This window comes from Aplidium turbinatum, chromosome 17, assembly GCF_918807975.1.
Source record: "Aplidium turbinatum chromosome 17, kaAplTurb1.1, whole genome shotgun sequence".
Classification (NCBI taxonomy): domain Eukaryota; kingdom Metazoa; phylum Chordata; class Ascidiacea; order Aplousobranchia; family Polyclinidae; genus Aplidium; species Aplidium turbinatum.
Window position 1 is genome coordinate 5910027 of NC_137488.1, and position 144179 is coordinate 6054205.

Below are 144179 nucleotides of genomic sequence, written 5' to 3' on the forward strand. Positions count from 1 at the left end.
AGATTAACAAAATAACTTTGAAAAGGTTATATTCCTGAATTGCTCGGTGTACTGAAAGACAATCGCTTTAAAGATTTCATAGTTATAAAATTGTCACCAAGAATAAATTAAGTATTAAATGTAATATTTTGAGGATAATTACAAACTAGATTAAAACCAAGATATAAAGATTCTATTCTGGTGTATGATATAAACTTTGGATCAGTAACGTACTTCCACAAGCAATTGAAGGATAAGTCCAAAGTTTTAAGGTTAATGTTTTTGATAAAGATCTTGTCAGGTAAGAAGTTTATACCATTTATAGATAAGTCTAAAAAGGTTAAGTTAACTAAAATTGATAATTATCAAACGCTCCTTCTTTTATTACCAAAGAAGTGCCATCTGCTGCCTCATTTGCAAATATTAAAAGCTGTAGTTGAGAAGGCGACTTCAAAAATATAAAAAGTTGTATAAATTTCACTTCGAAGGTTTCAAGTCATCAACATAATTTTTTCATTCATCCCTGTCCTCATTAAATACGACACTTCCTGTTTCTACACTCCAGTGTCCTGCTCTAATTGATGAAGAAACGTTTTTGCTTGGCGACCGCTTCCTCTGATGCCATAATTTGGTTTCAAAAGAAGAACTTTATTAATTCCTGGTTGATTTTTAAAACAGTGACCTGCCAGCTGTAATTTTCGTTTTCTGATCGTATCAGTAAGAAAGATATGAAAGGCATAATACAGTTAATTAGTAAACCAAATTAAATATTTTATTGATTTTAGGCCGTAGGGCAACTGCGTCATGTTGGTGTGGAAATTTTTGTGAAATAATTAGGCTATTCAGATGCAATAATACATAATACAATAATACAGTTAATATATAATACAGTAAGGCATAATACAGTTGTGTAAGTAGGCCTATACCAAATTAAAGATTTTATTGATTTTAGGGCAACTACGTCATGTTGATGTGGACGTTTTTATGAAATTAGGCTGCTCAGGTACAAGATAATTTCATATTTTGTGACTGCCCAAACCAACGTACGGTAATAGAATTGTAAATACACAAAATTGATTAAATTTTGTTATTTCGTCACTATACAAACCAATGATACATACGACTGCTTGCAACTATCTTAAAAAATTACGCCTTACATATCTTGTGAAAGTTGTAATTTTTTTAACCCTATATTGCCCAGGTGGTGCTGAATCAGCACCAAGCACTTCAAATGTGCTGTCGCGGCTTAATCACTGACTCAATGCATCCCGGTTTTTTTGACTTTTCCTAAATATCATCGAATTTTATTGTGTGTAAATTTGGGCCTTTAATGTCTTATACTTTTCATGCCTTTTTGGAGAAGACTGTGTGTTTCTTTATTGCTCATATGGAGCGTCGCGCTGGCCGAGAACTGTCTGAAAACAAAACCGCAAAAACGCATGACTCATTTTCTGGTTGGTGGTTTCTGCTTTAGCGTTGTCAATCAAAGATTTGTGCTGACGCAGGATTTTACTTCATACACAAACCGTTCATCCAATAACATCATATTGTTGCAGTAAACGTAACATCCCCAGGAAATGTTTAGAAGCGGCGTGAAAAACCAAACTAAATTTTCTTGGTAGATTTCAACTTTTTTTTATCAAAACGCTTGCTACTAATTTCATCGTTTGAACGCAACGCTGATCTTTAGTCAATTTGCTAAATAAAAAATCTTTTTGTTTGCTGTGAGATTCATAGCAGTTGTAACTTATGACCTCACAATTCCTTGATCTTCAAACGCAATCTATGAATTCCTTTTCTAACAACAAAACTGTACATATTTATCTATTTTACTTTCAAAACTGGGAAGTGGCGATGACAATACAAAGAGTTTTCATTCAAAAACGTCATATCACTGCAAACTTGAATTTTCTCCAGTCGCCTAAATGTTCAGATGCCACTTGCAAATGTAGGCTATCCACATTTTCTGGACAGATCTCAATTTTTCATGAAAGTGCTTGGTGAGAGTTTCATCGTTTTAACGCAAATGCTGATTCGGTCAATCTACCAAGCCCGCAATTTCTTTTGTTTGCGTTTGTAGACAATGAATCAACGTTATGAGAGCGAATTTGTTCGCTCTGCCATACCTAGAAAAAAAACGAGTATTTACTCTAATAACGTACGGTTTTCGAAGTATTAGATCAGAACATTGATCACTCTTTGCTGTGTACGTGCTTGTTATTATTATTTTTTTGCATCAATCACCTGCTTTAGGTTACGTAACTCAAAGAAAATCATAATTTGTTGCCGTCATAATGCACCGGCTATAAAATTCATCACAGTAAAATCTTCCGAATATTTTTAAACCTTTGTCAATATTTTTAAACCTTTCTCCCACTGATTAAACATTTATGTCAACGAAAAGGCGACAACTTTTACATAAGTGCTGAGAAGGAAGCATTTGAAGTGAACGTAGATACCTTCTTGTAAATCGCGGAAGGCTGACGCCTATATCCATTAGGAATGAAGCTACCCTTTTTTTCCTAAGCATCGCCCAGACAGACATTTGCAGACGTTGAACCAAAGCTAAAAAGGATTAATTTGGTGGCTGGTCTTTCATGTTCATGTAAATAATTTTTTTTTTAAAGTCACAATCAGGGTCTCATTTTATAAGTTATTTTGATAATTATGAGTCCATTTATCGAATGTGAGCAACAATTTCCAACATCTTTTATGCCTTTAACTTTCTAAAGATTTAGATAACTACGCTATACTTTAGAAAATAGACTGTATACATAGGTGACGTCAGCCGAGTGGCTTTTAGAGCGAAGCATAACTTCCAGTGGTGGGCACTAGTTACTTTCAAAGTAGATGAGTTACAGTTACTTCGCTCAAAAAGTAACTAGTTTCAGTTACAGTTAACGTTTTTTTAAAAGTAACTTGTTACAGTTACTTTTCAAAGAAATGGATGTATACTGACCTACAACTACTACTCTTCTTTGCATGAAGTACAAGTTGAAAAATACATGATAAAGGGCAAGACGATACTTTGTTCGTAGCTGTTGCCTAACTACAAAACAGCGACCACTCTGCTAGCTGTCCACATACTATAATGCTTCTAAAAATCCATAATCCAAGCCCAAAACGTCCGCATACCAAATATAAAAAAATAAAAAAATGAAAAAACGACATGCCAAGGACACTCCGTACTTATAAGCAGTAGGCCGTGTCAATACTTTTATACCGGTATCTAAAATGTGCGAAGGGGCACAACATCAATTTCCTTTCAGAAACAACAGCATTTCAAAATGTTGATCGCTATTTGTATTTCAATCTGCTATCTGACTGACTCTCACTATTTCTCTGCTAATCTGCTTGCACTACTTCTCTAACATATATTACTGAACCAAACCTAACCCTAGCTATTACACTCTAACAAAAAAGCTTGTCACTAAGATCTCCTTAGTGACCACCTGCTGGTAAATGTAACAAACAGGAAAGAGACAAGATCTGAAAAAATAACCGCAGCAGAAAATGCAATACAGTTTTGTTAAGTTCCATTATTTAAAGTTGTACGCTATGCTTAGTTTGCTATACCATCAAACTTTTTAAACTGGAGATTATTAATCCTTCCAGCGAAACTTGTTTTCAACTAGTTCTCTCCCCTCTGGCTTTACCTAAAATGGCGCTAATTCCCGACGACAGATCCGCGGCATGCCGCCAAAGCCTTTAAAAAATCTCGCATTGTGATTGGTTAAAACTTGTATCACAGTCATGTGACATTCAAGTTCACGTAAAGGCGTTTGTGAATTGTTTTGCAAGTAAAACGTGTAAATTTTTTACAAGTAGAAAGAGAGTAAATATACAAATTTTTTTAACAGTGTAGGCTACAATGAATCACTTTTTATTTAGATTTACTTATAGGCCTAATCAATTATTCAGTTATTATTGATCAATTCACTTTTTCATTTATTTTACTTCTACGTATATATACGTTCAGAGTTGTGGCCCAAGTTGCCTGCCAGGCAGCCAGCAAACCTGCAAACTCTTTTTCCAAGAAGTGAAGACGCAAAGCGATTTTGTAAGTGAAATGACGTAACAAAACGATACGGCTTCTGATTGGTCAATTTTCGAGTCAGGACACAAAATAGGGAGACTTTCGTAAATGTACATACGGTTGTACTTACTCTGTCTGCTTTGTGAAGCGCTAAGAGAAACACTCCAACGCATGTCTGTTAGGGATTGGACACAGCGCTATTTAAAAATACTTCATTATTTTATCATTTATGATTGTCCACTACTTATCATGGCTCAATCTACATCCGCTCAACTGAGAGCAGCTAACTCATCAAGCATTCATTAAAAATTCCTTTCATTACAAAAGTTTTTGTTTTTGGCCAATAATAGCTTTTTGTCTTTCACTAGACCAAGTCTAAGGTATAAATTTTGTGTAAAGCAAATTTATCTTGTGCAGTAAATATGCTGTAATGCTCACTTGTTCGAAATACTTGTTGTGTTTTAGGTTTTTCAAAAGTAAGTTAACAAAAGGATGAGCTCCATCCTCTTTTGTTGCTTGTCTTAATTTATTTTATTAGTTTGTTTATTCCTTTCTTCTTTCATTCCTGTAATTTCTTTCATTTCGATGCACTGCTGTCCTGGCGAATGCAATCGATACGAAGAGTCATCGCTTTTACAATTTGAATACAAAACTTGCAAAGTTGCAGATTTCTTTTGAAAATAGAGAAATAGCCAGGGTCAGCACTTGCGTAGTGCGCTTGATGTCAATTTAAACAAAATATTACATAAATTTTGAGCATATTTATGCTTCATTGAAGTTTTTAAATAAAACTATTCAATAGGCAAAGATTGTTCTTTAAATGTTTCCTTTTCTGCCTTGCAATGTCGATGCTTTGTTGATGAAAACTTGTGCACAAACTCCAAAAGTCACGAGACGATAGGTTTGAAAAACCATTAACTTTTTCAATGCTTTTCAAACTTTTCAAACTCATCCGGTTCAAATCACACTTTTTAGTAAAAACGATTTGGCAGTTAAAGTAGGCTACGTAGGTCTCAGCATTTTGTTCTGGAAAGTGCAAACATTACTTGTTTCTCTCGGTGCTTTGTGGTGAAAAACCCCAAGAACTGACTACAACTTACATTTCTGAGGAAAAGACATATTTGCAGTAAGATAGCTAAGTTGGTTAGCGCGTGATTTCGTGAACGAAGAAGCTTCAAGATCAAGCGGAGCTGGTTCGAGTCTCGGGGTGTGCACTTGTGCAACGCATTCTACGGATTGCTCTCCATTCAGTGGCACCTAATGGATGGAATAATTTCTGTAACCAACCTTTACAAGTATGCGAAACTACCAGGAATGACCTATCAAGGCTTTGTCAGTCCGAGGATAAAGATTCAAAACCAATCAACCAAACCATCCAATGGTCTAAAAATACTAAAATTTTGTGTCAATTTTATTTCCACGCAGCGACAAATCAAAGTCAAAATCTTACAAACTATCTTTTATGTGCAACAAATAAAAACTTAGTCGGCTAATCATCATTTGCAGTCTGAGTGGTATCTCACTGCAGAGCGAAATCAATTCCCTTTTCATGCCAATCCAGACGAACGTGTGTTTTTTTTACATCAGTTGGTTGTATTGCATTCCTTTTTAATCCTCACTTTCCATCCCATTTTGGCTTTCCTTGTTTTGACATAGAAGTTGATTACCACCCGGGAAAAGTGGATGGGCAGCGTTGTATAAGGCGACTTCAAAAATATAAAAGTTGTATAAATGTCACTTCGAAAGTTTCAAATCATCAACATAACTTTTCCAATCACCTTTGTCCCTCATTAAATACGACAGTTCCTGTTTCTACATTCCAGTGGCCTGTTCTAATTGGTGAAAAAAATGTTTTTGCTTGCCGACCGCTTCCTCTGACGCCACAATTTGGTTTCAAAAAAGTAACTTTATTAATTCCTCGTTGATTTTTAAGACAGTGACTTGCCAGCTGTAATTTTCGTTTTCTGATCGTATCAGTAAGAAAGATATGAAAGGGATAATACAGTTGCAAAAGTAAACCAAACTAAAGATTTTATTGATTTTAGGGCAACTGCATCATGTTGATGAGGTGAGTTTTGTAAAACAATTAAGCTATTCAGATGCACGATAATTTCATATTTTGTGACTGCCCAAATAAACGTAATACAGTTGTAAATACACAAAATTGATAAAATTTTGTTATTTCGCCACTATACAAACAATGATACATGCGTCTGCGTATGAGTATCTTAAATAAATTACGTCTTACATATTTTGTGCAAGTTGTAACTTTTTTAACTTATGTTATTTTACAAATGGTTGGTTACTAACATTTACTCAAATAATTGTAGATTTTTTCTCAATTTCGCAAGCTTTTTACAATAAGGGGCAGCTGCTTTCCTGGCTCGTACATCTATGGTATTAACGATTGATTTTTACCTGCAATAATCAGTAGATGTGCGAACGACAAAAACAATACTGAACCAGCAGACGTCAACATGTAAATGAACATTCACATTCACAACACAACAACTATAACTTGTGGGTACTGGTTTCAATCAATTCACTAACAAAACATGCTAAAAAATATTTGAATTATTTCGTCAGTCAATGTCATTAGATATAATGATTATCATTACAATATGGTCATATTGTACAAAAGAAACAATGTTTTTATTGATTTGAGTAGTCAACTTCAAAAATGGAATAAGCATATCCAAAACTATTTGGTTAAACTCGAATAATTAAACTAGCATGTACCATACACCTATTTCAGCTCACTTTGTTTAAGATGAGTTGATGATACAATAAAGCGTATGCTATGGAATGTAGATTGCGAAGATGGCGATAAGCCAAACTTTAACCTTAAACTGCATCAGCATAAAATCGAACTATTTTAAAAGCCATGAAGCCAATGTTAAACTTTACATATGCGCTGTCATGCTTTAAGAAGCTCTCGAAGCAAATTCCAAAATATTGGAAGATCATCTGCAGATTCAGGAACTTGCAACATCGAAGTTTCGTTTCGTCTTTTCTTTCTTCGAATAAGTCCTCCAGCTTGAATGTCATTTTCAAAGGTTATCCAGACACTGCGATGCAAGCCACTCTCATATTCAAGGTGCTCTATAACTGAAATAAGATACTTTCCTTCGTGACTGTTTGAGTAGCCTCCACTGAGCACCATGATCACTTTTCTGCTCGTTTCAATTCGATGAAGAATTTGCTTCAAAGAAGAAGACCCGCATTCAACATCTTTCTGAACTACACCAAGATTGTAATATGGCGGCTTGTCACAAAGGTTTGGGATCAAAACTTTCTCCACCCAATCACCCGCGTTAGCGTTATGTTGATCATAAATGACAAATCCATGATGAACAAACATCGTTGGGTTTGGTCTAAATTGTTGTTTGGTGATGTTTGAACGCACAGACTTTGTAGCATAGCTAGCTAACCAAATTTTCCATTTCCTGGATGCAAACAGTAGAGACACAAACATTGAAACTGTTGTAAATGTTGTAAATCCGATGAACAAAGCAATGCATAAAACATTACTACAGGCTACAGTAGATGAATAATCAATTAAAGAACGACCATATAAAGATTGAGGTGAAAGACATTGGACGCATCCTCCATAATATTTATCAATGATCGTTGTACATTCGGAAAAAAAACCAGGAAATTGATACAAACTGACATTTCTATTCTTAAAGTAAAATCCAAAGTTTTCATTTAAGTGACAATCACACTCCAAAGCATTGAAGCGCAAGTCTAAAAATGTTAGTTGTTGCAGAACTGAAAGTGGAATAACATCAGGCCCAATATCTGTGATGTAATTGTTGAATAAACTGAAACGTTTCAATTGCAACTGGACGCTAAAGTTGCTTTCAAAGATCCCTGGAATTATGTGAGTGATTTTATTGTATGAAAGATCTAATATTTCCAGTTTAGGGAAGAATTCGAGAACATTACTATCAAAAAACTGCATCTTATTTTTTGAAAACAGAAGAGTTTTCAAAGCAGTGAAGTTTCTTAACGTTTGGATTGAAAAAGAAGTGAGTGAGTTATCGGTTACATCAAGATACGTCACCTGGTAATTGTTCAAATGAAACAATTTATCTGTCAGCTTACAAGATTGCAATACAATTTTATATACAAAAGGAAATGCTCTGAGTATAGGCGCATGAGGCAGTGCAGCTGTAGCGTATAGAAAATTGCCTGAAAAATCTATTGCTTCTGTTTTTGCGATGGGTAATTCACGAAACCACAATAACATGTTGAATAAATACATTCCCGTGTAGGTGTATTCAAAATCGATCAATTGATTTAAATTTTGCAAAAATGTCAAAGCACCAGAAGTTGGATTAAGTTGTGTGCTGTTGATGAACAGGAATTGAAGGTTGCTCAATCTAAGAAAAGCCTGGTTTCCTATCAGAATAATAGGATTAGAACGAAGATCAATGTGGCAAAGGAAAGACATTGAATCAAAATCGTGATTCGATATAACTTGGATGAGGTTTGATGATAAATCCAACCAATGAGCAAAGAAAGCAAAATCAAACAAGGATTTGTATAGTTTGCTTATTTTATTTACAGAATAGTCAAGTATTGCTTTAGAATTGCACTGATTTTGCTTCAAGTTTTCATCAGCAACTTTTTCATGTTCAATTGGTTTCTTCAATAACTTGTCATAGTGACCTCTAACATAACCAAAAAGCGTGTTACTGTTGCATTGTTTGACAACATAATTTCGAGAAATGTTGCCTCTAGAAAGAGAATTCTTTTCATCTTCCAAGTTGTTATGAGAAAGAGTCACTGATGTAATATTTGAAAAACCTAAAAGAGCTCCTTTATCCAAACGATGAACATGACAAAAGTCTAAGTTTAAAGTAGATAGAAATGGTAACTCCCTTAGCACATCTAAACTACTAACAGTTACGTGGTAAAGATATAATCCATAATTAACATAATCACGTTGAATTTTTTTTGTTCTTGAATTGTTCGGTGCACCGAAAGACAATCGCTTTAAAGATTTCATAGTTCTAAAACTATCACCAAGAATAAATGAAGTATTAAATGTAATATTTTGAGGATGAATACAAACTCGATTAAAACCAAGATATAAAGATTTTATTCTGGTGTATGATACAAACTTTGGATCAGCAACGTACTTCCACAAGCAATTGAAGGATAAGTCCAAAGTTTTAAGGTTAATGTTTTTGATAAAGATCTTCTCAGGTAAGAAGTTAATAGCGTTTATAGATAAATCTAAAAAAGTTAAATTAACTAAACTATCAAACGCTCCTTCTTCTATTATTAAACTTAATGAAGATGTTAGTTGCAATACTAATATCTGTAATTGAGGAGCTCTGAGGAATGCCTTGGTTCTTATCACAGATATGTCGTTTATAGATAAATCCAAAGCTATTAAGTTTGGAGTGAACACTTTTGAAGGTACTTGAGGAAACATGTTTCCAATTAAATTTAAAACATTTAGAGAATATCTTGCTGGGAAGAAGACATCGTTATTCAACCAGAAGGGTGGTTCCCAACTAGGTGGTTCAATAATCGCAGCAAAAAGAATTTTTAGTTTTGACAAGTGGGCAATATCTTTCTTTTTTATGGCAAGAATTGAAGTTTTAGATATATCCAAAATTTCCAAAGAAGGGGGTAGGTCTTGTGGAAGCACTGTCAAAGCATTACCTGCCAACAATAGAGCTTTTAAGAATATCAAGTTTTTAAATGCGCTGGGTTCGATTAAGAGTTGCTGTGGACAAAAGGGAAGAATCTTATTGTCATCATCATTACAGTTATGTGCTAAAGCAAGAAATATTAGATTTGAATATCTTTCGAAGTCATGTTTTGTCAAATTCCAAATAACGTTTCTCTCCATGTTCAGACCTTGCACTTCTCTTGGTATGTTTGTCGGAATCGATGTTAAACCTCTAAAAGAGCATTGAACAAAAACTAAAGGAACTTGCATCCATGGCAAAGTCTCAACTTGATACAGACCCAAGTGACGATAGTTAGGTTTTTCCTCTATAGTGGTGAAACGTGGTTGCTCACAAGGGCATCTTTCAGCGGAAAGCTTGATAAACAACAAACAAAAAGCTAGTAAATGCAAATATAATTTCAACATTTTCCTTGAAAATTAAAAAGAAATAAGAATCATCAAAACATTTTCTGTCTAGAACAGTGGTGCCCAACCTTTTTGTTGTCACGGACCCTTTTAGACAAATTATTAATTTTGCGGACCCCTACCTAAATTTTGCCTGAAACTCAATTAACTTTGGTTGCACCGCATGCTTTCTATAACGTAATAGACGAGCTAATCCTGATTTGTCTGTAATCGACATGCGTTGTGGTAGATGTAGTTTAAGGACAATGTACACACTGTGGGCAGCAGCATAGATTTATTTTAATGCATACCGGTACAGTTTATTCTCGCGGGCTTGAGCTTGACACATTAGCATTTAAAGAGAGAAATGAAAGTAAAAAGATCGCTTTTCGTTTTTTTTTTCTTCTAAAGTTCATCAAGGTAATCACGGACCCCCAAATACTTTCTCACGGATCCCAAGGGGTCCGTGGACCCCAGGTTGGAAACCACTGGTCTAGAACAACCGTAAATCATGGAAGGCTTCATTTTTTATTATATGCAGCGTTGCCTGTTATTGAAATAGACTAAATTGAGCAAAAACCAAGTAATTATCAATTTTTCTTAGCAAAACTGTAGGCTACAACTATAGATCGATTGGGGAAGGAATATCGACCTATGCATAGACAAGCTTCTTGAACTGCAGATAGCCTATTAGTCCGGGGCTGGTGAAGTTGACCTGTACTGAAATACTGAGTGAAACTTTTTTGTAGAAATACTTAGAGGGGTCCTATAGGAACAATTTTAGAGATGTTGCCACCTTCCAAACCCTGGGCAACATCCCGATTTCGTTCGGTTTCCAAAGTCCGTAAAATCCGGAAAATTTGCCAAGGCAAAATTTGGAAAAAAATCTCAATTGGTCCAAACATAAGCATGTTATATATCATTTTAAAGGATTTTTTGTCCAGATTAATAATATTGAGGTCTTAAGTTATTCACAAAAAACTCTGATCAGTTTATCACATTTTCTCCCATTAGTATTTGTTCGTTTTGTTGGTAAATTGTGTAAAAATAGAACATGAAGACATGGTATTGCATTGTGAAGTTCATTCTAACTGCTATGGCATGTCTTCATCACCCTTGTTTGGAATATTTGCATTGAGTTTGTTTTCTCATTTTATTTCTTTTTCGTTTTTTCAGAAAATAAAAAGTAGAGAAATAAAACAAAGTAACTTCAGCGGGTTTAACATGATGTATTACATACACAAATATAACATAATTAAAATTAAACTCGAACGTTTTCGACACGTACGTGTGTCCTCATATCAGGAATTACATATCTGCAATATACATAAAATGAAAATTGTAAGGTAAATTTGACTTTGTACTATAACTGTAACTGCATACTAACGACACTCCAGACTGAAAATGGGTCACTCGTTCAGTTTGTGCTTTTCAGTCTGGAGTGTCGTTAGTATAACTGACATCTCGTTGAAACCAAAATCCAAGGTATCTTTCTTACCACTCATCGATAAAACACCATCTGATCGCTCAACAATTTTGACTGTGATGCATGAGGCTGAAAGAATCACTGTTCAATCAGGGCAAGGACTTACTGTTTTCACATTGGATCAGCAACTTTACAAAGTAGCTTTAGATGTTATCGGTCTGATGCTTTACGATGGAACCACATAATTCCAAGACTTGGTGGTATGCACTGGTTAGCCTAATGAGTTTCATAGGATGTGTTGGAGTTCTACTGTAATGGAAAACAGTGGTCTTGTCCCTTGGTTACAATCTGGTTTTGCAAGTGTACCGAAAATGATGACTGGTAAAAAGTTCCCTATGAACATGCGCGTACTACGTTTTGCTCTCATGGAATTGCTTAAGAGTTTCATAGATAATGTTTGTTTGTTTGTCGTATCCAGGCTTACACCCGGTGGTTGAATATTTAGATTAAGTGGACGGGAAGGCAAGGAAGCCAATCTTCGTGTCCACCTTCAGGCATGCCTTTAAGTGTCCTGCCACAGACACAGCCGCATGCTCTTGAGCGGTGTCGAACCGGCGCCCTTTCGATTGCCGTTCCAGTGTTCTCACCAATCGGCTATGCAGCCGACAAAATGGATGATGTAGGAATATACATAGACATAGATGATGTATATTCCTTTGAAGATCTGAAGAAAAGAATGGAATTTTTAGCACAGAAAAGTATGATTGCTGAGCATTGGATTAACAATCTGATACCGCCAGTTTTGCTTATGATGTTGTTTGTACGAGCAGAACGAGAAGGAGAATTTCCCCTACATCTTTAAGCACGTCACCAAATGATTCCTTACTTCTTTACTGCTGGACGTATCAATTATGCAAGGTTTGGGCCAACAATCCTCGACCAGTTTTTGAAAGGAGAACATATTCTGCGCCAAAGAGAAGGTATATGGAAGTATTTGGTCTGACATGATGATTGAAACCTTCTACATGAAGTTCGGCAAAGGTCCTAATGGAATCATCGGAAAGACAACAAAGCCAAGCCCCTTGCAAATCTGGGCTAAAAGTCAACACTCATGCAATGAAGTATTCCAATTTTTGGATGCCATCAGAGAGAATCAAGAATGTACAATGCCAACCCACAAGGAAGAAAAAGAAGGAAGGATGAAAGCAGATCTTACAGACAAGGTAAAGCTCCAAAACTTTCTTGAAACATGCCTCCATCCTCTCGATTTTTCAAACCATCCAGAAAGTGCTCTTTGCAATATTTATACTGGTCAGCTGTCTGGTACTAAAGTAAATGTCAATAAATCGGTAGAGATTGGTAAAAAACAAATGGCTTCATTTCAGAAATCAATACTTGATGGTTTTCGATCGGCAATAAAGAAGGAAGTTGTTGCAATGAAAAAAAACAGGCAAGTCTGGAACAAAGAACAAAACAGTAGAGGTATACAACACAGATATAATTTTCTCAAGAGTCATGTAGTTGTTGTCTGCTGGTCGTATCCTGTTGGAGGATCATTTCAAGTATGAACTTGCACCCGTTCCAACAGCACTATTCAAAGACACAGGAGAAGGCAGATACTCTACATCAAAATCTGTTTTAAAAAATGCTTTGAAAGCCGAAGTCTCTACAAGGAAAATTGTTCCTGATGCGATAGTAATTGATGGTTGTGCAATGCTTCACAGTGCAATTCATTGGCCTAAGGGAGGAAAGGTGAACGATTTCCTTGCAGGTGTTCGATGTTACATTTCTAAAAAGTTGGTGAAGTCAGATGCCTATCTAATCTATGATCGATACAAATAATTCAGCATTAAATCTGACACCAGACAAGAGAGTTTGGATCAATTTCAATGTTCACATACACTAAACAAGCCCATTGCCTTCCAAAGGAATCACCTTACTTGTCACTAAAACCAAAGTCCAACTTATTGAAATGGTTAAAGCAGATTTGATGGGAAATCTCCCACCAGTTTCCAACAAACTCATCATCACTTCAAAAGATGATATCCCAGAAGAACTTCACTATGGTATACATTCAGAAAGACACGACTTGATGACGACACAAGAAGAAGCTAATGTTATCATTCCTCGTCAGGTTTTTACAGCAATCACTGATGGCAAATCATTAATCAAAGTTTGTTGTGAAGATGCGGATGTTTTCGTTCTTTTGTGCCACTCGTGTCAAATCAAACAGTGGGAAGCAGAAGTATTCATGGAAGGATATAAGAAGGAAAGAATCTGATCTCCATCAAAGAGTCTGTTCAAAAGCACAAAGATGTCATTCCCCAGATCATGTCCATGCATGCAATGACCGGTTGTGACAGTGTACCTATGATGTATGGTGTGGGTAAGAAGAAAGCCCTAAGTGCCATCAAAAAGTCACCCCTTCTTCATCTTGGCGACGAAATAGCTGACGAGGATGAATATATCAACGAGTGCAAGAACTTTGTGGCTACTTGTTACAATGGAAAAAGCACCAGCTCTGCAGATAACAGGTAACTTTCTTCTTTGTTACTCGTAAAAAAGTGTCAATATTTTTTTTCGATCAACTCTTAATAAACTATTGTGAACAGCAGCCCAAAAAAGAAAACCAGTTGTTGGAAATAACGCAAAGCGTTTCGTAATCCTAGGTTACATTCGTCAGTCATCAGATGCAACTGTGATAATCACAACCTTAAACAAATCATAGTAATAAATAACTATATACAATCTTGCTTTTCAGGGAGACTATTTGACGACGTACAACCGGGGAGTCAAAATAACTTCCACACCACCACCTCTTTGTTCGCTACCACCAACAGATGAAGCTCTCGAACTTAACATCAAACGAGCAAAATATCAAAGACTAGTTTCGGGATCGTGTCTCGATGGTAACCCATCAAATTTGGACCCTTGCCAGGTAGTTTAAAATAGATAGACATTTATATTTGAATTCTGTTTTAATTTCTGTATAACTAGGCATTTATTTCATTGAAAAAGATTGCTATACAATTCAAAAAGATCATAATTTTTGTGTTTCTTTCTTCTGGTTTCTTTTAATACGGATGGGATAAAGATAAAATAAACCAAAACACTCCATCCAATTATGCTACCAACTGGAATCAAATCTGCTCCTGACGAGGTCTTAAAAATCAATAGCTGTGGATGCACAAGTTAGTATTTGATATGTATGATATCATATAATGGCAAGTTTAATCTTTCCATAGCTTCGATCAATGATAGTCAAGTCACTTGATACACGAATTCATTGTTTTACCCTTCAGTTTGGCTGCTCCATCCATTTTTAGAAGAATGAATTGACAGCAATGTTTACTGGTAAAAAGACAAGGATTATCACGAGCATGAAAAACTCTAAGGCAAACTCTTTTTTTTCATTTTTCAGTTTCGAAATGTAACACAAAAGCATGCTCCTGTTCGAAATCTAAAATTGGCTCCGAGTGAGAGTGACATCGACGAAGAACTTTTATCTGCTAAGAAAGGCTGTGTATTTTGTTAAATTCAAAGTAACTTAAATTCAAAGTAATTAGAACTTTCAAGACCTCAATATTATTAATCTGGACAAAAAATCCTTTAAAATGATATATAACATGCTTATGTTTGGACCAATTGAGATTTTTTTCCAAATTTTGCCTTGGCAAATTTTCCGGACTTTCCGGACTTTGGAAACCGAACGAAATCGGGATGTTGCCCAGGGTTTGGAAGGTGGCAACATCTCTAAAATTGTTCCTATAGGACCCCTCTAAGTATTTCTACAAAAAAGTTCCACTCAGTATTCCACTATAGGTTGACTTTAAAAACCCACTTTCAGCCCCGGACTATATTGACGTTATATTGGTTCCGATTCTTAATCGTTTGTTCCTTCGCAATAGCTACTGTCCAATTACAATATTCAGGGTCACCATTTGACAGTTTTCTTGCCAAGGTCGTATAGCCTAATCTGATAGTTTTTACCTAGTTTCGCCAACAACAAACAACAGTTCAGCTTTTCAAACCAATCCATGCATCTGAAAGCGAACTGATGTGTTTGTATCTGCAAGTCTGGGCTGAGTAGTCTATGCCAGATTAATATTGGTGACAAAGCAAACATTTCTGCCATTTCAAACTGTATATGTAGTTGAATGTGCTTTTAGCGCCATAACCGACATTTCGACAAAAAAAAACAAAAAAAAACGGGAAAATCGACGTTTGCAAGCATGGAGATATTTGAGTAAAACTTACATGCTTTTCTCCTAGATTTTCTTTTTTTATTAACATTTCAACAAGATGCTCACAGTTCGTGCTAATATGATGAACAACAATTTGTTCATGAATTTGTTTTTAATTGTTTTTTGCAGTGTTTTAATTTTGACTCTAACTATCAAAACACAACCTGGAACCATATCTAGATGGTGTGAGATTTGATAAAACGCTTCTTTCTACTGTAGGCTTATTGCAAAAAAAAAATTGTCAATGTAGCCTGCTTATCGGTATTTTTTAGGGTTGTGGAGTCGGATTCCGAAGAATTTTGGCATGCCCGGAGTAGTAAACTTTCGCTCGACTCCACTAGCCTGTTGTTTTGACGCCATATTACATCTTAAATGTTGTTAAATTTAAAACAGCGTATCATACTGTAGCCTACAAACTTCGAGTTTGTACTTTCTGCTGTTAATCCATTTTATCGGACGAATACCACACTACAGCTACAGTTACACAATTTAGAGGAGTCAATATACGGAAAAAAGGCACCTAACCCCAAAAAAATTGATACAAAAGGTTTTTCAACGGATTCTGTTACCAATGAGCATACTAAATAACATACTAAAAGTCTACCAAAATCGGACCCCCGGGAAGGGGTCATTTTCAAGGAAATATACGGCATATTTCTAAATAATTTTGCGTATTGGGTAGATGGTGGTATTCAAGTTGTTATTGTTCTTGTGTTTGTGACATCATAATCACATGAATGTGTGCATAGTCGCATCACAATGCAAATGTTGTTGCTAGTATTGGTCATGCAATCATACAGGCAGTCCGACCACGAGCTGATATTGTCCCTTTGCAAAATGGTCTTTCAGTGCAACTGCACCATCTAAATCGATCGCGGTTTCTTTTGGATAGCTTGTGTCAGATGGGGTTCTGCTCTTCGTATGGCGAAATGCAGAGGTTTGAAATGAATGCCGCAAACTGTTCTGCACCAAACATGCTTGGTAAGGATACTGATGCGTTGACAATGACAGGACAACCTGCATTCGCATACTCATTCAGTAGAAAGGATAAAGCCAGGACCCTTGGGCAAAAATCTGCTATCAAGGTCGCTCCTGATCGAACCATTGATACTGCACTTCTTTTTCAACGCTTCATGGTGGTCTCCCAATCTGGACATTTATCACTGGAGGAAGTTATGTGTTACGAGCTTAGTCTTTTCCCTCCTGCTCTCTTTGAATCGAGACATGTATTCCGAAAAGCTGATAAGCCACAGTTAGCACACGCGATCTGTGATCACGTAAGTAATGCAATCCTACATTCTGTGCCAAAAGCGGAGTGCCACGTACTTGATGGCGGTTCACTCCTTCACCGCATACCATGGCAGCGTGGACAAAGCTATGGTGAAATAGCACGGTCATATGCTGATTTCACCATCCAGCAATATGGATCCGGTACGACCATTGTGTTTGACGGCTATGAAGAAGGGCCGACCATTAAAGACAACATGCATCAAAGAAAAGGACGTAATCTTCATCCCGTTGTCAACTTTACAGCTGAGACTATGTTCACAGGCAAGAAGGAGGAGTTCCTTTCACAAGATGCCAATAAACAAAATTTAATTTGGATGATAAGTGGTAAACTTCGGGAACAAAATTGCACCGTGGTAAATGCATCTGGGAATGCTGATGTAGAAATTGTGTAAGCCGCAGTGGAGACATCTCTTCTCCAGACAACGACGCTGATTGGAGAAGATACAGATCTCCTTGTGTTAATTGTTTACTATGCACAAGAAGATAGTAAGGGCCTTTATTTCAGGTCAGACAAGTCCAAAGCTGATGGCAGTACCAAAGTATACAACATCAACCGTTTGAAAAAAATCTTTGGACATGACATGTGTTCTGAGTTGATATTTATCCATGCCATGACTGGTTGTGACACTACGTCTCGGATATTCGGTGTTGGCAAGAAGACTGCTTTTCCGAAACCTGTGCATGGAGATCCTGTTCTTCGGTCTTGTGCTAAAGCATTCACTGCCCCAAAGCAGACCACAGAGATAATCGATGACCTTGGGTGCCAATAATGGTTGTCTTCTTTGATGGTCAGAGCACAGGTTCCCTTGTGACAATGCGATACAACACCTTCAGCAAGAAAGTTGTCTCTGCTTCATCATTTGTAACGCCCGAGCGTCTGCCGCCAACTGAATCTGCTACCCAATTTCACTGTCGTCAAGTTTACTACCAGATAATGGTCTGGATGGGAAAAGCAGAGAGTATGGATGTCATGAATTGGGGGTGGAACCGGCAAAAGAATCGGCTCATCCCACTTATGTCAAAAATGAAGACTGCTCCAGACAGTCTCTTGAAGGTCATTCATTGTAACTGCTCCACTGCCTGTAAGACACTCCGCTGCTCCTGTAGAGGATACGGAATACCATGTACCGCTGCATGTGGACCATGCCAACTGCAAGAATGTGACAATCCACATAACAAGTTTCTTCTATACGAGTCGGAAGAAGATGAATAGAGACAGCCGTAGGCAATAAGACAACAAACGGGCTGATCACCCTGGTTTACGATTTACCTTTGTAGCCTACTGTTGTAATTCCGATGATTTCTGAATGTGTCTGTGTCCAGACTTTAATGGTACGCCATTCTTTAGAACAGATTAATCCCATGTATTCATCTACTGTAGAAGGCCAAGTATGAGCTTCCTGTTGGTTGCAGTTTTTCTTAGATGCCGAGTATTGATAGTACCTTCCATCTTATTAGGGGAGATTAGGGGAGATAGTAATTCCATCTTATTAGGGGAGATTGGGGATACTACGGACGGATTTTCGAGTGTTTTGTTTTCGAAAAAATGTTTTATTTTAAAGTGTACTGGAAACCGTTTTGCACCAATACATATGGAATTTATTCAGATGAAAAGTGAGGAGTTGTCTCTGAAAATTTTACCACTATTCAGCTTATCAAGTTGCCAAAAGTATAGAAACTGAAATGTTGGAAAACCACTTTTCTCAAGCTCGTGTTACATAATGGAAGTCAAGATGATTTTGTTTGCGGTTTAACTCAAGCCTCAAGTGAATTTTCTAATATCGTGCTCTGCTCTGTCTGATGTTGGCCTATCGCTGCGTCCGAAATGTCTCCGGGCTCCCCCAGGTCGTATATTATATACAAATCATACGTATCTCAGTAGATAATCAGCCTATCGTAATTTAACCTATTTAATTCGATTCATTGACCCCGAAAACCTAGGGATAGACACCTAAACCGTCTTTCTATCTTGAATAGCAATTGAGATATAGGCAATATAACATCCCGGAGGCCATCTTGGACGCCATCTTGAAAATGACCCCTTTCTGGAGGTCCGATTTTAGTAGACTTTTAGTACGTTATTTAGTAGGCCCATAGGTAACAGAATCCGTTGAAAAACCTTTTGTATCAATTTTTTTGGGGTTCAACCTTATATTGACTCGTCTAATTAAAATGCTTGAAATAAACATCCACATTTCACGCTTTTCATAGTAGGAGCTACTTTTACCTTATCTTTGATGATAAGCTTTGGTTAAAAGAATGTGATCAACAAAATCTACGGTAAAAGTATGAGAAATTGACTATGTTTTCATCTGGTCAGTTGAACTAGAACAACTGGCGGATTTTACGACTGCCACGGACAGGCGACAACTCTTGAAGAGTAGGCAAATGTCAGTCGAGGTTCGAGGATATATGGACCTATACAAGTTAAGCTGCGACGTGATCGTTAATAAAATCTCTATCAATGCAGAGAAAGCACAATGGAGAAAATTCTAATAAAATCTTTTTCAATGCTTGTGGGTTTTTTTAAGGAAGTAGAGTATGGTTGGATACACAAGGTATCTATCAATCAATGCATTATGGAATGTATTGACTTTCTTCTGACAGGCTCTTTTTTTTGCAAGCACTTTCCTTTCGATTGTTTGTAACTTTTGTAAAACCGGCAAGTTACTGAGATGCAACTGAATAAATCTTGAATGTCACAAAAAGATAATTCTGATAAAGGAGTCTATTATGCAATTACCAAAGCTGCTTTCAATAACTTTAGTGAATAGGCTATTCTCACAATCACCTCAAGAATGGCCTACCTCAATCGCCGTATCATTTTAGTTTTAACCAACGCGTTTTCATCGAAGGGCGTCTCAAAAAAAAAAGAAAAAACTTTCAATTTGTGTTGATGCAATTTTTTGTCGATTAAGGGATTTCTAAAAAAAGAAATGCATTTGCCTCCTTAAACGTCGGTGTTCTTGTGAAAAACCTTAAACCTTGTGTATTCACATTTTCTGTGAGCGGTCTTGTTTTTTCAGCAAAAGTTCTTTGAATGTATATATAGAACATTATTTTGAAATGTCTTGATCCAGGGCCCGAGCCCCGAGGATCTCATTAGCAGTGGCGTAACCAGAAGAGGGAGACAATTTCCCACCTCTTGACCTCCCTTTAAAATGCAGCTAATAAAACGTTAATCAGGAAAACAGTTTTCGATTGGAATTTTGTATCTTGTAGTACAGGACGCCTACAGTAGCTTGCCTAATTTAACCAGATTTGGTTGAGCCCATCTGTTTTTCTTGATCCAGCTAAAACCAGTAGCCTACATGCCACAATTAATGATATGATATCTTGATTCAGCATATTTGTTCTTTAAAAACTGCCATTTGCGTCGTTTTTCCTTCAATTACTGTATAAACAAACTAGAATCAGCAATCCCTACAAGCGGGGGCGTAGTCATAGGGTTTTGTAGGCTACGTACGATGCACACCCCAGATATAATATGAACATTATAGGCAAGTAAACTATATTGCCTATAATGTTGTATTTTATGCGAGTAGTATTTATTGACATACGGAAGCCTACCATTCAACCAACCATTATAGGTCTATTCCAGTCCATTCATTCATGCAGCTGTTTTGGTTTTTCGTAACTTAAATAAAGTTTTCGCCATCTGTTACAGCATTAGTTGACAGAGTGTTACTATTGATTTAAGTTAAAATTATTCTTAGAATGCGTAATTTTAAGGCATTTTTTATTTCTGGGGGAGGCCCCCAGACCTCCATCGCGGTTATCTATTTGCTACACCCAAAATTTTATGATGGCTACTCAGCGCATGATCAGTCCAAAAAAGCCTTCCAAAGCCAAAAAAGCTAATCTTTGATCGCCAATTAAAATTTAACCTTACGTTAACCTCAAATTTACAATAATTTAGGCTTATATCGCCTTCGATTATGGTTTATGACATCACTGAAAATGTTGTCCTTCCTTGAAAAAGCTTTGCCCTTTTTTTGCCCTGTAAAATTGATCTGGTTACGCCACTCCTATTAGTACCGGGCCCAAATTCTCCTTTCAACTGCCCTGGTCACTGCAGTTGGTCGAATCGCGGGTATGCGCTTGAGCAACGCATTATAAGGACTGCTTTCCATTCAGCGGTACCTAATGGATAGGCTTACTGGATAGAATCATTTTCCCGCCAACAAATTTCAATAATTGGAAAGTTCACTCTGTCAATCTCGTTGACTGGGCCTACGTCAGTGGATTAATGCCTCTACAAGTATGCGGAACTGCCAGGATGAAGCTCTCAAAAGAAGCTTTCCCAGTCCGAGGATAAAGATTCAATCACTGATGGGGGGTTTTTAACACCCAACGAGGGTTAGTGTATCGCAAAAACTTAATGCTTGTTTCCTAAAAAATGTATTTCCTCAACTCATACAACACTGAAGCAAAAACAATCTCACATCTTATTTTAAAGTGCCGTGTAAAGCTTCGGCAATTCAATTGAAATTGTATATTTTTTACTGTGACCGTGGCAACAAACGACTTCCTTAAACATCGGGACAGTAAACCATTGATGTACCTACTCTCTGGTAAGTAATCGTCTGAAAAGTAATCTCTGCTTAAACTACATTCTTCGCCGAATTCCACGGTTGTCAGGTGACGGGACCGGACCTGCATTGGTTATTCCAAGCCCATCACAAGTAGGCTATGCAAAAAATATCAGTAATCACTAAGTGGTCATCTTCAAGGGGAATGTTCAAGAGGGTAAATGACTGTTAAGAGATATAAAGTTGGGCCTGTTGGAATTGTCACATCATGGTCCATATTTTCAGCCTATTAACATGACTTTTCACCAAAGACCCTTTTAAATCCCCCCCATTCCCTTAATTTCATCCCGGACCCGGGTCCAAAAGTACTCGTTGAATCCCCCTTTATGGTTCAGCGCCCAACTTTGTGCACGAAATCAGGCAGGTTCGGTTCCCGAGTATGCGCTTGAGCAACGCATGTTGCGGACTGCACTGCATTCAGCGGAATCTATGTAGCTTAATTGTAATATGATGTTTCGTAGGCTAATCCTAATTTTCGATTAGCCTTTTGGGTGATTGGCCCTACTAGCTTCACCAGAGCCTCGTTAGCCTAGGCCTACTGGAAACATGTTCCAGCGTTTCCACATCTGCACGCGTTGGGGTGAGGTTGGTTTATACAAACGAATGATGAATAGAAATTCACAGGCAGCAGTGTTGACAGAGAGATCCAGGGAGTCATTTTGGACCCGGGCCAGGGTAAATTTTAGGGGCCCGTAACTTTCAAAGGGACCCGGGTTTCGAAGAAACCACCACGTATTCTTTGATTCTTTGGATGTTGTGCATTTTTCTTAAAATTGTTTTGATTTGGGGCTTGCGGATCTCATTGCTACCGGGCCGAAATTATCCTTTCAACGGTCTTGTTCACAGGCACCTCAACAATTGGAAGCTTTTCTTTGCCAATTTTGGTGACCGGGCCTGCGTCAGGGATTCAAAGCCTCAACATGTAAGCGAAACTGCCAGGATTAAGCTCTCAAGGAGGCTTTTTCAGTCAGAAAATAAACATTCAAAATAGGGCTGCTCAAACGAACTTTTTCAAGTTGTCGACTGAGTGGTGAGAACGTCTGCGCGACGTTCGAAAGAACGAGGATTCGACACCGCTCCAGAGCACGCGGCTGTGTCTCGGCAAAATGGAAAGCCAACAAGGCGAGTAGCTGACTCGAAGACTATATGTCACTTCGCTGCTTCCTGTTGTATCGCATCTGTGAGTGCAGTGCTGTATGTTATCGCAATGGGCGCAAATAAAAGCATGATTATTAGTAAAGTACCGGTACTGTAGAAACGTAACACATTCATCTTAAAGATTTTTGATCCAAATAGAAATAAGACAAATAATTTTAGGTCGAAACGAATCGAAATATATTGAAACGAAACGAAATGCTTTACAGTTACTAGGCCATTACTTTTGAAGACAACAGAAAATTTTAAACATCCTTTTTTGCAAACAAAAGTGTAGCTTTAGGAAAAGAGGTCAACAGCCAACGTTCTTTCTCCGCCAAGCAGAACAAAACACTGGATTGCAGAAACGTAAACGAACAAATTTGGTGAAAGACCGGGTTGTTTGAAACGACTCTGTTAATCATGTTTTGGTATAAGCCGTTGTCAGATTTGGAGAAATTGTTTAAATTACAAAGCTTCTATTCGATACAAAAACGGTGCAATAGCCCAGTGGTTCCCAACCTTTTTGTTATCACGGACCCTTTTAGACAAATTATTCTGCGGACCCTTACCTAAATTTTGCCTGAAACTCAATTAACATACTATTGTACTGTGTCATATTGCATTGCCGCTATGACTCCTGCGGCAAATATCAGGTTAAACAGTTTCTCAAATAAGAAAATGAATGAATTGTTCAAGAAATGTCAGCAGTAGGCTATTTGAACATTAAGGTGACCCAAAGTTCCATGCCGAAACTTTTTCAACGTAAGCAAATTTATTAATTTAATGAGAGAGCTATTGACCTGTTGTTGCAGTTTATTCTCGCGGGCTTGAGCTTGACACATTTGCATTTAAAGAAAGAAATGAAAGTAAAAAGATCGCTTTTCGTTTCTTTTCCAAAATTCATCAAGATAATCACGGACCCTTAAATGCTTTCTCACGGACCCCAGGTTGGGATCCACTGCATAGCCTATACAAGCAAGAAAAAGAAGGAGTAGCCTACAGTCAACGGAGGTTATAAAATTGTGCAAAGAAGGCACGTGTCTACTGTCTAATGGAGTTCCTGGTAGTCGCTCTGAGAAAGAGCATGCCACAAACCCTTGATGTGTTCAAGCGTGCTCGATTTGGTACTAGGCCTACAATGTTACCAGCAGCAGACTACAAACGCTCGCTTGTGGTGGAAGTGGCTGATATAGCCAACAAAATCTGTGTTAATTAAAGCCACCATTGGCAAGTGAGTTTGATGCACTTTCCACCATTGGACATTCGTTTGTTGGTATCTACTCGCTTTTCCGAAATCGTTTCAATTCGCTTTCCAATCAGTGGGCCAACTAGTAGCACACCAACAGCGTGTAAATGACTACACAGTTTTTTGGCAACACTAATGGAAAATGGAAACCGGGCTCAGGCGAATATAATAAAGTGTAAAAAGAAGTAGGCCTACCTTTTTAGCTTAGATTTTTTTACTTTGTGAGTTGCGATTATTATCAAACCTTCGAAAAACATGATGCAAATTCACTTTAAGTTAAAAAAGTATGAGTTTTTGGCACTTTCCAAAGTTCTTGTAGCCTACATTTTGCTTCGTTTCGAACACAAAACGAAACAAAATGGATTGGACTTTGAAATAAAACGAAACGAAATTCTTCACTCCGAAATTAATTATTTTGAAACGAAATTAAGACAAGGAGGTTCGCTTCGAAACGAAAAAAATAATTCGAAATATTTTTGTTTCGAACAACCCTAATTCAAACCAACCAATTAATCTCTTTATAAGGATTTAACTTCTTTTTCATTGTCAAATGCATAAAAGAAAGAAACAGAAAAATGGTCAGAAAGAGAGATGATGATAAAGTAAAAGATTGTCAGAAATAAAAACAAACTGAACTGAAATAACAATCTGCAACAAAATCAAAAATGCTCATCCAAATTTTGCTTTTTTTTTTGAAACACCACAAATAGAAAGTGTCCAGGTATCCAGGGTAGGCTACGTCTGCACTTCAACGCCCTTTAAGGACTGCTCTCCATTTAGCGGAATCTAATTCTAATGGATGGAATAATTTTTCGCAAACAACACTTCAACAATTTTAAACTTCACTCTGTCAATCTCGGTGACCGGGCGCGAAATTTTTTTTCCCACAAACTTTTTGTTACTTCGCATGAAGGGGTGTCAAACTCAAATGTACCCCGGGCCAAAATAAAAAATCAGTAGCCTACAAGTCGCGGGCCGGACTAGTTCAATATTTATTGCAAAATATATTTCAAGGAACTTTTGACTTTGCAACAACAGCCTAGGTGGTTTTGCTAGCTATTTTGAGCATATGGGTTGCGCATTTACCGAAACATGATTACAGTTTAAAAAAAGTAAACTCAGGTCAAGTCATATCGAAAGTCAAGATAGGGCTATTAAATAAAGAAAAATATCAGTTGTAGCCTATTCCTTGCTTATGTCTTTCAGTACCTTACAGCCCTATCAAAGCAGCGAAGGAAAACAATATTCAAACTAAAACCGAAAAACACAAACATGCCTCTAAAAAGCAAGGAAAAACGTACACGAAAGTTTACTTTGCGCATTTGTAACGCATAGCCTACTACTTTAACCCTGATACTTGGCTTCTCATTTTGGATGCAAGTTTATCAATGTTTGGGGTCAAGCTGAAGAAATCCTCATGATTGAAGACAGGTGTTCATCAATAAAGCGACTCCTGTGAGAATTTTTGTTTATTTTCTTCAAAAATCGCCAGATTTCTTGATTTTGGTAATAAATTTGTCAATATAGCTTACCCAGGATGTCCTTTGATGAATCATAGGCCTATTGAGGACTTTGGCTCGTGCAAATATGCACTGTACAGTTAGGCTATATAGGCCTACTTATAAACTAAACATTTATTATAAGTTTTACGCCTTTCGACCAGGGCCTCCGAGAGAAATCAGCACTGGTCGGGAAACAATACGAAAAATGGGCCCCATAATATTTTTTAGCAAATATACAACTAATTTGTATCTTGCGTTGCATGTTCGTGTTAAGCTGAAATTAGCCTGCTTTCCTCAGCATGAAAAGAACTTCGTTCAATGTAAAAATCATCAATAATCACTGGATTACACTTGCAGCAAAAATGCCGTTGAGGCAAACTATTTTGTCTAGAAAGCTTTGTAAACACACAATAAGCCTACAGGCAACGAAAATAGTTCAACCAAGCATTTAGTTCAGGAGTGTCCAAACTTTTTCCCACGCGAGCCAGATTTGATAATAAGTGTGCGCGGGCCAACAGCCACAATAATTTTTCGGAAAACTGCTAGTTGAATTTATATAATTTTTGTGTGTCTGCAGGCCAAAAATAACACATTGTACAACAACAGGCGCGGGCCATACAAAAACGTTTCGTGGGCCGGAGTTGGGGCGCAGGCCGGACTTTGAACATCCTTGATTTAATTCAACCCTTTCTGGACTTTTTGCAATGCAAAATCACGGATCACAGCATCAAATGATAAAATTTTTCGACGTCTGAATTGATGCACAACATGTAGCCTATAGTTAGGCTTTTCAATCGGTTTTGAGTCATAGGCCTACTGGAGCGCACACAATTCTTTACAAATTTCAGTAAGTGCTAAAACCATGTTGTCAAAGCGGAACTGTTGGAGGTATATCTACCGGAACACACAAAAAAATCATAACAAAACTATTTGGAAAAACCTTTCGAAGGTTGCAATCAATGATTTCTTGTGTAGAGATTATGGGGTGGTTCGTTCTGGTTTGCAACTGAAGTTTGCTGTGTGGCTTTCTGTCAAAAGTACCAACTCATCCAAAATGTCTTGAAAAATGTTATTTTTGTAGCCTACAGATAGTTTAAATTTGTCCACATGCCCGCAAATGCACAGCAGACATACGATGAAATTTTCATGGAACTTCAAACTCATCGACGATAAGTTTGAGTTTGTTGATACATTTGTCAATTCCAACAACTATCGAATCCTTTGCAATGGACGATAGAATACATTTCCTTCGAATGATTCAGCTAGTTAAGTGGAGTTATAAAAGCGTTCTGTCCTCAGGAAAAGAAAATCATTTTCTTTTAAATTTGTAATTGCCACTGCAACTTTAGCTTGCGAGTAGTAGCCTACTCTTTCCAGCTTTTTCTTACTTAAATTACATCTTCCTTTAATTTCATTAAATTCATCAGTAAATCTTGTTTAGGACCGTAATCCACATAATGCAAAGCAGTCACAAATTTAAAACTGCTAGTTGTAGGCTACTTCAGCATTGACTCAGCTTCCGATCAAGCTCTTGTTGGTTCCAACTTGATGCATTTAACAAACGTCTTTAGAGCTTCAATTTCAAAATGGTAATGTAAAGCATTGGGTTTGACTGCACCACACCTTGATTACCCTCACGAAGTCAATTTTCTTTGCAAGATGATAGGACAGCTTTCTTTAGACTTTTCAGAATTTTTCCTCTGACTGGGGGCTGGGCTATAACTTTAAAGATGCCACAAGCTTACAGATAATTAATCAATTATTCCAAAATGATAAGACATTTGAACAACGCTGTCTGTAGGCAACATTATGAATTCCAACTATATTTAAGCAACAACAACCATAAACAAAAAACTCAAATAAAAAAAAACTCACTACCTTCCAAAATCACATCATGAGAAGCATGACCAACAAAAGGCTACTTGACCACACGAAAACAGAAGATCTTTTAACTATGACAAAATTACATCCAATTGCAGCAATAATAAAATCAAAAGTTTTAAAACTGTTCGGCCACACTAAAAGATCACAATTCGGAATCAGCAAAGTTTGCACAGAAGGCAAAGTAGAAGGAAAAAGAAAACGTGGCAGACAACCAAAACGATGGCAAGAGAACATCCAATCATGGACCGGACTCAACTTGGCGACACTGGGCGAGCTGGCTAAAATCGCCACTCTTAGAAGCAAATAACTCATGTTGATGCGCAATCTGCTGCAGACGGAGATGATGATGATGATCCATAAACAAAAAATATACAGAATTTACTTTCTTTAATCGTGCTTGGACTGATACCTTTAACTTTCCCAGATAACTTATGTTGGATACAACATCTTATGCCTGGCCAACGCAGATTTTGAAGTTAAGGTTCAGTTATCAAGCAAAAATAGTTCCCGCTTAGCTAAAACAGCACCAGTTTTCAAGTTGAAACTATCAATACAATCGAAACCGTTCAGTGATAATCATTTCAGCTTCAGATTTTACGTCTTGAAGCTGTTCAACATCGCCTACCTTAACACGAAAATGATTTGTTTTTGATGAGAAGCATCGAGAGTGACATTTACAATGATTGAGAAATACTTGGAACTACGCACTTCATTTGAAAATTTGTTGATTATTTAGTTGGTACATTTTTACTTTAGTACTAAAAATGGGCCCCCCTCAAAAGTGCAAATACAAAAAACTCCTCGTTTTTCCTTTACAATGTTTTGCTAGGGGGGAAACTGGCCCGACTCCCCCCCCCTCTCGGAGCCACTGCTTTCGACGCCCATCAAACTTAATTTTTAATTAATTTTTGCAGTGCACAAAAGCTTTTCAAAAAAGTAGGGTTAATGGGTTAATTAATTCCAAATCAATTCGGAAAATCTTACTTTTAGACCTGGAGGGCGAAAATTGGCTGCTGACTTTGAAAACCGCGCGAAAAAAATTAATTTGTAAAAACAGTTACACGCGCCGCGAGGTAACCAGCAGAGATGTACGTATAACTTATGCCGCACATTCTACGCCGCATACTTGCGGCGTAGACTTTTTGTTTGCGCTAACGCTTGTGGCCACATTTTTTTGGATAGTTTACGCTTGAGGCTACGCCGTAAAGTTTTCGCGGTTTTTTAGCGCATAGTGTCAACGCATAGGCTACTTTTTAATGCAGTGGCGCGGGAACTATTTTTCTCTAGGGGGGGCCGAAGCTTCCGTAGTGTTGTCAGCTTCTGGGGGGCTTCGCCCCCCAGACCCCCCTTATGCAGGTCAACTTTTAGAGCGGGTTGTAAGAATTTGGTCCCTTCCTGTCCAAAAAAACGACGCCAAATCACACACTTTGTTATTGTAACAAATGAAGAACGGTAACAACAAAGCAGCTGTTCAGGAAATCAATATGAAATACGCTTCCGAAGAGTGTTTTTCGCTCAAGTGTTTTTTCTATAAACTGTGTCATGAGTTCTTTGACATCGACAGTGTTTTAGTGGACATAATCATGTTTTTATTTGCGCCCATTGCGATAACATACAGTACACTGCGATCACAGATGCGATACGACAGGAAGCAGCAAAGTGACATATAGTTTTCGAGTCAGCTGCTCCCCTTATTTTGGCTTGCCTTTAAGTGTCTTTCGCCGAGACACAGCCGCGTGCTCTGGAGCGGTGTCGAACCCACGTCCTTTCGAACGTGGCGCTGACGTTCTCACCACTCGGCTACGCAGCCGACGAATGCCGACGACTTCGCAACCGGACATGCATCAACGCAAGATGAGTAAGTCTTTTTTGTGTCATTGAGCTTCTCAAGCATGTTTTCAGGCGTTTAGAGCAGAAAAAGAACGTTCTGATGATGCAGCTGAAACCGGGAGGCAAAGACAGAGCTCCACGAATTTCCACGTTTCTTTGAAAAGAAATAGTGCTTGGAGGTTTAGTTGCGATAGTATCTCAGCAACCTTTTTAACGGAGTTTGCGATTTTTCCACTTACAACATCGCTGAGCAAGGTAAGTTGCGTTTTTAGGAGATTATTCTGATGGCATCGGGTAAGCTGATCTCAGTATCAGACCTTTCGTCACCGTTTGCACAGCTCAGAAGGGCCTTCTCTCTGTTGGCTGCTGTAAGCAGATCCGCCTGGTTGAATCTTCAATCAAGCTCAGCTTGAACCAAATTAAGGGCTTCGATGTATTGTCGTTTCCACGCTCCTTCTCCCACAGACGACAAAGCATCCGATTCCTCTGTGTTTCGAAATCTTACTGGAGTTTTGCTCACTCCGGGATCTTTTGTCGTCTTTAGGTTATTAGCAGACGTAAAGACGTTCGCTCTTCCATAGGTTTGTAAACGGATTCATATTTTCTGAGATTTTTGATCCGTTTGTGGAGAATGGTGATAGATTCTAAAGCTGTAGAAGCAGAGATCTTCTTGTTTTGGAGCTATTTTGCGACGGCTTCTGCAGGCTGAAAAACTTTACCGCTGCAGGTAATCGCAAAATAAGGTCGCATCGTGCGTGCTTGTTTTACCATGCCGAATATCTTTGTACGTGCGTCTCCTCTCATTGCACTATCTTCTGTCATGTCTGTCAGACATTGCAACAGGGTAGGGTAGCACTTAACAACACGAGCGAGGGAAAAAGCACGAACGCACCAACGAGTAGGACACAAACCCAGCAAATTGCAGGCAACTTCATCGGAACCAAAAAGCGACATGAATAAATATTTACGTTTAGACGATTCACGAATTACAACTGCAACTGTTTAAACGAAGTGGGCATCGGCAACAAGCCTCACTTCCTTTACAACGTTATGTACCTTAAATTGTCAGAATTTGCTAGGGGGGGCTGAAGCAATTATCGAAAATTCCAGGGGGGGCTGAATTAGCTCTAGGGGGGGGCTGCAGCCCCTTGAGCACCCCTACTTCCGCGCCCTTGTTTTAATGTGTTTTTTTTTCGCTACAACACCCCAATACCTTCCAGCGCTGCAGTTGAAACAATGTTTTCAATGGGCAAAGACATATTGGAACCAAAACACAGCAAAATGTCAGATGAACACATTCAGATGCTTGTGTTTCTTCGTGGAAATTCAAAATAAAACTTGTTTGTTTCGAGTGGTTTATAGGCTACCATGTGAATGTTTATAGCAACTAGCAAACAAAATTAGTTTACGCTAGTGTATGCGCTGACGCTGACGCCGCCAACTTTTTTTACAAGTTACGTTAACGCATACGGCTTATGGTTTTTCGAACGTTTGCGTTTACGCTGACGGCGTCAATATTTTTTGTATGCGCGTGCATCACTGGTAACCAGTAGCCTAATGGCTACATATACAGAAATATGCAAATGAGACAGAAAGTTTGTGGAAAAAAAAATTCGCGACCGGGCCTGCCTTCAATCCATCAATCATTTTGCATTTGGAGTAAGCTGAATGGCGCCCACTACTTATCCGCCACAAAAAGAAATCGAACAAACCCGATCGAACAAAACCAGCTTCAACCGGTTATACGCTGATCCTGCTCGTTCATTCGCATGATGCAACCAGCAACCTAACTCAATATTAAAAAGCAAAGGGTATTTTGACGTATCTTTTATTCAAGTGATGTTTTTAAATTTTTTAACTATAAACGACGAAAACTGTGGTTAAGCAAAATATTATGATAAAAAACTCTTTTTTTTCTCAATTTAATTAATTTTTCATCTGAAACTTTCAGTTAAATAACCCTTTGTAGAGTTTTTCAGTCAACAAAACCGACTTGTAGTGAAGCGCCAACCACATCACGTGATAAGTTACCCACTTGTTGTCCAAGCAAGGAACGAATCTGTAATAACTAATCAATTTTAACATGGAGTTGAGGCTTAGTACGTATGTTTGTTTGGAAGCTTTAAAGCGAATATTTTTTCCAGTCCTTACTTTTTACAACCTTACTGTCCAGTCAAGTTTGTAAAAACGTGAAAGCAATTAGACCAACTTACTTCATAGATCTTACTTAGTTAAGTTCAGTTTGTTTTTATTTCTGACCATCACAACGAAAAAAAACAATATATGACAAAACATAGCATAGGTCCAGAAAAAGGTAGAAGCGACAAAACGCGGACCCCGTGCATGATATCAAAGCAGGACAATCAGTTTAAAATATGGCACGGTCGCAACACCTCAATAAAATTTTTACATTCTTTTTAGACATTACTTTTAAAGAAATAAAAAAGAGTCAAAAGTCATGTTCGTTTTGTGTGGAGCTACATGTACTTGAGAGGTTACTGTTATTTTTTTATTCACTTGTTGATTTATTGATATCAGTTTGTATCCTCTGTGGATCCTTCTCTTGTATCATGAGCCAATCCGATAGATGGTTGCTGGTACACCCCTTCATCTTTGAATCTTATTAGGCTACTTCATAGAATTTTGAAAATGGGTTAACAGTTTGGGTTTTGTATTGCTAGGTTAGTTTCCAATTTTTGTTATTGGTCTAAATACAAATTGAAATTGTTAAGTGAACATGTAGCCTATATGAAGTTTTGCGACCAAACAAGATGAGATACCGGTACAGTACAAACAAATCTGATTTGAAATTTAAATTACCGTACCATGTGTTTTTTTAAATGGGTGTGAGATTTTTTGGGCAGTACGGTATCAATAGATATTTTGCCAGACGTTATAAATCAGAACTTATAACAGCAACAGTGGCTAGGCTTACTCTAACAACAAGCTAAGCAAAATAAAAATACCTGTCGTCCTCAGGTGGTTAATACGGTAAGTGGCTATTGTTGCCAAAATACTTTCAATCTAGTGAATGCATAGTTGTACACTCAAACTTGCTCTTCTTTCTTGATAACTGTAGCCACAGCTGTATAAATCATTTTTTATGGTTTAGAACAGTTAGATGTAATTGGAATGTAACTTTTGAATGAATTTGTTATTTGTCAATTTATCATAATGTCTTCTCGGATATCACCAAGTCTTTCAATACTCAACCAATCTGAAATTGGACACTGCCATATGTTCTTATTAGTTATCATTAAAATGGTGGATGGTATTGGAACCACCTAAAGAGAGAACAATTTAAGCACCGCAGCGTTTTCAAATAACTTTTTGGAATATATTATCTTCAAGCAGATTATCATATACACTGGGATTTATTTATTTTCAATATGGATACAACCATTGTAAGTAAATGTTGCATTTTTGATTGTTGAACCTTTAACTAAGGCTGTAGCAACTTTATGTAACTTTATGTTAGTCACTGGTAGACAATTTACATGTTGAATGAAGGTGTGATCCATGGTATAATCTAGTTAAGTATATTGGGCCCTCAAATGAAAATACAATAGTTGCACTTCAACAATGAAACAAAAAATGACACTTGGTTGAAATGTAACAAACTGCATTATCATAAGCAAAAAGCCGAACAAAGACCATTCCGGTAAATTAAATCTGTGCATAAATAGAATAAACATTTTAGAAGCTGAAGGTATCAAATATCTTGGAGTCTACTTTGACAACAGGCTGATAAAGTAGGAAATGCATTTGTCAAATTTGAAGATTATCCTGTCAAGAGCTTGCGGAATTGCTTACAAATTAAGGCATCTTGTGCCTATTACAACTCTGCAAATGATATACTTCGCCTTATTTCATTCAAAACTACAGTAGTCCATTCTTACTGGGGTAGACTGGTAGAGCCTTCACAACATCACTTACTCCAATTCGAACAATGCAAAACACCTTTATTTGAGCTAGCTTATTTTCTCCTCTACACACCACAACAAACTCCTTATAGTCTAGATTTAATGTCCTTAAACTAAAAGATATATTTTACCTTAAATGCGCTGTTTTATATGTAAATCTGCTCACAATATGTTGCCTGATGAATTCTCCAAAAAATTTAAAAACCTACATGAAGTTCATAACCACAACACCCGACAGAAAATTAAGCAGAAATTTTATTTACCAAATTGTAAATGCAACACAGACAAGAAGAAAGTTGATTACCTAGCTGTAAAACTCTGGAGCACCATTCCCACAGACCTTAAAACTAATACTTTTAGATGTTTCAAACCACTTAAAAATACAACTAAACATATAAATTTTTCTTGCTATCTTGTTCAGCCTTCCACCACCTTGCTGCCTATTATTACATCCATGGCCACCTGGAAATGTGGCTTGATTTGTCACATTTTGATTACTGCTAGTGCTTGACTGACATTTTTTGAGATGTTTTTACTTTTTGCGGTTTCCTAACAACAAAAAACTTTTTTGTTGCCTTGGGGAAGCAGTAGCAAATGAGAAAAAGTAAGTTGAAAAACGCAAAATCAGACTGTTATTGAAAATTAACAGTCTGACTAAACTCTACAAAATCAAATTTTCTTTGTGTTTCAACATGTGAGGATGTTAAAACCTATTGTGTCATCTGGGGAAAAGAATAAAGAAAGCGTAAAAATCTAATTTTTAGAAAAATTTATTCAAACGTTTGCCCAAAGTTAGAAAAACCTGAAAATTTTTGCAAAATGTGACAAATCAGGCCGTATCTTTGGGTGGCCATGTTACATCTAACTTTGGTTGTTTGTTTGTTCATTGTTTTGTTGTACTCTTGTTATTATTGCTTCTTCTTTTCATAGTTTTTTTTTTTAGTATTTGTATGAGAGTGGCAGCTGACTTTGTTGACCCTGTGGTCTTTCGCTGTCATACCAGCACCACATTCGATGTGTTTATTTATGTATCTATGTATGTGCTGTACTCTGTAGTGCTAAACCAAATATAAAAGAATCTGAATCTGGGCTAGATGATACAGGATGAGTTTTGACAATCTAAATTTTCCAGATTTCCAATCCGGTTGCCAAGTCTTTCTTGGCTGGTAGTGTGAGTGGTACCTGCTCCATCATCTTATTTCAGCCATTTGATTTAGTGAAAACTCGCCTTCAAGTTGCTGCTGCAATGTCTATGCCTGTCATGTCACAGAAAGGGTGAGGTTTATTTTCTGTTGTTTTTTTATTTTTACCTATTTGTGTTATTTTGCTGTGGTTAGAGATAAGATAAAATAAATGTCCAGATTATCCTAAATAAGCAGTTTCATGTTTTCCAGAATTTAAACTTGTTTTGAATTTTTAATTGCTACTGTTTGTATTATATATTGAAAGTATGAAAAATTAAAGTGTTTGCATTCTAATATTGCAGTACATGATTTATTGCCTTTTTTAATTTTAGTGCTGTAGCTGTTAATTCAACTATGTACAACATTGTGCGAACAGTTGTTCAAAATGAATCCATTCGTGGACTCTGGAAAGGATCCTCGCCGGTACTTTACTGCAATTGCATTCGTTTTTTTTTTCTAAATGATAGGCTAATGTGTAGTGTGTAGCCTATTGAAGTTAATTAATGCTTTGTGCTTTTACCAAAACCATGCAAGTTTGAGCCTGTGTATCAAAAAGCATCTTGCATTTTAAGATTTATACAGATAAATTCTGCTGCTGGTGTGATAAACTATAGCATATAGCTATCTTTGTATTTCACAAACCTTGTAATTCTCAAGCCACTGTGGATTGTCCGTTGGAGATGTGGACATTCTGGACAATCGTAATCATATTTATGCAATCCTGTATGCATGAAAAGCTTGCCAAAATTGGCTATGTAGTTGATACCATGACTATTTCAAGACTAAATGCTGTGTTGCTGCAATTGCCTTCCTGAAGTACCGTATGTAGTTAGTTTGTTTTATAGGCTAGTTAACATGTGGTAAATTTTTTCCCAGTCCAAACTTTGTATAAATATTTTGACAGTTTGTATCATATTGTGCAATTTATTTCTAGTTGAGGTAGTGAAATATGACCAGTTCACCACAAAACTATGATTCTATTTTGTGTTTCAGTCCTTCTATCGCTGTGTGCCTGGTGTGGGGACATACTTCTCATCTCTCCATTATTTAAAATCAAAGCTGTTCAAGTAAGGAGCTGTATTAAGTGTTTTCCACCAGTGTTTCTCAACTTTTAGAGCTAAAGAACTATAAGATAGTTTCTATTTAAGACAGGGGTCCGCAAATACTGGGTTGCGACCCAAATTTGGGTCGTGAGACCATTTACAGTGGGTTGCGAGACCATTCACAGTGGGTCGCAAAACGGTTTAAAATTACCATAAATATAACTTGTATGGCAAAAATAAATATAATCATAGTCTTTGATGTGCTGAGTTTCGTACAATTTGGTAGGCTACAAGAAAATTTATACTTTCGATTGTAGTACAGTAGTTAAGCCACGGTCATATATATAGCCTGGAAGACAGCTCGAGCCAGGGCATGAAAACTCTCTCAGCTTAGGCTATCTCCAGAACTGGCGACTGAAACTTAGCCAAAACAAAACTTTGGCGGCAGCTTTCCACCTATAGCCTACAATCGGGAAGTTGATCGTGAGCTACATGTTCCAAACAATGGAAAACCTCTGACCTTCTGCCCGAACCAGAATATCTTGAGGTGACACTAGACAGATCGTACACATACCGCCACCATTTGGTGTCACTGTGCAAGAAAATGACATCCCACGCTGCACTACTCAAGCGCCTGGCAGGCCACAGCTGGAGGGCGAGGGCTGACACTTTGCGTATAGCAGCCTTAGCCCTTGTCTACTCTTCAGCAGAGTACTGTGCACCTGTTTGGTGCTGCAGTGCACACTGCCATAACATCGGCACTGCCATAAACAGCGCCCTGCGCACAGTTACCGGATGCATGCGTCCCACATCATTGGATAATTTTGCCATTCTCGCTGGCATCCAACTTTCTGAGCTTCGTCACGAAGAAGCCACTCTGTTTCTTAGCCGACGGGCACTAAAGCCTAATCATCTTCTCCACCACAAGATCTCTGCTTCCCAAAACCAGCACCCCAGTCGACTGAAGTCAAGACAACAATTCGTGCCAGCCGCTCAACTTCTGATCAACGCAGCAGATGAACTTCATCTCTGCGGCTACTTGGGCGGACTATAAATGGAATTCTGAAAGGAAGTCAAGTACCACCGGACTTCATTCGTTCATCCCCAACGCCGACACATGCCCCATCGGCCTGACACTACAAAGACAAGCATTGGTGCGCCTCAACCGTCTTCGTACGGGCGTCGGGCTTTTCCGGTCAACCATGCGCCATTGGGGAATTGGCCTCTTCCTCCTCCTGTGAATGTGGTGCCGAGGAACAGACTGCAGACCACATCATCAATAAGTGTACTATCTTCAAGCCACCTAACGGAGTGGAAGGTCTGCGTGTCATGGATGATGAAACTAAATACTGGCTGCTCTCTAATAGCCTTCCAGTGTAGTCCGGGAACATCTTGAGTCTGGGCTGGTAAAAGGATAGAGTAGACCCTCGGCCCCAGAGGCTTGCACGACGACGAAGCTCACGGTTAATAGGTCCACCCGCTTATTAAGCCCAATTTGGTCCATTCCGGAATTACTGAAGGTATAGGAGTGGTAGAAAATTGTCTCCCGCAGCCAAAATCGTCCGGTCCCGATGTGGCCTTAATAAGTGGGGACGACCGTATTGGAATTGATATTAATTTGCAAAGTGTTTTGCGCAAAATTATATGCTTCCGAAACGTTTGGGTCGCGAAGACTTCGAACGATTGCTTTTTGGGTCGCACCAAAAAGTATTTGCGAACCCCTGATTTAAGAAAACGCTTGATACTGATAATATGTTTTGGCAATCCTAGTAGCCTATTTATAATTTCCAGTTTTGAAATATTTTAATTGGATTTAATCAACGCAGTAAAACACTAACCGTTCCATGATGTTTTAGCACGGTCGCATGATCAGTTTGATTAGTCTGCAATGGTTCTCAAAAATTGAATTGATTTTGTAATTTGTTTGTCCGAGTTGAAAAGATTCCACACTTCAGGGTGTTAAAGGAAATTGTGATTTTGTTATATCTGCCTCTTTTCATGCGTAAAGATGTTGGTGCGTTGTTACATTTCAGAGATCGAAAACCTAACAGCCATGAATCTCTGATGCTTGGAGCTGGGGCTAGAAGCTTCACAACAGTATGCACTCTTCCTATGACAGTCATCAAGACGCGATTTGAGGTGTTTTAATGTTGCCATAGCATTTCTGATAATTAAGCTGTATTGCAGTTCTTGCTGTTTTGTTGTTATACTTGTGCAAAATTGTCTTACAACTACTCAACTAGATGTACAGCTTATGGGTATAGATGTATTTATGTAAAAGTAATACAAACTTAGTTGCAAGTGTAATGTAAGAATTATTTTTAAAGCATGCGCAATGTTTTTACATCAGAGCGGAAAGTTCAATTATCGCACTATACCAGAAGCATTGTTCAACATTCACAAAAGCGAAGGCACCAGGGGTTTGTACCGAGGGATATCTGCAACCCTGCTTCGAGATGCCCCCTTCTCTGGCCTTTATCTCATGATGTATAATACCACCAAAGGATTGGTTGTGGATGGAGGTAATTAATTGTTATTCTTTTAGTTGCTTTCTTTGGAATAAGCTAGAAAATTTATGTCGTTCCTCGTTACGTATTAATAATTACAAAATTTAGCGTAAAACCTTCAACAATTTAGGTTACAAAAATGCACCCTACGACGGTATTATTTTTATTTCTATTTATATCAATACAACAGTTGGAGACCTATTTGTCATCATAGGCGCCGACTCCGGAGGGGCGGCGCCTCCCCGTGAATTTAGCTAGGAGTTGCTGCCCCCCGCAAATTATTTAAAAAAAAATCCTAAAGCAAATGTTTGTAAGTTCAAATTTGCGTTAGTTTGACCTTCATTGCGGATCGATCTCAACTAAAAGATCTACTTGTTGCAACAAGAGCGCTGCTCCTAAGATAACAAAAGAAACAGAAGTACGGTACCTGATGAACGCCAGCATGGTGCCGTTGTAGCATAGTAACAATATGGAAAAACGTTTTTCTTGATTTCTTCCGCTTTATTTTTCTTGGGAGTGTCAATAACGAGGTGCAGTTTTCTCAGTTTAGTATCTACGCGTATTCAGAGCTAAAGTTCAAAGTGACTAGCATATAATTCGAAGTACCCTACAGGCCTCGAAATTAGTTTTTGTTGACGGCGGACAAACGTGTCCGGTCTGAGCAGCTATCTCGGTGGACAAATTAAGTCTCACGGCTGACACACCAGTTTTAGCCGTCGATCGTCATGCTTATAATCACTTTATCTTGATAATAATTCTTCGCCATTTCAGAACTATAACTACGGTTTTAGAAGGCTTTTTAAAATTCAGTAAAGTCACTCTGAAAGGCTTTCATCAGACCAACGGCTTGACCTTGAAGAGTCAAAGCGCCGTGGAGCTGATCAATACGTCACATAACTGATTAACTTCCCCCGAACGAGGTCGTGTGGCTTATTGCGTCACAATACTCTGGGCAGGAGTCGGAAAATTTCTACACCAACGCTACTATTTTCTGCTGTGCAAAGTTTCACAGGCTTTTTTCTTCAAGTTTATTTTTACGTGTCATGTGAGCGAAAGTGAATTTTCCTTGGGCCTTTCCTTTCTTACTGTAATACCAAAACTTAACAAATTTTGTTGCATCTTGCTGTAATAGCCTACTCGTATAATCTAATTTAGTAACCAACCTTGCCGTATCATTATTACTCGGAGATCAAAGCCAAACATTGTGACGTAAAACTTGAACTAAATTGCGCGTGATTAGTGTAGAAGTACTTGTACTCCTATCGATTCTTAGCGAAGAATTCACCTTTGTTACGCTGATTCAATGTCATCAATCGTTGAAGCAACGTAAAAATCGAAAGTTTTCCTCCTTGAATGGAAGCTAAGGGATACAGTATTCACATTTTCTAGATGCGCGCTAGAATGCGCTGGAAAATATGTTATCGCAACAATTGTTCGTGCTATGCCATGATGATTTGTATCGCTAGTTTCTGTGTTATTTCTCGGCTGACAAATATGACCGATCTAGATGGTATTTCCCGCGGACATCACATGCTGTGACCGTGTGACGGCGGACATGTCCGCCGTGAATTTCGAGGCCTGGAGCCTACATTATAAAGCTTGGTGATATACAGTGGCAGATAGACGTAAACAAACATTAATGCTGACAAACAAACATCAGCATTTTGAATGTAAGCAATCAGTCGGCTAGAAAGTTTACCCCCCTGGCAATTTTCAAAACCCGGCAACTATGTTTGTCGTTTCATTTTCAAAAGTTATTTTTATTTGGTAAAATTGATATTGGTATTGGACGGATTGGTATAATGTTACACCAATGTCATGCTTTTTGACTTGTCTCTTGAAATACGAGAACAAAGGATGCTTGAGCTCAGTAAGTGATGTTGCAACTCTTTGAGTGTTGACTTTTTGTAGATTTTACCCACTCGACTAGTTACTTGCCAAAGTTTTTGTTTTGTCAATGATAGCTGAGCCAATGAGAACTATCGAAATGCAGTTGGGTGTGTGTGGGGTTGACTATCACATGTTTATATTTATTTATTGATGGAACAGGTAGCAACATTCTATCTATTTAATATGTTGCGCGTATTCTAATTATGTTACTGTAAATGTGCTTATAATAATAAGGGACAGGGGTATTAATTTACTTTAGCCCTGATTTTTCTGTGACAACAGAATGTTTTAAGGTCTGAGTTGATTGTGTATTGCCCTTTCAACACTGTTGTTTGACCCTATGTGGCCTGGAGTGGGTTTATCACTAATCTACGTCAGCGATGTTTCCCTGAAATGCACCACAGATTTGTCTCATTGTCATTCTTCTAAACGTTTTCTATAGAAACAAAAACTTTATTTGAAAAATTCCTTGGTCACGTGACCACGTACAGTTAATGGAGTTAGCTTCAACAACAACGTAGTTTTGTTGCGTAAGACTTAATCACGTGTATTTGCGTGTAGGCATATTGTGTACAGTAGTACACGTAAGGTTATACGATGATGCATACGCAAGTCTATCTTTCGATTGCACAAATCATTCACAAAGAATTTACATTAAAAACATACGAGTATTTATAGTTGTACTGACGTATATATGACAATGACATCTTACATTGCTGTATTGCATTAAAATGTGTACGATACTGACACAGAGAATTTGTTGGATTTTCGTTGTCTTAGTGTGACGTCTGAACGAATGTAAAAGTGAACCGAAATTACTTGGAATTACCTAATGGAATTACCTTAATTTTGCTTCACTTGGAATTACCAGCTACTTCCAGTGAGCAGTTGAAGTCATGTGAAAAAAAAAGATTTAGTTGACCGAAATCAATTATCTCATAGCGGCCACTGTTTTTATGGCTATAAAGATGTCAGATATAGTTGTCGCGATATTTGAAATTCATATTACATTTTCGCTTATTTAAGATGTTATAGGCCTACTCCTTTCAATTTGAAAGTGTCGGATTTGTCGCATGTCATGCAGTGGCCACAGCTTTGAATCCGAAATGTGTTTCTTGTTTTTTTCGCTGTCACTTTATCAAAGCGTAAACTCATCATTGCTTCATCAGGTGCGTTGTATAACTTCGGGTGCGGCGTCTTCTCTGGAGCAATAGCTTCATTTATATCCCAACCAGCTGATGTGATCAAAACGAAGATCCAAATCAGTCCTTCCTCTTCAAGAATGGTTGATGTGATTGCTTTGATATATAAGGTAGGTGCAGAATACCAACGCAATGGTGTGCTTGTACCACACAGCGTTCTAGTTGTCACTCCGATAATTTAGATTTTAGATTCATGTTTTTTTTCGGCTTTGCGACAAACAGTTGTTATGAAAGTGATTATTTTTTAATCCTCCTTCCAACATTCTTGTCCCAATTTTTGCAAAAAAAAAATATTTTCTATGTTCCATTTACATAAAATGACTTGTAACATAAAATGTTTCAAAGTTTAAATATCCAGACTTCCAACATTTCATCCACAGAAGGAAGGTCTCGCTGGGTACTTCCGAGGGATAACTCCCCGCATCACCCGAAGAACTCTCATGGCAGCCATGGCATGGACTGTTTATGAACAAGTAAGTTAAAAGTCGCTGCTTTCATTGTGAAATCGCCTAAAAAAGCGGACTAAATTCAAAAAAATAACACTGGAATTCATCTTTGTTGCAATAGAATACTTATTTCAGAAAGGATTTGGATGTCTCGAGTTCTTAGAAGTGTTTTGTTTTGTGACTTGCAAGTCGGGTCAGTTTAAGTTTTAAGCCCTTCAAATCATAGCCATCAAACTGAATGTTACAAACCTTTGCCTACAAATCAAGAGTAAACACAAATTCAAAAAAATCGTTGTCCCTTTTTTGCTTCGTTGGTATTGACGTTAACGTGGCTGTATATGACGTGCTGTGTTATAGTTATGACGTCAACGTGACTGTGTGTTTTATTCGTTCAAACCAGTTTGGAAGGGGGTGTGCGGGGGGCGTGTCGTTCCAAGAACTAATTTCGCAAGCTGCGTTGTCATTAATGTTGCCATAAACAGCTGCTTACAACATCCGTGCATAATCAACTTACCTCCCAGTACAGAACCTTATTTTTACATCACTTTGCCATTTCCAAACGTTGAATCATTGTAAAAAGATCATGTTTTGCTGCTGGGATATCACGCATGTGAATCCGCAATTGAGAAACGGATACCATTCGAATGCTCTGTGTCATTCAGATACCACCTTGAAATTATGTTATATCTTAATTACTGAACGTAAATATACAACCAGCGCGTCAGAGCGTTTTGTCGACATTTAATGGATGTCAACTCATCTCTTTTTATGCCTAAGAAACAACACTTTTTAACGTTCTAATCCAATTACTGACAAAATGTATTTCTTTTTCAGATAAGCAAATTATTAAAGTTATGAGCGACCTTTGCCCAACAATCCTTTACTCTGCTGCGGTGCTATGGAACTGCAAAGCTCGCAATTTCATATGCAATATTATCGTCCTATTGGGTCAGCGTCATGTTCAACCGTGTGTTCTTGTATAAAGTTAACATTGTATTTACAGAATGTACATATGTATTTGGATGGGTGATGCGTTACACGGAGCTTAATGTTTTATCTTTCCATTTTTATCGTCTTTGTAACGTAATAAACCGATGAAAATGTCACGATTTCAGTGTCTTTTTTAAAACCTCCAAATGCTCCTTGTGATCTACCGACCTTAAATCGAACTTGTGTGTTCTTGAATTTCACGAGAATGTTATTAATGACATTTCAACGTCTTCACAAGCTGGTTGCTTGAAAAAGCGGAAATTACAACCCGGAAAGTGGTCATACATTATAGCATGATTGTACAAGTGTTGTAAGCGTTCAGTCTACTTCATAATCAACCTTTATACTAGTTTACATCGACAGACGCTCATTTTTTTTTCTGTTTAAAACCCTTTCCAAACTTAATCCTCGAAAAAAAAACGAAACAAAACTTGGAAAATTTAAATTTTCAACGCTTGCAGTGTTCGATGGAGCGTGTCGGAGGTTGGTGACGATCAATGCATCGTTTCCTTTATTTGTTTATTAGCTGTTTTATCTTTTGTGGCCGGCTACCAGTTGTAAGTCTATTTAGGTTGTTGCGTAAATCTGTGTTGAATAATTGAATTTGTGCTATTGCGCGTTGGAGCCGGTCTATTGTAAGTTTCAGGCTTAATCTTAATTGAAGCATTCCCAGACAACAATTCGATTTTTTTGCATTGATTCAACGTTTATAGAATCAATGTGTACGGACGTTGAATCAACGTATCAATGCAAAAAGGACCGATTGGTTTTCAAACAGCAAATCAACTGTTTTTTTCATTGTCTGCAAACGTTGAACCAATGTCAAAAACGACTGATTTGCTGTCTGTTGATCGATTGATCCACAATTAACCGCTAAATTACAAATTTGTTTAATTACAATGTCAGTTACAGTAGCCTGAACCATGCTACTAGCTTCTGTGAGAGCATCCATCGCAACTGTGTTGCGGTTGCCCATGGACCTTGCTTAGATCCATACTGCAATATTACTGAATATTTCTATGCTTTCCTTACCACCTTGTTTAACCATTGAAAGCGTTCTTGTTGGAAAAAGAGAACTATTCTATTTTCCTAAAAAGGTCGTGCACATTCGTGTCAAACTGGCACGTTTCAAGACGCTTAAGAAAAAAATCTCTGTTATCTGTTATTAGCTTCAATCGTTCAAAATTAGGATTGCTTTGCATTTGTGTTGTTTGGTTTAAGTTGTGTCTTCAAGATGTTTTGCGCAAAATGCTGTAGAAAAATGCACTTTAGAGGAAGAAACACGTCTGTTTATTTCTTTAAAAAAGTCTCGACGCAGGAATACGAGCTAATTAATAAGCTCTACCATTCTTATGACAGGTAGGAGTGCTGTAGAGTCTTAGACTGTTTCTGGGCCAGACAGCAAATCAGTCGTGAGACTGGTTCTATAGTATCGTTGCCAGCGACAAGCATGAGTTGCAAAACAAATCTATCTTTCATGGCGGTACAAAAGTTCCTTTGGGTCCACATGATGGAAATGTCAAACCATTAACTTTGAAGTTCAACGGTCCTTCACTTGCACCAGCACATGGAAAACCTGCTGAACATTCCCCTTGTAGAACGTGATCGTTCTTATGCATGTAAACTTTCGTTTGAAGACCTCTACTCGTGAGACCAAAGTATTTTGTGTTATTTAGTCGTTTGATCAGAGCCCGATTAACCATGAGGCACAGGCCTCAGGCCCCCTTGTTTTTTACATTAGTACCGTAGGCAGGGCCCACAAGAGGGGGGGACAACCGGTGCATTACACCGGGCCGGTGAGTTCAAGGGGGCCTGACAAAATGTCTAAATTCAAGCGATAAAAAGATTGATTTCAACGATTTTGCATAAAATATTGTTTTTATATTAGTTCCGTAGCCTATGTCTAATGGGTAGCCTAGGCTATGCCCTTTTTTAAAATTACAAAATTTTCAAGTTTTTGAGTTTAGAGGGGCCCGACAAAATGTTTAAATTTGCGTGCTCAGGTCAATTTTGCATAAAATATTGTTTTTTATTAGTTTTGTATTTTGATTGGGCCCCCTCATGGGTATGCCCTTTTTTAGAACAACAAAATTTTCAATTTTTTGCGTTCAGGGGGCCTGATAAAGTGTTTAAATTTGCGTGTTAAGGTCAATTTTGCATAAAATGTTTTTATATTTTGAAGTTGGTATTTCTTAAGGGAACGTTCAAATATTACGTAACGCCTTCGGGGGGGAGGGGGGGTTTATGCAAAGCGTTACGTTAGCGTCACATCGGGGGGGAGGGGGTTCAAGCAAAACGTTACGTAACGCTTTCGAGTACGAAATGGTAGTTTTTTGTGCTGAATTCGTAGTGAAAAAGCGTTACATGGGGGAGGGGGGGATTGAAAAAAGCGTTACATGGGGGAGGGGGGGGTCAAAAATTCGGAAAAAAAGCGTTACGTAATATTTGAACGTTCCCTAATGTGAATAATAGCAATACATTCATCCTAAATTAACATTTATGAAGTTATAGTTTTGCTTGAACTATTTGTTAAGCCATATTTCATCATTCGCAGAGAGCCCCCGTGAGCCTTAATCAGGCCCTGCGTTTGATTCACGCTGACCCCGCACTCTAACTAAAGGCGAGATAAACTGTACAACTTATAGGTCTACCTGCCCAAGGCCGCCGTGGAAAATCTCTGAAATACTGTAACCTAAGTTGATTCCTTGAAGGAATTTAAGGTTTTATACTTTTGTCATCAAACCACAGAAAAGTTTTTTTTTATTGCGAATTTCAAGATCGTTCTTCAGGTAACGCTTGTTCGTTACATCTGAACAGTACAACTGAAAGCTGAGGCATAGCGACTTCAATGTATTCGTTTGTTCTATGATGGATCGCACTTCCGAAGTTGGCTCCAACAGCGCAGTGCCACGTTGGTCCATAGCGCTGTTCAAAATTCTGCAAAGACAGATCAGGCTACATCATCACCTGTGGCAAACTTTTTTCAAGCCTTCATATGATTTGGTTTAAAAAGCCGATTTTAAATTTTCACAAACGCATTAGTTGCGTTACTGAAGTTACACATCTAGGTAGGCCTTCGATTCGCTAATCCCGGCCATAAATCGTGACCAGTATCATGTCACGTTTCTTATTGCTAACGCCTCGGGGTTTTTGAGATTTGTTTCCACCGGAAAAATGTGGAATGAGGTAGCCTAGTTGCTGAACAACAATTCAAAGCTACATTCATTTATGGCCTACAACATCAAAACAGTTTGTTTTTTTAATGAAGAAATGTAGGCCTACAGTTGTTAGGACTTTAGTTTAGGTTACGATGTGGCTTTGTCAAAGTTGTCAGCACAAGGATAAATGCTCACCATATCCGCAAGCAAGATAAAACAATGTAGGGGCCAACCAAAGACACGTAGCCTACTGTAGGTCAAAGCAGCTTCATTCCTTTCACTGGAAACTACTGGCTTGAAAATGTACAAACAAAACATTAAAAAAGCAAACGATTGAACCTGTTTTATGTTTTCCGCAATGTCTTCTTCCAGTCCATACTTCATGACAGATTTGACACACATTTCTGCTGCGGCTTCTTCCATTGCAGGAGGCATGCTTGAAAACGTCACCATTTTGGTGCTGCGTTGATCGTCTGGATACATTAGATTTCTGGCCATATGCTGCAAAACATGAAGTTGACAAATGTTATGAAGAAACATCGGACTGAGGTAAATATAGGCTAATTAATCAATTAATAAACCGGCAGCTCGCCCAATACAGATCACGTGTGTTAATTTACGGTAGATCTACGAAACTTAGCATACCGAAAACGTGAACTATTAGGCTATACAAGTTGATGAAGAGAGTGGCGGACTTTCGCCCTCTGGCCAAACAGGCGTTCAAGCTTGATCAACAGACTTAACTAAGAAACTAGCCCACAAAGTTTTTCTTACAAATTTTTACTCTGACGACGCGTACAAACCTGTTTTACTGTTTTCGACAATTTTTGCTTTCCAAATTCAGCTTGGCCGATGAGATTAGCCACATAGCTACCAAAGAGAGCAAGTAACGCGGTGAGACAAGACAAATAGAAGGAAATAGCAAAGGATGGATTCATTCCGCCAACGACAAACAACCCCTGGCGGTGCTGCAGAGTCGCAATGATGTTGATACGAAATGTCGCAATCAAACAAGTTAGAATGCTCAAGGTTGCTGCGAAAGCACAAACAATTAATATGTGGTTCACAAGATAATTTCGTGCTTTTTTTCTACGAGAATGTAACATGGCTTGGCAACTGTCAAACAGCAAGAGAAATCTGGCTGCTTTGGCACAAGTTATACGTGGATGAGTCAGGAGTATTGGACCTTGATCCGAGATTTAAGAGTTTTTCGAAGCCAAATTGTTTGATAAATTAATTCAATCTTTTAAGAAAAAAAATTGAACAAGAGAGTGCATGGCCAAATTCTCCCCACGCGTACGCCACTTCAGCTACATTTATAATTTTCATTTGATGGCTTATGGTTTGTTAAAATTACCTGACGTAACAAATGCCAGCAGGAGCGATTTTTTCACCATCCTTTTGTCCATTCCAAGAAAATTGTTCTCATTCCCAGCGAGTAGACTCATTGCCAGCAAGGCAATACCAACCGAAGCAAAACAATTGACAATACACAACCAACCAAAGTCGGTGTCTTGTTCGTTCAATACATCTCGAGAATGGAACGATTCGACACAGCCAACAGGAGGGGGCAGGGGAAGGCAGTCAGACAGAGCTGAAAACAATGCAAGAGATTTCACGCTTTCTTCAAAATTTTGATCTAATGTGGGCTAAGTTATTCCGTCAAGTAAGCTACTGATGATGATTATGTGCCTGATCTGATACAGACTTTGGCGATCATGGTCTTCCAAACTTTCCTGTCATTTGACATCCGTATAAAATCGTTAGTTTTAATTGTTGTGTTTGTGGCCCATTGATTCCTGTTTAAATAAGTTAATGTTTGTCGACCTCTGCTTCTTTTTCCCTGCATCATCCCAATAGTGCCATTTTTTTCAAATCTCCATGTCTGTGGAATATGACCTACAAATGGCATTTGGTGCCTTCTATATTTTATATTTATAGTAGGCTAAGCTACTATATTTTATTAAAACCATTGTAGATTTGTTCATACTAAATTTGAATTGAAGTCCCTCCAAAAAAATTTATGACGATTTGAGTTTTTGCAAAAGACATTTAAAGCATTTTAGTCCCGAATTTTTATGTCAAGGCTAAAGCTCATTATAATGAGCTATCTCAATAGGATGGTCCTTGTCGCAAACAAACCTGGTGTCATGCAATCTTTGAAACGAGCTTTGAAGTAGTCAAAAGACTTCGATGCAATGTTGACATGAAGAATATAACGCAGCCAACAACTTGTTCTGTGTGCAGTGGGCAAGCAACATTTAGCAAGTTATTGACTATGAGGCGGCATTTCAACAAGGATGATGTGACGTTTTTTGATGGGCAGTGAATACAATTCGAATCGACGTAAAACTTACCCGAACTTTTCCTCCATTTTCCCCAGCTGTTCAAGCGAAAAGCTGTGAAATTGAATCCTGCGCAAAGACATGCTAGAAAAGCGCAGGTTACGACGTGACCCCGCCACTTGTCTTGCTTCATCACATGTTATCAAAATTACTGTGTTCCACTACTTCGAAAGGCTTTGTGAAATTGTTTCTCAACCTAAATATACACAAGCACCCGATAAATTTAGTGCAAATCGTATCACCATTTTATTTTTTATTTACAATATTATGTAAAAACTATTTTAGTTGTGATGTCATAATAATGTCTGACAAAAAACAAGTTTTACATTGCATTGCCATTTCCTGTATTGGTCAGGCTCTGTTATTGCAGTATGGTAGCTATAGGCTAGATCAGGGGTTCTTAACCGGGGGTGTTCGCACCCTTTTGGGGGGTGCGGGAATGTTGAATTATTAGTCTTAGTTAGTTATAAAGCACTAATTAGAGAGTCAGGATTTTTTTGCCTGGTTCACATAAAAAACAAAAAATCGATTGGATCCTTGACATATTAACTATGGTAGCACTCAACACCAACACACCACGATTTCATGCCATCATCAACAGGAAACAACAGCAAAAACGTCACTGGGCTCGCTGCTTAACCATCACTACCGAAAAACTACTTTGCATTTTTCACATAACTAACGAAATAAAGGTAATTTCGGAGCCAACTGCTGACAATTGGTTATGCAAAACATGACGTCGTGCCTGCATTTGACTATCTTGGTGACATAGTTGGGCAGTCGGGAGGCTGCATAAATGGTTTGGTTTTGAATTTTTATTCTCGGACTGGGAAAGCTTTGATAGGTTATTCCTGGTAGTTTCGCATACTTGCAGAGGCTTTTGACGCAGGGCCGTTTACCGAGATTGACAGAGTGAAGTTTTTCGATTGTTTGAAATGTTGTTGCCAGGGAATTATTCCATCTATTAGGTGCCGCTGAGGCGCTGAATGGAGAGCAGTCCTTAGAATGCGTTGCTCAAGCGCACACCCCGAGAGCAGAACCAGCGCCGTTTGATCTTGAAGCTTCCTCGTTCACGAAGTCACGCGCTACCCAACTGAGCTATCGGGGCGGAGATGCCATCGCAATGAGCATGCAATTGGCGTGAAAGAGTTTTTGTGAGCTTAGCCACATCCATACCGACAGGGATATTCCCTTCGATAGTTGAGGTCACATGTACTGTATAATGTGCGTGTGAGGAGTGTACTATTGTATGCAAGTGAGACCTGGCCCATCACCGTCGAAGAGCGAGATCGGCTATGTCGTAACGACAACGCCAGCATGGTATGATTGATCTGTTCCACGTGCCTTTCTGATCAGCTGACAATAAAGAGTTTAGATCCAGGCTTGGCGTCCATCAGCTTAAAGATGTCATGAGATGGAGAGTAGTCCTTAGAATGCGTTGCTCAAGCGCATGCAAGGTCGTGTTATTTCAAAAACATAGGCTACTTTTTCCTTTTCTCAAGTATACCCGCGGCTGAACAATCTGACAAAAAGCCTACGCTATTTCAAGTTTTTCGCAAACCTAGCTGGTTTAGCGTCCTTTTGTTAAGAATTGAACATATTTGTAGAATAGAAACATACGTTCACTGTCTTTGCTTGAGATAGGCTTTAAAAACTACATGCAAGGTCACAGTAACACTGCAGGCTTGTAAACTGCTACAGCAACTTTGACCAATTCCTAGACATTTCAACGTTGATGGAAGGCAGTTGGAGTGTTTTCTATGTGCGGTAACTCAAATTAATTGCAATTGTTTTAGCCTATTTGCAGCTGGAAACGCGGTTTCTATCCACCTATAATTGATCGCCCTTTCTGACATCTGCAGAAACATTGTCTTTCATCTTCGTTCAGATAAATGTTTACATGTTAGGCTATATGGCGTTCGAAAAGAAATCGATTCGATGTCTACCAAGAGCGCGTAGCTGTGTCTTTGGCAGAACATTTAAAGGCATGCTTGGGCGTGGACACGAAAATTGGCTTCCACTTAATCTAAATCTTCAACTACCGGGCGTAAGTCTGAATGTGATAAAAAATATTGCTAACTAGAATGAGCAACACCACTCACCAGTAGTAGTTCTACTGAAGTGTTACAGCCAGGAGGCTTCAGCCCAAGGACCTACAAGCCACCGCAATACCAACGCAGCAGAGGCAACCAGACGACTACACTTTACTTCAAAAATAGAGACTGAAACAGGAAAGAGAATAAATATGTATTTACCAGTGGTTATAAATCTTGGGAAATAAATGGATATGGAACGGTTTAAAAACAGACCATAAAACAATTCTAATACCATGCAGTTGAAATACACAATCCAAAAATTATTGTTTACCTAATAAAACAACGAAATCTGAACATCAATCTGAGGTTGTTCCAAAAATATTTCGAACGGTGCTTTCGTTTCGATGTAAGATTTATTGCTTAATTTATGTTCAAATTTCTGAGTGAAGTATTTCATTTTACTGTACTTCAAGATAAAAGCACTTTCGTTTCGTTTTGAATTAGAAACCGAAATGCACGGAAATTTCGAAACAGAAAGTATTTTTAAACTTAACTGAATATAACTTTTTGAAGTAAACGGTCATGGTCCATGTTTTTTCTAAAAATCAATTATTGTAACCGCATACGTGACGTCTTCCAAGACAAAGCTATGCGAAAACAAAATTCGACCGTCCGCGTGATACTTTTGCTATACTTTTGTTTCGAACCAAGTTCTTTTGTGAAGAATTTCGTTTTGAACCGTCCCAGGGCCAGCAGCATTTACACCAAATGTGAATGCAAAGGTGGCTTGATTGTTTCGACAGGAGTGTTCCTCTGCTGTTGTATTGAATCCTCTTCACTTTGAACGCAGTGACCATATCAACATTTTGCTGTTTCCAGCTGAATAGGGCATGACTTCAACATTTCGAATTTTTATGATGAATCGCTTATCGAAAATCTTCTTTATTTGTAAAAATCACATGGAAGTTATCTCCCAAGATCCTAGCCACTGTTATTGAATTGCATATTGCACAAGAATGACATTCAATAAAGATATCTCCACTAAAAGAACTGTGAACTTTTGCACAGTCTTCCGACTAGAATGAAACGGTACCCGGTCAATTGGTCGAAAGACATTTGGTCGACAGTCATTTGGTCGACAGACATTTGGTCGACAGGACGTTTGGTCGACAGACATTTGGTCGACAAGACATTTGGTCGACAGGACATTTGGTCGACAGACATTTGGTCGACAGGACGTTTGGTCGACAGACATTTGGTCGACAGGACATTTGGTCGACAGGACATTTAGTCGACAGAACGATTCATTTTAGGGTTAACTAACCCTAACCTAACCTAACCCTAACCTAACCCTAATCCTAACCCTAACCCTAACCTAACCTAACCCTAACCCTAACCCTAACCCTAACCCTAACCCTAACCTTAACCCTAACCCTAACCTAACCCTAACTCTAACCCAAATGTCCTGTCGACCAAACGTCTTGTCGACCAAATGTCTGTCGACCAAATGTCTTGTCGACCAAATGTCTGTCGACCAAATGTCTTGTCGACCAAATGTCTTGTCGACCAAATGTCTTGTCGACCAAATGTCTTGTCGACCAAATGTCTGTCGACCAATTGTCTGTCGACCAAACGTCCTGTCGACCAAATGTCTGTCGACCAATTGACTGTCGACCAAATGTCTTTCGACCAATCGACCGGCCACCAATGAAACAGCACCACCAACAAGGTTAATGAAGAAATTAATTCATTCTGATCAAAGCTTTAGCTTTCTTATGTCGTCCGACTTAAAATCTACTCTTAAAGTGAGGACTTGACGGACTTCAGCGGGAGTCAGTCTCCAGGTCAAAGAGCCGGCGTGCTGCCCCCAATAATCTTCGATCTCTACCACCTGTGAAGCAACAATGGGCTGTAAGGGATCTGAGAAGTGAAAACTAAATTTAAAGTATGACGCAAAATAAACTACAAAGTGGTCTAAGTACAATCACTTCAACTTCATAACGGAAATGACTGATTCATATTTATCAAAAGTAAAGACTTGACTGAAACGAGGTTCCAGAAAGCATAATGTGATTTTTAAGCCAATTACAAGACTGATCAGCGATCACCTTGTTTCATAAAAATTACATTGTTTTCATGCAATAATTTTCATCATTCTTGCGATATTACTGTGTTGCAAACTATAGTTCATATATGAACAGTTTGAACACTGTTCGATGAGAAGTTGTATCCCATGTAACGCTCATCAACGTTAAGATAACGTAAAATCAATGTAATAACCTGTTCAAGGTTGAGGATGGTTGACATCTGCATCAGTCTGGAGAACTTATCCCGCACGGTCCAGGAGGTTATGGAGGTCAAGTAGTTGACCAGGGATCGGAGCTCCTTGTCGAAAAACAAGGCACCAAGCTGAAAGTGAAGATAAACGTACTGAGTCTCTTCAGCAACTGTCATGATTACTGCTCGGTTTAGGGAATTTTTTAGCCAGTTGTTAGAAGTCAGTTCGCCTATCTGGGGAAGCCAAGATTGAAGTAAGGATTTAGATATGAGAAGACGGCCAATGAACGGTGGTTATTCTCGCTTGCCTTGTTTTGTTATCAAAACAAATCGTAAAATCAGTCCTTTTCTACATCACTGTTCAACGACTGCAGACGTTGCATCAAGGTAAAAAGTGACTGATTTGTAGTTTTGGAAAGCGGCCAAAAACATTCTACTAATTTGGAAAATTACCTCACACTTAAAAAGTTTCAGCAAAGAAAATGTTCAATATAAAATTGTCACTTGTAGCATTTGAAGTGGTTGTTGAAACAATATTCCCTCAGGCACAGAAAGAATGTTAATGACGTAATAATGAGTTTCAATTGTTTCACTAACTTCCCGGAAAAAATCTACCAAAACCAGCATGACATATGACGCATAATATCGCTTATTAATGCAATCAAATATGTAATCAACTTAAATAAGTCTAACCACATGGACTTAAATAACTGCAGCGGTAAGATGGCGCAGCGGATAAGGCGTTGGCCTTCCAATAATGTAAACCTGGTTCGACTCCCGGCTTAAGCTGTCGGTACCCGGACATTTTGCCGAAAGGACATTTTTCCGAAAGACATTTTGCCGAAACTCATTTTGCCAAAAGGACGAATTGCCGACATTATACAAACGTACTATATATTATCATAACCTAATAACGCATAAATAACATTCACAAGCAATTAATCCTTTTGGCAATTTGTCTTTTCGGCAAAATGAGTTTCGGCAAAATGTCCTTTCGGCAAAATGTCCGCGCACGAAGCTGTCACCCCTCACCTCTACCTAAGTTGTAATAAATTGGGGGGCATATCGTGCCGAACGCTCAGCACAATGAGAGCCTTATCCCCAACACTTGGAATCAAGTATGGGGCTTTTCCATGGCCTGATTTCCACCTTCACACCAGAACCTTTTACGTTCATTCAAGGTTTGGAAACATCGGATTAGTGTAATTATTAACAAAATGTTGGCTATCAAACTCAATAAGAAAATCAGTCCTGCTTACATCGATTGAACGTTTGCGGGCGTTGAGTCAATACAGAAAGAAGTGATTGGGTGCCTGGAAAGCAACCACCCCCGAAAAACTCACCCGATTGAAAGTGCTTTTTAAAATCGCCTTCTCAAGTTGCACGACTATCTCATCGATGAGACAGCTCACCAAATGGTCGAAGATGCTTGTGGAAAGGGACGCCTGCGGGTTGTGTAGTTCGAATTATATTTTAACAGCAACCCACACCAAAAATCACTTTTTATATTTATTCAACCACTTTGGATCTTAAATAAATGTAAAAAAGGGGCTAATTTGCTGGCTAACAGAATGTAATGTCAAAAAAATTAGCTTGAAACGTTGTTCGTAATTTTATTTTGAATGCATTTTTTTTAAACATGAGATTAGCTTTAAGCTTTCACGAAAAGGCTTTTTAGCTTCTTTCGTGCATACGGTAGTAAAATTTATTAAAACGTGTGCCAATATTTTTAAAACCACGAAAAATAATAAATTCAATTAACACTGCAAAATGTATACCACGTTACCTGGAATTTATTGATTAAGGTTTGTAGGTTGTACGTGAGTTCTTGAACCCAGGGGTCGTTAGCCTCGTAATCAGCAAAGTCGTCTTCACTGATGTTGTGCGTGATAGAGAGGAAGTTTCCTATCCAAGGCTTCACTTCAGGCTTCAGTACAGATGAGCTGAGTTCTTTGAGGCCACTTTGAACCACGTTTTGAAACTTCGATGACAATGCCGCAAGATCCAATAAACAGCTCTGCACGCAGCAATGATCATTGATCAATGACTAATTGTCAATAACCAGTCAAAACTGGATTGAGCGAGTTATGGATCAGCTGTTACTGCCAAAACATTCATGTTGGTTTTGCAGACAAAGCCGCTTTGTACAAAAGCGAGAGTGTGTTGTCGCGACGCATGGAAAAGCAGTCCTTTTTTTACATTGATTCCCGTCTGCAGACGTTGGATCAACAAACAAAAGAACTGGTTTGCTTGCAGGCAATGTTTTCATGTGACTTGGTGGTCATTTTTGTGCTGGTATTTGTTTGCTTTGTAACTCAGCCAAATGACATTGCCAGGTTTGAATGAGTCATCATTAAACTTATGTAAAGTTTTCATGAACAACATTCAGCGGAATTAAGAAGACAAATATTATGAGCTACCTAAAAGTTTTTTTGAGTGATACGAAGTCCGTTTGTTAAAATGTTGTGCAAAGAAAAGTCACAAATTCGTCTGCAAAGCAAATTAAAAACTACGACTGATTAAGCTTGCAAAAACCAATACTTGCAAAAGCCCCTGCAAAAACCGTCGTTTTTACGTGGATTCAACGTGTTTGTCGCTACCGTCGCCACCTCAACGATGTAGTGGCTAGTGTTTTCGCCACTGTTTTTGGTGAAACTGAGTTCGATCCCAGGTCGGGGCATGCCAACCGAGATAACTATGGCAACGATTGTTCTTCCTTACGTACAACATTGAGGATATGTCGGGTAATATTGTGGTCGGGTCGTAAATGTTATACAAAGTAACAAACCTTAGGGATTGTAGAGCTAGAACTAGAATTAATGAACTACTGTATAACGTTATAATTACCACTAATGATCACTACACGTGTAATGGTAAGATGCGGTAATACAGTTTTTAAATTCAAAAGATAGCACTGAAATGGTGATTTAGATGTAAAAATACGCTTTAAAGTAGTATTAAAATTTTAAAACGAAAAAAAAATTACCACATTTACAACGAATCATTTGTCTTGTGAGGGAAAGCCACTCACCTCAAGTTTAGCTTGTCCCTGTTCGGATAGCTGGTTGAAAGCTTTGGTCACTTCGGCATCAAGACTTTGCTTCAATGTTTGTACATGTTCGCTTGACATCTCGCAATTGTTCAGTGTGCACTGGGAAGCGATGATGGAAAAGTTAGACCGATGTTTGAAGCATGAAGGTTTAATATTAATTATTACTAATTATTACTTTTGAACATTAACCAATTTTGTTTTGGTGGAGATCGAATGCAATTAAAACTAGTTTTATATAAACGTTTTTAGACTTTTATTTTCGAAGCACCAACGAAAAAAATTGGATTAGTTCTACAAAGCAATGTTGTCCGCCCACTAACGCTTAACTTTCTGTTTCACACAATATGGCTATAAACGATAAATAATCTACAACATAATGTGAACCACGCATGTAAAAAGGTTAAAAATTACTCTGAAGCTGAAGACAGCTGACCGGGGTGGCCGGAATCTGCTTTAGATCGTAAATCCTTGTTTTGAAACAAGTTTCCAAAACAAAAGCCTGTTTTTGATGTGAAATCGGTTACTATGCACAGCAAAAACACATATTATTGCACGTCTGACGATAGCCTCACACCTGACTACCCCCTAGAGTGGTGCAAGTGCAAGTAATCATGTGTGCATGTCGCTGCATAGCCGAGTGGTGAAAGCCATGGTTCGGTTCGATACCGCTCAAGAGCATGTGGCTGTGTCTTTGGAAAGACGTTAAAATGCGCGCCTGAAGGTGGTCACGAAGATTGGCTTCCTTGCCTTCCGTCCATTTAATTGAAATCTTCAACCACCGAGCGTACACCAACATAAACAAATTAGAGCAAACACCTTCATGTAGCCGCCACTGACCCACTGACGTTTGCGCAGACGCCATCGTAAAGACGCAATTTATTAATTTTTTATTGAAACAATTAAAAAAAAATTTGGACATCAGAAAATCCAATTTAGTCCTGCATCAAAACAAGAAATTAATCTGTGAGACATCAGATTAACATTACTAAAGGCAAAAAATAATTAAAACTTACTAAAAACTTCTGCCTCGTGGCATTATTCTGTTCATCCACACTTTGCAGTTTACCTTGCTGGAATGACGTTTGTACGACGCTGTATGCTGAGCTTATGTTGTCCAGCATGCCTCCGGATGGAAACCCTGGAAAAAAGACGTTGAATCAATGCAAAAATGATGAATTTAATGGTTTGGGAAGCGCAACGGGCCACAATACAATAAAGTTATGTGCTGCTTTCCCAGCCAGCAGCATCCGTTCAGCCAACAAAAAAAACATATTTTGCTGGCTGGGGTTAGGGTTGCATTAACAGCATTTATCTTTTAGCAAACTTGTATTGTGGATAAGAAAATCAACGTTCTTTTGTGTTGTTACAATGTTAAGTTTCGTCTTACAAAACAAGCCAAAAATCGACTTGTAGTCCTTTTCAAAGAACACATTTTTAGATCTACCAACTCAACTTGAAACATTGCACATGAACACCTGATGAAAACTCTGATGATACTGCTCTCTAGCGCATCTAACGAAATTGTTTTCAGATAAAGCGTGTGCTGTGAATGTGTCATACGATTGCGTCACCATTTCTTGAAATTTTAACGTGGAGCCTTCGGAATCTGTTGTTTTCATATAACACCCACAAAACAAATTTGCGCACGTTTGGTTCAGTATTGACTGTGACAACGTTAAATCAACGTTTATTCAATGCAATGACTGTGAAAAAAACGCACAAACACATTTTTACAAGTTTGTTTGTGTAATGAGAAATGAGTGATGTAATGAGTATTAACAGACCCTTAGTGAACAAAACAGAGAGAGTTCATAAAGGAAGGCGCAGCTGATCAAACATGATCAATGTGTTGCAGGAAAAGATTGAAATTCTGCAATGCCTGAAGAACGATGGACGAGTGCTTTATTTGAATAATTTCTTATCCATTTGAGAAATACAAGTTTGAAACCGCCAAATTTTTAAAACAGCGTTGTGTGCTAATACAATGCAGGGATGCAGTAAAATAACTACATTGCAACACTTCAAGATCTTTCTTATCTATCTTCAGTCAACTTTCGTCTATCTGCAGTATAGTTTCGTACGCTATGTCAACCAACCGATTTTCACTTGATTGGCCAAAACTTCTTTAAACTCAGCGTCCAGGACACTGGTTGCATGGTTGAGCATGGCACAGACGCAGTCGATGGAGTTGCTGGCCACAGAACGCCTGAAACAATGTTAGCGTTGAGGCTGATGCTTATGAAAACTGGGACCGTGGCAAAAATTGGTAATGTTGTACAAACGTAATGGAACATAATCAAGACTGACAGAATGTCTCTTTATTTCTGGTAAAATCCAACAGATGATTGAACTAAAAACTACTGACGTCATAAAAATGAGTTTTCAGAAAAGGAGGTTAATATTTTGCAAAGCTATAACAACAAAACACTAATTGTAAGGGCTTGCACGACAAAATCCATTCCGTTTACAAGATGCTTTGATTTTACTGTCACTCAACTACACAATTTTAGAAACACAAAATTTTTAAACGTGGCTTAAGCAGTTGTTTAACTCAGATCTTCAATTGAAGATTGTTACTGAAACAATTTAAGAAGTCAGGTTAACATATGGGATACCAGCGGCAAAGTAGAATCGAACAATGAAAATCGATGGCTTTGGGATTACCAGACACGAGTGACTGAAAAGCAAAGGTTGACAATGGGAGACCTCCACTTGCCTTTAAAGTGTTGTTACCCTTCACTAGATAAACGTTCAACAAAAATGTTCTTACAACAATCCTCACTTGATACACTGCTTCAAAATGAAAAACACGTCATCGGTCATACTGGATGTCAGACTACTTGGATCTATTGCGTCCATCTGGATCGCTTTGGATGTTGACTCTCTCATGTAAAACTCTTCCATGATGATGTAGTATCCAATGATCTCTTGGATCAGGTGGTTCACCTCGCAATCCGTGATCCAACTGTCAAGTTCTTTCTTTCGTTCTAAATTAAGTTGGAAGAATTTTTGAAATTTTTCTCAAGTGGTACATCAGCCTTTTTTTACATCGATTCAACATTGGCATCACAAAATAAACTTTTACCTATTGTACTGGCAATTCCATCTAGCGAAAAATTACAAGATACCATGAAGAAACATAAGCATCTGAAAGTGATGAGTTATGAGGCTTCTAGCCAAAGAGAGGGTTGGAAAAGTTCTTAGGTGGCCACGATAAACAGATCAATCACTGTCTAACACAAACTTGTTTACCGTCAATGATTTCAGGGGAGGAATAGACCGTGTCTATGTCAGCCTGTACTCTTCTCTTGATGAAGCGGAGGTACAGCTCTGTACGGGAACTGATCACAGTCACTTCGGCCAGCAGAGGCTCCAGATTGCGAGGATCGACCCTTGAGGATAATGAGGAGGAAGAAATGAAGTTGAATTGACTTGATGACAACGGCAAGTGAACATCTTGTGATGTTGAAATTAGGTCAGGTAAAAACGTTACCACTCGGACTTGAGGCAAATGAAGATTGAGATTGAGGCACATTGAGATTCGAAGACAGAAAAAAACTGTCATTCTTACATTGATTCAACGTCTGCAGAAGTTGAATCAATGTAAAAATGACGGATTTTGCTGTCTGGGTTAAAAACAAGCAACAAAAATGGAAAATAAGCGATTTCTTGAACTGAATATTTCAAGATCAATTTACTTTTTTATGGATCGTGGCAGTTGAAAGCCCATCTTTTCCAAGCTCCTCTTGCATCCTTTGGAGGACATATGTAAAAAAATTACGTAAAAGAGGCCATGGTCAAGTAAAAACCAAAAATCAAGACTTTCGTGTTTTCGTGAAATTTATTTTGGCTGATCATATAATCATATGATACAAACGCAATCTCTGTCATATTAATCACAGCGTGACATGGTCAGAACGAAATGTTGTCAAAGCAGAGTCACAGTCTTGTGCTTACAGAATAAACGCGAACCTACTTTGTGCTGTCCTCTGATTTTTTGCCATAGAGCGATTGCTGCACTTTCTGTGCCGTGGCCTGAAATTGGCGAATGTTCTTGAATCTGGGAACAAGAGAAAAAGAAAGTTATCGTTTTGCAAAGAAAAAGGTTACTACCCTTTAGTATCAATCTATATTTTCGTGCTGCCACAAAATATAAAGTATTTTCCTTAAAACTGCACTCCACACAAAAAATGAAATTCTTAGTACAAAACTTAAAGTAAAATTCGAAATGATTTCATGGAAACTCTTGCAGCGACATCAGCAAGCTAAGTTTAAAATGTTCGAAACTCTGGCCTCATTCCACCCAGTAATGAAGGAAGCAAACCAACCAAATATTTATTAATAAATTCCGTCACTTTGATGGCCGCTTTGCAAACCAGTACAAGTTACTCGTTGACAGAAAATTCAAAATAGACGTCAAACCACTGTAACAATAGACCAATTTATTTACATAAAAAGAGTATGAAGCAGTTTAAATCACAGATACCTGGTGGACATTTGTCCATGTCCTCCTTCAAAATGTCAAATAGAAATTGGATACTAATAAAATATAATAAAATAAAATACTTTCTTTGTACAATCACTTTAGTTTCACTCCAACGCTTCAATGAAACAAATGCTCACTCGTCGAGTATGGTCTTGGTCTGTCGGTCACATTGCAGTTGGATTTGTTTGATGAGAGTAAACAGCTTGCCTGGGCCGTAGTAGGTTTCCACCAGAGGCTGTTGCTTCTCCACCGTCCTGGCAATCCCCTCGAATAGCAACGTTAATACGTCAGCGAATATGACGTTATAGCGATGGTCTGTCAAGTAGAAAAACGTAGCTCGACGTGAAAGTGTTTTCGCCACCTTGGAAGCACGGAACTGTATTGCTCACTGTTTCTGCAGTACCAAAGTGGATGAATCATGAATGCATCAGATTTACAACCACCAGCCTGGGCTTTGTTTATAACATCATACTAGGCCTTCTGTCTAGTGCACGCTCACAACAATGTGACTGGGCCGTGAGGTTGAAATGGTTGCGTCACTGCGCAGTTATGTAGTTTCTGAATAGACAAATTCCTATTTTCCATTATTATTTTAGGATTTAAAAAAAATTAAATGCTTGATGTCACAATCAGAACTGAATGAAAAACAAAACTGGTTGAGGTTAATTGGGAAGCACCAGGACAAGAGTTCGACTCCCATAATTTTTTTTTTTTTTCAATGTAAACCACCTTGATCGTTCTAGTTGTAAGTCATGACCAGGAAGGCAAGTCAAAAACTTTGACTAAAAGTATAGTTAGAGTTAAAAATTTTGGTCGTAAAGTAACAAAGGGTGAATTGCCCTCGGTAACCTGTGCTCCAGAGGTGAGCAAAACCAAGTGATGATAAAAACACAAACTGAAAGATTCCGTTGCAAGAAAGATTTCATTCCTCTTACTAGTGAGGTCCATATTGGTCGCTTGTTTGAGGTTTTCTGTTGAACTTTTGGCGATTTCTTGGCATAAATATTCAGAGAACTTGCTCAAGCCTTCGTCTTCCATTTTAAGCAAAGGAAATATCTTGAAGAACCTTTCAACAGAGGCCAAGTTCCCCTCCTTGACAGCTTCGTCGAACTGCTTCGACACCACCTGCAGGAGTAACAAGATAAAGCACCCACAAGTGCTGCAAATGCAAACTGCAAATGCAAAATGCAAACTGCAAATGCAAACTGCAAACGCAAAACATTTTTCACCAAAAATTTCCCACAAAAGGGGATTAAACTTCTTTCGATGCATTGCAGAAGAAAATACACGTTTTGTAATTTATTGCACAAAACGTTTCCTGTTGAAAAACTTACATAGTGAGACACTGTAATCAAACTAACTGAATACAATCGACAACTGCTCGCCTCTGATTCCATACACTACACGCTGGACGTCACTTTGATTGATCTATGAGGCCTATATTTAATGTTATTTATTCATTTCACTTTGTTTCGATATTATTTTATTTAAACGCTTTTTATTAATCCACCAACAGCTTTCTCGTTAAACCAACATTTTTCATTTAACCTTTTCCCTACTCTCCTCTCCCCCATTGAATTATACAAACAACACCACTAGTGGCTCGTTGCCGTCTGAGAAAGCGCTTACGCCAAAAATTGTGAGCTGCCACCGCAAATCTGCTTTTACCCCACTTGATACGCAGCCAGCCAATGGGATGACGACAAGACGTAAGCTGGAGTGGATTATACTTGAACTCACCTGCGACATTTCAATCCTGGCATTTTTCAAAACCTTCAACGATGCGTTTATACTTGAACCTGAAAGATGATGGAAGAAGTTTCAAGTTGGAATTTTAGCCAGTGTGCAACTTACACGAAAGATTATGTTCTATGTCCAAACAGGTTCAATGTTTAAGAGAAGCAGGCAAAAAGTAAACTTCAATGTCAAGACATTTGAGTGTGGATGTTTTCGCAACAAAAATACAGCTCACTGATCTTTGAAATTAGAAAATGTAAAGAAATGTTTAAATAAACAAAAAACTGTGTGATAAGTTTTAAATTTCAAGATGTTAAAATATCCACACGCCATGTTTCTATTAAAGAAAACACAAGTGATCAAAGAATGAAGAGATCAAAATGCAGACACTGAGCTCTTGTTCAGCAAAAATTGCAAAAGCTAAGCTGTTTTTCATCAAGATGAAGACAATTTAGTTTTCAAAACGTTTGCTGATCATGAGTTTAGTGTCTACATTTTTGGGCTCTTTATTTTTTGATTAAAGAAAGAAGTATTTCTAAAATTAACTTGCCTTGACATCTTTGTATAAACTTCAAACAACACAACCAAGCTGCCGACTAGTTCAATGGCTACCGCTGTTACTCCTTCAGAGGGGACACTTACTTTCATTAGCATCGTGTACACTCTGCTTGATCACATTTTCATCCAAGCACAAATATCTGTAAATGTTTGCAGCCGCCTTCTCGTAGTCATTCGTCTCCATCGCTTGCTTTACTCCGTCGGTGCAGAACTAGACAGCAATCCCGTCATTTTTACATTGTTTCAACAAAGTTTCGCAGTCAGGGACGCAAAGCATGCACAGGTGTGTCAAGAAATACCTCGTTTACGCATCATCCAGAGAGCGTCGGCTGCATAGCCGAGTGGTGAGAGCGCTGGGACGGCAATCGAAAGGGCGCCGGCTCGACACCGCTCAAGAGCATGCAGCTGTGTTTTTGGCAGGACACTTAAAGGCATGCCTGAAGGTGGACACGAAGATTGGCTTCCTTGCCTTCCCATCCACTTAATCTAAATCTTCAACCACCAGGTGTAAGCCTGGATACGACAAAAAAACTCAGAGAGCAAAATCCCTCATTTTTCTTTCGACTTAATGTAATTGATTCAACGTCTGCAGATGCTGAATCAATGTAAAAATGACGGATTTTGCTATCTGGGCACACAGCGTTGTTTGGAAAAATAGGTCTTAGAAAGTTTTCATCGTTATGATTACAAATATGTGACTAAACAGAAGCTTACTCATCAACAACGATCAAGGGTCTGTCATATATTTAAAAAAGTCAAATTGAGTTCCTTTTGTTTTACACAGTACAAATAATTGCATTTCAAAGTGTTTGACAACGCAACAAAACCATATTTAACGCCAAATCAACCACAGCCAACCTTTAAATCCAATACATCGTCCACTCGTTGTATAGCCTCGAAAACTTGCGACTTTGCCAAGTCCAGCAGACGAACCTTCGAGCTTATGCTTTCAGCCAATGCATTGGTGAAGTCGATTATTCCGCATAAGTTCTTGCTGTCTGATTCCAAAAGCTCCAAATTCGGACTGAAAGTTTTATAGATGCAATGTATCGGAAGAGGGATTACTTTTAGATAATTGTTGCAGAATACAGAATCAAATGCTTTGTGATGTTTCATCGAATGTTCAAACAACACAATTTATATTAATGCTAGAGCGATATTACGCACAGCAATTGAAGTGTTTAAAGTTCAATGCAATACCGATGTAAAAAAACGTACAACATACCACAGAGTATAAGATCAAGCTGCTTTCAAGGTAGGTAGCATTCGGGCACCCAAAAGAACTCTTTTCAGAAATATCACTTTTTCTTGGCAAATGCAACCTACCCATCCGGCAATCAGTCCCTTTTTCACATTCAACAGACTACTACAGACGTTGAATCAATGTAACATACGAGTGGTTTTGTGGATAGTATAGGCTGAACAAAAAAAAATTGTTAAATCTAACGTTGCATAAACATTAAACATAACAAGAAAATTGTTTAAACCATGTTATACTCACAGCATTTTATTGAGAGCTTCTGCCTTGTCGTCAAAAGTTTCAAGGCTTTGAAAGAGCTGACTCACATTATCAGCTTGTGTTTCCTGAACACAAGTAAAAGTTTATAGACTATGATCTGCTCAAGCCAAAACACACAATTTGGCATGCCACAAGTGTTGTTAGCTTACAAGCAACATAAAATAACTCAAGCCCAAACAGGAAAATCTGTCAATTTTGTATTGATTCAACATTGCAGAAAAATGATAGATTTTGCTGTCTGGGTGTTTTAGCACCCTCCTGGTTTAGATCTTCAACATGATGACGTACAAACCTCAGCTTGACGAGCTTGCAGGAAGACTTCTTCTATCTGAGACAGTTCAGTGAGATTCTTGATATCATTCATGGTAAATCCCCTATCGCTCGTGAGCGACGCCATTGCAACTACAAGCCTACTTAAGTGTCATCAATCTAAGACATAGATTCCCAGATGAAATACAACGTGGAACACAATCATTTTTGAGCAATTAAGAACAAAGACACGACATATAATGCGATACTTTAAGACGGAGAAATATTTCACAGATATACAGGTGTAGGAAATTAAGACACAACAGTCAAATCACAAGCGGACACAATCCCTGCAGAAACATCTAAAAGGTTTTGGTTTCAACAATCCAAGGTCGAAATCCAGGGTTTATGATCGAAAGATTTCCAAAAAAGAAAAACAACAAAAAAGATTGGTTTACTAGCTGTGTACGGCTGGAAGAGCGATAAGGCAGAAAGAGCAGAGAAAAACAATTAAGCCAAGGTAACTCTAGTAAGTGCAAGGTATCAAGAAGCATTATATTCCAAAAAAGCACGACAGATAATTTATGATTTTGTAAACTTCTTCAGCTTGGTGTATGCAGATTGCAGACGTACGGTGCATAAGGTTGGCAAATTTATTGTCATGGTTCACAGCAGCACATCTAACGTAGCAATAAAAAATGCACGAGTGACCAAAGATCAGTATTTTTTACATTCATTCAACGTCTGCAGACTTCAAATCAATGTAAAAATTAATTTTCCAATCTTAGTTTGCACATCATACAGAAATTATCAATTAATAAGCTATTTTGCCAACAAACGGTACAAAGAAAGTAGTACATTGATGAGTTGACCCATCAGAGGAAACGCATCCAGTAGTGTGCAGCTATGGACAATGGACATTGTATTAACATTACACCACCTTGATACTGATCCGCATTAAACCGCTACATTATTAAGCTGCAAGACACATCATCATCGGCAGAGTTTTGAAGGAAGGAGTAACGGGCAGTGGTGGGCGATAATACATCGTTTTTATTGCTTTTCACATCGTGACTACCTTAAACGCCCACTTTGGCAAATCATTCCTCTTTACATTGATTCAACGGCTGCAAACGTTGAATCAATGCAAAAGAAAGACTGGTTTTTTAGTTGAAACCACATAACGCATGATGATAGAATTCCATCGGCATTGGTATAATTTGAGCCCGGTTGGCGATGAATTTGGATCTTGATGAGCACGGTTCGTAAATGAAGAATAAGCAGCACAGATGGTTCAAATTCTATTCGAAGACACAAAAAATTGTTAGTTATGATTGATAAGTAACATCTTTGCTACGAGCAGTCTGCACCTCTGTCTTTTCCAAACAAAATTTCATACCACGACATGGTTATGCAAGAAAACGTACAATAGGTACATTTTTAAGAGATCTATATTTTTGAGCAAATACGCACAGTTGGAGTATAATGAAAAATTGATTTTCTCGAAACAAGTAAAAGCAACACCATGACTTCAAATGTTCATGAAATATCTTTATGAATCATCAGTCTCAATAAAAACATGTGGTGAAAATTCTCTAAAGCTGAACAGTTCGGTATTCGGTTGGTTCGAAAGAGTTCTGACAAGTTCGCCGGAAAAAAGCTCGGATATTCCCGCGTCCTCATGAAAAGTCACTCGATGTAGCCGCAAGTGATAAAGTCCGCTCAAAAGAAAGATTACATCACACCGAAAAGTGACGGATTCCCTGGGTCGAATCTAAAACAGTTTCAATTTAGTTTCTCACAACAACATACGTGTTTTGCATAAAATTAACATTTGATAATAATGAAATTGTGTAACAAAGTTCATTGCTTTTCAGAATTTACAATAAAATCAACAACGATACAATTACAAAGCAGTACTGCATGTGAAAATGCAAAAGTACCGTATGAAGAGGCAACTATTTCTCAAGATAATCAAACGTCGGTTCGTCGACGTGATCACGTAAAGTTTACGCGACTTTCATACGTAAACGTCCAATATGCACAAGTAAAAAAACTCACGTTGTTGAAGCTCTGATTCTGACAGCCGACGTACAAAACATTGTCTTCCATGTTCCATTCACGAAAACCATTGTTTTGGTCTTGGAATACTTCCAGCTCGAATTCAACATCGGGAATTTCAAAAGCTAGAAAGAGAAAGCTTCTGGGGACAAAGGTCTAGTCCCAAGACAGCAAATTAGTCGTTTTTTAAACTGATTCAATGTCTACAGACGTTGAATCAATGCAAAAAACGACTGATTGGCTGTCTGGGTCTTTTACCACCCCGGGTGAACGACGTTTTTCCGGACTGCGCTGAGGCAACGTGAGAGCATCTACTCTCCGGTCTTGTCATCTAAGACACGCAAACCATTTCGTGGACGTAAATGGGCAAATATTATGAACTACTCGTGTGATGCAGGCATGGGGCAATTGCGCCCACTAACTGAAGTTTGATACATGCAGCTGATAAAAAAACTATTGCGATAACTTGAGCAAACCCTTTTACAGTAAAGAATGTTTACTCAGAGAAAAAAAACTTAAAAATTACGATCGAAGACAGTTTGACAAGTCTAAATTGCATGGTGTTTTTTTTTATAAACAATAGTTGCACATATAAACAAAATGCACAAAACACAATCAATCAATCATTTTTTAAAGACATATATGCTCGATATGAACTAGTACTTTAAGTCAAAAGGCGCATAACGGCGTTCGTTTACAATCTACAGCCTCGTCCTTTTATTACCTGATATATTTGTGATTTCTATGGAAATTGCACACGCTTCACCGAGTGCAGTCATATAATGGCGGGATTCTGCTACAGTGTTGTCATTGACAAAAATATCTGAAACAGTTTATGAGCAGTTAGCACCGGCATGGTTACTTATGTATCAAGCGCAGTAGCCGTAAAGCGCAGTTCATTGCCAAAAATTAAGAAAGCATTAAAAATGTCCTACAAATAGCCTTTTTATGCTTTCAGGACAACGTTTTTTTACAAAATAATATTATTAATAGTTTTAGGATTTATAGAAATGGTGAGAACTGAGAAGATATCGATTTCAATGACAGTTTCTAGGATCATACGCACATGTAACACTACCTACCCCACTTCAATGATGGCCGTATAAGGTTTACTCTGCTATCTTGGTTCAGAGGGTATCTGGACATGTCTAGTTCGCCATTTCGCAGCAGCTTTCCATCTAAGGCGAACAAAGCACACAAGGAAGTTGAGTTAAAATCACACAAATGACGACAATAACATGGAAACTTGTTACCTTGACAACGAAAAGTTGAGAAGCAACATAGTTCAAACCTTTGGCCAGCCTCATTAAAAAAAATCAAAGGCAAAAAAACAATAAGATTTAAACCATGATACCGTAGATGAAAGCACGTTGGATTTCAAGACATTTATTGAACATTAGGGTTCGGCTGGTGCCTCTCAAATTATAAAAACTTGAAAAAACCAAGATTACTTTTTACTATGGGAGAGGTTATGCTTAAGAAGCATAAATATTAAGTTTCAAGTAATTTGGGTAACGTTAGGACCACCTCCCCCTCGTCGAAAATATTACTAAAACCATTCCAATGAAAATGGTGTATTTGCATGTTTTAAATAACAAATAAAGTCACTTTTTCGAATCACAACGTTAAAAACGAAGACTTTGAGGGCTTGTTATGACGTCGCAAATTAGGTGCTTCGTTTCGATCGTTCTCCACCACTTGCAGCACATTATGATACCATTTTTCAATTTGTGCGGTAGACAGGAAGTCAGAGGCCAATTTTACCCCTCTTTCTGCACTATCATTAACAACACGGATGTTTTTAATGATTTCCTTCCCTGCTGAGTACGATGGAATATCATCCCATTGCTTTACAGGAAAACTGAAAAAAATCAGTTGGAATATTCAGCAAGTTGAAAAATTGCCAGGTTGAACTGCCAACAAATGAGACAAGAGTGGAACTTTCTGTGACGGTGGGAGAAATTGGCTTCCCAAATCCAGTTCCATGTCGTTTTGAAAAAACAGTTACTTTTTCAAAAGTGTTTAATTTGTCCACAATTTTCTTATTTTCATCATTGTGCACTTGGTTGCTGAACAGAGAAAGCCCTACTAGTTCCTCAGTAAGATACCAGGTGTGATTTGACAAGAACGAATTGCAGACTTGGATACATCTTGGTCAGAATGTTGGTAACATGCATTCCACAGTGTCAAACTGTCAAGTCATTGTGTGGGGCATCTTCAGAGAACTGAGCAGCATACCACCATGGCAAGTAAGTAAAAATAACGAACTCCATAAACCGATGGATCTTTTCAACTTGACGACTTGTAAATATTGCCCCTTTCCGCAACTCCGTGATAATTTTCTCCTCTAAAATGATCATTTTTAAACAATACAAAATTTTACACACCCAACGTGCTTTATGGAGGGCACCAGGACTTTGGATGGTGAATTGCGTATTTCCACCATCCAGATACAAAAGCACTAGTTCTAATACTTCTTTGTAATCACCTCTTAGTGGAGATTTGCTTTAAAGTATCTTGTTGTATAATTGAATGATCTGAGGAGATCGTTCGTCTCGTGGAGCATAATTAAAGTTAGTTGAATCACCGACTGTAATTGATCGAAAGTTTTCTCTAAATCTAAATACCGAAATTTCAGGACTCTTTGATATTTCAATTTTTTAATCAATCCATATGTGACTTAATACAACTTCCCCAATGTCGTGACGACATGCACTCCAAAGAAATTGCCGATTAAGCTTTTCCTGAATGGAAATGCAGCCAGCCGTTAAATGCCCAGTATTTACAGAAGTTGTGTCGAAAACCATGCACTTAATACAATCTGTGCATTTCCATTGGTCCAGTAGATTACATGTTGCATCCGCAATCAACTTCCCAGCTCGGTCAGTACTGTGCATCGGCAAACTGGGAATACCCAGCAGTTTTTATGCCACCTTGTCCTGGAAGAAAACAACACATATAAGAATACAGGTGTTACAGATAGCTTTATCACTGGAAAAATTAAATGCACAAGCTGCTTACCACTGTTACCAGACACTAGAACTGGAAGTCTATCATCAATATCATATTCGGATACCAAAGAGGTCATTAGCTTTCCAATTCCATCCCAATGTAATTTTCCTGTGGTTGGAGGAACCTATGATTTTTTAATGTTCTCAACTATGCCGTCAATGCATTCAACACGATATCTGTAAAAACAAAATAAGTTAATGCGATCATACTGATGAGAATTGATAATTCAGAATATTCTAAACTATATTGCCTTCTTAGTTGTTTACTTTACAGAATACAGTAGTACAAGTTACAATAATTTCACCTGAATGATTGCGTTGCATCAAGGTTAAATTTGGTATCATCTCCGTCGCAGCCACTAATAAGTGATTTCACAACTGACGATAGTTTTGCAGGGGCAAGTTCATTCCTTACTGCACAAGAAACTAACTTCCGACATTTCAGCACATCATGAGGAATAAAAAGCCATTCACCTGGAACACAGTGTGAATTTTTAAAGAAATTACATCTAATATGATTTAGGCATATTGCTAAATTACATTCATTTTCTATTTACAGCAGTATGTGAGCTTATTCATTAAAATTACTAACCTGTTTTCTTCAAACGGCGATGTTTTCTTTGTGAAGGCCCAGGTGAAAATTCTTCCTCTTCATTGGGTTCATTAAAATGTTCTTGTTGTAAACATGTATCTTTTTTCCAGCGTACTCCTGGCTGCTTCAATGTTCACTCGTTTTTGTGCCGTATTGCGTCTTTCTGCTGCATTTTTCTATATTTGGTTAAGATTTTTGTCAACACCAGCCATGACTGCCAATCTGTCTGTCTGCATTGATATAAGAAATTGTCTGTCCTCATCATTTCGGAGTGTTTCCAAAACATTTTTTGGCCAGAATGGCATCGTTTTTTCCAATGATTCTTTGTAATTGTCAATCCTTTCTTTAGGTTTTCCTGAATCGCGTCTTTTTGCTGGTATTTTCAACAAACTTTGCACAATGCACATCCTGAATACAGTTTCACTATATTGTATACTGTGCCATTTTATTATTGGCTATAATCGGTATTCTTGCACGATTGTGTATGGGGACGATATAGTGATATAGTATATAGAATTATAGATATAGTGTATGACGTATAGCCTAAAAATAGGCTCCAATTTGGGTATTTTAATTGGGATGAGGTGGTCCTAAACATTAACTATTTTGGCTGAAACTTCATACTTTTGTTATTTGAGTGGAACCTCACCACCTAAAAAAAGTAATCAGAAAAATATTGATATGGGGGCACCAGCCGTACCCTTTTGAACATGTGTAGTAACGTAGACAGTATCAAACCAAATCAGAAAAACCAATTTATTTATTTATATTATGTTTTGGAATGACATGTGTAGTGTCTGCATTTTACACTTTGTTTATTTGCATCGAATTGTTTATTCGTTTATTTGCAGCCGTATTGTTTATTTGCATCGAAACAAGAGTGTTTTGTTGAAATGAAACCTAAAATTGCTTCGTTATTTTCCTGTTAAAAATTAGTTTGTGTACCTTTCATTCTCCATTGCAATCCAAGACATCGGCTTAGTGAGCATTGCAGCTGAGATTTTTTACTCTTGTTCGAATTGGGATCCGCAGAAGATGAGTTATCTGCAGCGGAAGTCCCAAGATCGAGCGCTTCAATCTTAAAGCTCAAAGCTTTGATATCATCTGGTGCTAGCCTGGCCAACACGGGAAACGCGCTATCATCGTTCTAAAGAAATATGATATGAAGTTTACTTTTAACTTCTGTTCATTGCAAACGAAACACGAGTTTCGACCAGGCCTTTTGGTCTGAAACACGGTGGCATTTTTTTCCAAAATCTGCAAACTGTTATAAAACCAACTCTGGTTTCAAAGTGGTCGAATTATGAATTTGCTTTCGCATTCTTGGTTATCAAAAATAACGTTGCACAATCTATGAAACAAAGCCATACACGTGACTGAAATCTGTCGCATATGACAAGTTTAATTTCGCATTGCGCCGAGGATCAAGATTCTGCTTCACAACAGGCTACAACCCAGATAGCAAAATCCATCGTTTTAAATGTAAAGACTTTGCTGTCTGATTAGTTATTGGCGCACCTCATTTTCTTCAAGATCAGATAAAACGTTAGAAGATTCCAGTTGGGTGGAATAAACGTCCACAAAAGCATCACAAACGTTGGAAAGTTCTATGTTGACTTGGCACCAGCCTTGTCTGTCAAAAATCAAAACCGTTTCGTAACAACGTGCATATAATTTCTTAATAAAACAATCGAATGAAAAAAAGCAATTTTAAGCAAAACAAGCCAACAGTGACTCGCGGCATCACGGCCGCATGTGTTGCTAGCAAAGTCAAATCCGAAGAATCTGGAATTTCAATTCGCTCTAGCAAATTCGCAATGCACAGGAGAGTTAAATCTTTGAAAACATCTTCAGACAGCAACGTTCATCAGCAAGTTACTTTATAGACCAGACATTTTTCTCCTTGTTCAGACAACGTAGGCTACTTTTTTAATTTGCACATTTTGTTTAATAGCCTACAATCTATACATGAGGCGATTGGAAGATGGGAAACGAAAGCGAGAAAACCCCAAAAATGTTGGAGAGACTGTGTTGCAGAAGACCTTGAAAGAGTGGGAGTGAAAAAAGAGGATGCTGCTGGCAGAGTGATGATGTGAAAGACTGCGATTCACACCGGCAATCCCACTTCAAGTGGGAATAAAACTCAAAGAAAAAAAAATAGTTTTAGTCTAACGAAGTTCTTTAGCGTGTAGTTCTCAAATCAATGGAAGACCAGCTGTTTTTTCGTTTTGTCATCAAATAAATGCTTTTTAGTAGTTATTGCACCTGTCAGAGCATAGCACAGAAATGCTGAGTATATTAACACAAAGCTTCAATGTGGCCAGCACGTCGATGGTAATGCTTCGACAGAGATTCGCTTCCATAGCCGCTGAACCGCAATATTTCAATTTAACTTGGCATGAGCAAGACAATGGATCTGTAAAAATATGTAAAGATATATGTAAATCAGGGCTTTTAAGTACAGTATTTGTTGGGTTCAGCAATGAAAATTGACATATTTGGCTGTTTTGGATTAGATTATAGCAGTTCTGATGCAGAAAAATGAAGAGGCATAAATGAAAAACACTGTAATCGACTCAATGAACCAAGCTCATATTAAAGTATCCAGTCAGCAAACCGGTCATTTTTTACATTGATTCAACATCTGCAGACGTTGAATCAATATAAAAAACGACCAATTTGCTGGTTTTATTGAGGCAAACCACGCTTTGCGCTATTGCCATGACACATATCAGCAGCAAAAGCTTGGCAAAAACAAACTACCATTACAGCAAGCAATTCACTTGTAACGTCTGCAGACTTTGAATCGGTGTAAAAAAGACTGATTTTCTGACTGGGTGATAAGCTGACAGCAGTCGCATACCGGTTATCAATTCGTGATCAGTCCCTGTAGCTTTCAGAGACAGCGGGAGGACCAATTGTTCCCGTGGCTCGATCGGTAGCTCATTAGTACTTCCACAATCCACACTCAACCATTCCACTTTTGCTTTTCTAAGACTGGTTGAGCGGGACTTGAACCCGGAGCCTTCAGATTTCGACATAGGCGTGGTGGTTTGGATGTCAAGATGAGTGACCGGCACCCTACCGATGTTGTGAAATGGAATCTCAAACAAACGACTGAAACAAAACCAAGCTTAGTGGTTAGAAAGAGTGTCCGCCTCTGGATCGATATACATGGGGTGGGCTCAACACTCTGTAAGGTCATACCAAAAATGGTACTGAATCTTGACACTCAGCAAAGAAACTGATTCAGGGCAATAAAGTACGTGGCTTCACCGCTATTCGGATGCGCTGACGCATTGCTTTGTAAAGTACTGGGAGCAACACATGTCTGTGCTGGATTCAGATAAAAATAAAAAAACAGTAGTATACTAATACTATCCAACTTTCCGTTTAGCTTTATGTTGTTCAAAACGTTTATATTTATTTTCTCAGTTGAGTTTAACATTAATTGTTTGTTTGGAAGAGTACAAAAATACATATATAATATATATTTGGCATGTTTTGGGGCTCGCATACTTCTACAAACGCTATCATTTACAAGTCACGTGACAAGCATCACCCACCTTTCGCCAGGAAAAACTGTGACAACCAAATTGTTTGCAACCTTGCTGGGGGTGAGGTGGACGACATCTTTCTGAAAGCAAGATAGGTCAATGGTGACGACGTACTGGCCATACAAACCGCACAAATGCAGCAGCAAAGATAGGATGCTCAACAACGTAGTTCAAGTAAAAATCGTGAAACAGAGTCTGCTTTGAGTTTGAAAAAACACATCTGATAAATAATACACAATAATAAGTAGGTCGCTAATTTGCCTTTGACTAACCTGTAGCAAGGGAGCTTCAGGAGTAATATCAACCTCATATTCATCCGCTGGTATCCAAGGCATGTTGCGAAACAAGCAATGCGATTGGATGCCGAAGACGCTGATGTCATACCCTTTTGTGATGCACAAATTTTAGTCCTAATGTCCTTTACATGAGAAACTCTAGGATTACATTTCGTGAAAGTTCTCAAGAACAGGAAAGAAATTAAGATGTGTGAAGCAGCGACTAATTGGCCCGCAGAAATGCTTAAGAAATAAAAAAAGCAGACGCTGAAAAGAATCAAAATTGGTAAAAATCTGCATCTCACAAAATCGATTCCAGTAGATGGCAAAATGCACGTAAATGCAAGTTAACAAGATTGTAATACACTGCAGAGTATTTCAGGTACCGGCAAAGTACAAGTCTTTCATGGCCATAAAAAATACTTTATAAGCATTCTGGAAAAGACTTATTTTACAACTATATTACAGCATTTTATGCTGCACTGCAGCTTTCGTAATCCATCGTAAAACGGATAACTTTTAGGACAAATTTTTTTTAGGTGAAGCTTTTTCCAATCTCTATGGTTAAGTAGACCGCAGACGTCAAAAAAACATCAAATTTGCAGTCACGGCCTACCTGTGATGACAATATTTCCAACTTTTCGTGGGACAATCGTCAATGTGACGTCATGATCGGTCAGGGGTGAGATGCTTAGTGGTTCCTTGAGGTGGTCAATCGTCACCTTTTTGTTGGCGTCATTGTGTTCACATACTAGTGTTAAGTCTGTAACTCGCATACAATGGACACGCAGTGGGTTGTGGATTCGCACACGCACTGAGGAAGGCGTGTTCACAATCCATTTGAAATCTGCATGAGAGCACATAGCGTTAACATATCGGAAGTTTATGTTACTTAAAAATTTATATTTTAAATGCTGTTCTAAAACCAGTCATGTTAGGGTTATGATGCATTAAAATGACATTTCGAACGCACAAAATAGATTTTTCAGGACTATTAATCATGTGGTGAAAACTGTAAGGAATAAACGTGTTAAAACTGTTGAGTGTTGACAAGAGATTGTGAAGCACATATCTTCAAGAGAAAGTTCATAATGCAAAACAACACGACTAACCGATATGGTTAAGATTCTTCTTTGTGCTTTGGTAGGATGAAGGAGTGAAAAGGAACACACTGGGCTTGCTCTGCGTACAGTTCAAAACAACCGGTTGCAGTTCTTCTGGCAATGATTGTGGAGCGACAGTGCTGAAAGGAGAAAATTCCTTTTTTTACTGTTACCGAACACAGGCTTAATTTATCAACCGAAACGAAAAAATGCTATTAAGTAGAGATGAAGGCCTAAATCTGCGCTTCTGGGTCCAGCTCAATATTCTAACAAAACAGTCATATGACTTGAGTGGGCTTCGAACACTCCACCCCATGAATACCAACTAAACATTGTTACAATTAAAACATTTATAAATCTTCTCAGAAACTCAAATGAAACAGAACAACGCAGAACATCACATGAATTAGAAACTCGAAAATGCTTATGGGTGTGACAAGGTTTCCAAAATGCAATAAGAATTTTAAAGTATTTTTCCATTGCATCGGAGCTAAACTTCTAACACAGAAATTAAAAGCAAAACGAAAAACTTGATCGCAAACTTACAGAACAGTGGGGAGGTTGTAAAGATGAAGAGCAGGTAACTTTAATTCACCAGGAAGTTTCTTGGTGTCAAGTCTTTTACTAGAAGTCCCTTCAAGAGTGGCACAGGCCTCCTTCTCCTCTGCAGTGGTCAGATGTTGGTGGAGCCGCATCAGCAAATATGCCAAGTATCTACGTGAAAGATTTTGACTGAGTGAAGCCACAGTACGTGTGTAAGCGCTATTAGCGCTATCCAGGAAAGCTGCAAAATAACTTTGGCCTGTTTGGGGTAATACGTGTTTCTAACGCTAACTCATCTCTCTAGTCGTCGACCATAAAATTTTTAAGCAAAGACTTCGACTGAACAAACATTAGATTTCAATTAAGCAAAAGTGATACTGCAGCCTTCCTTCAACAGCGAGAAGAGCCGATACATGATAGCTGTTGAACAGAAGTACGAGTTTCGAGCGAGAAGAACCTTGTCATTCAACTATGTAGCCGATGAGTTAAACGTAACCGGGCAACTTAATAATTCGAATTTAACAAATCACAACAAGTTGATGAAATACCTGTTTGCAATCTTCTGGCCGCCATTTCTTTTTGAGGAAAACACGAGTTCGTAGAGAACACGGAGACGAACTTGGGGCCATCCAAACTCGTGTTGCTTGTTGGATAGCGACAGTGGCAACCCGCAGTCAGTCAGAAGGTCCAATCCGTAACCCTCAAATGTTCCTTTCAGCAAAGTGTAGCACTGTTAAATGATAACAGCTTGCATTACTATTTACTTCATGCATTGTTTCATTATAATCATTAAGAAATTGTAAACGTTATTATTACATCAGTGATTCTCAACGTAGTCCAAGTGAATCATCGGATTCGGAAGTTCATCAAAAATTTTCTGGTAGCCCACAAAGTTTTATTAACTCTTAACAAAACTTTTGAAAATATATCGGATAAAAATGAAATTACAAAGTATGAAAATTATTCGCATAATGAAACAGTTGCTGCAAGAAAAGAATCGGCCACACCCACTAGTGGGGACAAAACCGAATTTGGATGATGATTGGAAAAAAAGGTTTATGTGAAGAAAAAGGTTAGGAACCACTGGCGCACACAACACAAAAGTGATGTCACAACATGCCTAACCTTCTTCCAGTCTGGCTGGTCAAGATAAGGGGCGACACACTGCATGGCTGCGACCCTTCTGTAGAAGGCCGACTTCCGATGAAACTTTATCTCCGCGTACAAATCCGCTAATACACTGTACCTGGAAGACAAAAAGAAATGGTGCTGGTTTTGGATGGAGCGCCTCAATTTCCAAGAGCTACGCTTCCTTCATACTAATATAGCTTTTCAAAATTTTAATCGATCCAATTGACATTTAGCGTTTTCTGCACAAGTAGACGTAGTACACAAAGTGTACACAAAGTGTCTACAATGTAGGTATCACAGCACTACTGTATGCTTCCGAAACCTGGACCGCCTTCCGAAGCCATGTTACAACTCTTTAAAGATTTCAACAACGATGCCTGCGCAAAATTCTGAATATCAGCTGGTAAGAAAAAGAGCGAATTTGACCGTGCTAGAAGAGGCTGAAACAGCAAGCATTGAGTCCCGCATTATTCAAAACCAACTCAGATGGTCGGTACACGACAACTGGGCGAGACAAAGTGGGCGATACCCACTTGGGCGAGACCAGGTGGGCGACGAGACAAGTGGGCGACGGACCAGGTGGGCGACGAGTCAAGTGGGCGACGAGCCAAGTGGGCGACGGCCAAAGTGGGCGACGGAAGCAAAAGTTTAGCCGTTCGGAAAAAATATGACTTTTAATTTTTACTTTAAAATACAATGATTGATTTGTGGAAGGGAGACAATGAGAGTTCTCACGCTGAGTTTCACGAAGCATTGGAAGCAACATTTTCATTATTTTTTGTAGTCTAGTAATAGCGCTTGCTGTTTGATGTTAATTTGCATTGTGACATCATCTTGACACATTATTTTGCAATTTGCGGCGTCACGGTTTATCGTGAAGCTTCAGAGAAACCCCTCAGAAAAGAAACAAACGAAAGGTTAAAGAGTGGTAGTAAGAGTAGCCTAATTGTAATCAAAGAGTTAGAAAGGAAAACGCCGCAGAGAGTTGTTGCAGCAAAATTTGATATGGCACAGGCGCAAATTTCACGGATATGGAAGGCACGGGAAAAGCTCTTGAACAGCTATCGTAACAACAACATCGACAAAACTCACCTTAAGCAAGTAGAAGTTGTGTTTTATTTCCAGCAAACACAACTTCTTCTGTCCATCTTTCAGACCAAGGTATCATCAAGAATTTCAAACATCATTATCGATGGAGTATGTTGCAAAAACTTCCGGTCACCATCGATGCTAATAAAACGCTGCAGCCTGCAGCCACCAACATGTAACATGTAGCACGCGCAATCTGTTTTTTTTTTCGCTGAGACTTTTCGGTCATTTGTCCGAAATGACTTGTAAAAATTCGGTCATTTTTTATTTATTTCGATCATTTTTTCTGATGAATATTTCCTTTCAAGTAGCTGATACAAAGCAAAATTTGCACTTTCTGACTCGCTACAACATTAAGTTTCGCTGAGAAACGTTGTCGTGTTTAACCTGAGAAAAGTTGGAACAGACAAACGTTTCTTCAACGTTCATCAGCGAAACTCAACCTTGCAACATTTGGCCGAATTGACTATATACATATTTGTTTGCACATTTTGACCGAATTGGCTAGGCTATATTTTTTTCGGACATTTTTCTAAAAAATCGGTCAATGACCGAAAAAAAAAAAACAGCGCACAATTAGAGTTCTTGACGCTATAAATCGTATGTGCGCGGAAAATCCAATGTCTCATAGAGACTTGCCATTAACTTACATTTACAATTTTGTATGTGAAAGTACCAATAAAACTTTAATCCGAATGCTCTAGTCTAGACGCTGCGTAGCCGCATCAGCAGTTTACAGAACACATTGTGACTGACAGTTATTACTAGGGCCATTTTGTCTATGACCTAAAAATTGGAAAATATAACTTTAGTTTTAGATATTCTGTCAAAAAATTTATTTTAATGGATTATTTTTAGAGCATCAAATTTATGCTAATCTCCGTAGTTAATGATTCGTATGTAAGTTTTTACATGTATTTTAAACAATAACACACTCGAACAACTAACAAAAACTTCTGTTTCGCTTGAAAATCACTACAAACATTCAAATGTCTAATGCATGTACCTACCAAACCAGCTACTTAGTAGTTAAGATCTCACCACTGGCTGACCTAGTGACCTACCGCAAGTGTTTATAATGTTCAGAGACTGGATTGTGTGTTGCAAAATAATGTGCAAATAACGTCGGCAGCAATGGCCGAGTGGTTAGCGCGTTGGGCTCGCAGTCGAGAGCCTGCATGTTCGACTCCAGCCACCCGCACTTGCTGTTGTTTCTCTGGGCAAGAAACTTTACGATAATTGCCTCTACCCAGTGATCGATTTCGAGTAATGGGTAGTACCAAATTTAAGTCATAAATAGAGTAGACAACCGGAAACAGACATTGCCGTCGGCTGCAGCGTGGGTCAGGTGTACGTCGGAAGCCGTACACCGATGCATAGCGCTCAAGTCCGCTTTCTCGCAATGCAGGATAAAGATAAACAAACAAACAAAACAAAACAAATGTGTCAAGATGATGTCACAATGCAAATTAACATCAAACAGCAAGCGCTATCACTAGACTATGCTAGACTACAAAAAATAATGAAAATGTTGCTTCCAATGCTTCGTGAAACTCAGCGTGAGAACTCTCATTGCCTCCCTTCCACAAATCAACCATTGTATTTTAAAGTAAAAATTAAAAGTCATATTTTATACTGACAAGCTTTGATAACGGTTAGGGAACGTTCATAACTGACTTCAACCACTCTTTGGCCATTCGTTTGTCTCTTTTCTGAGGGGTTTATCTTAAGCTTCACGATAAACCCTGACGCCGCAAATTGCAAAATAATGTGACAAGATGATGTCACAATGCAAAGCGCTATTACACAAAAATAATGAAAATGTTGCTTCTAATGCTTCGTGAAACTCAGCGTGAGAACTCTCATTGCCTCCCTTCTACAAATCAACCATTGTATTTTAAAGTAAAAATTAAAAGTCATATTTTTTCCGAACGGCTAAACTTTCGATTCCGTCGCCCACTTTGGCCGTCGCCCACTTGGCTCGTCGCCCACTTGGTCCGTCGCCCACTTGGTCCGTCGCCCACTTGGTCCGTCGCCCACTTGGCCGTCGCCCACTTGACTCGTCGCCCACCTGGTCCGTCGCCCACTTGTCTCGTCGCCCACCTGGTCTCGCCCAAGTGGGTATCGCCCACTTTGTCTCGCCCAGTTGTCGTGTACCGTCAGACGGTGCGGGCATGTAGTGCAAATGCCAGATCAGCGTCTTCCTAAGCAAATGTTTTACTCGGAATTGGCTAAAGGTAAGCGTTTGGTAGGTGAACAAAAGAAGCGGCATAAGGACTCACTGTCAAAGAGTAATCTTAAAAAGTGCAATATTAATTACACAAACTGGGAGGAAACCGCAGAGAATAGGCCGCTTTGGAGAACTGCCACCCATGAAGGTGGTGCTACGTTAGAAGAAGAGCAGATCTCAAAAGCTAAAAGAAAAAAGAAAAGAACAGCAAAAACACCCACAACCAGCTCTTCCAAGGAATCTTAAATGTCCCAAGTGTAAACGAACTTTTAAAGCCAGGATTGGACTCATTATCTATTTAAGAACTCATCGTTAGCGCTTTTTATTACGAAAACCATCATCCTCGAAGACGAGGGATAGCCATCTCTCTCTATACACAAGTGCATGTTTACAATAAAACTTTTGAGGTTTGTATTACGATTAAGTTATTGAAGGGCAATTTCTTCCAATCTCCAGTGGCCACGTTCTTGGTCCTGACTTAAGGTTACCGGTGCAGCAATGTTAATCAAAATCGCAAAAACATTAAAAAAGCACAAAAAAACAACCTCGGTTCTGTCATGGGGCGACAATAATTAAACCACAAAATTACGGTAATATCACCCAAGCTAACAAAATCAGGATTTTTAGATTATTATATTCTTCAGATGTTGATTCAATTTAAAAAGAGCAGATTTTACTAGCTGAGACAACGTCAGACTCACTTGGTTATTCTCTCTTCATCGGACACTTTTAGGGCAATGTAAACAGCATTCTGAAGGAACTCAGCGGCTTGCATGGACTTGTTCATCAAAGCCATGATCTTGGTAGCTTTGATGCATGCCTCTATCTCTATAGTTCCCATATGTTCAGACTGTGGTAACATAACATACATTGGTTACCTTTAAACGACAACTACAAACAGAATTACGCGATTTCTTAATCCCTGATCGTTGGCAGTCATAAGATGAAGGGATCTTGTAATAACAACAGAATTGATTTAGCAGTGAAATAACATGCACTAACAATGTAGGGAATCAAAAGACAACATTTCATTCAAATTTCGATTAAATCAACCCGTGGTGTCACTTTTAACTCGTTTGAATGGAGCAGTTTGATGTTTGTATCAAATGGAAAGTATATCTCCATCGCCATCATAAATGCACTTGGACTTAAAGCCTCTACAAGTATGCAAATCTGTCAGGATTAATCTTCCGAAAAGGCGCACTTATTTCGAGAAAAATGATTCTATCAACCTCTGCAACACAACATCACCAGAACAACAATAAAAAGATGACTCACTCGGCTGTAGTTGATGACAGCTTCTTTGTACCGATCAACGAAGTCGTCGGTGGCTTGAATGCAGAACTTTACCAAATCTGCATTGCTGGGTGCGCCAGCTAATTTTGAGCTGACAAGATTTCTGGGATCCAACATCTGGGGATTGAAAAGATACTGCATTTAAAAAAGATGTTAAAAAATACTCGTGACTCATTGTTATTTGTCACGTTTCATTGCACAAAACACTGTAATCTTGAAACTGTTCAGCAATGGTTCGATAAACCATGTGCGTTGAGAGAAATACCAGTACAATTGTGCAAAGAAAAAAACAGAAACTCGCATTTCTGTCAAAGTTGATCGTTGTCATAAGACTGGCATACCTATAGATTACTGCAAACAAAAAAAATTGTTGCCTGTAAGTTTTGTCATTACCCGCAGACATCAACTAAAGCATTAACAAACTCAGTAAGCAAACAAACTAAACATTTCTTTCAAATCCTAAGTTTGTGACTTTGAAATAGGTTTTCTTTTGAAGAGCAGACCTAGCTAGATCAAGCCACATTATACATAGTTTTGCCAAAAAGTGCTTCACTCCTGCGTGTTAGAAAGTCGATAACGAAACAAAAATAAACAGAATATAAACAAAAATGTACCAACTTTAACAGATTTCATCTTCTGTTAAAAAGTGCACGAGTTATTTTAGGACTTTATTTCTAGAAATACCTGTTTATTTTCTGGCTTAGTTACAGGTAATTTTGGAAAAGAAGTATTGCTCCCGTATAGTATAATGGCACTGGTGACACATAATCCCTCTAAAACACCTGAAATGCACAACAATTACTTGAATCATGCGATAATGATATAAAAAGCTTCTAATACTCCATATCTAAAAAGCTTGCAAATAGTCATGATACGCCTAAACTATGGCTTTAATTCATACAGAAAGTACTCAATTGTCTGAAAGGCAAAATTGCACAGAAAAATTTAAGATGGTTAAAATTACTGTTCATCTGCATTCTCAGCTATCTCACAACAAATTGTTTGGAAATCTCAAGAGTCAAAACCGCATTAAAGTCCTCAACTAAACGAGTTAGAATGTGTTTGCTCTGAACACTGCAAAAGTTCAAATATGAAAAATGAAAATGACTGAAAAAAACACTTTCATGTTTCATACCTCCAATCCAAACTTGGTCATTAGCGGATACAAGCAGATCTAATGCAGTGTGGTAGTTTTGAAGTGCTTCCATTTTCATACCAGACAATAGACTGACATCTGCTAAATGCTTTTTCCATCGGCCAAGAGATTTTTTGCGAAAACTTCTTTCACCGTCAGATGAGCCGGCTTGGCTTTTTTCAAAAGGAGTTGTAAGAAGTGGTGGTCTATAACAAAAATATGCTTAATAAAAACGTAAACAAGATAATAAAAACGTAAACAAGGCTTTATTCAATTTTTTGTAAGACGTAGTGCACCTTTATTTAACTATCTTCCTTCTTAAGCTTGATTTCTTTGAATGCTGTGTCATTTTAGTCGTCGTTGTCATGTGAGCCTCTGGGGCCGAGGGTCTATCCTTTTACCACCCCAGATTCACGATGTTCCCGAACTACACTGGAAGGCTACTAGAGAGCAGCCAGTCTTTGGTTTCATCATCCATGACACGCAGACCTTCCACTCCGTTAGGTGGCTTGAAGATGGAGCAGTCATTGATGATGTGGTCTGCGGTCTGTTCTTCGGCACCACATTCACAGGAGGAGGAAGCGGCCATTCCCCATTGGTGCATGGTTGAGCGGAAAAGCCCGAAAATACCCATACGGAGACGATTGAGGCGCACTCATGCCTGTCTTGGTAGTGTTAGACCGATGGGGCGTGTGTCGGCGTCGGGGATGAACGAATAGAGTCTGGTGGCAGTTGACGTCCATTCAGAACTCCATTTATGGTCCGCCCAAGCAGCCGCAGAGATGCCATGTACATCAGCTTTGTTGATAAGAAGTTGAGCGGCTGGCATGAATGGGTGTCTTGTTTTTAGTCTACGGGGGTGCTTGTTTGGGAGAGCAGAGATCTTATGGTAGAGAAGGTGGTTAGGCTCCAGTGCCCGTCGACCGAGGGACAGAGTGGCTTCTTCGCTACGTACCTCAGCGGGTTGGATGTGAAGAGCTAGAGCCTGCCAGCCCCCCAGCTAGAGTCTGCCAGGCGCTTGAGTAGCGCAGCGCTGGATGTGAGTTTCTTGCGCAGTGACACCAAATGGTGGTGGTATGTGAGCGATGTGTCCAGTGTTACCCCAAGATATCTTTGGTCATTTTAGTGTTTTGTTGTCACTGTTTTGCACCACAAAATAGTCAATCAATCATCAAGATCTTAATCAGTCATTCAAAACTACAAATATTTTAGCTTGATATATAATTAAAATGACGAGTTTCACCACAAAGTTTAGAAACATATGAACATGCAGGATTGCAGGCCCATACCGATCAGTCTTGTCAGCAGCTATTTGCAATCTTTTCGACTCCAACACATAAAACACAGACGTGAGAAACTCCTTTATGTCATTGTCTGATAATTTCCAACTCTGGACGTCAATAAATTGAAAAACTTCAGTTTTACTGTGTTGGTGGCTCAGAGCTGCAAAAAGCATGAAAAAGGTCATTGTGTGTGTAAAATTGGATCATGGTTGGCCAAGTTCATATTTGACTGCCACTTTGGGCACACCAAAACCTTTCCAGTTACTTTTACGATAAATCGATAATGTTAAGAATACTTATCCGTCACATGATATCAAGTAGTAGCCTATTTAAGTGGAAAAGATTGAGTTAAAACATATTTGACAATTTTGTAACTAGCAACTAACTTTGATGTCTTCCTCATAATAAATACCTAAACTTTTAAAACACAAAATAAATGTTACTGAACATTAACATTCTACCAACTTCAAAGATATATTGCTATTACAGTAACAGTACATATGAATACAGTTTAAGATCACTTCAGCAAACATATATATTTATTAAAATTTATTTAATGAATAAAATGAAGATATGTTTAAATGAAAATGCAGTTGATGTCAGTTGCCAAAAATCTTCAATGCACTAATAATAATACCAATTAAAAAGATGAAAATATAAAAGAATTATGAGATGAACTTCATACCATTTTCTATTCCAAACACAAAACATCTAGCATCAAATATAAAGTCTGAAAAAGCTTCTTTCCTTTTTTGAAACTTTTCATGTAGAAGTGCAACATCCATTGCAGTCGAGCACCCAGCCAAAACAATCAATCCCATAACTCGTCGATGAGGTTGAAAAAATCCCCATTTGCTGTTTTCTGGAGATGAGTTAAGCTGCATTGCAATATACATGATTAACTTAACACTTAACTAGTTGGAAAAATATGTGCCCTCAACACAAAATAAAAATGTATTTACTAAAGCTCAATTCTGGCCATTTTAAATGCTGGTAGTGGTACAGGTCATTTGTATGAAGTAGGGTAGAACAACTTATTTTGAGTATTTTACTTTTGAAACATCAGTAGTTGTCAAGTGCTTTTTCAAGAGAAGCAAATTTCTTTGCTAAAAAAGTTATGTTTAAGATGAAGAATATTGTCTTAAAATCAAACACTTTAAAACACCTTTTATTTTGAACAAATCATAAGCAAAAGCAGTTTGATAGAATTTGCCGATGCCATTAATTTCTTTTAGGTTGGATGAGAAAAGTGAGAACATGTTTTTAGCCCTTTTATATTCCCAAAGGTTATGGTTCGGGAGGATAACACTTGAGGAAGGTAACTGTAAAAATTAATCAGGGATACAAATTACTAAAAGAAAGAATTTTATCAATTGCATTTTTTTTAAATTTTTGGTTTTATTATTTTTAACTTTTATTTTAACTAAGTTTGTGTGTTGATGAGCGCTTGATGTAGTGCTCAAGTGACTTATTATTATTAGACGTGAACAGAACACGAGTTGTGAAGAGGAAGGCTTCACTCTCGACATAAAGACCACACACTCAAGATGAGGGTTAATTCATGGCCTGCATAATCAAAATTGGTTGATGATGGTGACATGAAAACAATACGGTAGCATCTGCCATAAGCAATATGAAGTAAGCAAGATGAATTCTACAAAACCAGTGACGATTCAAACACTTCAATAAATTTCTTCATGAGAAGCATGGCGTATTGAACTAATATACAAATGGAGACACTTAGGTCAAGACATACCGTAGCCTATGCAAAATTATGCATGTCAACAATTCATACACATAAGGCTCGTCGTGGTGTATATTCAATTTAACAAGTTTGCACAAACCGGCTGAAACCCACCATTGCATCAAACCGCATCAAACCAATGCATTAATGTGAAAACTACCGTAACACATGAGATATGAATGAGTTGGACACTTGCAAAAGACAACAACAAAAACTAACCTCAAATCTAAAACAAATGGTGCGTCCAGCATCAGCAATTGTAAGCTTTGAATGACGTTTGATTTTGACCAAAGCAGCTTCTAAATCAGATTCTTGAAGATTACCTTCCGCTTGAACACATATCAGTATTTCAGCATGATTGTACATGCTTGCTTCATAATTTGCAACACTCATATTTACAATGTTATGTATGTTTCCTTTTATCTTACAAAATGTGTTACATGCCCAAATTACACCCCAGTCTGTCACAACACAGAATTAAGCACAGATTTTTAATTTAATTCTACATTTTTTTAGGAAAACATTAAAATAACATAGAAATTAGCAGAATGCTGGTAGTACACCGAAATCTTAAATCCAAATCCAGCCCAATTGCTTCAGAAAAAGTATGGTAGCTCAATGGTCACAAGTGATGAAGTCACCCCAAAAGTATCCCAACCTGAGACAAATTCGCGCAAAATATGGCCAAAATCGAAAAAAAATTGGGTGAAAATGGAACGAAACCAAACGAAAAAAACAGCGACTGCTAAAATTTTCCGGAACTGCAAAACAAGAACTGGCAACCCTGGTAGGAGTTCAGAGTCAGACTTTCAGAAACAGAAAACTTAAATTCGTATAACCTACCAAAGTTGCCAGATATTTTTTATATTTCTTGCTGCCACCAAAAAGTAGCCAAATCATTCACAAGTCAAGTCACTGTGTTAGCGTAAATCAATTTGTAACAAGCGCAAAAGTAGCCAAAAACTTTGACATTTCCACAAATTGAAGTAAAAAAACAATTTTATTTTTTTAACTAAAAATCGCATTTATTTTGTGAAATTTATCTTTAAAATAAAAGAAACAAAACGAATCAAAAGCTGAAAACTCGTTGTTGTGTTTTTAGCTCATTCAATCAGAGTCATACTGGAATTCTGTTTTATTATAAAATTGCACAACCAAGATATAGTGGGAAACCTGCAAAGTAAGCCCGAAACGAGAAGTGCCAATTAACAAAAGCAGGCGGATGAATATCAAGCAAGAGAAGACCTGAGAGAAACGAAAACAAAGTACATCGTTTCAATGCAAATAAACTAAAATACATAACACTCGTGACTGCTAAATTTTCGGGTCCACGTCTTTTAGGCGCTGACAGTTAGGCGCTGGTCTAATAGGCGCGCACACTGTGGCGTCTGGATATTTAGGTGCGGAGCACTGTGGCGCCCGGTCATTTAGGTGCTATTCCTAGTAAAGTCTGTGGATTGTATCAGCTTGGCAGGTAGGGGCGTAGGGCAATGCTTTTCACACAAAATATTATATTGAACAGGAAAATATATTGTTTTGTTAATGCGTGTGCGTTGTTGGTCATGGCTTCAGTGAGTGAAGTTGCTTAAACTGGCAATGCTTTTTCACACAAAATGTTATATTACACAGAAAAATATATGGGTGAAGCTGCTTAAACCGGAAATGCTTTTCACACAAAATGTTATATCGAACAGAAAAATATGTTATGGCTTCTGTGAGTGAAGCTGCTTAAACCGGCAATGATTTTCACATAAAATGTTATATTGAACAGAAAAACATGTTGTTTTTTTTAATGCGCGTGTTCAGCATTTATTTGTTGTTAGTCCAGGTTGGCGCCGGCGAAAGCTTTATCAATAAATTATTCAAGTTTCCGAAAATGTATGAGATTGAGTTCACTTTTAGTTAAGTCAAATAATAACTAAACATCAGTAAAAAATGTACCGTAGGCTGTACTCAAGCGGGCGGTAGGCTTGAGTGAAGAGTAACTTAGTTTTCCGTCAAAACCCGGACTAGGTTTAATAACGAGCGAAGTCTCACCATTATGCTTGCAACTTGTAGCCAAGGTGTAGCCTATATGCCCTGTAGAAATGTATTCATGTGAACAGTAGTAGAGCGTCTTACGCGTTCTCGTCACATGGCCAATCCATCCCGAACAGAAGTAATTTATATTTAATCTAAATTACCAGACATTTTTCACACAAATCTGTTGTATTTACGCGGTAAAAACATGTCATGTGATCGACGTAGACGCACAATCTTGACATCAAATGAAAGCATACATCTTCAGCTATCCGAAGATGCAAAGCTTTGCAATAAAATTTAAAACATTCTATGTACAACTAGCAACTTTCCAAAAGGTCTTTTTTCTAATTTCTAAAAGAATTAAAAATTTGCAGAAAAGTGTACTTCATTATAATTTTTACTACCCAAGCATGATACAATAATATGAAAATATATGTAGTTTAATCGAATGCCAAAACAATTCTGCACATGAGAAAGATTTACTTCGTTTCTGCGCGCAATGCTTTAGGAGGTACAGCAGAATGATTATGGAGAAATATGGAAAATTTTAAGCAAAAAGTTTACGTAATTTAGCCTACAGTCTTTTTGATCGAGAAATTCCTAAGTAAGGGGTTGCCTAATGCCTAGCCAGTTTTGACTGCCAATTCCAATGAGTGAAAGAAAAAAAATCCACTGTGTCCCCATCTTTAAGAAGTCCTCATCTGATAACTGCACCGCCAAAATATTTTTTTTTAATTAGCCAAAAAGGACAGGCAAAGACTATGGATCTGCCATCATTTACATTATTTTTTTGCTTGAAATAGGCTACCTTTTAACCTTGGACGTAGGGATACTTCCTTGGTCATCATGGCAAAAATCCCAAGACGTGTGTATACGTCCGTGGTCGCGAAAGAGTTAACTAAAAATGAACTCAATAATGTTCGGAAGCTTCAATAATTTATTGATAAAGCTTTCACCAAAGCAAACCTGGACTAACAACAAATAAAACAATAATAAATCAATAAAACAACAATATATTTTTCTGTTCAATGTAACATTTTGTGTGAAAAGCATTGCCGGTTTTAGCAGCTTCACTCACTGAAGCCATGATATAATTTTCTGGCAAGCTGCCAAGCTGATACAATCTACAGACTTTACTAGGAATAGCACCTAAATGACCGGGCGCCACAGTGCTCCGCACCTAAATATCCAGACGCCACAGTGTGCGCGCCTATTAGACCAGCGCCTAACTGTCAGCGCCTAAAAGACTTGCTCCCAAATTTTCAGGGGACTATAAAACAAAATGTCCAATTCTGCAGGATCACCGCGGAACTGGCAATCCTTTTGTACGTCCGCTTGAAACAAAAAAATCTAACCTACAAAGGGATCCAACGAACACACCATGTTTATAACTAACAAAAGAGAACAGACCGAACGATTCTAGAACAAGAAGAAAAAAATTACGACAGAAAAATATCCCTTTTTTGACACCCGTCGCAATAAACTAAATTGGTTAGAGTTGGACAGGAAAAGTATTTCTTAATTTCCCGAACAAGAGCTTGCAACTTTGATTAACAAAAAAAATACATTTAATGATTTAACTGTTTTAACATGACATTCAACTTGTTTAATTTTGTAGGCGATCATACTTCTACAGGAACTCGTTAAAAGATTTATATATGCTAAACCATCACAGCACGCTTGGAACAGCGATACCTTTCCGAGTAAACGTTTTCAAGACTTGTTTTTGAAATACAAGACAACACACCAATGCCATTCAGCGCTGTTATGGAACGCATGTTTTCACTTGGATGTTTTTCGCATGTTTTCACTTGGATGTTTTTCGCATGTTTTCCCTTGCAAAGTTGTCCACATATCAAAGTCTTAAAAAACATAAAAACAACAAAATTAAAAAGCAAACCTTTTTTCTTGGCAATTTCAAATGTATTTGTTTTGAAGTCCTTATTTTTTGAAGAAGGAACTTGTTTTTAGATGTTTTTAGATTTGGGGCCTTGGGACCTTATTGGCACCAGAATCAAATTGTTTTTTAAGACTTTTTAACGACTTGATTTTGACGGGCTTTTGCCTGAGGATGGGCTTTTGCGTTTTGCCTGAGGATGGGTTTCTTTTATGTCCGGTTTTCTTTCTCCATCCTATTATTATTATTATTATGACTGATCATCCACATCAATATTGGAACTGGCAAATTCAATCCACAACACTTTTCATTAGACTGTCATTCAATACTACATGTGTGCTTCTCTGTTTTTGTTTTATTTTTTGCTATTTGTTTTTTTGGGTTTTGTGGCCGTGCTAACTACTGATATATAGCCTACTACATAATTTTTCATTCAGGCACGTTTTAAACCTTTCAAGGTTTTGCCATCTTTTCCCGTTCGTTAACGTGCTGGTAGGTTTATATCGATTTTTGTAGTTAGTATCTTTTTCGTCCCGGACGCGTTAATGACAAAAAATAAAATGATTGATTGATTGAATAGTTTTGACATTCATTTCAGGTACTGAGCTGCCGTTTTGCGTTTGGCAACTCTGGTAAATGAACTTTTTATTTCTCAACTCAAGCCAAATCAGAGGATCTATATCAGCTGGGCGGGGGCCTGGGACAGATGAGTTTTTTTTGATTTTTTTAATCAAAAACCAACAGTTCGAGAGAAAATTGATGACAGGTACTGTTTTCGGGGGGGGGGGGGCTTTTTATTTCTGTATTAAACTTAAACTTAGCCAGATCTAGACTAGTTTGGAAGTGGGTATAGCTTGATTTGGTGCAGCAATGTCTATCTAACACCCAGATTCATCTTCAGCTACCTCAAAATGACTTCGGACCTTTCTAAATTTTCAAGAAAAATAATCATTTTGTATATAGGCCTATAGCCTACAATGAAACCTACGAATAAAAACATTCAACCATTCTTAATATTTTCTTATTATTAAAATCTTCTTAACATTTTTTACAATCTTTGCAATGTTAGTCGTAATGCTTATTGTTAATCGTATGATCTGATGTAAAACGCACAGCTACAAACCTGGCGTAATTCTATTGTACACAAAAAGGTCCAAAGTCATTTTGCGGTAGCTGATTAGCCTATAAAAAAGGAGCACAATTATTGTCTCATCATTTACTCGGCTTACAGTATAATTTGCCTATACCAGCGGTGTCCATTGTCCAAAGTACCGTACCACAAGCAAAATGCAGCTCACGAGAAATGGCCAAATGCAGCCCGCAAGATGTTTTTGTATGGCTCGCTCGCACCTGTTGTACGATGTCTTATTTTTGGCCTGCGCACACACACAAATCATACAAATTCTACTTGCATTTTTTTTAAATTAATCAAGACAATATCTTCGTACAGACAAATGCCAGGCGAGAAAAATTAGTATCATTGTTGAGTCATTTGCGAAGTCAACTATATTATTGCCTGGAGAGAATTATAATGAGTGATATGGTTGAGCAATGAGCATTCAATCATTTTTTTGCCAGGAAATTCAACGATTGCTCTCAAGATATTGTCACAAATGTAAAGGACTTATTGCTATTCACTTCTTTTTGTTTGAACACTGAAGCTTTATCAATTCCCTCCCCACCCCCTGAAATACTACGGTATAAATAAAAATTTCAGACTTTGTTGCAGCAGCATTTGACAAAGTTTTACTGTTGATTTAGGCTGAAAGTAGTCTCAGAATGGGCAATTTTAAGGTATTTTTTCAATTTTTTTTTTTTGAAAGCTTTGTCATGCCCACCTGTAGGTGCTTCGTCTTCGGTGACTTGTTGCTGGGTTGGGAATGACAACTCAACCAAATTGCCCTAAATCAACGCCCCAAATCAGTCCACAGACTACGGTATATTGGTGTGCCCAGTACCTAAGCTTCAAATAGGATACCTCACAACCCACCAGTTGATGCAACAACGTCCTCATGGATTGGCTAAATGAAAACTGGGTGCAAGTATAGAATCCGCCACCCTAGTCAACATGACGTCACAAAACGGACGCAACTACTACTAAAGGGGTGAAAAAAAGGATGCTGAAAAGCGGCGGAATGAAGGTGATAAAGCGGAATGGATATGGAGTTTTTGACAATTTTACTGTGTTTTTACAATAAAAACATTAAACTAACGTCGAGTGTTGAATATAACTACCTAGAATGACATAAAATTTACCAAATTGCATCAATTCAGCTAAAAATTTACCCAATTAAACTTTAAAAATAAAAATATAAAACGTTTGCAACTAAATGTGTTGTAGCTATCTAATTTCAGCTCGCTTTTTAATTTTTACAATAAAAGTACCAATCTAACGCAACTGCAAAGAGTATGTCTTGCTTTATGCACCTGGAAAGTTTCAGGTTTATATCTTATCTACAAAACGGGCAATCGTCGTTCAAACGTAGCCGCTCGGCGACACTTTTTTCCAATGCATTGCAAAGGCGAATCGATCCTTATTCAGTATAAGCCACCCCCTGTTTGCAGTGATCGGTAAATAGTGCTTCCACTAAACTTGCTGTAGTTTTCTCGTTTCTGCTCGGATTTTAACAATTTTGCCATCGTTGGAAAGCACGATCATACATCTACACGAATCAATTAAACACAAGCACAAAATAGGTACTAGCTTTATCTTGTGATAACTTAAACTTCACCAACTTGTAACGATTCTCAGCAATTTAATTTTTGCAATAAAATCATTAATCTTTGCAAACTAAAAGAATATGTCTTGCTTTATGCACATGAAAAGTTTCAGGTTTATATCTCATCCACAAAACTGGCAATCGTCGTTCAAACGTAGCCGCTCGGCGACACTTTTTTCCAATGCATTGTAAAGGCAAATCGATCTTTATTCAGTATACGCCACCCCCTGTTTGCAGTGATCGGTAAATAGTGCTTCCACTAAACTTGCTGTAGTTTTCTCGTTTCTGCTCGGATTTGAACAATTTTTCCATCGTTGGAAAGCACAATCATCCATCTACCCGAATCAATTGGCTACAAATCCAAAACAAGTAGGCTACTATCTTTATCTTGTAATAACTTAAACTTCACCAACTTGTACCGATTCTCAGCAATTTAATTTTTACAAGAAAATCATTAATTTTTTACAAATTGAAAGAGTATGTATTGCTTTATTCACCTTAAAAGTTTCAGGTTCATATCTCATCTACCAAACGAGCAATCGTCGTTCAAACTTAACCGCCCAGCAAAGCTTTTTTTCAATGCATTGTAAAGGCGAATCGATCCTTATTCGGTATACGCCACCCCCTGTTTGCAGTGATCGGTAAATAGTGCTTCCACTACACTCGCTGTAGTTTTCTCGTTTCTGCTCGGATTTTAACAATTTTACCACCGTCGGAAAGTACAATTATATATCTACTTGAATCAATTAAACACAAGCACAAAATAAGTACTAACTTTATCTTGTAATAACTTAAACTTCACCAACTTGTACCGATTTTCAGTAATTTAATTTTTACAATAAAATCATTAATTTTTTACAAATTGAAAGAGTATGTCTTGCTTTATGCATCTGAAAAGTTTCAGATTGATATCTCATCTACCAAACGAGCAATCGTCGTTCAAACTTAACCGCCCAGCGAAGCTTTTTTTCAATGCATTGTAAAGGCGAATCGATCCTTATTCAGTATACGCCACCCCCTGTTTGCAGTGATCGATAAATAGTGCTTCCACTAAACTTGCTGTAGTTTTCTCGTTTCTGCTCGGATTTTAACAATTTTGCCATCGTTGGAAAGCACGATCATACATCTACACGAATCAATTAAACACAAGCACAAAATAGGTACTAGCTTTATCTTGTGATAACTTAAACTTCACCAACTTGTAACGATTCTCAGCAATTTAATTTTTGCAATAAAATCATTAATCTTTGCAAACTAAAAGAATATGTCTTGCTTTATGCACATGAAAAGTTTCAGGTTTATATCTCATCCACAAAACTGGCAATCGTCGTTCAAACGTAGCCGCTCGGCGACACTTTTTTCCAATGCATTGTAAAGGCAAATCGATCTTTATTCAGTATACGCCACCCCCTGTTTGCAGTGATCGGTAAATAGTGCTTCCACTAAACTTGCTGTAGTTTTCTCGTTTCTGCTCGGATTTGAACAATTTTTCCATCGTTGGAAAGCACAATCATCCATCTACCCGAATCAATTGGCTAAAAATTCAAAACAAGTACTATCTTTATCTTGTAATAACTTAAACTTCACCAACTTGTACCGATTCTCAGCAATTTAATTTTTGCAAAAAAATCATTAATTTTTTACAAATTGAAAGAGTATGTATTGCTTTATTCACCTTAAAAGTTTCAGGTTCATATCTCATCTACCAAACGAGCAATCGTCGTTCAAACTTAACCGCCCAGCAAAGCTTTTTTTCAATGCATTGTAAAGGCGAATCGATCCTTATTCAGTATACGCCACCCCCTGTTTGCTGTGATCGGTAAATAGTGCTTCTACTAAACTTGCTGTAGTTTTCTCGTTTCTGCTCGGATTTTAACAATTTTGCCATCGTTGGAAAGTAAAATTATATATATACCCGAATCAATTAAATGCAATCACAATTTAACTACCAGATTAATCTTGTGATAACTTAAACCTCACCAACTTGTAACGATTCTCAGCAATTTAATTTTCACAAGAAAAACATTAATTTTTTACAAATTGAAAGAGTATGTCTTGCTTTATGCACCTGAAAAGTTTCAGGTTTATATCTCATCTACCAAACGAGCAATCGTTGTTCAAACTTAACCGCCCAGCAAAGCTTTTTTTCAATGCATTGTAAAGGCGAATCGATCCTTATTCAGTACACGCCACCCCCTGTTTGCAGTGATCGGTAAATAGTGCTTCCACTAAACTCGCTGTAGTTTTCTCGTTTCTGCTCGGATTTTAACAATTTTACCATCGTTGGAAAGTACAATTATATATCTACCCGAATCAATTAAACACAAGAACAAAGTAAGTACTAACTTTATCTTGTGATAACTTAAACTTCACTAACTTGTATTAATTCTCAGCAATTTAATTTTTACAATAAAATCATTAATTTTTTACAAATTGAAAGAGTATGTCTTGCTTTATGCATCTGAAAAGTTTCAGATTGATATCTCATCTACCAAACGAGCAATCGTCGTTCAAACTTAACCGCCCAGCGAAGCTTTTTTTCAATGCATTGTAAAGGCGAATCGATCCTTATTCAGTATACGCCACCCCCTGTTTGCAGTGATCGATAAATAGTGCTTCCACTAAACTTGCTGTAGTTTTCTCGTTTCTGCTCGGATTTTAACAATTTTGCCATCGTTGGAAAGCACGATCATACATCTACACGAATCAATTAAACACAAGCACAAAATAGGTACTAGCTTTATCTTGTGATAAATTAAACTTCACCAACTTGTAACGATTCTCAGCAATTTAATTTTTGCAATAAAATCATTAATCTTTGCAAACTAAAAGAATATGTCTTGCTTTATGCACATGAAAAGTTTCAGGTTTATATCTCATCCACAAAACTGGCAATCGTCGTTCAAACGTAGCCGCTCGGCGACACTTTTTTCCAATGCATTGTAAAGGCAAATCGATCTTTATTCAGTATACGCCACCCCCTGTTTGCAGTGATCGGTAAATAGTGCTTCCACTAAACTTGCTGTAGTTTTCTCGTTTCTGCTCGGATTTGAACAATTTTTCCATCGTTGGAAAGCACAATCATCCATCTACCCGAATCAATTGGCTAAAAATTCAAAACAAGTACTATCTTTATCTTGTAATAACTTAAACTTCACCAACTTGTACCGATTCTCAGCAATTTAATTTTCACAAAAAAAACATTAATTTTTTACAAATTGAAAGAGTATGTCTTGCTTTATGCACCTGAAAAGTTTCAGGTTTATATCTCATCTACCAAACGAGCAATCGTCGTTCAAACTTAACCGCCCAGCAAAGCTTTTTTTCAATGCATTGTAAAGGCGAATCGATCCTTATTCAGTACACGCCACCCCCTGTTTGCAGTGATCGGTAAATAGTGCTTCCACTAAACTCGCTGTAGTTTTCTCGTTTCTGCTCGGATTTTAACAATTTTACCATCGTTGGAAAGTACAATTATATATCTACCCGAATCAATTAAACACAAGAACAAAGTAAGTACTAACTTTATCTTGTGATAACTTAAACTTCACTAACTTGTATTAATTCTCAGCAATTTAATTTTTACAATAAAATCATCAATATTCTGCAAATGGAAAGAGTATGTCTTGCTTTATGCACCTAAATAGTTTCAGGTTTATGTCTCATCTACCAAACGAGCAATCGTCGTTCAAACTTAACCGCCCAGCGAACCTTTTTTTCAATGCATTGTAAAGGCGAATCGATCCTTATTCAGTATACGCCACCCCCTGTTTGCAGTGATCGATAAATAGTGCTTCAACTAAACTTGCTGTAGTTTTCTTGTTTCTGCTCGGATTTTAACAATTTTGCCATCGTTGGAAAGCACGATTATACATCTACACGAATCAATTGGCTACAAATCCAAAACAAGTACTATCTTTATCTTGTAATAACTTAAACTTCACCAACTTGTACCGATTCTCAGCAATTTAATTTTTACAAGAAAATCATTAATTTTTTACAAATTGAAAGAGTATGTCTTGCTTTATTCACCTGAAAAGTTTCAGGTTCATATCTCATCTACCAAACGAGCAATCGTCGTTCAAACTTAACCGCCCAGCAAAGCTTTTTTTCAATGCATTGTAAAGGCGAATCGATCCTTATTCAGTATACGCCACCCCCTGTTTGCAGTGATCGGTAAATAGTGCTTCCACTACACTCGCTGTAGTTTTCTCGTTTCTGCTCGGATTTTAACAATTTTACCACCGTTGGAAAGTACAATTATATATCTACTTGAATCAATTAAACACAAGCACAAAATAAGTACTAACTTTATCTTGTAATAACTTAAACTTCACCAACTTGTACCGATTTTCAGCAATTTAATTTTTACAATAAAATCATTAATCTTTTACAAATTGAAAGAGTATGTCTTGCTTTATGCATCTGAAAAGTTTCAGATTGATATCTCATCTACCAAACGAGCAATCGTCGTTCAAACTTAACCGCCCAGCGAAGCTTTTTTTCAATGCATTGTAAAGGCGAATCGATCCTTATTCAGTATACGCCACCCCCTGTTTGCAGTGATCGATAAATAGTGCTTCCACTAAACTTGCTGTAGTTTTCTCGTTTCTGCTCGGATTTTAACAATTTTGCCATCGTTGGAAAGCACGATCATACATCTACACGAATCAATTAAACACAAGCACAAAATAGGTACTAGCTTTATCTTGTGATAACTTAAACTTCACCAACTTGTAACGATTCTCAGCAATTTAATTTTTGCAATAAAATCATTAATCTTTGCAAACTAAAAGAATATGTCTTGCTTTATGCACATGAAAAGTTTCAGGTTTATATCTCATCCACAAAACTGGCAATCGTCGTTCAAACGTAGCCGCTCGGCGACACTTTTTTCCAATGCATTGTAAAGGCAAATCGATCTTTATTCAGTATACGCCACCCCCTGTTTGCAGTGATCGGTAAATAGTGCTTCCACTAAACTTGCTGTAGTTTTCTCGTTTCTGCTCGGATTTGAACAATTTTTCCATCGTTGGAAAGCACAATCATCCATCTACCCGAATCAATTGGCTAAAAATTCAAAACAAGTACTATCTTTATCTTGTAATAACTTAAACTTCACCAACTTGTACCGATTCTCAGCAATTTAATTTTTGCAAGAAAATCATTAATTTTTTACAAATTGAAAGAGTATGTATTGCTTTATTCACCTTAAAAGTTTCAGGTTCATATCTCATCTACCAAACGAGCAATCGTCGTTCAAACTTAACCGCCCAGCAAAGCTTTTTTTCAATGCATTGTAAAGGCGAATCGATCCTTATTCAGTATACGCCACCCCCTGTTTGCTGTGATCGGTAAATAGTGCTTCTACTAAACTTGCTGTAGTTTTCTCGTTTCTGCTCGGATTTTAACAATTTTGCCATCGTTGGAAAGTAAAATTATATATATACCCGAATCAGTTAAATGCAATCACAATTTAACTACCAGATTAATCTTGTGATAACTTAAACCTCACCAACTTGTAACGATTCTCAGCAATTTAATTTTCACAAGAAAAACATTAATTTTTTACAAATTGAAAGAGTATGTCTTGCTTTATGCACCTGAAAAGTTTCAGGTTTATATCTCATCTACCAAACGAGCAATCGTCGTTCAAACTTAACCGCCCAGCAAAGCTTTTTTTCAATGCATTGTAAAGGCGAATCGATCCTTATTCAGTACACGCCACCCCCTGTTTGCAGTGATCGGTAAATAGTGCTTCCACTAAACTCGCTGTAGTTTTCTCGTTTCTGCTCGGATTTTAACAATTTTACCATCGTTGGAAAGTACAATTATATATCTACCCGAATCAATTAAACACAAGAACAAAGTAAGTACTAACTTTATCTTGTGATAACTTAAACTTCACTAACTTGTATTAATTCTCAGCAATTTAATTTTTACAATAAAATCATCAATATTCTGCAAATGGAAAGAGTATGTCTTGCTTTATGCACCTAAATAGTTTCAGGTTTATGTCTCATCTACCAAACGAGCAATCGTCGTTCAAACTTAACCGCCCAGCGAACCTTTTTTTCAATGCATTGTAAAGGCGAATCGATCCTTATTCAGTATACGCCACCCCCTGTTTGCAGTGATCGATAAATAGTGCTTCAACTAAACTTGCTGTAGTTTTCTTGTTTCTGCTCGGATTTTAACAATTTTGCCATCGTTGGAAAGCACGATTATACATCTACACGAATCAATTGGCTACAAATCCAAAACAAGTACTAACTTTATCTTGTAATAACTTAAACTTCACCAACTTGTACCGATTCTCAGCAATTTAATTTTTACAAAAAAATCATTAATTTTTTACAAATTGAAAGAGTATGTATTGCTTTATTCACCTTAAAAGTTTCAGGTTCATATCTCATCTACCAAACGAGCAATCGTCGTTCAAACTTAACCGCCCAGCAAAGCTTTTTTTCAATGCATTGTAAAGGCGAATCGATCCTTATTCAGTATACGCCACCCCAGTGGCGGCTCGTTAAAGGGAGCTGTGGAGCTGCAGCTCCCTCTGCGATCTGACATCCAAATAGAACTTGATGAAAATACCCTTACAAAAATTTTCCTCGACGTCCTCGTGATGATTCAACTTGCCTTCGCTGTTCTTACATATTCACTCTTTAGCATTCTTTTTTAAAATTTGAATGGAAATTCTGTGGAGCTGAGCACCCAAGAAGCTCACGAAGGGTGTTCTTTCTATTATGACGATTTGGGAAAACCCCAATGACGCGAACACAAACGCAGGCAAAAGCGGTAACTCTTCATAGTCTCTGGGAGCTGTGCTCCCAACAGTTTGACTGTGTTCCAATGTTGCTCAGGTCAGCATATACACTGCTGGTTTCGTTAGACAGCTTACCGGTCATTGACGATAGACTATGAAACGCAGAAAAGTTTTATTATTTGACATAACTTAGCCTATAATTAGCTGTTCATTGGCTAGATTTGCCTTATAGCATATCAGTACTTTGTTATAGGCTACCAGTCTGCAGTGAGCAATTTTTAGCATACAGGGTTGCAAGAGCAATAGGCAGGTAGGGCACTTAAGACTAACCTGTGGGATGTTAAACCAGTCTGAAGTATTATAGCCTGAGTAGGCTATTGATATATTCCTAGTTCCTACTGTCTTATCCCTTTTGAATTGTTAATTGTGTAGACAGGTACAACAAATAAGTACCATACCGGCAACTCATATTGTATTAACTAAGCTGCTAAATTGGCTACACTGCCTGACTATCTTTCATTTTTTCTACACATAGCTTATGTAAGATTATTGTTTCAAATTGTGCTATCATCATTATACTGAATGTTAAAGCTTTTTTGATCTGATCATAGACAACTCTGTTCAATATTTGCAAAGTACAACTTTCAATAGGTTATCATTACAAGAAAAGATCAATATTAAACTTGAAGGTACGCCAACGCCTCCCTTTGAAATTTCACAAAGAGCACCATCCAGCAGTAGTAGGCTAAAGGTTATACCCGGCATTTTAATCAACATTTATACAAAACTAACTTGTGGCTATGTGGCTGCAATGCAAAAAGTGCATTATTTTGCTTTCCATGCTTACTTTTTGGTGGTTCTTCTTCTTCTCTCGTTTGACTTGCAGTAGCTTAGATTGGCAATGCCTCCTCGTGCAGCCAAGATACGGTAGTTGGGTCCAGTTGTCGAATACCAGTGATTCCACTTGGGGGTCGTAAGATGGGACATTCGTGGAGTATGTGTTGCATTGTTTGTTCTACCGCTCCGCAGACACATATCGGCGAATTATGCAACCCCCACCTAAACAAATTAGCTCCATGATACATCATGGACAAAGTCTAGAATTAAAGATTTAAATCATATCAATAAAAACATTGCAAGACATGATAAATCCCAACTTCATTTGAACAACATGGTAAATTTACCTCTTTTAGGTGTACAGGTAATATTGCTTCCCAGCTTGATTCTGGATACAGATAATCAATTGCTCGCCACAATGAGAAAGTAAAAGAAAATCGGCAAATTTTATCAAAAATTATCAACTGCATCAAATTGTGTGGAAAATTTGAGTTGCCCCTCAGAGGTCATGATGAGGTAGCGATTCATTATTGCAAAGAAGTTACTTGCAAAGTGATAGCTACACTAAGATTTAGGTTTTAGTTTGTTTTTTTTCTTGTTAGGTTTCTAAGCACCTTTTCATTATGTTCAGAGCCATTCTTAAGCTAATTTTTATTGCTACATAGGCTACCATCTAACACTCATTCTTACAACGCTGTGATTTTACTTCTGTGAGAGTTCATGCCTGCTGTATTACCGTAACTGTTTTTAATTTTTCTGAAATCGCTTCATTCGCATGGTGGCTACTATGAGTGGTGCAACGATCAATGCATTCCAGTTGAGGTTAGTTGCAATTTTTGAAGTTTTGTACCATTAAATATACAATTTTTAGTAAATGCTATAATCTCAAGTTTTATGCTGGAAGTTTTATTTGGACTTATACGGGCAAAATTTATTTGATATCAATCAATCTGCTTATTGTCAACATCACTCCACAGAAACAGCTTTACTAAGAATCCATAATGATATTGCTACTGTACTTGACTGTAATCATAGCATTGTTCTACTTTGTCTTGATCTTTCAGCTGCTTTTGATCGGCTACCATTGATCACAAACTTCGGAGCTGGTATACAAGTCCCCTAGATAACTTGGTAACTCATGACAAAGACAGGACGCGACCAAACATATAGGGTGAAACTACTTTACCTTTGCTTTACTGTTCACACACTTCAATCCACATGTTTTCGTCAATTCCTCTTTGTCATGAGTTACCAAGGGGAGGGGGGGACTTGTATACCAGCTCCCAAACTTCTTATAAATCGTCTCAAATCAGATTTTGACATTACAGGAATGGCACTTGACTGGTTCTCTCCTTATCTTCATGACCGAACTCAATCTGTAGCAATTGAAAACTCAATGTCTTCTGCAACATTCCTTTCTTCTACAGTTGCTCAGAGTTTTGTTCTCGGCCCTGTCTGGTTTTGCCTCTACAAACCTCTGTTTGACATCATGAAGCGACATGGGCTTTCATACATAGAGTTTTACTACACCACTCATATGCTGATGATATACAATTGTGTTTGCATGTTACTGATGAAGATTCATTGTGTGGTATTAAAAATCAAAAATGTTTGGTTGATATTTCAAATTGGGTGTACTATACTGTAATAATTGTAATATGTTAAAACTGAATCAAGAAAAATGTGAGTTTATTGTATTTTCTCCAAAACGGTGTATTTCAAAGTTTAACGACATGACCCTTGCCCTGAGTAATATTATTCCTTCTTCTTTTAATTCAATTAAATTGCTTGGTGTATCATTAAATCAACATTTGTGTTTGGAAAAATTTGTCAGTGACACTGTTAAACCTTCTTTTTTCATCTCAGAAATATTGGTTCCATCAGACAGTTCATAAATATTGATGCTTGTAAAACTTTAACTCATGCATATCCAGGCTTGATTATTCAAATTCATTGTTAAATAACATTGTGCTATTTTGCGTCTTCAAAGAGTTCAGAATACTGTCGCTCGACTAATTACTTTAACACGTAAACATGAGCATATTACTCCTATACTAAAATCCCTGCATTGGCTTCCAGTAATGTATCGTATTCGTTTCAAAATATGTCTATTAATTTATAAAGTTTTCCATGGTTTTGCTCAGAACTATCTGGACACTTTGCTTGTTCATTATAAACCTTCCAGAACTTTGCGTTCTCAACATTGCTCTTTTGCAACCCTTCATGTTAGACACAGTATGGAAATCGCACTTTCCCAGCTGTTGCTGCCAGTTGCGGGAATTGTTTGCCTATTTGTGTAAAAGAAACTGAAAATTTAAATGAATTCAAAACTCGCTTGAAAACGTTCCATTGCACTGAATATTATGACTGAAAATACCGTATTATTTATCACCATTGTTATGCACAGCGCCCAGGAGCATAGTTTGCACTGTGGATGTGGTGCTATATAAATGTTAGTATTATTATGCGTGAAAATTATTTGTACTTAGCCCTCGTAACAACATGGTTCACGGCACCGGACCGACTGTAGATACTATCGCCTAAATGTGCAAGTCAGCACACCTCTAAATGTGTTAACTATTATAGTCTATGGTTGGCTGCTTAACAAAATAAAGTAAATACAAGTGACTTTACCCCAATAAACAAAGAAAAATTGTTTATTTTAAATATCACCGTATGTGACGTAGTCCTGGTCCTTGGGTACTTACTATAAACTACAACCAACAGCAGAAATTTCACTTTGAGGCAGAATGGTGTTACCTCTTAATTGTCGTTGCTCCTTGGGGCAAGGTGTAGTAGCCTACCAGATAGCATCCCTGGCTGAAGTTACAGCTGTCCGAGCTGTGTATATGTTTTGTAAAGGCCTTTGTTTCATTTCAGGTGCAGTAGCCAACTAGCCATGCATATTATTTCGCTGCAGTAATACACACTTTCCTATGCGTGTTTTAACGATCATCGTTTGGCTGCTGTTTCTAGTGCTATTTTCGTGTGTTTACACTTGGTCGTTGTTTGTATGCGCTGGAAGAAATTTAATAAACCTCCGTCATAACACCCAGCATCCTATAGCACCATGGAGTTTTTTAAAGAACAGTAGGGCTACTCCACCTGTATTTGAGACTTCTTGTTATATAAAATCTACTTGCACTTTAATTATGGAAATTTATGTGTGTGAAAACTCTTTGTAAAGGTTATCAATACATTAATCTCGATTATTTTGATTGCAATTTTTGCTGGAAATACGCTCAGAACGCACCAAATTCAATGTAATTTGTCAAAATTTTCTGGGGGAGGCCCCCCAGACCCCCCGCCGGAACGTTCGCCTCTGGCGAACTCTGCAGGGACATATCACTTGCAGCACCCTCACTTCTACAGGCCACGAGCCGCCACTGCGCCACCCCCTGTTTGCAGTGATCGGTAAATAGTGCTTCCACTACACTCGCTGTAGTTTTCTCGTTTCTGCTCGGATTTTAACAATTTTACCACCGTTGGAAAATACAATTATATATCTACTTGAATCAATTAAACACAAGCACAAAATAAGTACTAACTTTATCTTGTAATAACTTAAACTTCACCAACTTGTACCGATTTTCAGTAATTTAATTTTTACAATAAAATCATTAATCTTTTACAAATTGAAAGAGTATGTCTTGCTTTATGCATCTGAAAAGTTTCAGATTGATATCTCATCTACCAAACGAGCAATCGTCGTTCAAACTTAACCGCCCAGCGAAGCTTTTTTTCAATGCATTGTAAAGGCGAATCGATCCTTATTCAGTATACGCCACCCCCTGTTTGCAGTGATCGATAAATAGTGCTTCCACTAAACTTGCTGTAGTTTTCTCGTTTCTGCTCGGATTTTAACAATTTTGCCATCGTTGGAAAGCACGATCATACATCTACACGAATCAATTAAACACAAGCACAAAATAGGTACTAGCTTTATCTTGTGATAACATAAACTTCACCAACTTGTAACGATTCTCAGCAATTTAATTTTTGCAATAAAATCATTAATCTTTGCAAACTAAAAGAATATGTCTTGCTTTATGCACATGAAAAGTTTCAGGTTTATATCTCATCCACAAAACTGGCAATCGTCGTTCAAACGTAGCCGCTCGGCGACACTTTTTTCCAATGCATTGTTGGTCACAGCGGTAAACCATAATCTCTTCGTGGGAAAATTGTAACGTAAGTTTCCCAAATCCGTTCGTCTGCATGCAATGACCCAAAAATAAACACACTTTCGAAACGTCTATTCAAACAGTGTATTCCAGTAAAATTAGCCCGAGGCTATCGAAAATAGGTGTAACGCCTACACCTCTAAAAAAAACTGTCACTACAATACAGATTAATTGGATAAAAGACGGAACCTTTGTCCAGCTAGCAAGCACTAAGCCAACAGTTAAAAGTGCGGCCAACTTTCAAACAATCATTTTACGAATGACCAGAATAGATATCAATATCTCAAATTCACGTAGAAAGTAACTGTGACGCAATAAATGAAAGACAATTATGAAGTCATTCCAACAGGTGTTCAAGCTGATGTAATATTTCCTGTTTAAACAGGCCCAAACAGGTCTTATGAACGATGGTGCAATTTTGGCACATGCTTTAGGAATTTCCATGACGTAATATTCAGTAGACTTGAACGGTTTTATATGACGTTTGATTTGTACAGAGATTGGCCGTAACATAGCGGCCCCTAGTTATGACAGTCTAACATGGCATAACTAAAAAAGAATTGAAGGACAATCGTGAGCCAATGAATAAAACACACGATACACAAATTTTTTGAATCACTCACGTTTAAGTTAATACGCAAATACAAAGGGCATGCAAAGAATGAACAGCAATAAGAATAAACACGACGATACATGAAATTGGTACCATAGGTACACGCTAAATGACGCTATATACAATAGTTGCGATAATAACCGACTGTTCCGGGCTCAGACAAGTATCGGCCACCGCAGACAAAACCAGGCTCAAACCCTAACACTTAGGTGTTCTTTACGGGGGCGAGGCACGAAATATCCCTCAACACGTAGTCTACTTTCACTTTCCCCGTACTCTCATCATAGTTGCAGACGGCAACTTTGGCTCTACGAACCACAGGCTTCCCTTTCCTAATTTGTGGAACTACCTCATGCACCCTCCCAAGTTGATACTTCCCACGTTTACCAATGTCTTGGAGAGAACCTACCACTACAAGTTGACCAGGCTCCAAATTCTCGGCCATTTTTAGCCATTTTTTCCGGCCCTGAAGACCTGGCAAGTAAAAATCGATCCATTTATTCCAAAACTGCTGAGAAAGTGACAAATTGAACCGATAATCCCTTCTTAATTGGTCACGATCATGTGGTTGCCCAACAGCACAGTATGGGTCTAAGTATGGGGTCAAAAGTGAGGCAGGGGTGATGACAGTAAAATCCCTAGGGTCGTCACTCAAAGGTACCAAAGGGCGTTCGTTCACGATCCGAACGGCACTGCCTGTGTACGTAAGCAGTTCAATAAAATTGGGCTTACGAATTGAAGAGTCCAAAATGTGAAAAAAGTATTTGGTCACATCAGCCATGAAACCAAATCTTTCAAGCCGAAATCTAGCCAAGACATCTGCCAGAGGGTTTAACAAGTCAGACAATTCAGGACAAGAAGACATTACATCATTTACACAAGTTCCTCGGAATTCAGATTGTTTTAAAGCCTTCTTCTTTAAATCAGCAGCTCTATCTGACGCCAACACAAAATTGTTAGGTAGATCAATATCTTCCTTCAACGGAACAGGTATCTCAAATCGACCATCTTTCAACTCAATATTCGGTTCGACAAGTTCTCTAGCCAAAATATCCTTGCGAGACAATTCACAGGTTTCATTTTGCAAAGTCAAATCCTGAATGACTTTATTCAGGTCTGCTATTTCCATATCGCGAGACTCAATTTTACGCTGAAAGCCAGAGATGACATCCGACTCTGAAGACGTCTGCACTCTGCACACTTTAGCAACGCTTTCAACTAAGGGTGACTTACCACCACAAGCCAACCAACCGAGAGGAGTGAGCAAAGCATGCGGTTCACTACGATTGTCACCAACACGCTCTTCTTTTGCACACATCAAATAAGCGTTGTCGTTGCCAATCAGTACATCTACAGTACTACAATCATTCAAATGAAACATATTCACGTCATGAAAATGACGGAAACCACTTAAATCTTGTTTATGGGGTAAAGTTTTAACATCGTCAGCCCAAGCTGGGTTAACCACCGAGGTTATATCACAAAACAGTTCATCAGTCTCTAACGACTGGATGTTGAGTTTAACAAGGTCAGCACAAGTAGGTTTCTGACCAGCCAGAGTATCCATTTTAAACGACGCTTTATCATACGGTTTAAGACCAAGTTCGCACACCAAGTCACTCGAAACAAAGGTCAACTGCGAACCAGGATCATGCTGACAATACACCAACTTCGATTTGCCAGTCATTGGATTCAAAACACGAGCAGCAGTAACGCGGTTAAAGGCTGCTTTAACATTTCCAATCTTAACATTACGCACAGGAACTCTGGCACGAGCATCATCTTTCCCAACCGAATCCAGAGAATCACGTGACGTCACATAAAAATCATGCAGAAGAAAATAGTGTTTCCTATCGTTGTTAGGCCCACACTGACGACAGTTGTTTGCATGATTACAGTCCTTAACCATATGCTGGCGCAAACAGTTCAAGCATTTTCCAGCTTTCACAATGACATCTCTCCGACCTTTAGGTGTCAAGCGCAAAAATTCTTTACAATTAGACAAAAAATGATATTCAACTTGACCACGTGATGAACAACAAAAACATGCCGGTATGTCACTACGTCTGGCCACACCGCCGCGCGGTGCGCCAACAGCAGTCGAGTACTGCGAACTCCCTGAAATCACATTATCATGGGGTTTTACCGACGTCTGCCTAACCGGACATGAAGGCAATTTTCCTTTGCCAAACTTTTTAAAATGCTGCGACTCATCAGAATCGCCCATTAGCATAATGCTAAAATCAGTCGACTTGCGCGTTTCCTCCCGTACTACAAAATCAAACAAACTCTGAAAAGTAGGTTCCTCAGTGCTACCATACTGATCACCTAAAAAGTCAAGATAACGCTGCTTAGCGTCAAACGGGAGTCGTTTAGCCAAATCCAAAACAAAACGTCCTTCTAATTTATCACGCTGACCATAAGCTTTCGCGTAAAGCAAACACTGCGACAATTCATCTTTTAACTCTTTCAAATCACTGGAAGAGATAGAAGTCAATTTGCTACCATAGCGATACTTTCTAATTTCTGGTTCTGCGAAAAGACCTCCACGAACTCCAAAACGTTGGGACAAGCGAGCTAACGACATTTCTATCCTGTCTTCCTCTGACAAGCCAGGAGTGTCGGAAACCAAATTAGCAATCGTTTGTGCAGCTGTTCTAACACAAGCTGCTTGCAACAAAGTCAAACGAGTTCCCTTAAAGGGCGAAGCTGCCATCAAGGCCATAACACGATTTTTAAAGAAGACAAATGGCATATTATTACCATCGTAACCAATCAAGGCCGCCTTATCGAAGAACGTCCTACTATTTTGGTATTCAAAAAAGCAATCCTGCTGTTGAGAACTCGATTTAGCGGGGGAAGACAAGCTATATCCCTTAAGGGGGTGAGTGGGCTCAGTCACATGCACAGCCTGATCACGATCCTCAAACACGTTAAAATCAGGAGACACGATACGCCTCTCACAACCACCCAAATTACGTGTAGCTGGGCGATCATCAACTAGCGGCGCAGAAAACTTTGAAGGGGGCAAAGCATTACTGCTAATGGCGGCCCCGTGACCTGTACGCTCTGGGGGAGGAGATCGGTTATAATTCACAGACCTTGGCTCTACAGCCTTCGGAAGACCCTTAGCCGCGGCCCCGAGACCTCCTGAAACATCTTGAAAAGATGTGGATTGTACTGGTCCACTTACAGACTGAACAGGCGTCTGGAAAAGGTTAGGTAAATTAAACTGCGATTGATGTTCACTTCTGGAATGCCTAGAAGAGCCCTTCCTAGAGCTACGCCGGGAGCCCAACTCAGAACGATATTCAGCTAAAACTGCCTCTTTACGTTGTTCGGCCCTCAACTGAGCGTCTTTGAGTGCGAACTCAGCAGCTCTAGCTTCGGCTTCGGCCTCAACTCTTGCGGCAGCCTCTGCTCGTGCGGCCTCAGCAGCTCTCGCGTCGGCCTCAGCTCTCGCGGCAGCCTCTGCTCGTGCGGCCTCAGCAGCTCTCGCGTCGGCCTCAGCTCTCGCGGCAGCCTCTGCTCGTGCGGCCTCAGCTCGTATGGCCTCTGCTCTTGCGATGGCCTCAGCAGCTCTTGCTTCGGCCTCAGCTTGGATCTGGAGCTCCTCTCGTCTTAACTGTAGGTTAATTTGTGCAACTATCCGTGACGAGCTCTCAGACATCCTAGTGCTTACATTTGAGGCGCTATCCTCAGGATGTATGTCAGCATCCAACCTATCTGAGAACTCACTTTCTTTTTGTTCGAAGTTATTTTTTAACGAGTTAAATTCGGGATCTACCCTATCACGAAGTTCTGCCAAGATTGCAGAGTTAACAATTTTACTCAAAAGAGCATGGAAATGCCTTAATTCCTCTTCTAAAGTAGATAAGTTAGATCGAAAAATTAACAGTTCCTGCTTATCACTCAAAGAACCTAGGGCTACAGAAAGTTCCCCAATTTGAGTCAAAATATCCCGTCTAAGATGCCGGGCCTCTCGAACTGACTTAGCCTCATCGTTAATGGGTCCCTCCCCAGAATGGCCTGCCCGACCGCAAAGAACATCATCAGGCTTAAACTCAGTCGAGTCTACGGCGGTCGAGTCCTTGTCACCACCGAGTGTAGACATATTAAATGTTAGGGCTAAATTTAACAATTAAAAAATTAAGTTACACAAACACACAAATTACAGTAGTTATAAAAAACTTAACTGCCAAGACCGTAAAAATACAAAAAAGAATTTAAATGCACGATACCGTAGCTGTACGAGTATGTGAAGTCCAAACGTCCACAAAACTTGCTTGGATTCTTCCACTTGAATCTTCAAGCACAGATGGATTGCCTTTAATCTTCTTTCTTGCCAATGAATGTCAAAGTTATTTTTTCTTCTGTACCAAACTGAGAAGAAATGTCTTTACTTTTTAGCTTAAAGTTCTTCAGTTGCCTACCGAGAAGAAATGTCTTTAATTTTCTTTGCTTCTTTAGACTACCAACCAACAAGATCTTCTTTTATTATTTCTTTGCTTTTGTAGCCTACCAACCAACAACTTCGTCTTTTATTTTTTTGTGCTTCAAATGCTTCTTGGCCTACCAGCTAACAAAAACGTCTTTTATTTTTTATGGTCACAGCGGTAAACCATAATCTCTTCGTGGGAAAATTGTAACGTAAGATTCCCAAATCCGTTCGTCTGCATGCAATGACCCAAAAATAAACACACTTTCGAAACGTCTATTCAAACAGTGTATTCCAGTAAAATTAGCCCGAGGCTATCGAAAATAGGTGTAACGCCTACACCTCTAAAAAAAACTGTCACTACAATACAGATTAATTGGATAAAAGACGGAACCTTTGTCCAGCTAGCAAGCACTAAGCCAACAGTTAAAAGTGCGGCCAACTTTCAAACAATCATTTTACGAATGACCAGAATAGATATCAATATCTCAAATTCACGTAGAAAGTAACTGTGACGCAATAAATGAAAGACAATTATGAAGTCATTCCAACAGGTGTTCAAGCTGATGTAATATTTCCTGTTTAAACAGGCCCAAACAGGTCTTATGAACGATGGTGCAATTTTGGCACATGCTTTAGGAATTTCCATGACGTAATATTCAGTAGACTTGAACGGTTTTATACGCCGTTTGATTTGTACAGAGATTGGCCGTAACAATTGTAAAGGCAAATCGATCTTTATTCAGTATACGCCACCCCCTGTTTGCAGTGATCGGTAAATAGTGCTTCCACTAAACTTGCTGTAGTTTTCTCGTTTCTGCTCGGATTTGAACAATTTTTCCATCGTTGGAAAGCACAATCATCCATCTACCCGAATCAATTGGCTAAAAATTCAAAACAAGTACTATCTTTATCTTGTAATAACTTAAACTTCACCAACTTGTACCGATTCTCAGCAATTTAATTTTTGCAAGAAAATCATTAATTTTTTACAAATTGAAAGAGTATGTATTGCTTTATTCACCTTAAAAGTTTCAGGTTCATATCTCATCTACCAAACGAGCAATCGTCGTTCAAACTTAACCGCCCAGCAAAGCTTTTTTTCAATGCATTGTAAAGGCGAATCGATCCTTATTCAGTATACGCCACCCCCTGTTTGCTGTGATCGGTAAATAGTGCTTCTACTAAACTTGCTGTAGTTTTCTCGTTTCTGCTCGGATTTTAACAATTTTGCCATCGTTGGAAAGTAAAATTATATATATACCCGAATCAATTAAATGCAATCACAATTTAACTACCAGATTAATCTTGTGATAACTTAAACCTCACCAACTTGTAACGATTCTCAGCAATTTAATTTTCACAAGAAAAACATTAATTTTTTACAAATTGAAAGAGTATGTCTTGCTTTATGCACCTGAAAAGTTTCAGGTTTATATCTCATCTACCAAACGAGCAATCGTCGTTCAAACTTAACCGCCCAGCAAAGCTTTTTTTCAATGCATTGTAAAGGCGAATCGATCCTTATTCAGTACACGCCACCCCCTGTTTGCAGTGATCGGTAAATAGTGCTTCCACTAAACTCGCTGTAGTTTTCTCGTTTCTGCTCGGATTTTAACAATTTTACCATCGTTGGAAAGTACAATTATATATCTACCCGAATCAATTAAACACAAGAACAAAGTAAGTACTAACTTTATCTTGTGATAACTTAAACTTCACTAACTTGTATTAATTCTCAGCAATTTAATTTTTACAATAAAATCATCAATATTCTGCAAATGGAAAGAGTATGTCTTGCTTTATGCACCTAAATAGTTTCAGGTTTATGTCTCATCTACCAAACGAGCAATCGTCGTTCAAACTTAACCGCCCAGCGAACCTTTTTTTCAATGCATTGTAAAGGCGAATCGATCCTTATTCAGTATACGCCACCCCCTGTTTGCAGTGATCGGTAAATAGTGCTTCCACTAAACTCGCTGTAGTTTTCTCGTTTCTGCTCGGATTTTAACAATTTTACCACCGTTGGAAAGTACAATTATATATCTACCCGAATCAATTAAACACAAGCACAAATTAAATACTAACTTTATCTTGTGATAACTTAAACTTCACCAACTTGTACCGATTTTCAGCAATTTAATTTTTACAATGAAATCATTAAAATTTTGCAAATTGAAAGAGTATGTCTTGCTTTATGCATCTGAAAAGTTTCAGATTGATATCTCATCTACCAAACGAGCAATCGTCGTTCAAACTTAACCGCCCAGCGAAGCTTTTTTTCAATGCATTGTAAAGGCGAATCGATCCTTATTCAGTATACGCCACCCCCTGTTTGCAGTGATCGGTAAATAGTGCTTCCACTAAACTTGCTGTAGTTTTCTCGTTTCTGCTCGGATTTTAACAATTTTGCCATCGTTGGAAAGCACGATCATACATCTACACGAATCAATTAAACACAAGCACAAAATAGGTACTAGCTTTATCTTGTGATAACTTAAACTTCACCAACTTGTAACGATTCTCAGCAATTTAATTTTTGCAATAAAATCATTAATCTTTGCAAACTAAAAGAATATGTCTTGCTTTATGCACATGAAAAGTTTCAGGTTTATATCTCATCCACAAAACTGGCAATCGTCGTTCAAACGTAGCCGCTCGACGACACTTTTTTCCAATGCATTGTAAAGGCAAATCGATCTTTATTCAGTATACGCCACCCCCTGTTTGCAGTGATCGGTAAATAGTGCTTCCACTAAACTTGCTGTAGTTTTCTCGTTTCTGCTCGGATTTGAACAATTTTTCCATCGTTGGAAAGCACAATCATCCATCTACCCGAATCAATTGGCTAAAAATCCAAAACAAGTACTATCTTTATCTTGTAATAACTTAAACTTCACCAAATTGTACCAATTCTCAGCAATTTAATTTTCACAAGAAAAACATTAAGTTTTTACAAATTGAAAGAGTATGTCTTGCTTTATGCACCTGAAAAGTTTCAGGTTTATATCTCATCTACCAAACGAGCAATCGTCGTTCAAACTTAACCGCCCAGCAAAGCTTTTTTTCAATGCATTGTAAAGGCGAATCGATCCTTATTCAGTACACGCCACCCCCTGTTTGCAGTGATCGGTAAATAGTGCTTCCACTAAACTCGCTGTAGTTTTCTCGTTTCTGCTCGGATTTTAACAATTTTACCATCGTTGGAAAGTACAATTATATATCTACCCGAATCAATTAAACACAAGCACAAAGTAAGTACTAACTTTATCTTGTGATAACTTAAACTTCACTAACTTGTATTAATTCTCAGCAATTTAATTTTTACAATAAAATCATCAATATTCTGCAAATGGAAAGAGTATGTCTTGCTTTATGCACCTAAATAGTTTCAGGTTTATGTCTCATCTACCAAACGAGCAATCGTCGTTCAAACTTAACCGCCCAGCGAACCTTTTTTTCAATGCATTGTAAAGGCGAATCGATCCTTATTCAGTATACGCCACCCCCTGTTTGCAGTGATCGATAAATAGTGCTTCAACTAAACTTGCTGTAGTTTTCTTGTTTCTGCTCGGATTTTAACAATTTTGCCATCGTTGGAAAGCACAATCATACATCTACCCGAATCAATTAGCTACAAATCCAAAACAAGTACTATCATTATCTTGTAATAACTTAAACTTCACCAACTTTTACCGATTCTCAGCAATTTAATTTTTACAATAAAATCATTAAACTTTTGCAAATGGAAAGAGTATGTCTTGCTTTATGCACCTGAAAAGTTTCAGATTTATATCTCATCTACCAAACGAGCAATCGTCGTTCAAACTTAACCGCCCAGCGAAGCTTTTTTTCAATGCATTGTAAAGGCGAATCAATCCTTATTCAGTATACGCCACCCCCTGTTTGCAGTGATCGGTAAATAGTGCTTCCACTAAACTTGCTGTAGTTTTCTAGTTTCTCCTCGGATTTTAACAATTTTGCCATCGTTGGAAAGTACGATCATACATCTACACGAATCAATTGGCTACGAAACTTTATCTTGTAATAACTTAAAGTTCACCAATTTGTACCGATTCTCAGCAATTTAATTTTTACAATAAAATCATTAAACCTTAGCAAATTGAAAGGGTATGTCTTGCTTCATGCAACTGAAAAGTTCAGGTTTATGTCTTATCTATAAAGCGAGCAATCGTCCTTCGTATTTGGACAACACTGATACATCTCACATCTAGGAAAAGTGCAAGATGCTAGCTGTTTTTGTCATTCGTCCAGTTCAAACAACACGCAACACAATTTAAACCCTTTGAATTGGGATTGTTTGGAGGGTAGCTCATAGCCTTCCTACCAGTTCTGTAGCCAAGGGGGGGTGGGGGTTGGGGGTTACAACCCCCCTTTAGCACGCGTGTGACGTCACGATATTGAAAATGATGCTTTCAGTCTTTACGTCTCTAAAACAAAGTTTGCCTAATTTTAAACGAAACTGCATTAAAAGATCGAGTTTTGCCAATACCAAACATTCAAATATCTCAACCAGGAATACGCAACAAGAAAACATAGCGACTTAGCTCTATTACCAAAAAATGTTACGTTTGAACGACGATTGCCAGTTTTGTAGATAAGATATAAACTTGAAACTTTTCATGTGAATAAAGTAAGACATACTCTTTCAATTTGCAAAAGTTTAATAATTTTATTGTATAAAGTAAATTGCTGAGAATCGGTACAAGTTGGTGAAGTTTAAGTTATCACAAGAAAAAGATGGTACTTGTTTTGGATTTGTAGCCAATTGATTCGTGTAGATCAGGGGTGCACAACCTTTTTGCTATTGCAGGCCGCATTCCGATTAATTCTATAAAGCACGGCCGCCAGTGAGTTTTAAATGATTTTTTTTTTCAATTTGCGTTATCTAAGAGAAGAATTTATTCGTTAATATTTACTAAACTTATCATACTTAGGCTATACCTAATAGTAGCCTACCATGAAATATCAAACATTTTGAAATGAATTTATTCAATAAAAGTCTGCGACATTGCAACTCCCTTGATTTTGCATACGAGCACCGGTTAAGACACCAGTCTCAGTTAGCCTGATTTGTTCGGTACTCGTTTTTGTAGGTACTTCATTCGTGAAAAGGCAGACTCACACTTTTCTTCAAATTTTCGACACAGATTTTCCTCGACTCGCCTTCCAATTTTGCATAATGGTGTGACATATGACGACAAAAATGCTGTTTTGCATTATTTCCTTTAACAGTTTTAATCACTTGACTGCATATTAGACACATCATAGTATGCGCTGCCGTCTCCATCATGAAATAACCCAACTCCCATTTGGAATTGAATATCCTTTTCTCCTCTGCTAGTGTTCTTTTTCTTTTTAAGGACATAATGCAATGTAGGCAGTGCCGGTCTTAGGGTATTTCGGGCCCTGTGCGGAATATGCTTTGCGGGCCCTAATGACAATGATCCAATTCAGTAGCGTAGCTAGGTATTTGAAAGGGGAGGGGGTTTTGACGGCGTGTTCGCCGAAGGCGACACCCAGCGTCTGGACTGGAATGCCTCAGAAATTTTTGAAAAATTACTTTGAATTTAGTGCATTCTGAGAGCATGTTCAACAAAAATTTGGGTATGAATATTACTGTAAAATGGTGCTTGCCTCACCCTCACCCTCAGCACTTGCCTCACCCTAAAGCCGCAACTATGACTTCAAGGAATGGGCTACCGGTACTTGCTTGTGAATCGAAATGAATTTTTTTCCATTGGAAATGACAAAAATTACTGCATTTTTTGAGTAGCCTAAATTGCGGGGCCCCCTAATTTTCGGGCACTGTGCGATCGCACGATTTGCACACCCCAAAGACCGGCACTGAATGTAGGCTACCGTTACAATGAAATTAGGTTGAGGAAAAAGTTTTGTCTCAAAACGATTTTAACAATATAGCCTAGCCTACAAAAACTTATGATGACAATGTTTTTCAAGTTTTAAAATTTGAAATATTATATATAATTACAAGCTACAAGGGTATCCAGTGGTTCTAGATATCCCTGTATAATATTTAAAATACATTTCATTTTTATATGAAATAATTTTTTTATTTCAAAAACAGGGCACGGCCACCAACACATGCTTATTAAATTACGTGTTAACGGCCGCAGGTTGAACACCGTTGGTGTAGATGTATGCTCTTGCTTTCCAACGATGGCAAAATTGTTAAAATCCGAGCAGAAACGAGAAAACTACCGCACGTTCAGTGGAAGCACTATTTACCGATCACTGCAAACAGGGGTATACTGAATAAAGATCGATTCGCCTTTACAATGCATTAAAAAAGCTTCGCTGGGCGGTTAAGTTTGAACGACGATTGCTCGTTTTGTAGATAAGATATAAACCTGAAACTTTTCATGTGAATAAAGCAAGACATACTCTTTCCATTTACAAAAGTTTAATAATTTTATTGTATAAAGTAAATTGCTGAGAATTAGTAAAAGTTGGTGAAGTTTAAAATATTACAAGAAAAAGATGGTACTTGTTTTGGATTTGTAGCTAATTGATTCGTGTAGATGTATGAACGTGCTTTCCAACGATGGCAAAATTGTTAAAATCCGAGCAGAAACGAGAAAAATACAGCAAGTTTAGTGGAAGCACTATTTACCGATCACAGCAAACAGGGGGTGGCGTATACTGAATAAGGATCGATTCGCCTTTACAATGCATTGAAAAAAAGCTTTGCTGGGCGGTTAAGTTTGAACGACGATTGCTCGTTTGGTAGATGAGATATAAATCTGAAACTTTTCAGGTGCATAAAGCAAGACATACTCTTTCCATTTGCGAAAGATTAATGATTTTATTGTAAAAATTAAACTGCTGAGAATCGGTACAAGTTGGTGAAGTTTAAGTTATCACAAGATAAAATTAGTACGTACTTTGTGCTTGTATTTAATTGATTCAACTAGATATATAATTGTACTTTCCAACGGTGGCAAAATTGTTAAAATCCGAGCAGAAATGAGAAAACTACAGCAAGTTTAGTGGAAGCACTATTTACCGATAACAGCAAACAGGGGGTGGCGTATACTGAATAAGGATCGATTCGCCTTTACAACGCATTGGAAAAAAGTGTCGCCGAGCGGCTACGTTTGAACAACGATTGCCAGTTGTGTAGATAAGCTATAAACTTGAAACTTTCTAGGTGCATAAAGCAAGACATATCCTTTCAATATGTTAAAGTTTAATGATTTTATTGAATAAAGTAAATTACTGAGAATCGGTACAATTTGGTGAAGTTTAAGTTATCACAAGATAAAGCTAATACTTACTTTGGGCTACTGTTTAATTGATTAGTGTAGATGTATGATCGTGCTTTCCAACGATGGCAAAATTGTTGAAATCCGAGCAGAAATGAGAAAACTACAGCAAGTTTAGTGGAAGCACTATTTACCGATCACTGCAAACAGGGAGTGGCGTATAGCCTACTGAATAAGGATCGATTCGCCTTTACAATGCATTGAAAAAAAGCTTTGCTGGGTGGTTAAGTTTGAACGACGATTGCCAGTTTTGTGGATGAGATATAAACCTGAAACTTTTCAGGTGAATAAAGCAAGACATACTCTTTCAGTTTGTGAAAGATTAATGATTTTATTGTAAAAATTATATTGCTGAGAATCGGTACAAGTTGGTGAAATTTAAGTTAGTACAAGATAAAGATAGTACTTGTTTTGGATTTGTAGCCAATTGATTCGGGTAGATGTATGATTGTGCTTTCCAACGATGGCAAAATTGTTAAAATCCAAGCAGAAATGAGAAAACTACAGCAAGTTTAGTAGAAGCACTATTTACCGATCACTGCAAACAGGGGGTGGCGTATACTGAATAAGGATCGATTTGCCTTTACAATGCATTGAAAAAAGGTTCGCTGGGCGGTTAAGTTTGAACGACGATTGCTCGTTTGGTAGATGAGATATAAATCTGAAACTTTACAGATGCATCAAGCAAGACATACTCTTTCCAATTGCAAAAGATTAATGATTTTATTGTAAAAATTAAATTGCTGAGAATCGGTAAAAGTTGGTGAAGTTTAAGTTATCACAAGATAAAATTAGTACGTACTTTGTGCTTGTGTTTAATTGATTCAAGTAGATATATAATTGTACTTTCCAACGATGGCAAAATTGTTAAAATCCGAGCAGAAATGAGAAAACTACAGCAAGTTTAGTGGAAGCACTATTTACCGATCACAGCAAACAGGGGGTGGCGTAGGCTATACTGAATAAGGATCGATTCGCCTTTACAATGCATTGAAAAAAAGCTTTGCTGGGCGGTTAAGTTTGAACGACGATTGCTCGTTTGGTAGATGAGATATGAACGTGAAACTTTCTAGGTGAATAAAGCAAGACATACTCTTTCAATTTGTATAAAATTAATGATTTCATGGTAAAAATTAAATTGCTGAGAATCGGTACAAGTTGGTAAAGTTTAAGTTATCACAAGATAAAGATAGTACTTGTTTTGGATTTGTAGCAATTGATTCGGGTAGATGTATGATTGTGCTTTCCAACGATGGCAAAATTATTCAAATCCGAGCAGAAACAAGAAAACTACAGCAAGTTTAGTGGAAGCACTATTTACCGATCACTGCAAACAGGGGGTGGCGTATACTGAATAAGGATCGATTTGCCTTTACAATGCATTGGAAAAAAGTGTCGCTGAGCGGCTACGTTTGAACGACGATTGCTAGTTTTGTGGATAAGATATAAACCTGAAAGTTTTCATGTGCATAAAGCAAGACATATTCTTTTAGTTTGCAAAGATTTAATGATTTTATTGCAAAAATTAAATTACTGAGAATCGTTACAAGTTGGTGAAGTTTAAGTTATCACAAGATAAAGCTAGTACCTATTTTGTGCTTGTGTTTAATTGATTCGTGTAGATGTATGATCGTGCTTTCCAACGATGGCAAAATTGTTAAAATCCGAGCAGAAACAAGAAAACTACAGCAAGTTTAGTGGAAGCACTATTTACCGATCACTGCAAACAGGGGGTGGCGTATACTGAATAAGGATCGATTTGCCTTTACAATGCATTGGAAAAAAGTGTCGCTGAGCGGCTACGTTTGAACGACGATTGCCAGTTTTGTGGATAAGATATAAACCTGAAAGTTTTCATGTGCATAAAGCAAGACATATTCTTTTAGTTTGCAAAGATTTAATGATTTTATTGCAAAAATTAAATTACTGAGAATCGTTACAAGTTGGTAAAGTTTAAGTTATCACAAGATAAAGCTAGTACTTATTTTGTGCTACTATTTAATTGATTCGTGTAGATGTATGATCGTGCTTTCCAACGATGGCAAAATTGTTAAAATCCGAGGAGAAACTAGAAAACTACAGCAAGTTTAGTGGAAGCACTATTTACCGATCACTGCAAACAGGGGGTGGCGTAGTAGGCTATACTGAATAAGGATCGATTCGCCTTTACAATGCATTGGAAAAAAGCTTCGCCGAGCGGCTACGTTTGAACGACGATTGCCAGTTTTGTAGATGAGATATAAACCTGAAACTTTTCAGGTGAATAAAGCAAGACATACTCTTTCAATTTGTGAAAGATTAATGATTTCATTGTAAAAATTAAATTGCTGAGAATCGGTACAAGTTGGTGAAATTTAAGTTAGTACAAGATAAAGATAGTACTTGTTTTGGATTTGTAGCCAATTGATTCGGGTAGATGTATGATTGTGCTTTCCAACGATGGCAAAATTGTTAAAATCCAAGCAGAAATGAGAAAACTACAGCAAGTTTAGTGGAAGCACTATTTACCGATCACTGCAAACAGGGGGTGGCGTATACTGAATAGTGAATAAGGATCGATTTGCCTTTAGCTACAATGCATTGAAAAAAGGTTCGCTGGGCGGTTAAGTTTGAACGACGATTGCTCGTTTGATAGATGAAATATAAATCTGAAACTTTACAGGTGCATCAAGCAAGACATACTCTTTCCATTTGCAAAATATTAATGATTTTATTGTAAAAATTAAATTGCTGAGAATCGGTAAAAGTTGGTGAAGTTTAAGTTATCACAAGATAAAATTAGTACGTACTTTGTGCTTGTGTTTAATTGATTCAAGTAGATATATAATTGTACTTTCCAACGATGGAAAAATTGTTAAAATCCGAGCAAAAATGAGAAAACTACAGCAAGTTTAGTGGAAGCACTATTTACCGATCACAGCAAACAGGGGGTGGCGTAGGCTATACTGAATAAGGATCGATTCGCCTTTACAATGCATTGAAAAAAAGCTTTGCTGGGCGGTTAAGTTTGAACGACGATTGCTCGTTTGGTAGATGAGATATGAACGTGAAACTTTCTAGGTGAATAAAGCAATACATACTCTTTCAATTTGTATAAAATTAATGATTTCATGGTAAAAATTAAATTGCTGAGAATCGGTACAAGTTGGTGAAGTTTAAGTTATCACAAGATAAAGATAGTACTTGTTTTGGATTTGTAGCCAATTAATTCGGGTAGATGTATGATTGTGCTTTCCAACGATGGCAAAATTGTTCAAATCCGAGCAGAAACAAGAAAACTACAGCAAGTTTAGTGGAAGCACTATTTACCGATCACTGCAAACAGGGAGTGGCGTATACTGAATAAGGATCGATTTGCCTTTACAATGCATTGGAAAAAAGTGTCGCTGAGCGGCTACGTTTGAACGACGATTGCTAGTTTTGTGGATAAGATATAAACCTGAAGGTTTTCATGTGCATAAAGCAAGACATATTCTTTTAGTTTGCAAAGATTTAATGATTTTATTGCAAAAATTAAATTACTGAGAATCGTTACAAGTTGGTGAAGTTTAAGTTATCACAAGATAAAGGTAGTACCTATTTTGTGCTACTGTTTAATTGATTCGTGTAGATGTATGATCGTGCTTTCAAACGATGGCAAAATTGTTAAAATCCGAGGAGAAACTAGAAAACTACAGCAAGTTTAGTGGAAGCACTATTTACCGATCACTGCAAACAGGGGGTGGCGTAGGCTATACTGAATAAGGATCGATTCGCCTTTACAATGCATTGGAAAAAAGCTTCGGCGAGCGGCTACGTTTGAACAACGATTGCCAGTTTTGTAGATGAGATATAAACCTGAAACTTTTCAGGTGAATAAAGCAAGACATACTCTTTCAATTTGTGAAAGATTAATGATTTCATTGTAAAAATTAAATTGCTGAGAATCGGTACAAGTTGGTGAAATTTAAGTTAGTACAAGATAAAGATAGTACTTGTTTTGATAGAACGACGATTGCCCGTTTTGTAGATAAGATATAAATCTGAAACTTTCCAAATGCATAAAGCAAGACATACTCTTTGCAGTTGCGTTAGATTGGTACTTTTATTTTAAAAATTAAAATGCGAGCTGAAATGAGAAAACTACAACACATTTAGTTGCAAACGTTTCATATTTTTATTTTTAAAGTTTAAATGGGTAAATTTTTAGCTGAATTGATGCAATTTGGTAAATTTTATGTCATTCTAGGTAGTTATATTCAACACTCGACGTTGGTTTAATGTTTTTATTACTAAAAACACAGTAAAATTGTCAAAAAATCCATATCCATTCCGCTTTATCACCTTCATTCCGCCGCTTTTCAGCATCCTTTTTTTCACCCCTTATGTAGTAGTTGCGTCCGTTTTGTGACGTCATGTTGACTAGGGTGGCGGATTCTATACTTGCACCGAAAACTGTTTTAAAACAACAACTCCCATGGGCGAAAAAACTTATTTGCGCCCACTCCTGAAATTTTATGCTGGCTACGACCCTGGTCAGTTTCATCCTTTGCATTAACATAGCTGTAGCTTAAATGTTACAAAGTTTTTAGATGTTTTAAGTTCAATAACATAAACAGTAGATCTTAACATCATATCCGGTGATATGTATACAACAAAATAATTAAACCTGCATAGGCAGTTGCTTTGTTGCATGAAAATGACATTAAATAATATATACAATACCGGTATTGTTATATATGTGCATCTTTCTCAAACCAAGATTGTCAGAGGCTGTTGGCCCTTGAACACTTCTGCATTATCCTCTCTGGGCCGCCTGGGAAAAGTTTGGGCACCTCTGGCTTATACTATAGTCCATGTGCGATTATGCGTAATTACAACCATTTTTTTCAAGGACCTCTGAAAATCATATTTCTTAACTAAAACAGTTGTAAACTCTTTTTTACTACAAAGATATTTTCATACTTTTAAACGTGTAATAATGTGGTTGTATTGTTATGTGTAATTGTGTATTAAAATTAGGCAGTGGCTATTTGACCGGCTCCGGTCTTTGAATCTGAAACACTATTTGACCGGTCATGACGTCACTACATAAGCACCTTTTCTTTTTCAAAGCAAAAGACGATAAGCGCGTTAAGTTTTAAATTCAACACGTTATCTTCAACTGAGTCCGTGGCTCATACGTAACGTCTCGGGCTGCCATTTTAGAGAGAATGAGTTCGATACTATCCGGGAGCGTTCTTTTTTTTTTTTTTTAACTACAAAAGGATACAAACTGATATGAATGAATCAACAAGTGAATAAAAAAAGTTTCAAAACGAATTAAAAAAGTTTTTTCTAGTCTTTATTTTTAACAAATTCCTTTCATTTCTTAGCACAATTTCTCTGAAAAAATCACACCTTCTAATAGGCTGTAAGATTACGTTTCGCTGAAGTCCGAAGTTAAAAATTAAATCCAGTCTCATTGTCGCACAACAATCAGTCAAGTTTCAAATCATCATCTCAACCAACCCTTCAAGACAACTTTCCACTTTCAAAAATTTAATTAAAAAAAAAAAAAAGAACGCTTCCGGATAGAACCGAACTCATTCCCTCTAAAATGGCAGCCCAAGACGTTACGTATGCGCCACGGATTCAGTTGAAGAAAACGTGTTGAATTTAAAACTTAAGGCGCTTATCGTCTTTTGCTTTGAAAGAGAAAAAGAAAAAAGTGCTTATGTAGTGACGTCATGACCGGTCAAATAGTGTTTCAGATTCAAAGACCGGAGCCGGTCAAATAGCCACTGCCTTAAAATTACAATAGCCCATTTTGTGATTGCTGTTTTAATTCTCAAATGCGTCCAAACACCACTGTCATTCTGGCAGAATAATTTTACGTGATCCGCCTCAAAATGATCTGTATAAAAACGTATGGTAAAAATGCCATGACAGCACCAACACACAGGCCCTGATAAAAGCACTTCTCGTTGACATATTCATTTTAATATCTCTTGAAAGTTAGGTGCCATTTTTTTATTATAAAGAACGGAGTGTTTCAAAAATGTAATTTGAAAACCAATTAAACAAGTCACATAGCTTAAAAAGACAAAACTCACAAGTTGTTATAACATTGTGAAGAAGGGAGCGTTCTTCCTGGCTATCAGCACAAGGCTTAGTACTCACTAGTGCTGCGAGCAATTACGATTTGCTTACCACAGCAGTGTAGCTTTTATCCTAGCCATTTAGTCCATCCAATCAACAATATGTTTCTCGGCAACTGATTGTAAAATGTTATATACAAAACACACAAATACAAAACAACATGGATGGGTAGCGTAAGCAAGATCATAAAAAATAATGGCAGTTGTATGATATTTGCATTTTATATACATGCAAACAATAGTGATCTAAGGTACACTGCAGTGGGCAATTTACTTCCTTGTAAAAGATCTGTTAATTTAGTTTTGTTGATTGTTCAATAGATATTTGGGCTAGTTCTTCTATTGCATCAACAATTTTCCCAACTTTTTTCTATTTTCTCATCTTTAGTTAGACTAATTAAAACTCACACTTCTTTTTTTTCCGAAACTAAATGCCTCATTAATTTCCTCAAACACAATATACACTACATGCCTGTAGAGTGGCAAATTTTTATTGAGCTCTAATTAACCTACTCTTATGTCTTAAGGCATGAATGAAAGGGCATTTGATGAATCAAAAATGGTAACAAATGTTACTATTTTAAAGCAGAAGCTATAATTACCATGTATATATGGTAATTGTATCCACTGTGTATTATTTACTGTATAAAATTACTACATCTACCAAAGGCAGGCATTGTTGAATTTCACAAGCTTCCTCTGGCTATGATGCATACTTTCCTATATCGGTTACCTCAAAATAACCGTTGTTAGTGTTACAGGATGTTTTTAAGTAAAAATAGTAATTAGTATTCATTCTATTATAGTGGACTAAAAACCAAAAGAATCAACAATAGTGTTATACTTATAAGTGCAGCCATTTTCATGACAATTATCTTGTGTCTTTTTTTGTATATATTTCTTGTGTTTGTGTATGGTAACGCACGCAATGATAGATAGGAATATTACTGACTTTATGGTTTTTATTTTGACTTGATTGCATTGTGAATATAGATATTTTCCTACCAGTTAATTGTAATATTGATATAATACATATTATATATAATAATAACTAGGGCAACCAAAAGTCAATAAAGTCAAAATTTTTCTGCCTTGTTCAAAGTTTATAAAACGTCTATAAACAAAATTTCAGGCTGACACGAAGAGAGGTTTCAAAGTTATTAGGTAAAAAAAAAGTCAAATTTCATGGTTAAGTCAAAATTTTCTTTTAACGTAGTTTTTCTTCTCTCTATTAATATTTTATTAAAGCTACACAGATACTGATTTTTTTGTTGCAATTTCTGTTGCTAGTCTGGCGTAATAATCCATTTGTTGCAATTTCTGAGGTAATAATCTTATTTTGCCCACTACTGACGATTAAGTATTAAGTAGGTTAGGCATAGAAGGCAAGTAATTTCTTTGTAGCGTAATGGTCTTTGTTCTTGGTTAGGTGAATACGATTACGCAAACCATTACAGTACACATAGTATTGAGTTATATCTTCCTGATGTTCTAAAATTTGTTTTTAGCTAGCCTATAATTATGCCCAAGGTTAAACATTATATTCAAGCAAGAATCTGAAGGAATGACAATTGACATCAAGTGCATTGTGAAAATGGGAGGAGATGACATTTCACCACATTTCTATAGCCTGCTGAGGAACTCCAAAGTAACTTCTGTATTAGTAGAGAGAAGCTTCTCCATTTTAGGAAAAAAATTTGGCGAGAGACAGGAACTTCAAAGGCGATAATGTGAAACATTCCTTGATGTTGAAGTATAATACTGCAGAACCCTCTCAGTAATTTCGGGATATTTAAAGACACTCCATATTTATCTTTTGCAGTTTTTCGAGTGACTTTCATTACATGTTCGTTAGCTGTGGTGTTGTTGAATCTTTCACGCTTTTGTTTTATTTCATTAGAAAGAGAAGATATCCTTACGTAACAGTTTGATTTCTAATATGCTTTGTATTTCGCATTTGGGTTGTAAACGCAGACAGCTATTGGTCAAAATTTGTAAATTATAACTTAGTCAAAATTTCAAGTTTTTAGGTCAAAAAATTGGTTGCCCTAATAATAACTTTTAGTAGTACTGTTATTTTCATTAAATATTTGTTCCAGTACTGTGTTTTAAGTATGTAGGCTATTCAGTACTTTGGATACAGCTTTTATTTTTTACATTTCAGTTTAAACAGAGATATTCTTTAAAAAGAGCTTGGCCTACTTTTTAGTATTTTCTCTAAAAGAATGGACCAGTGAAGTGCTATGTTTCCGCACAATTCTGATGTAAGCCTAGTCCTTTTTATGAAACACTTATCTACGACTTGTAAAACTATATTCATATTTTTTGTGAATACGACAAATGTCTTTTTCTGTGCGTTAAATCAGATAATTTTTTTATGCTTAAATTTGTAAATCAAAGATACTTTTTTTTAAGCTAACGACACCTTTACCTTTCCAGTGTTGGAAATGTCATACATACATGATACAGTACAGTAGGCTATGTCACAAAGTTGCCATTGAAAAATTGTAAATACAATGTTGATGGCATTTTGTGATTGGTTTCATAATTTCTGTTTTAGGGAACTAATCTAAGTGCTGAGGTCCCCCCATTTGTCCCGAGAAAGGATTGGACCAATGAGCAAGCAGCACATCATCCTCCTAGTCCTCTTCCTAGATACGTGACAACATGTTATCCTTTTGTCCAAGAACAGCAGGACAGACGGTAATGTTTGTAAAATTTACTCTGTTGGCCGGTTGTTTTGCGTAACTGACTCTTTTTTGTACTAACCAGCTTATAGGGATTGACATTTTGTAGTTATTGCCCCAAAAAAATTCAAAAGTTACTTTTATGTGGTATAGTTTCTTCTACAAAATGCTGGGTGTTCAACTGTTCAATTACAGTGCAATCTTGTGAACTGACATTTTTGTTTAAAAGAATTGTGTTGCATCTATCAATCTGAACTGATAGAAATATTCATTTTTCTACTGGTAATGCAAAACTAATAAAACTGCTTTTTCAAGACAAGTATATAATTTCCAAGCAGGATGTACTGTACAATTATTGTACATTGCAGTTTCGAAATATCAGAAATGTTTGAAAATTATCTAACTTTTAGGCTACCATTTTGTCTTCATTTTTGAAAGACATTAAAAACTGTATTTGCAGGCATGTCATGATTCCACCTCATCTTCAAAACGTAGGTGTCAATCCTAATGCAAGATGGTCAGGTCAACCTATTTTCCCACCTTCATTTGTAGCACCTAGTCTTCCCACTGCTCGAGCAATACCCCACAACATAAACGTTGTTGGGTATGGAGATGTACCAGGTATAATTTAAGACATTTCAAAAGTGTTTTTGTATGCCTAATCAATCATTCTGAAATGTGATCTTTAACTCTGATTGCAAACATGCTGTGTTCATCAAGTGCACTGGCCTCAATGTTGGTAACATCGCTTTTGCGTTCACAAAAAGTGCATTATATACTAACATGCATTGCATAGTATTGTTGAAAACTCACATTAATATAAAGTGTAAGGCTATTCTGATTACTATTGTTATAACATAAGAGTACTTATTATGAAGTATTATTTATGTCGTGTTTTAGCGCATGAAATGGATCGCCTTTTCTGTGCCATGTTTCATCAATGCTTTCATTCATGTTTTTTTTTTACTTGTTGAACACTGTGAATGATTTATTAGGTTTAAAGTTTATTGTATGGCATACACTTTACATCATAGCGTTATATTTTTCTGTTTGTGCCAGAATATCCTTTCATGACAATTTAAACTTTTATCTTGGGGGATTTGTATTCTCTGAATTAGACCAAGAACACAAGGCTTTTACATATTCACAGTTTATCTTGCATTTAGGAAACATCGCTGATTCCTTGCAAACAACTGCCGTGTACGGAGCATCTCTTCAGCCATTACAAACACTTGCTCAATCAAACCAGCAATATAGAAAAAAGGTAATTTGTCAATGGGAACCGTATTTTATCTCACAGTGAAATTTTGTGGCAAACTTATTGAATTTAAAAGCAAAGTTAAAGTGTATTGCTGAAACTCACCTTTTTTTTGGAATGGGTTAACTTCTGATTTTTGATATTTCATTCAATTGGTAATTTATACAATTAAATATTTGTATGGAACAGAGCGGTGAGAAACAAAATTCAAAGAAAGTGACAAAAAGGAATGTTGGGACCCAGAAGGAAGTCGGCATGCATGGGCCTGACCTGAACGACGATCCCCCTACGATGGTGGACAACTGCCAACAGACTGGTATTATATAGTTTGAATTTTAATTTTAAACCTACATCTTCATGTATTTGACTTACTGAAGTCATTTTAAATGCAAATAAAAGGTACAAAGGCTAAGCTGTAGAATTAAACCTAGCAAACCTTTGAATTGGTCATACATTTTTAATACTGAAAGGAGGTGAAAACAGTTTTATTTACTAAGTATTTTTTCTTGAGATCAGTTGTCACACTTTGGGCTATGCATGTTAGACTGACCAATTGTTTGAATTATTTTGCTTTCGAATAATAATATTTGTTGATGCCTTTTGTAAAATTTAACTTTGGCAGTTTCTCTTTTAAAAGGTTGAATGCAAGTTTGTGTTACTGTATTTGCATGCAAAATCTTTGCTTTTTTTGAAAATTTAGTTCTTGCTTGTTGCATATGTTTCAATCATCTGAATGGCGAAAAAAAGGGCTACTGGTGGACACGATCAAAAATCTGCCTGAAAGCATTTGTTTTTCTCTAGTTTAAGCCAATGCACTAGACGATAATTTTCCAATGAATTGTTCAGACTTTCCTATCAGCGTCGCTTCCAAATCGCTCACGGACAGACCGAGCCCTCTGCGGAAAGCATCGCGTAGCCGGCGACAGCGCAGAGTGGCAGCTGTTGAAAGAAGCAGCAACTCATACAGTGATCATGATGACGCAGACGTTGACAGTGATTCTGGCTATTACAGGTGAAGATGGCACTCATCCAGAAAATCATCCCTTTTTAACCTTGATTCAACGTTGAATCAACGTTAAAAGGTAGTATATTTCGCGTGGTTGGTCACTTCAAGGGGATTAGAAGAAAGTGACGAATTAGGCGAACTAACAAATTAGACGAATTTTACTGTAGTTTGATTCACTGGCTGGGTAGTGGTAATGTGTCAACGACTTTGTCTCCTTTTACTTAATCGGCTCAATGGGACAGGGGCCAGGGAAGAATAAAAATAATAACTACTCTGGCCAAAACAATTTTGTGTCCTAGCTCGGTGTCCTTTTTAGATTATTCCACAACTTTGCACGGAAAGTCACAAAGAACTGAACCTTGTCTCCGTCGTTTTGTCCGACCCTAATTGAGTAATTATTTATAATTGAATTGCTGTATGTATACTGGTGTAGCCTTTAAAAAAAGTCATTTTTAACTCTTTTGATATGGTGAGAATTGAGAAATACTGCAAGGTATGTTAGCGAGATGTCACGAAACTATTAAAACATTTTTCAAAGACTACATCCTTTTACACTGTGAAATCTGACCGCAAAGTGCAACAAAGCACGTTAAAGCATTAAAATTATAAACTCATAAAAAGTTGTTATTGTTGTTTCAGTCCGAAAAGAAGATTAGGACAAAGAGGAAATGGTGGCGGCCGACCCGGTGAACAGGTAGGTTTGGTGATGAACATCAATTTCTTAGCGGACTAAAGAAAGACTTTCTGCCATATGACTGATTAAGTTGTCAGAGAAACAAAGTGTCAAATCATCGTAGATTTCATAACTTTTTTCTTGCCGAAGGAACGCTGCACCAGATACAGGGTTAAAAACAACCACAAATCCAATCAACAACAATTGAAATTACCTGGACTTTTGTTTGAATTATAATTAGGCTGGCTTGTAATGAACGTCGTTTGCCAATACTGAATAACAAGAGGTACAAGTGTCATATTACCATCGCTAAGGTTCCGTGGCTAGGAATAGTACCTTAAGAAGTTTGGTTACTGATAAGGATTAACAGGAGAAATCTACCCAGACAGCAAATCAACCGTTTTTTGCATTAATATACTACATTAAATGTGAAAAGTGGTTAATTTGCTGTCTGGCTGGTAGCAGTTTTATTTTTAGTTTTGTTATTGACGTTGAATTTGCATCACAAAAACATGTTTTTGCATCACAATGCCATGTTTGAAAGTGGATGGCAGACATAAAGTTTTGTTGGATTCGATATTGGTAACATTTGGCTTACCACCGTCTTGTCATGTTTCCTCATTTAAACAACAACTGGGCTTCATCAATGTTGTGATTACTTGCGACACGCGTTTCATTGAAAGAAACTGTGTGGTTACGTCACCGTTGGTCACATGTTTTGCAAGCTTTCGGTTGGATGATGCGTTTGTTTACAAAATAATTGACCTCAAGCCACACTGCCACAGTATCGAACACAATGAGAAATTTTGTTCATCACTAACTGCCAGATTGCAACAATTATTATTATTTATTTTCTTAAATCGACAGACGTTGAATCGAAGTAAAAAAACTAATTTTACCTTCTGGGTAGCACTATTTATGGCACGACTGTAACTTTTGTTGTTAGTTCATCATTATCTTGCTTTAAATCAGAAACTTAAAATGACGCATTTTAACTAAAGTTGGGCACTTTGCTAGCGAAACGATGCACTGGTTAATTCAAATGTGAAACCCCCAGTAATGGTAACCACTAGCCACCAAGCGGTCCTGTTGGCAAATACAATTTTTCGTTTAACTAGCTAACTAAAACGAAGTTTAGCTAACTTTTTTTGTGGCCGAGAAAAAGCTACTAAAACTAAATTGTATCACTGAAATAGGTAAAACATTGGTTTTGGATACCGATATTGGTAACAGGAGATAAATGCCCCCCTATTTTGGTCATCGGCAATTTATGTTTGTAATAAGAACATGTTTGGGTATATACGCCTCATTGTTTTTTGTTCCATGCACGGAATTGGCTGAATAAGATTGCACGCAGTTGTTGCTGTGCTCAGTTTTTCCCAGACCGCAAAATTTATCATTTTACATTGATTCAACGTCTGCAATCTGCATGCCCGACTCCAACTAGAACTATGATCGTTCTGTTCATCTTCATAGATTACTTTGGAAGAGAGTACTCCTGGCAGTTTGTTTTTTGTCAAAACAAAATATAGTTGCATTAATTGGCAAACACCCTTTTTGGAAGCATAAATCCACTCACAATCACACTATGCGAACGATGATAGACTGTTAACGAAGACATTGATGTCAGTGGGCGAATGAAAGATTTCACAGTAGTTCAACTCCCTATGCATACGAATGAACGTTAGAAGATTGATTAGCATTTCCGCTTTTTACTATGAGTTTGTAAACTGGTGTTTGATTAAGTTGGTGAAAATACATTCCTACAAATTAACACGTTTGCACAGTTTGGGGACTTGCTTCTTCTCAAACCGGAATGGCCCGTTTCGGTGAGTCCGATCTCTATTCAGTGATTTTTTCAATTTTATTTTTTAAATTATCGGGTACCGTAGCCTAATTATCATTGCCGTTTAAGGGTTAGGGGTTAGGAGTTAGGGTTAGAGGTTAGGAACTCACCGAATCGGACTCACCGAATAGTAGCAGACCCTTCTCAAACAGCGACGATTTCGCTTCGACCAAATATAATCGTTTTGAACAGTTGTTTCGAAAATTGACTCGAAAGTCGGGTAATGAAAGCCATATATTAACAACTAAAACCAAATAAAGAAGCAACATTCGTCATTTATCCCTAAGTGTTGTACCGAGCAAATGTTTGACGTGTGACAAACTGTTTGTTTCACGAACGTCTTTTCTATGCTTGTAAATGTTGACCATGTGCAGTTGATTGTCAAATAAGATGTTTGCTTAACCCAGAATTTCAAGGGACTGCCACCAGCTGTCTCTTATGCACACAGCGATGTTGTTCACCCAGACACCAAAATCTGTCATTTTTAGGTTTGCAGACGTTGAATGAATGTAAAAATGACGGATTTTGCTGTCTGGACAGCTGGTGAAAGTAGTCACAGAGTGTGAGGCGGGATGTAAAAAGAGCACCACCATAAAACAGAGATGTTGTATTTTTTACGTACCATAGTTCCCTGCTTCAAGTTTTGTAGTGAGTTTTGAAACGTAAGTGCAATTGGTATATCACTAATCACTTTGTAGTGCATCGAAGTATATAATTCAATAATTGTGAAGCAACAGCAAAGTGACTTAGGATAGCATAGTGAAGAAGGAGACGTTCTTCCTGACTATCAACACAAGGCTAAAGCACTCACTGGTACAGTGGTACAGCGAGCAATTGCGATTCGCTAACCACAACGGTGTAGCTTCCACGCTAGCCATTTGACCATCCGATCAACTATATGTTTCTCGGCAGCCGACTGTAGCAAGAATTGACAGCGGTAGACCCCGTGTTTCGCCCATGAGGCTGGGCTCGTCAGTATCGCACCAATAATTCTGCCACAGACTATCGACCACAAGGATAAGAGTTAAACGGACTGGTAAAGGCGGTAGCTGACAGTCTGTGGCAGAATTATTGGTGCGATACTGACAAGTCCAGCCTCATGGACGAAACACGGTGTCTATCGCTGTCAATTCTTGCTACAGTCGACTGCTGAGAAACGCTTAGCATGATTTGCGAATAAGATTATGTTGATGAGCGTTTGAGCATGTTACAAATGATGGTTTAGCGGTCGTTATTGAATGCCGAATCCGAGACGTTTTCCAAGTGTGCAATTGTAACACTTCGGCTAAGGAAATCAGTGCATTGCGTTATTAGACCAAACTAGCAGATTGCTGCATATGCAGCTAGTCAAGTAGGTTATTGCTTCAGACAAACTTGGCTCTGTCAGCGTGTAAAATATTCAGTAGGCTACATACTGTATAATGTATATACCTCACTCGTAACAGTAGTTAGTTATTTTAACTCACTCTGACGTTTTTCAACGTTGAAGTGGTTTGAAAAGGTGAACTTTTGGCATCTGAGCTAAAAATGAATAACAAAAGCACCCTTTAAATGATGAAGTTTTTGGAACAAAAAAGAAAGCTTGGCGAAGTGCCTGTTGTTAATAGCAATATATAAATTAAACCTCTTGTTTGTAACATTGAGTATCTCTAAAATAATTAATTACTTCGAAGAGTGGATTGTGATTTTAAAAGCGATTAAAACCACATGTTTCACTTGTTGAAAGCTTAAAAGTTATTCATATGACTTAAACGGTTTACATCCAACATAAGCTGATTTGATGAAAATGTCTTTTTGTCCACTAATTACATAGGAACGATTTGCATTTGTCACATGAAACTGTTTCCATTTTTTGTTTGCAAAGTTTTCGTTATCTTTGTCAAGTCGCTCTCCTTTTAGAGTGCTGAGTTGGTAGATGCGCGTCCAATGTCTTGCCAGCCGTATTAAGAGGTACTCTATCGAAAGCACACTAAACTGCCTTTTACCTCTGCTCTCAGCAATAAAGTAATGTATTGTAAAGTCATAATTTCGACTGCTTTGAAAATATTTCCATTCGAGGCTCTGGCAGCGACACTTGGTTGTCGGTTGCATGCTACATTTTTCACGTCTAGTTTCTATTTTCTTTGAATTCGATGTTTCATTGTTGTACTTTATCAATCAGGTGAACACCTCCCTGCAGCCAGTTGTCCTCATTCCTCCACCAGGAAATCCGCCATCTTCCGTGGTCTATCAGACTTATCTATCCGCTTCTCCTCAACTTCACTCCAATGTGCTCTCCCCCCACGTCACTCCCCCGCCCCCTCCATCGTCGGTGATCAGTAAGGAAAAAATTGTTCTATGAAATGTTTTTGGAAGAAGTCAATAGGATAAATAATTAAATATATTGAACATATTCTTAACGCTGGCCAGGGGCATGCCTTGTGCTTCAGCAGATGTGAATTTTGTGGCAAATCCTGTTCTACTGTTGTATTTTTAGCCAAATTTCTCCCTGGCGTTTCCATTAAAACCTGATGTTGTTTAGTGTTTTCTAATGTAAGCTTTACCAAAAACTGCAAGTTTAAAGCATAAGTTTGAGAGATATCTTCAAAATGGATTGCTTTGGGGAAGCCAATAGCAACATAGTAGTCAACAAATCACATATTTTTTACATTAATTCAACGTCTGTATATGTCTATAAACGCTGAATCAATATAGAAAAGGGCTTGTTTTCTATCTGAGTATAGTATCTTCGTCACAGATTAATAACTTCGACGTTGTTTTAGTAAAGATTGCGTTAGTTTAAACGAAGCCTGGAGTTTATGAAATGTTTCAATGAAATTTCTTATGCAGATAATATTCCCATTACAAGCAGACCTCCACCTGGGTTTCCTATGCCACCCCAACCGATGCAGGTACGAGAGTTGTTTGACTGCATTTTGTCACTGTACGTCAAGTAGAGCATTGTCTAAAAGATGTTTGTCAGAGATGTTTTGCAATTTAACACCTTTAGTGGTTTTATTCGGTGTAAGAAATCCTTAGAGGTTTGTTTTTATTTATTTTTTCTAAATTTTTAACACTTTTTTTGTCGCAAAAGTATCTTGTCGCCAAGTGTAGTTTCAATTGTTTTAATAACAAGCCTTTCCTAACTAACGTTAAATTGAATTTCGCATGTATCATTTCACAACAATGCTGACATCATAATGTTGTCAGATTAGTCTCTCGACCGAGAGGTGTGGAGATTCTTACTTTGAAGCAGTAATGCAACCAGAAAAGTTTTTTTTTTTTACATCATTTCAACGTCGTTGAAAGATGACAAAACGTTGTAAGAAAGGGAATTTTCACTGCTGCCTGAAAAAGTCGCTTCCGACACTATCTGTACGTGGCCAACGTTGTCAAAGTAGCAATATTTTATGTAAAACAACGTACAGACGATAACATACATGACGACCGACAAACTGTCATGCATGATGGAGTAGTCCAAACACATAAGCACCACTACAGACAAAGTGCTTGCTCGTAGTTGGCATGCAAACGTACACTTGAACTTTGCATAAATCGAATCGACTTCGCCTTCCATGGCGCGGTAGGTTGGAAAAATTCATAAACAAGCACAACGACGCAAAATACCTGAAAAAGCTTTTACTTTTCAATATGAGATGGTGTGATGTTAAGTACGATAATATTTTGTTTTCGAATGTTTACTTAATGTTGTTTGTTTTCTAGGCTCTTGTTTAAATTTTTTTTATCAAACTCAATGACAGCTGACGGCTGTTTCCCGGCAAAGGACTATTTACGTGACTTAAAGAAAGCTATCATTGCTGGGCTTGAAATCTCGTCTTGTACATGTGTTAGAGTTGTAGTGCTAGGCCTGGTCCTGTACCCGTGACTTTTGTGTGTGAGTTAAAGAGATAACTATCTTCATGTTATCTAAATATATATTATATAGGCCTGCTTGCCCTTCTTAAACAAACAGTTTAATGTATATCTTGCTGAAGTTTACAACACGTTTCACGAAACTCATGGTGAAAGTAAAACTTGCTTTTTGTTTTTAGATGTCTACTGGATGGATGTGGAATAATACCCAATACATGCCCCCGAACTATGCCTCCCAGCCCCCCGCCCCGGTGCCAAGTACCTCTTATCAAAAGGGTGCAACTAAAGGACATCGGAAAAACCCTCCTGCTCACGAGAAGAAACGCCCAAACCGTGTTGACCAACCTGTTAACTCATCTTTAAACCAAAACGCCCGTTATAACGGAAACAAGCTGGATTGGAAAAGTAATTCCAACTCAAGCCAAGGTTCTAACAGGCATCAAAACCAACCGAGAAATGTCGTCTACAATCAGCCTTCGCAACTATCTCAGCCTATGCCACAAGCCCCAGAGCATCCATTTTATTTGGAGGTAATTGTCGTGAAAAACAGATTCATGTGTTTTTTTAATCCTAGCCACCGACTCAGTTACTTATTCATTACAGCAACTATGACTATACCCAGACAGCACAATCTGTCCTTTTTACAATGACCATTTTGCTGCTTGGGTACATTACCAAAACATTTGACCTTGTACTTCATGCCATCGGCCTGTGTGATTGTCTTGTGAGGAAAGAGACTGCGTGACTTAGCTGTGTAATATCGTTGTGGTGAAAAATGTCTTTATTCTGAGCTTGGGTCACCAGAATGGAATGCAACAATCATTTGATTATGTAAAAAAAAAGTTGCACTGAAATTTGCTTAACCTAACTTCAATCATAAAACAACATTTGCAATTTTTGCCAAGTCATTCTACTGGCTCCTAATGACGCGCAAACAGTGACGGAACACCGCTACATGCCAGCCAGCAAATCAGTACTTTTTTGCATTGTTTCAATGCCTCTTTGACATTGAATCAACGAAAAGTAGACGGATTTGATGGCAGAGATTCTTCAGAGCAGTAACAATTCTTTCGTACAGTTGAAAGACGAACACAGTGACTTGAACTAGCTCACTTTGTTTGTGTAAGAAGTCCATGTTATTATGATTCTGTTATTATTAACTTCAATCTTCACTATAAACTGAATGAAATACTGATGACATGCAGTGATGACAACTGATGACATGCAGTGTTGTTAAACAGGTGTTGCATAGTCAAACGACGTAATGCAGTACTACGCAATTTTGTGACGTAGTTGTTCTTTACACATACGTTTTCAGATGCGTTATAGCCAAAAGTATTTAAAAGATAAAATGATGTGGGCTCGAAAAAGCCTGACTGAAACCTTTCACTTTTACTCAATCACTCTTTTTACCTCTTTGCCATGTGAAACAGGATTGATTTGTCGTCAGATTATTTTTGCATGGAATATCTTTTGATCAACTTGTTTTGATTTTCAGTTTTTTTTTGCGATATTTAGATTTGTTTTACATTAGTTTGCATTGAACTGCTGCAAATAAGCACGACGTGTCAGTTGATATACGTTAGTTACCGGCATCTTTTTGCACACAGGACGCCCAGGAGTTCCCGGGGCTTGGAGGAGCGCCATTGGTGCACGCGCAAACATCGGCACCTAAGTTATCCTACAGACAAGCTTTGGCACGGAACCCGGCTGAAAGAGTGCCAGCTCATGCGCAGACTGTAAGTGCTTGCTTCCCAGCTTGCAAAATCCATTTTTTTACGTTAATTCACTGTCTGCAGACGCTGGGTTTTTTTTTACTAGTTTGCTTGTTGTTGTTGACAGTTTGTTTAGATTTCAATTTGAAGGAACCTCATAGTAGCCTACCAACAATGCAACGCTGCTTTCTCGAATAGGCCAATCATTCAGCAGTAAGGAAGTAAAGCGCCTATGCTGCTTTGAAGGTTAATCTAAACGCTTCTGCTGCTACCGGTAACCTTACCAGGTTAGTTATATCACAACTTTCTGTTTTACAGATTCAGCAACAAGCCAACAGCAGCGGGAAAACGTCCAAAAGTCCCGAAGATGCTGCTGGGCGGGAAAAGGCTCAGAAAACTAGAAAACGTTGGAAAAAGGCGGAGAGAGCTTCGAAGGCTGCTGATGAAGAATATGCTGAGATCAGCCAGGAGCATGAAAATATCAAGGTGATTGTCATGTTTTTGTGAAAAGTCGCTGAACTTACGTGCGTGCTTGTTGAAATGTGTTTTTAATTAAAAATAGTTTTTTCAATTTGCTCCCCTTTCATTTGTTAGTCTTTCATGTATTCTTCTAGATTTTAAAAATATTGCATCCTTCGTAATGCATGAATTTAAATAAATATTTCTTCCAATTTGTTCTAGCGGTGGTTTCCATAAACAGTGCGATCAAGCTTGACTAGTTATAGACATGTTTTTCTTTCTTGATGAAAACGAGCTGCCACCACAAAGCTGTGTAAACAAATTATTTGGCTCGTGGCCCTCGACTAGTTTTACCAATCATACAGCAATAATATACTTGTGACTGAACACGCGTGCACGGACAAATCTTATGTCAAGACCAATGACTTTAAACAGTGCGAATAATCTTTTCAGTTTTATGCTGGCTGCTCGCTGTGATTGAGTTGTCTTGTATCTTCTCAGCCAGCCATTCAATCTTTTTTACATGAATTCAACATTTGTTTATGTTTAATCTATGTAAAAAGGAATGATTTTGTTTCATTGTATTGACATCTAAACTCATCTACGCAAACATCCTAACCAGAAGATTAATGTAAAAACAGGACTGATTGACTGACGGAAATAATTTTCATGTCTTTAATGAGATAAAATGTGATTTTATGCAGTTTTAGTATTAACTGGACGACAAAGTGATTTAATTACTAGCAGGATTTTCCAATTTGATGTATCATGAGCGATAGGTTTTTCAATGAAGCATTAACTTTAGCGGCCTTGGTGGATTTTTCAGAGGCACGATCATTCAACGCTCAAAAAGCAATTACATTTTTATTAAACTTTAACCTTTCAAATGCTTTTTTGTTTAGCTTTTTATGCCAAGTTGGCGTAGGAAATATTCTTATAGTCTTCTTCAAGATAATTATGAAATTGATTTTAAAAATAGCCTGCTGTGTTTTTTCAGCATAAGTAGAATTTACTTTGCGGGATAGTGCGTTTCGCTTGATTGACTTTTGCTTTGTGACACCACATCTTTATTCTTGGTCGCGTCATCAGCTGAAGTGACATACGGCGATTCAAGATGGCTCCATTCTTTGCTTTTGAACAGACTTTCTTTTGCTTTTCTCAGACATCAAAATCCGTTGCTTTTAAATTGATTCAACGTTTGCAGACGTTGAATCAATGTAAAAATGACGATTTTTGCTGTCTGGATTGGACGTGCGTGCTTTATAAACGTCTAACAAACGTAATATAAACGTAATAATCAACGTCTTTCAACGAAAAGCTAACTCAATTACCTTATTCTGTTTCTCTCTTTAGAAAGCGCTGCGGAAAACTGCCAACTCCAGAAGCAGGAACAAAACACCGATGTTGGACTTGGGAGAAATATTTTCCAAGCTAGAAACAAAATCTGCAAATCCAAAACATCCCTCTGGAAAGAAGGTGGTACAAATAGGAGGAGGAATAGGGCATGAGATTACCTCTACTTCGGCACACAAGTAAGCTTGAATTTGCTTGATAAAATATTCCATCGATACGTTGGTCGTCGTATCCAGGCTTACGTCTGGTAATAATTGAAGATTTAGAATTTAGATTAAGTGAACGGGAAGACAAGGAATCCAATCTCCGTGTCCTTCAGACATGCCTTTGTGTGTCCTGCTAAAGAAACAGCCGCATGCTCTTGAGCGGTGTCGAACCGGCGCCCTGTCGATTGCCGTTCCAAGGTTCTCTGGCATAATTGAAAAAAAAATGTTTTTTTCAAAAATCTAAGAATCTCAACAAAACGAGAGCTAGCTTCGTTACCTAGTATGTCGTATTTCTCGTGCCCGTTTAAATCTTTGGTTTGTGTTTGGCAACCCAAACCGTTTCATCATATTTTCCACCTGATTTCTTTTCCTTCGGCGTACAAGTTTCGCCAGCCAAGTTTGTAATTTACGTGCAGATCCAGACTGGCAGTACCTGTCAACCCACTGGATTCCACTGCTCCTTTGCAAAAGAGAGGGAAAGAAAGGGAAACGCCAAAAGTAAAAAAGCCGAGCGCTCTGAAAAAGGTATATGGTTGCTTTTAATAAAATGCATTTTCATTTTTTAAGTAGTTGTTTTATCAGATTTTACTTTTTAAGGCTAGCTTTGTAGCAGCAAACATTATGAAGCATTTTTACTGATATTTTAACAATTTGTTTCTCTTTTATTTTTTCTTAAAATTTCCTGCGTTACGTAATCGTTCATCCATGACCAGGTAATTCTGAAAGAAAGAGAAGAAAAGAAGGAGCAACGTCTCCAGCAGCTCTCAACCCTGTCTGGACCCGATCATGATGTCCCCCCTTACCCATCCGCCATGCTCAACCCCCCTCCTCTGGGTACGTGGTTTGTCAGTGCTACCAGAATTTATCTTTTTTACATCTAATTCAACATCGGCAGAAGTTGAATCGTTGTAAAAAGGCCTAATTTTTTTAGCTGAGGGTGCAATTGTCACTACACGTTTTAACCTTCGAGACTGTGTTTAAAGTAGCAAGCAACATCTCACGACCACCTGTTGTAGGAACACTGGAACAGTATGCAAGCCTGCGATTTTTTTTGTAGCTTAGAGGACGTTTGACCGTATAATGCAGAAGCAACCAATCACTGAAAGTGTGAAGCTTTTTACTTAATTCCATGCATGCTTTTAAGTTCCAAGTAGATTCAACTTTTTAATATGATAAAACACGCGTGTATTGCGTACAATCCTCAACGTGCTCACGGCAACAGCCTATCAAAATCAAGCAATTTAAATCCCTTTTTTAACTCAAGTTTATTGAAGTCGAAGAAATCAACTGTCTGCTCTGACAAATCGTTATAACCACTTGTTATTTTATTTCACTATCAGCGATTCCACGTTACTGTTTTTTTTTCTGATCTTTCAGCGAACGCATCGGAATCCAATGAAGACGAGCCAACAGTTGAAGTAAAGCTAGGCCAGCTAACTGTTGACGACGTACCTGCTAATGTGCCGCAGATACACAGCAGACGATATCGAGAGTAAGTGCTCACATCGTGCTCTGCAGGAGACTTTGCATACGAAAATAGTTTTGAAAATTTGTTTAAAGTCTCAAGCTGAAGTTATGAAAGTGCCATACGCCGGGGCCTTGTATTCATGTACTTACCTGCTTGCAAGAAAGCTGTCTTACTCCGAGGGCAAACTTTCAATCACACAAGTGAGCTTTTCTATCTCTTATCCTTTCAATAGATTTCGGTTCTCGGCAATTCTATGTATATTTATACGCTATTGTAATAAGTATATTCAACTCATATGTACATTCATAATTTGTCACGCCAGTGTCGAAGCCAGATAAGACCTTTTTCTGTAATGTTTTTTTAAGTCACTGTCGTCACAGGAAGGGCTAAGGGGGTAGTTTGTGAGGATGTGCTTCATCGTCTGATTGTCTAAGCCACAATCACACATTGGATCGGGAGTCATCTTCTATAAAAAAAAAAGATTGGTTTTATTTCTCCCGACTCCGCAGCCGTCTCTATTCAAGCAGCACCACTCTCTTCTCAAGGGTGGGAGCTTGTTCGAGGCTTTCGGAAGAACTTGGGAAAGCAGGATGTTGTGTGCCACCAAACTCGGATAACCACTGTTCTAATCGAGCAGCTGCCGCGTTTGTGTGTTCCAATGGGCTAACTTTGAACGAAAGCTGAACCTATGAAAATGCCATACGTATTTCCGGGGCCTTGTATTCTCGTACTTTCCTGCTTGCAAGGAGGCTGTCTTACTCCGATGGCAAACTTTCATTCACACAACTGAGCGTTTCTATCTCTTATCCTTTCAGTCAATTTCGGTTCTCGCGATTCTACTGTATGTATCGGAAACTTTCCTTAACTCCCGGTCCCTCACAGACGCCTTCAACTTTCCAGACGTCTTTGTAATTCAAGAATTGGAAATATTACATACGTTCCAAAATCACCTCAAACGCTTTTCATCACCAATTTGAACTTTCCCATTATGATTTTGTAATCTCGTCTTCCATAGTATCTTCCTGGAATAAAGATATCCTCTATATGTAGTTCTTCTATCTTCTTCCTCTGCAAAATAACTCACCGAATAACTTCCTCGTACATGCTCTAGCTAGCCTGAAGTCCAGCACCTGTCCCACTGTTGGCATAGCAACTCATCACGTGATTAGGCTAACCAATCAAACGAAGGTTAGGTTTCTAAGTTTACTTAAATGTCATAAGGGTTACACCGCCAAATGAAATTTTAACTTTTTCAGATATTGCTGCCAGGTATTGGACAAGAAGATCGACGAGACGTGTACGATCATTCTGCAGAAGCTCGTGCAGTTTCAGGACAGGTACTTGACAGATGATTGAGTTTCTTGTCAAAGTTTAATTTTTTAGTTGTGAACTGAAGTTGAAAATCAATAGTTTGCTGCAAAACCCGTCATTTTTACATTGATTCAACGTCTGCAGATTCAACGTTTTTTGCAGACGTTGAATCAATGTAAAAATGACGAATTTTGTTGTCAGGGACTTAGGGTACGTGTTTTTAAACCGAGATTGAATGCGAGAGCACTCTTTCCTATTTTAGCAAAACTGTTTCATAGAAACGTCGTTTTTTCTGCATTTGCAATCTCATTCCGTGGGTTTGCATCTAAATCGCCCAACACTTAAGTACGACAATCCAGATAAATTTATCTTCCTCTTAAGGAAAAGTTTGTTCTGGCCCAATGGAGCAGTCCAGTTGTTAGGTCCAACCAACTACAAGACAGCTTTACTTACTCACAATCACTTACCTGAAGCCACATTTTCATTATCTTCAGGCTATACCAGAAAGACCCGACCAAGGCGAAGATGAGGCGCCGCCTGGTGATGGGATTACGTGAGGTGACGAAGCATTTGAAACTGAAGAAACTAAAATGCGTCATCATATCACCAAACTTGGAGAAGATACAATCGAAAGGTGCGCATGTGTTTGTAAACGTGAAAATCATTCGGCAATATTCTTATTCGAATTTAATTTTAAAACATTGTAAATTTGAAGACACTATCCGACTTTGAAGTTAACGTCGATATAATTGTTGTCAATTAGTTTGATGAAAAGCTGAAGCCATTTGTGAAGTTCAGACGAAATTTCATTCGGTATAATTGCGCGTGTTGTGTCCTCTCCATCAAGGTTGTGATAGTTATCTCGTGCGTCGCCCCAGACAGCAAAATAAGTATTTTTTCCATTGGCTTTATGTTTGCAGACAACCTTCAGCTGCTTTAAAACTCACTCAAGCGTAACCAAAAAGTACCTTATCAACTTTCCAGCCACATATTCTGTCTTCTGACGTTGAATCAATGTAAAATATAGCCGATGTTCCGGCTAGGTTGTAGCTCTATATTTTTATGAATCTTTTCGTTCCAGGTGGTTTGGACGACGCGCTGCAGCAAATATTGAACTCGTGCGAGGAACAAAACGTCACTTACATCTTCGCCCTGGGGCGAAAGGCGATGGGTCGGGCCGTGTCCAAGCTGGTCCCCGTCAGCATAGTTGGGATATTTGACTACAGTGGCGTAGAGGTAGGTGACCAGAATTTTTATGCCCCAACTTCATGTCTTAACTTCGGGAGGAGGTTTTATTGTTGATTGTAAAATAAAAAGCTTAAACGGTTTTTCTTCTCATCTGAGCTCACCTCACCGGTCCTTTGTTGAGGAAAAAGTACTTGATTGAAGGTTTCATTTGCAAATTGATTTGAAGTCAAGTTATTAATCTCTTTCTTGGCATGTTTTGTTACCAATAAAGCAATGCCATTTGTACGCCAACCTAACGTTGAACTATCGTGCCCTGACTTTGCGTGCAGGATCACTACAAGCAGCTGGTGGAACTGGTAGCAGACGCACAGACCAAATACAAGGAGATGGTGTCGATATACCACCAGGAGATTGTTGAGGCCAACACGCCGTCCGTAGTGAGTGGGATATGTGGTCGCGCTACCCAGACAGCAAATCAACCGCTTTTTATATTGATTCAACGTCTGCAGACGTTGAATCAATGTAAAAAACGGTTGATTTACTGTCTGGGTAGCAATAGAAGGTTTACGATTGCTGCAGGTTTCGGTTTCATGTCATCCCCCAGGATATGTATTGGAGACTTGTTTCAAAATTACTCCCGACACAATTTTGATTGAGGATCCTCAAATCGTGTAGTGTAATAATCAAAGCATCTCCCTATGCCATTAGTTCAATACGTGGTTGGATATAACTTTGCAAAATTTTAACATCCCTTTTTTTCTAAAACTTTTTCTGTGATGTAAATAGTTCTTTAAGCCACTCAAGTATATTAATCATACGCATGATTAATGTTTGTACAAACAGTGTTTAAATAGATTCACTGTTTGAATAACAACTGGTCTTTAGTGCCATATGCAACAGTGCTGCTTTCAACGCTAAACAAAGCAGGCTGTCTCAGAACACACCGCATCTCGATATTGTCATAATTTTGAGAGTATTATGAAAACCAAACAATGTTATTCCTTTTTTTTTCTTTTTTTTTTATATACTTATACAATATACCGTTGCTTCCACGCAGTTGGTGTCCGACTCGCCTGGGAATCGAACCAGTATCGTATTAATTGGCACCAGTTTTCTGTGCAGCTTGAGTCATCGAATTAAAACAAGCTAACTAACGACAGCATATCCCAGACAGAAAAATCCGTCATTTTTACGTTTATTCAACGTCTGATTCAACGTTCAGAATCAATGCTAAAAAGGATTAATTTTCCTGTTGCGTGCTGGCGTCCAACTTCTTCAAAAACCAGTCAGGCCAACGTCAATATAACATCAAGATAATGTTTGTTTCCTTTCAGCCGGTGCCGAGAGCATCGACGAAGCGATTTGCTCACATGACCCACTCTCGCAACGCTTCTGCTGCCAGCTGCATTTCCTTTGCCAGCTTCATATCTGAACCGATCTCTGAGATGAACGAAGGTAAACTGAACGTGGCTTACTGTTATAAAAATGTTACTAATTAGTTTTTGAACTTCGCTGTTTCTCAGTTATAACGAAAACACAAGCAATATATCGGGGTTGTTGGCTTTCATGCAACAGATATCGGAAAGATTAAATATACAAAATTTCCGATAATTGCCAGATGAAGTATAGCCGAAAACTTTGCAATTCCAATAACATTTGTAGTTGAGCAACACTTGTGAATCTCAACATTGCACTTTATCGTCATAAGGCGACGCGGAAGACAATGTCTCTCTTGCAGCGCTTGATCCTGATTGCGTGGTTGATGTGAAACAGATGTCGACGTGATTACGTTTAGATTTGTGAACGATTTTAAACTCGGCGCACGTCATTATTGACTTTCGGAAAATTATTCACTTTTAAACAATAAGTCTATTGAACATAACATTGTCTGTTTTCTTTCAGGGAGCAACTGGAGAGTCATGATGGATGCTGCTGAAGAATCCAACCTTTCTCCTCCTTCAGAAATGGATGATTCCGCTTCCGAAAAAGAGGCAGATGGTGGAACAGAGTCCCCTAGTTTGAACGCTCCGGGGCAGGATGCCTTGAATCGGAAGGACTCTGAGAGCACAGTTGTTGAGTCGAAGACTTCTGCGGAGCATGCAGATACGAGTATAGCCGTCAAAGAGGAAAAGAAGACATCAGTGGAAGGAGGGAATTCTTCTGTTGAGTTGTCTGATAAAAATGATGCTCCATTGAGCAAATCTTCAAAGTCTGTGGAGAAAACGTTTCCTACAAGCTCTGCTGATCTCAAGCGGTCCTCCACTCCTCCCATTGTGTCTAATCCTCCTGATCTCCCGGAAGATAATTTTGCCCTTGCAGACTCTTCATCAATCATTGAGACCCTGGAGAAGTCAGCATCTTCATCCGTGCAAGATCGTGTCAGTATGTGGTTGGAAGGATCCGAATGCAACATCCCTGAAATAAATAAGGAAGATGAAAATCTGACTCCTCCTCATCTGTCACAAGAGAATATCAGCATCCAAGATCTTTCAAGTGGCGATTCTTCCAATGCAGAAAATTTAGCAGACGATAAGTGACGTACGTCCGTTTAATCGAAATCTTTTTCTTTTTAAAAATTTATTATTTTCTGCACATAGATCAGTAGCTTTTCGTTGTTGAATCGTTATTTTGATGTTTCGTATTTGTTGTATATATTGTCTATTGACTAACTGGCTATTCAGCCAGAAAAATCTGTCGTTTTTACATTAATTCAACGTCTGCAGACGTTGAATCAATCTAAAAATGACGGATTTTGCTGTCTGGGTATGGCACCATATTGAATATTTTGCTTAAACGAAACAGTAATAATTTTTATTTTAGTCCTTTATCATTGAAATTATAGATAAAAAAATAACGATAATGTTTACGAACTTCAGCGCACCGCATTTGCTTATAATGTGTACAAAATTATGAACTATGTGTTTACTGAGCATACAGCATTGACTGAGTGGACTTAAGCTATTGGTGTGCCTGACTGCGCCTGAGAAGTTAACCACGTCTCTAATTAACTGTTTTTAAACCAAAAATTTATATATCAAAACAAAACTATTTCGAACATTCTTTGAAACGAAACGAAATTTTGTTGCGGCGCAAAATTTTTTTTTTGAAATTTGTGTCTAATTTGGAAAACCCACCAGTTGTCATTAGAATAGTTTTGAGATGATGAAAATTTGTCATAGTCATTTTAGGCGTAAAAGTTCATCGCTTTTGTGCTGTGGTAGCGCAGCAGCTATGGTTGTGCGCTGTGCGGTCTACTATTGTGATTTCCAGACAATTTTCCTTCGTTTGTTTTTGAGTTCTTTGTTGAATGTTGTGGCTTTAATTGTGTCGTTTGATGGC

At 37.9% G+C, this 144179-nt stretch overlaps 6 protein-coding genes across 6 annotated transcripts in view; 2 read left to right on the forward strand and 4 right to left on the reverse strand.

The window, feature by feature from the left end:
- Positions 1-6932: 6932 nt before the first annotated feature.
- LOC145786906 (toll-like receptor 7) lies at positions 6933-10130 on the reverse strand. The gene has a single exon (XM_082598646.1). It carries the CDS (start codon positions 10128-10130, stop codon positions 6933-6935), a length of 3198 nt encoding a protein of 1065 aa, XP_082454772.1.
- A 22246-nt stretch (positions 10131-32376) lies between these two features.
- On the forward strand, positions 32377-43489 carry LOC145786360 (mitochondrial glycine transporter-like). Its single transcript, XM_082598004.1, has 9 exons — positions 32377-32664; positions 34316-34458; positions 34700-34790; positions 35361-35434; positions 37444-37549; positions 37761-37932; positions 40977-41119; positions 41390-41482; positions 42290-43489. Exons 1-9 carry the CDS (start codon positions 32650-32652, stop codon positions 42311-42313), a joined length of 861 nt encoding a protein of 286 aa, XP_082454130.1. The 5' UTR covers positions 32377-32649; the 3' UTR covers positions 42314-43489.
- A 1699-nt stretch (positions 43490-45188) lies between these two features.
- LOC145786739 (uncharacterized) lies at positions 45189-48176 on the reverse strand. Its single transcript, XM_082598466.1, has 5 exons — positions 47961-48176; positions 46961-47197; positions 46407-46636; positions 45943-46104; positions 45189-45382 (listed from the first exon to the last, which is right to left on the reverse strand). Exons 1-5 carry the CDS (start codon positions 48079-48081, stop codon positions 45218-45220), a joined length of 915 nt encoding a protein of 304 aa, XP_082454592.1. The 5' UTR covers positions 48082-48176; the 3' UTR covers positions 45189-45217.
- Positions 48177-51435: 3259 nt separating this feature from the next.
- Positions 51436-64043, reverse strand: LOC145786469 (conserved oligomeric Golgi complex subunit 4-like). The gene is made up of 17 exons (XM_082598132.1): positions 63906-64043; positions 63596-63678; positions 62953-63118; positions 62179-62305; positions 61540-61598; positions 60735-60924; positions 59937-60114; positions 59290-59373; positions 58566-58705; positions 58096-58300; positions 57410-57519; positions 56327-56451; positions 55293-55412; positions 54048-54278; positions 53605-53706; positions 52265-52393; positions 51436-51875 (listed from the first exon to the last, which is right to left on the reverse strand). Exons 1-17 carry the CDS (start codon positions 64008-64010, stop codon positions 51741-51743), a joined length of 2289 nt encoding a protein of 762 aa, XP_082454258.1. The 5' UTR covers positions 64011-64043; the 3' UTR covers positions 51436-51740.
- On the reverse strand, positions 64042-85324 carry LOC145786468 (trafficking protein particle complex subunit 9-like). Its single transcript, XM_082598131.1, has 22 exons — positions 85132-85324; positions 83854-84046; positions 83175-83328; positions 81886-82091; positions 81435-81532; positions 80733-80867; positions 80156-80304; positions 76130-76250; positions 75553-75734; positions 75008-75175; positions 74471-74601; positions 73975-74205; positions 73356-73468; positions 73093-73163; positions 72390-72643; positions 71792-71942; positions 71045-71159; positions 70472-70673; positions 67006-67101; positions 66648-66746; positions 65924-66048; positions 64042-65636 (listed from the first exon to the last, which is right to left on the reverse strand). The coding sequence occupies exons 1-22, from the start codon at positions 85303-85305 to the stop codon at positions 65415-65417; spliced, it is 3390 nt and encodes a 1129-aa protein (XP_082454257.1). The 5' UTR covers positions 85306-85324; the 3' UTR covers positions 64042-65414.
- A 38657-nt stretch (positions 85325-123981) lies between these two features.
- Positions 123982-144179, forward strand: part of LOC145786643 (selenocysteine insertion sequence-binding protein 2-like) — a 21824-nt gene continuing 1626 nt past the window's right edge. The window contains exons 1-22 of the mRNA XM_082598338.1: positions 123982-124082; positions 124379-124521; positions 124966-125126; positions 125672-125769; positions 125953-126079; positions 126610-126775; positions 127409-127463; positions 131450-131606; positions 132118-132179; positions 133320-133670; positions 134751-134879; positions 135174-135341; positions 136668-136846; positions 137290-137398; positions 137587-137707; positions 138251-138365; positions 139598-139678; positions 140147-140286; positions 140734-140888; positions 141170-141277; positions 142175-142295; positions 142743-144179. The exon at positions 142743-144179 is cut by the window's right edge and continues 1626 nt beyond it. Coding sequence (XP_082454464.1) covers positions 124062-124082; positions 124379-124521; positions 124966-125126; positions 125672-125769; positions 125953-126079; positions 126610-126775; positions 127409-127463; positions 131450-131606; positions 132118-132179; positions 133320-133670; positions 134751-134879; positions 135174-135341; positions 136668-136846; positions 137290-137398; positions 137587-137707; positions 138251-138365; positions 139598-139678; positions 140147-140286; positions 140734-140888; positions 141170-141277; positions 142175-142295; positions 142743-143377 — 3402 coding nt within the window. The 5' untranslated portion in view covers positions 123982-124061 and the 3' untranslated portion in view covers positions 143378-144179. The remainder of the gene's footprint in view (positions 124083-124378; positions 124522-124965; positions 125127-125671; positions 125770-125952; positions 126080-126609; positions 126776-127408; positions 127464-131449; positions 131607-132117; positions 132180-133319; positions 133671-134750; positions 134880-135173; positions 135342-136667; positions 136847-137289; positions 137399-137586; positions 137708-138250; positions 138366-139597; positions 139679-140146; positions 140287-140733; positions 140889-141169; positions 141278-142174; positions 142296-142742) is intronic.

Excerpts from the sequence above, each read along its gene's own strand:
- LOC145786906 (XM_082598646.1), bottom strand. The coding sequence starts at position 10,130 with ATGTTGAAATTATATTTGCATTTACTAGCTTTTTGTTTGTTGTTTATC.
- LOC145786360 (XM_082598004.1), top strand. Across the intron at positions 34,459-34,699 it reads CCTGTCATGTCACAGAAAGG|TGCTGTAGCTGTTAATTCAA; the intron begins GTGAGGTTTATT and ends TTTTAATTTTAG. Across the intron at positions 37,933-40,976 it reads AGGATTGGTTGTGGATGGAG|GTGCGTTGTATAACTTCGGG; the intron begins GTAATTAATTGT and ends TTGCTTCATCAG.
- LOC145786739 (XM_082598466.1), bottom strand. The coding sequence starts at position 48,081 with ATGAAGCAAGACAAGTGGCGGGGTCACGTCGTAACCTGCGCTTTTCTA. Across the intron at positions 46,105-46,406 it reads TGTCGAAAACAGTAAAACAG|CATATGGCCAGAAATCTAAT; the intron begins GTTTGTACGCGT and ends CATGTTTTGCAG. Across the intron at positions 45,383-45,942 it reads TTGCGGAAAACATAAAACAG|AATTTTGAACAGCGCTATGG; the intron begins GTTCAATCGTTT and ends CTGTCTTTGCAG.
- LOC145786469 (XM_082598132.1), bottom strand. The coding sequence starts at position 64,010 with ATGGCGTCGCTCACGAGCGATAGGGGATTTACCATGAATGATATCAAG. Across the intron at positions 63,119-63,595 it reads GAAGCTCTCAATAAAATGCT|TCCGAATTTGGAGCTTTTGG; the intron begins GTGAGTATAACA and ends TAAAACTTTCAG. Across the intron at positions 58,301-58,565 it reads CTCCCCTGAAATCATTGACG|AACGAAAGAAAGAACTTGAC; the intron begins GTAAACAAGTTT and ends AACTTAATTTAG.
- LOC145786468 (XM_082598131.1), bottom strand. The coding sequence starts at position 85,305 with ATGAGTGTTGCAAATTATGAAGCAAGCATGTACAATCATGCTGAAATA. Across the intron at positions 76,251-80,155 it reads GATGAAGAGAGAATAACCAA|GTACAGTGTATTAGCGGATT; the intron begins GTGAGTCTGACG and ends TTTGTCTTCCAG. Across the intron at positions 66,747-67,005 it reads ACGGCCATCATTGAAGTGGG|ATATTTTTGTCAATGACAAC; the intron begins GTAGGTAGTGTT and ends AAACTGTTTCAG.